General features: G+C 59.5%; 9 protein-coding genes and 1 long non-coding RNA gene across 31 annotated transcripts; 4 read left to right on the forward strand and 6 right to left on the reverse strand.

Moving 5' to 3' along the window:
• Positions 1–7,239: 7,239 nt before the first annotated feature.
• Positions 7,240–10,597, reverse strand: HRAS (HRas proto-oncogene, GTPase). Of its 3 annotated transcripts, none has more exons than XM_050757982.1 (6): positions 10,415–10,597; positions 9,225–9,385; positions 8,763–8,941; positions 8,452–8,611; positions 7,629–7,753; positions 7,240–7,520 (listed from the first exon to the last, which is right to left on the reverse strand). In XM_050757982.1, exons 2-5 carry the CDS (start codon positions 9,333–9,335, stop codon positions 7,634–7,636), a joined length of 570 nt encoding a protein of 189 aa, XP_050613939.1. In that variant the 5' UTR covers positions 9,336–9,385; positions 10,415–10,597; the 3' UTR covers positions 7,240–7,520; positions 7,629–7,633. The 3 variants fall into 3 exon arrangements, with proteins under 3 accessions (XP_050613939.1, XP_050613940.1, XP_050613941.1); XM_050757983.1 differs by lacking the exon at positions 10,415–10,597 and adding an exon at positions 10,254–10,303; XM_050757984.1 differs by lacking the exon at positions 7,240–7,520 and adding an exon at positions 8,275–8,356 and having other exon boundaries at positions 7,739–7,753.
• Positions 10,598–13,665: 3,068 nt separating this feature from the next.
• Positions 13,666–28,418, forward strand: LRRC56 (leucine rich repeat containing 56). Of its 4 annotated transcripts, none has more exons than XM_050757875.1 (13): positions 13,666–14,134; positions 14,556–14,702; positions 15,660–15,847; positions 16,502–16,589; positions 20,607–20,667; positions 23,671–23,767; positions 23,836–24,036; positions 24,881–25,052; positions 25,404–25,580; positions 25,655–25,719; positions 25,842–25,984; positions 26,173–26,306; positions 27,462–28,418. In XM_050757875.1, exons 3-13 carry the CDS (start codon positions 15,671–15,673, stop codon positions 27,773–27,775), a joined length of 1,629 nt encoding a protein of 542 aa, XP_050613832.1. In that variant the 5' UTR covers positions 13,666–14,134; positions 14,556–14,702; positions 15,660–15,670; the 3' UTR covers positions 27,776–28,418. The 4 variants fall into 4 exon arrangements, with proteins under 4 accessions (XP_050613832.1, XP_050613834.1, XP_050613831.1 ...); XM_050757874.1 differs by having other exon boundaries at positions 13,668–14,134; positions 15,657–15,847; XM_050757876.1 differs by having other exon boundaries at positions 13,668–14,134; positions 14,561–14,702; positions 15,657–15,847.
• PHRF1 (PHD and ring finger domains 1) lies at positions 27,137–90,182 on the forward strand. 7 transcript variants are annotated; one of them, XM_050757843.1, is made up of 19 exons: positions 27,137–27,146; positions 51,012–51,110; positions 56,834–56,948; positions 57,302–57,421; positions 63,647–63,852; positions 68,362–68,445; positions 69,686–69,804; positions 75,457–75,554; positions 75,880–76,055; positions 77,115–77,244; positions 79,606–79,733; positions 83,132–83,313; positions 83,618–83,737; positions 84,428–84,582; positions 85,390–88,026; positions 88,382–88,533; positions 88,685–88,945; positions 89,139–89,267; positions 89,835–90,182. In XM_050757843.1, exons 3-19 carry the CDS (start codon positions 56,855–56,857, stop codon positions 89,976–89,978), a joined length of 4,935 nt encoding a protein of 1,644 aa, XP_050613800.1. In that variant the 5' UTR covers positions 27,137–27,146; positions 51,012–51,110; positions 56,834–56,854; the 3' UTR covers positions 89,979–90,182. The 7 variants fall into 7 exon arrangements, with proteins under 7 accessions (XP_050613800.1, XP_050613801.1, XP_050613803.1 ...); XM_050757844.1 differs by lacking the exon at positions 27,137–27,146 and having other exon boundaries at positions 50,974–51,110; positions 83,621–83,737; XM_050757846.1 differs by lacking the exon at positions 27,137–27,146 and having other exon boundaries at positions 50,974–51,110; positions 56,834–56,939.
• Positions 28,357–33,137, reverse strand: LMNTD2 (lamin tail domain containing 2). Its single transcript, XM_050757873.1, has 14 exons — positions 32,905–33,137; positions 32,415–32,758; positions 32,166–32,318; positions 31,735–31,822; positions 31,462–31,617; positions 31,138–31,206; positions 30,965–31,053; positions 30,401–30,663; positions 30,057–30,153; positions 29,759–29,942; positions 29,563–29,682; positions 29,301–29,497; positions 28,861–29,059; positions 28,357–28,612 (listed from the first exon to the last, which is right to left on the reverse strand). The coding sequence occupies exons 2-14, from the start codon at positions 32,600–32,602 to the stop codon at positions 28,481–28,483; spliced, it is 1,935 nt and encodes a 644-aa protein (XP_050613830.1). The 5' UTR covers positions 32,603–32,758; positions 32,905–33,137; the 3' UTR covers positions 28,357–28,480.
• RASSF7 (Ras association domain family member 7) lies at positions 34,570–37,679 on the forward strand. 3 transcript variants are annotated; one of them, XM_050757901.1, is made up of 6 exons: positions 34,592–34,659; positions 35,389–35,519; positions 35,739–36,436; positions 36,845–36,973; positions 37,052–37,136; positions 37,216–37,679. In XM_050757901.1, the coding sequence occupies exons 2-6, from the start codon at positions 35,396–35,398 to the stop codon at positions 37,242–37,244; spliced, it is 1,065 nt and encodes a 354-aa protein (XP_050613858.1). In that variant the 5' UTR covers positions 34,592–34,659; positions 35,389–35,395; the 3' UTR covers positions 37,245–37,679. The 3 variants fall into 3 exon arrangements, with proteins under 3 accessions (XP_050613857.1, XP_050613858.1, XP_050613859.1); XM_050757900.1 differs by having other exon boundaries at positions 34,570–34,659; positions 37,052–37,679; XM_050757902.1 differs by lacking the exon at positions 37,052–37,136.
• LOC126935889 (uncharacterized) lies at positions 39,595–42,376 on the reverse strand. Its single transcript, XR_007719333.1, has 2 exons — positions 42,262–42,376; positions 39,595–41,783 (listed from the first exon to the last, which is right to left on the reverse strand). It is a non-coding gene; the product is annotated as an uncharacterized LOC126935889 (long non-coding RNA).
• Positions 90,183–90,334: 152 nt separating the features above from the next.
• On the reverse strand, positions 90,335–93,863 carry IRF7 (interferon regulatory factor 7). 4 transcript variants are annotated; one of them, XM_050757886.1, is made up of 11 exons: positions 93,778–93,863; positions 93,159–93,496; positions 92,911–93,073; positions 92,614–92,827; positions 92,311–92,369; positions 92,009–92,234; positions 91,773–91,859; positions 91,607–91,687; positions 91,145–91,534; positions 90,938–91,056; positions 90,335–90,852 (listed from the first exon to the last, which is right to left on the reverse strand). In XM_050757886.1, exons 2-11 carry the CDS (start codon positions 93,176–93,178, stop codon positions 90,697–90,699), a joined length of 1,515 nt encoding a protein of 504 aa, XP_050613843.1. In that variant the 5' UTR covers positions 93,179–93,496; positions 93,778–93,863; the 3' UTR covers positions 90,335–90,696. The 4 variants fall into 4 exon arrangements, with proteins under 4 accessions (XP_050613843.1, XP_050613844.1, XP_050613841.1 ...); XM_050757887.1 differs by having other exon boundaries at positions 93,747–93,863; XM_050757884.1 differs by having other exon boundaries at positions 92,911–93,496.
• A 1,241-nt stretch (positions 93,864–95,104) lies between these two features.
• On the reverse strand, positions 95,105–104,626 carry CDHR5 (cadherin related family member 5). Of its 6 annotated transcripts, none has more exons than XM_050757857.1 (15): positions 104,249–104,395; positions 103,983–104,158; positions 103,662–103,712; positions 100,189–100,281; positions 99,940–100,041; positions 99,723–99,833; positions 99,466–99,636; positions 98,687–98,777; positions 98,424–98,521; positions 98,045–98,245; positions 97,778–97,891; positions 97,610–97,694; positions 97,121–97,183; positions 96,488–96,654; positions 95,105–96,312 (listed from the first exon to the last, which is right to left on the reverse strand). In XM_050757857.1, exons 1-15 carry the CDS (start codon positions 104,331–104,333, stop codon positions 95,887–95,889), a joined length of 2,034 nt encoding a protein of 677 aa, XP_050613814.1. In that variant the 5' UTR covers positions 104,334–104,395; the 3' UTR covers positions 95,105–95,886. The 6 variants fall into 6 exon arrangements, with proteins under 6 accessions (XP_050613814.1, XP_050613813.1, XP_050613810.1 ...); XM_050757856.1 differs by having other exon boundaries at positions 97,121–97,276; XM_050757853.1 differs by having other exon boundaries at positions 97,121–97,369.
• Positions 104,627–105,780: 1,154 nt separating this feature from the next.
• SCT (secretin) lies at positions 105,781–106,643 on the reverse strand. Its single transcript, XM_050758020.1, has 4 exons — positions 106,505–106,643; positions 106,321–106,422; positions 106,131–106,223; positions 105,781–105,957 (listed from the first exon to the last, which is right to left on the reverse strand). The coding sequence occupies exons 1-4, from the start codon at positions 106,573–106,575 to the stop codon at positions 105,846–105,848; spliced, it is 378 nt and encodes a 125-aa protein (XP_050613977.1). The 5' UTR covers positions 106,576–106,643; the 3' UTR covers positions 105,781–105,845.
• A 10,833-nt stretch (positions 106,644–117,476) lies between these two features.
• On the forward strand, positions 117,477–121,290 carry DRD4 (dopamine receptor D4). Its single transcript, XM_050757898.1, has 4 exons — positions 117,477–117,749; positions 119,957–120,069; positions 120,178–120,875; positions 120,971–121,290. The coding sequence occupies exons 1-4, from the start codon at positions 117,477–117,479 to the stop codon at positions 121,171–121,173; spliced, it is 1,287 nt and encodes a 428-aa protein (XP_050613855.1). The 3' UTR covers positions 121,174–121,290.
• Positions 121,291–123,470: the final 2,180 nt, after the last annotated feature.

Below are 123,470 nucleotides of genomic sequence, written 5' to 3' on the forward strand. Positions count from 1 at the left end.
ATATAGATGCGTTTGTGTATGTATATGTGTATACCGTATATATGTGTGTGTATAAATGTATATGACTTGGGTTTTTTCCTTTGTTTAAACGAGACAGGATCTTGCTATGTTGCCCATGCTGGTCTCAAACTCCTGGCCTCAAGTGATCCTGCTGCCTCAGGCTCCCAAGTAGCTGGGATTACAGGTGTGAGCCACTGCACCCAGCTAACTTTATTTTAGAGATGGGGTCTCCTGTGTTACCCAGGCTGGTCTGGAACCCCTGGGCTCACACAATCCTCCTGACTTGGCCTCCCAATGTGCAGGGATTACAGGTGTGAGCCAACAAGCCCAGCCAATTTACAATTTTTACATAACAACATAGGAGAAGGTGGGCACAGTGGCTCAAGCCTATAATCCCAGCACTTTGGGAATCTAAGGTGGGCAGATCATTTGAGGTCAGGAGTTCGAGACCAGCCTGGCCAACATGGTGAAACCCCGTCTTTGTATCATCTACCAAAAATAGGGGAAAAAAATTTAGCTGGGTGCAGTGGCACACACCTATGGTCCTAGCTACTCGCTTGAGCCTGGGAGGCAAAGGTTGCAGTCAGCCAAGATTGCACCACTGTACTCCAGCCTGGGCAACAGAACAAGACCCCGTTTGAAAAATAAAACAACAACCAAAAAACCTGACACATTGGACTTCATTAAAATTTAACTTTTTGTCCTGTGAAAGGCCTTAATAAAAGAAAGAAAAGAACTACAGATACGGAAAAATATTTTTTTTCTTTTGAGATGGAATTTCACTGTTGTCACCCAGGCTGGAGTGCAGTGACACAATCTCAGCTCACTGCAACCTCCCCCTCTTGGGTTCAAGCAACTCTCCTGCCTCAGCCTCCCAAGTATCTGGGATTACAGGTGCCCACGACCACGTCCAGCTAACTTTTATGTTTTTAATACAGACAGAATTTCACCATGTTGGCCAGGCTGGTCTTGAACTCCTGACCTCAGGTGATCCACCCACCTTGGCCTCCCAACGTGCTGGGATTATAGGCCTGAGCCACTGCGCCTGGCCAACGGGAGAATATTCTCAAATCACACCTCTGACAAGGACTCATTCAGAATATGTAAAGAAGTGTTGGCCAGGCGCAGTGGTTCACACCTCTAATCCCAGCACTTTGGGAGGCCAAGGCGGGTGGGTCACTTGAGGTCAGGAGTTTGAGACCAGCCTGGCCAGTATGGCGAAACCCCATCTCTACAAAAAATAGAAAAATAAGCCAGGTGTGGTGCGTGCCTGTCGTCCCAGCTACTCAGGAGGCTGAGACATGAGAATCGCTTGAACCCGTGAGGCAGAGGTTGTAGTGAGCTGAGATCGCGCCACTGCACTCCAGCCTGGGTGACAGAGGTGACAGCGCAAGACCCTGTCTCAAAAAAAAAAAAAAAAAGAATCTCAAAAACATAACCAAATAAAAAACCAGTTTCAAAAATGAACAAAAGGCTGGGTGAAGTGGCTCATACCTGTAATCTCAACACTAAGGCTGAGGCAGAAGGATCACTTGAGGCCAGGAGTTTGAGACCAGCCTGGCCAACACAGTGAGACCTGGTCTGTAGAAAAAATAAACAAACATTTAGCCAGGCATGCTGGTGCACGCTGTAGTCCCAGCTACTCAGGAGACTGAAGCAGAAGGACCACTTAAGCCAGGGAGGTCGAGGCTGCAGTGAGCTACCATCACACCACTGCACTCCAGCCTGGGGGACAGAGCCAGACCCTGTCTCCAATAAATAAATAAATAGGCCAGATATGATGGCTCACACCTGTAATCCTAGCACTATGGGAGGCCAAGGCACATGGATCACACTGAGTTCGAGGCTCAGGAGTTCAAGACCAGCCTGGACAACATGGCGAGACCACGTCTCTAGGAAAAAAAAAAAAAAAAAAAAAATTTAAATTAGCCTGGGAGGTCGAGGTTGCTGTGAGCCATGATCACTGCACTCTAGCCTGTCCGATATAAATAAAATGAAATAATAAAAAATAGGCCAGGCGGGTGGCTCATACCTGTAATCCCGTCATGATCCTTCCCTTTGGGAGGCCAAGGCAGGCAGATCACCTGAGGTCAGGAGTTCAAGACCAGTTTGGGCAACGTGGTGAAACCCCGTCTCTAATAAAAGTACAAAAAATTAGCCAGGCGTGGTGGCGGATGCCTGTAGTCCCAGCTACTCGGGAGGCTGAGGCAGGAGAATCGCTTGAACCTGTGAGGCGGAGGCTACAGTGAGCCAAGATGTGCGCCACTGCACTCCAGCCTGGGCAACAGTGAGACTCCATCTCAAAAATAATAATGAAATAAAAACAAAACCAAAAATAAGATGAAGACTTGAACAAAAACTTCAGCAAAGGGGACCTGCAGCACACACAGCAGTGCTAAGGAGATGCCCAGGCTGTGGCCACCAGCAGACTGCAAACTGAAACCATAATGAGATCCCGCAACACGCCCAAGATGAAAATCACGGCGGCAGGACTCCGATGCATCCTGGCTGAGAAGGCAAGGGGCCTGGCAAGCTGGAGAGTCAGGTGCAGAGTCAGGCACGAACCACAGGACCCAGCAACCCTGCCCCTGGTGTCTTCCCTAACAAACTGAAAGTCTATGTCCTCAGGGGCACGGTACGCAAATGCCTATGGAGGCTCCAGTCGTAACAGGCAAGACCTGGCAGCGAACTAAATATTCTTTAGCAGGTAAACAACCTGTGCTACATCCCTACAAAGAAATACTACTCAGTACGGGAGGCTGAGGCAGGAGAATGGCGTAAACCCGGGAGGCGGAGCTTGCAGTGAGCAGAGATCCGGCCACTGCACTCCAGCCTGGGTGACAGAGCGAGACTCCGTCTCAAAAAAAAAAAAGAAAAGAAAAGAAATACTACTCAGTAGTCGGGTGCGGTGGCTCACACCTGTAATCCCAGCACTTCGGGAGGCCAAGGCGGGTGGATCACCTGAGGTCAGGAGTTCGAGACCAACCTGGCCAACATGGCAAAACCCCGTCTCTACTAAAAATACAAAAATTAGCCGGGTATGGTGGCAGGTGCCTGTAGTCCCAGCTACTGGGGAGGCTGAGACAGGAGAATCACTTGAACCTGGGAGGCGGAGGTTGCAGTGAACCGAGATTATACCACTGCACTCCAGCCTGCGCAACAAAGCGAGACTCTGTCTCAAAAAAAATTTTTTTTTGCAATGTGTCATGCGCCATTGCTAACCACAGGCACCATGCACAGTGAACTCCGGGACTCACGCATCTTCCCAGACTGAAATCTGTTACCAGTTGAACAGCAGCTCCCAGCTCCACTCCCCAGCCCCTGACCACGGCCACCCTACTTTCTGCTTCTGAGTTTGACTATTGCCTAACAGCAGAGGAATTGTGCAGAATTTCTCGCTTAGCAAAACAGTAGGGTAAGGTTTTTGTTTTTTTTGTTTTGTTTTTGAGATGGAGTCTCGCTGTGTCGCTCAGGCTGGAGTGCAGGGGAACCATCTCGGCTCACTGCAAACTGTGCCTCCCAGGTTCACGCCATTCTCTTGCCTCAGTCTGCCCAGTAGCTGGGACTACAGGCGCCCGCCACTACGCCCAGTTAATTTTTGTATTTTTAGTAGAGACGGGGTTTCACTGTGTTAGCCAGGATGGTCTTCATCTCCTGACCTCATGATCCGCCTGCCTCAGCCTCCCAAAGTGCTGGGATTACAGGCGTGAGCCACCGCGCCTGGCCTGTTTTTTGTTTTTGAGACAAGTCTTGCTTTGTTGCCCAGGCTGGAGTGCAGTGGTGCTATCTCAGCTTACGGCAACCTCCACCTACCGGGTTCAAGCGATTCCCCTGCCTCAGCCTCCCGAGTAGCTGGGATTATAGGCGCCTGCTACCACGCTCGGCTAATTTTCCTATTTTTATTAGAGACGGGGTTTCACCATGATGGCCAGCCTGGTCTTGAACTCCTGACCTCAGGTGATTCACTCACCTCCGCCTTCCAAAGTGCTGGGATTGCAGGTGTGAGCCACCGCGCCCGGCCTGAAACCCTGCATCTTTATCCAGGCCTCCCTGGATGGATGTTGGGAGAGTTTACGTGTGGCTGTGGGGGATGGCTGTGGCAGGCTCTCAGCTATCAGAGGGCTCCATTGCGAGGAGGCAGCTGGTGGCGAATCCTGAGCAGCGATGTGATCCGAGGGGCAGGCGGCAGGTGGGACGGAAGCTGATGTCACACAGATGAGTCCCCCACCTCCCGCCAGGCTTCCTCCACCCCCTTGGCAGCCCAGCAGGGTCTGTCAATCAGTGGGACCTGGTCAGCGGGCGGCTGGGGGACCTCAGGCAGGGGGCTTGTCCTTGGGACCTTGCGGCCTCCAGCAAGGGGGACATTCACGGCACCCAGGAGGGCTCCTCCAGAAGGTGAGACACGGGCACTGAACCCAGCCCTTTACACAAGACCTGAGTCCACCCCTCCCCGCATCTGCATCCCCATGACCACCCCAGGTGGAGAGGGCTGAGTGTGGTGCCCCTGCGGATGCTCTGACGATCGCCTCAGGCCACGGGGGTGACAGTGACTTAGACCTGTGTGCACGTGAGTGGGACAGCCAGGCCTAGCTGGAGAACACACACACACACACGTTCACCCACATACACGTGCACTCACACGCTGACAGTTCAGGGGGTGGACACTGACTCCAGGCCCGGTTGACCTGGGCAGGGCGCTGTTGTGACATCTGCAGCCACCCCACAATGTCACCGGTGCCAAGTGCCCAGCATGTGTGGAACAGGTGGGGACACAGCGGGTGTCCGAGAGGGGCTCTGCATCCAAAGGCGAGAGGTGGGTCTCAGCACAGCTGCCCTACCCCATGGTATGGCGACGGTCACTACCAGGTGGCCTGCGCTGGCCTCCATGTGGTTGCCAAGGGTCATCCCTGAGCACTCAGCGGGTGCCCGTTCCACGCGGACTGTGCAAACGACTGTGTCATTCACCTCATGGCAACCCCATGGGGTGGATACGAACGCACGCATTTGAGAAGTGACATCCGAGGTCAGGGGGGAGGAGACAGACCCAACCTTGGCCGTGCTCTCCACCCCTGCCCTGCGCTGGACCCAACCTAACCTCTGCAGCCTCCCTGCCCTGGACACAAATCTGGCTGAGACCCCAGACCCTGATGGGGCAGAGCCTGGCACTGCAAGAGCCGCCAGGATGGGCCCCCTGGGTGTGGGCAGAGGGTGGTCCTCAGTCCAGGTTTTTGCCAGAAGATGGGTCCCTGCAGGAGGGGGTCTCAGCAGCTCAGACTTCAGATGCAGTCACTGTTGCTTGCTGGGGGACGGCCAGACACGGAGCCCTCTGTTCTCCGGCAGTTGTGGACAATGAGAGATCCGTGGATTTGCGGGTCAGGGTGCAGGGACGGGCTCTCCCCACACAGCCCTCCCACAGTCTTGTTCTCTGGGATTGGCAATTTGCAGGGGCATCCCCAGCATCAGACCAGGGGGGGCTACACAGGGACCCAGATCCATGGGGCCTAGCCTCCACAGGTAACCCCAGACATCAAGACCCTCCTTAAGGGGATGAGCTGGCTCTCCGCTGCCCATCAGCGCAGCTCCGGAATGCCAGGGGACAGGGCTGGAGAGCACGGCCAAGGCAATGTCCGCTCCCACAAGGGGGCCTGGTCCTCCCACACACTGGCCTGGCCGGGCTGTCTCCGAGGCCAAGGCCTAGTGGCATGAGGGGGCTTCGTGGAGCCCAGGGCAGTGGGCTGCTCTCTGGAGTCCCCAGGACCCTGGCTGTGGCTGGCCAGAGTCCCTGGACCCTGGGTATCAGGACAGACCCCAGGTTGTGCAGTGGTTCCCGTGCTGGAACTCCTGTCGAAGCCACCCAGGGACCTGGTGCTTTCCACAGTTCAGCATGGAGCAGCGGTGCTGGGCCCTGTCCCCTCCGCGTCTGTCCTGGATACCCCAGGACCACAGCATGGGTCAAGCCCTGCAACCCCAGTGGGGACCTGACACCAGGCCCTGCCCAGCCCCATAATGACCAAGAGGCAGGTCCAGAGACACCCCCCTGCACAGGGTCACCTGCATCTGACCCCCTCGGCAGGCAGTGACCGGCACGGTGTGGAAGGAGCCAGGGCGGTACCTGGCAGCCCCAAAGGGCTCCTGGCCTCAGGAAGTCTGTATCGATGGGGAAGCTGGTCACTTGGAGGGTGCTGGAGAAAAGGGCAAGTGTGGCATCTCCTGGACAGAAGGGTGAGTGTGGCGTCCCTGCAGCCCTGGCTGGCCAGCAGCACGCCCTGCAGTCTCTTGCCCAACCTCTGCGACGGGGACCCCTGACAGGGCACAAGTCCCCATCCCAGAGAGGCCTGGCCCAGCCTCAACCCGAGCCCTGGGAGGGGAGGGGCACCAGGGGTGCCGTGGGCCTCCAGCAGCAGCCAAAATGACCACACGGGTGACTGAGCACTCTGTGGCTGTGGCCAGACCTAGAACTTGGCCCAAGGCAGGGCAAGCCCCTTGGAGCAGAGTGGATGGCTGAGCCTGTGCGTACCCAGCAAGGCCGAACCAGTGACGCTACCAGGCTGCAAGAGCAGCCAGCCATGAGGCAGGGGCGGGGCGAGGGTGGGGTGAGGGCAGGGGCGGGGGAGGGCGGGGCGAGAGCAGGCGGACCAGCTGCCAACCTCGTCCACTCCAGGAGGCAGGGATGGCCAGGCTCCCACGCCCTAGTGGCCGCCACCCGACCACCAATAAGGCAGAGGCCTGAGGCCAGTCGGTGCTGGAGCCCTAATTCCAAGGTCCACAGACTGCTCCAGGCCAAAGAGATGAAGAAAACTGGGCATGTGAAGGCCCAGGGGGCAGAGTCCCTATGTCTGCCATTCTTGGCAGGTGCATTTCACCATGGGAAAAAGTCAGGAAAAGCGACGCCTCTCACTGCCAAGGCGGCTCCCAGGTAGAGACCAGAGCCGCCGGCACAGATCCCCAACCCCTGAAATCACCTCCCTCTGGAGAACCGTGATGCCCTCCTAGTTGGTAACAGCGCAGTAAGCTCTCCTTATGATCTGCCTGCTTGTCCAGAGATCTCTGCCGGAATCCATGGACACTCTGGGGCAGGCAGGAGGAGACAGCAGCACAGCCCAGACCCCTGACCAGCCTCTCCCAACCTCCCCCTCCCAAAGGCTGTGGAGAGCCCAAGGCTGGACAGGCCCGAGGTTCCGACATACCTCACGCCAGGCCACACGTGCACCGTGTCCCACCCTCAGCCAAAATCCAAGGTCAAGACCATCCAATAATTTACTGCGATCCCATCTGCGCCTGACAAGGGCCCACAGAGGCCTGGGAGGGGAGCTAAGGGCTGGGGTTCTGGTAGCATCTGGGATGCTCAAGACAGTCTGTGCAAAGCATCCCTGGGAGGGTCTGCGGTCACTTCGGCCCATGGTCCCTGGGTGGCTGGGCTCCAGCAGCCCTTCCTTCCTTCCTTGCTTCCGTCCGTCCTTCCTCCTCCTTCCGTCTGCACCTCCTCCCTGCATCCAGCACCTCCATGTCCTGAGCTTGTGCTGGGCGGGGCACAAAAGAGGCTGCTGATCGCAGGCGAGGAGACCGGCAGGGGTGGGGAGCCCGGGGTCATCCGGTGGGCGTGGCGGCCGCCCTGGGAGCCCCCTCACCTGCGTCAGGAGAGCACACACTTGCAGCTCATGCAGCCAGGGCCACTCTCATCAGGAGGGTTCAGCTTCCGCAGCTTATGCTGCCGAATCTCACGCACCAATGTGTAGAAGGCATCCTCTACTCCCTGGAAAAGGAGGAATGGGATCAGGAGGGACAGGCCTGTGGCCCCCTGCCTGGGTGAGGGGTTCCCTGCTGTGCGATCAAGCCGTGCCTGGCCCAAGGCTCCCGACTCCACCAGCCACTTCCCCAGGCCCACCACACACACAGGAAGCTGGGCTCTGGTCATCTCGAAGAGCCCAGGGCCACCTGCACCACGCTACAGCAGCCCCTCAAAGGTCAGGGTGGCCCAGGACCCTCCTGAACTCCAGATCTGGCCAGGGTTTGACCACCCTGCACCCAGCTCTCATCTGAGCTATGGCCAGTGTCCCCGGCAGCCTCACTAAGACTCAGAACCAACAGGTGCCCGTGGGACACTCTGGGGACAAGAGGGGCTGGGCCCCAGGGTCACCGCTCCGGCCTGGCTCAGGGCAGCTCTCCCCAAGGACCTCCGCCTTCCCCGGAGCTGTGTCGGCCCAGGACTGCAGGGCGTGAGCCCAGACCCCGGCCCTTGCCTCCCTCACTGCCCTGCCGTCCCGGGAGACTTACAGCGCGAGGGGCCGCTGGGTCACATGGGTCCCGGGGGGTCCCAGAGGGTCCCGGAGCTGGAGCCAGAGCCAGAGCGGCTGCCCTGTGTCAAGGGAGAGGGGTGAGTGAGTGCTGCTCCCTGGCTGGGGCGGGGCGGGGCGAGTCCCTGGCTAGCTGTGGGCTGGAGAGCTGCCTCACCTGTCGCGTCTTGGCCGAGGTCTCAATGTAGGGGATACCATAGCTTCGGGCGAGGTCCTGAGCCTGCCGAGACTCCACGGTGCGTGCAGCCAGGTCACACTTGTTCCCCACCAGCACCATGGGCACGTCGTCTGAGTCCTTCACCCGCTTGATCTGCTCCCTGGGAGGAAAAGTGAGAGCTGGCTATAGGGGCTGCAGGCACGACTGCATCCAGGACATGCACAGAGAAGACAGGAGGCCCCTGTCTGGGCACAGCCGGCCTGACCCCACTTGTGCCTCGTGGGCTCCCGGGCCAGCCTCAAGGGGTTCACCTGTACTGGTGGATGTCCTCAAAGGACTTGGTGTTGTTGATAGCAAACACACACAGGAAGCCTTCCCCCGTGCGCATGTACTGGTCCCGCATGGCGCTGTACTCCTCTTGGCCGGCCGTGTCCAGGATGTCCAACAGGCACGTCTCCCCATCAATGACCACCTGTTTCCGGTAGGAGTCCTGCAGGAGGACAGAGCTCAGGAACCCCTCAGGACCCTCCATGCGGGGAGTTCACAATGCCAGCCTCTCCCTGTACCTCTCATGCCCCTCTCATGCCCCCTCATGCCCCTCTCATGCCCCCTCTCCTGGGGTGCTGAGACGAGGAGCTCCCCTTCTCTGGAGGAAGCAGGAGACAGGCCCAGAGCACCATGCAGGGCCAGGGGCCGCAGCCACCCCTATCCTGGCTGTGTCCTGGGCTCGCCCACAGCAGCTGCCGGGACCTGGACGGCGGCGCCAGGCTCACCTCTATCGTGGGGTCGTATTCGTCCACGAAGTGGTTCTGGATCAGCTGGATGGTCAGCGCACTCTTGCCCACACCGCCGGCGCCCACCACCACGAGCTTATATTCCGTCATTGCTCCTCAGGGGCCTGCGGCCCAGGGTCCTACAGGGTCTCCTGCCCCACCTGCCAAGGATGGTCCTGCTCAGCCAGGCCCAGGCCCCACAGGGCAGCTACTGGCAGAGCCATCTGAAGAGCAAACCCATAGCGGGCCCTGGGTCCCAACGCCAGGCAGCAAGGACTGCAGCGTGCCTACCTGTGCAGCTGCAAACCAGCGCGGGGGAGGGCTGTCGCCTCGCCCCCACTTGCTGTTAAGGACCCAGTGAGGGGAAAAGGGAGCCAGCCTCCAAAGGCAGGGCTGACAGCTGAGCGCTCTCAACCAAATTAGAAGCTGCTGGGTCGGCAGAAAGACTAAAGGGAGGCGCCCGAGGGCTGAGGTTACCGTCCTCCTAAACAGGTCTGGCCACGGCGGAGCGCGCCACGGCGTGCCCGGGCAGGCCAGTGCCAGCCTGCAGGCCCCGTGGCGCTGGTGCCTCCAAGTATTTGCTGAGCGCCTACTGCGTGCTAGGCGCCGCTGAGGGGAGGGCAGACCCGGGCAGCGCCCCGCGCCCCCGGCGGGGAACCGGGGGCATCTTTCAGCCACAGAAAGCTGGAAAAGACAGAGGGGCTCCTGGGAAGCAGGGGCTGAGCCACAGGAAGGGGCCGAGAGGCGGCGCGGGAGACCCGGAGAGGGGAAGGGCCCTGGGGCTGAGGCCCCCGGCCTCGTCCGCGACCTGTGATGCTGAATCGGGGGTGCCCGGGCGTGCCGTGGCCGCGGCCGCCTCCGCCCAGACGCGCCTGGTTATGAGGGCGCCGGGCCCGAGGCTCCCGGGGACGCCGGCGTGAGGACCGTGCCCAGAGCGAGGCCACGGGCGGGGCCCGGATTCCCGCAGGCCCCAGGGACTAAGGGGCCTCAGCCCGCCCCCGCCAGCCGCAGCCCCCGACGCCCGCTCACCTGTGCCCGGGGGCCCCGCCCGGCCCGGCCCCACCCACCCACTGCCGCCGCCGCCGCCGCTCACGCCCGCCGGCCCCGCGCCCCCGGCCCGAGCCGCGCGTATGGCTGCCGCCTGGGGGCGGGGAGGGCGCGCGGCCCGGCCGACCCCGGCCCGCACTCACCGCTCAGTGGCGCGACTGCCCCCGGGGCCGGGGCCGAGGCCGGGGCGGGGCGGGGGCGGGGGCGCGCGGTTCTCCCCGCGCATGGGCTCCGTCCGCGGCGGGTGCGGCTGGGGCTGCAGGCGCAGGGAGCGGGCGGCGGAGACTCGGCCGGGCCCGCGCACGCCCCACCTCGCGCCCGTCCGTCAGCCCGGCGCGACCTACCATTGGCCGCGCTACACCAGGCCCCGCCCCGCCCCGGTTGGCTGAGCGGCCCGTCTGTCAGGAGCCGCGGTCGGGCAGGGCTTCCGGGAGCAACGCGGGAGGCGGAGCCAGAAGGGCCGCGGCCTCGGGGGGTTGGGCTCGGCCGGCGAGCGGAGGCAAGCTCGGGGTTGCTGGAGGAGGGCGAGGGAGCAGGTGTCTGGGGGCCTGCGGCGGCATATCCGAGCAGGGCCGTGGACTCTCCCGGGAACAGGCCGGCGAGAGAACCCGACTCAGCGGCGCCCGTGCACTCGAGGCCCTCCCTGCGTCCGCAGCGCGGCGCCGCCCACCGCGGAGGTCCCGGGGCTCCGGCTGAGGAAAGGCTGGGATCCGTCGGGACCAAGGCGGGCCGCTCGGAGCTGGGGGCCCCCGGGTGGCCGCGGGGTCCAGTTGCCCGGCTCCCCTTCCGCGCAGGTGGAGTGGCCCCGCACCCGGACGGTGCGCACCCCGCCTCCTCCGCGCACCCCACCTACCACACGCACCCCAGCTCCCCTACTCCCACCTCAGCCCACCCCGAGGACGCCTTGCAGCTCCGGTGGGGTTTCGAGCGGCGGGCGCAGCCGTGCTCCCTGGGGCCAGGCGTGAGAACGCCCCCTCCACCACTTCTCTTACTTGGGCCTGCGTGGCAGGCGACCCTGCCCGCTCAGTCCCCCCAGACTTGAGGTTCCAACCATGCAGAAGCTCAGCGTGGTGCAGTTAAACGGTACCTACAGGTTGCCACAGGAGAGCGAAGTGCCCAGGGCTCACCCCAAGCACAAAGACCACATCCTAGCTCTTTCAAACCCCAAAAGACGTGTTTTTGGTTTTTTTTAACATTTTTTTAAATTGCAAAGGAATCAGAAATACATTCTCATTAAAAAGCAAAAGGCCCATCCTGGCTGACACGGTGAAACCCCGTCTCTACTAAAAAATACAAAAAACTAGCCGGGCGAGGTGGCGGGCGCCTGTAGTCCCAGCTACTTGGGAGGCTGAGGCAGGAGAATGGCGTGAACCCGGGAGGCGGAGCTTGCAGTGAGCTGAGATCCGGCCACTGCACTCCAGCCTGGGTGGCAGAGCGAGACTCCGTCTAAAAAAAAAAAAAAAAAAAAAAAAAAAAGGGGCCGGCCGCGGTGGCTCACGCCTATAATCCCAGCACTTTGGGAGGCCTAGGCAGGTGGATTACTTGAGGTCAGGAGTTCAAGACCGGCCTGGCCAACATGATGAAATCCCGTCTCTACTAAAAATGCAAAAAATTAGTCGGCTGCAGTGGCGCGAGCCTGTAGGCCCAACTACTCAGGAGGCTGAGGCAGGAGAATCGCTGGAACCCGGGTGGCGAATGTTGCGGTGAGCCGAGATCGCGCCACTGCACTCCGGCCTGGGTGACAGAGCGCAACTTCGTCTCAAAAAAAAGGCGTTTAAAAAAAAAAAGGCGTTTTACGGTCAGGCAAACCCTGCCTCTGCCCAACCCAGTGCCCGCCCCGCCGCCACGCCCTCCTGCGCCAGTCGCCGCTGACCCGGGGCTCCACCCACGTGCGGTCCCGGGGGTCCCGCCTGCCATCCATCCACCGCGCGGTCGCAGTCAGAGCCCGGCTCGGGGCGGACGTGCATGAACGCAGGTGAGAGGCGGCGACTGAACGGCGGGCGGCGGCGTGTCCCACAGGCCGGGCACTCGGGCGCGCTTCGGCATCCGGTCTGTGTTTCCTGGTCCTCCGGGGCGCTTGCCCCGGTGCTTCCTTTTGCTGTCGGCCTCACTTCCAATCGAAGGTCAGGGCGTCAGGCCTCGACCCCAGGGGCGACCCTTCCACGTGGGAAAGGTGGGCGGGAGCCTCCAGCAGAGACCGCCCTTGCCGGCCCCGCGTGGGAAGCGCCGGGATCGCGAGGAAACGCGACACGTGCACCGCGACGGCCCGGGCACGGAGCCGCAGGGAGCTGGCACCTGACGCGCCTGCGCCCACCCGACTTGGTGGCGCGTCACCTCCCCCGGGATCGCCCACCCAAGTGCCAACTCACGTGGCCCCGCCCTAGCGACCGTTGCTAAGGGGCGTGGCTCAGCCCCTCAGAACCCGAGCCTCCTGCGGCTTATAAATATTTGCGTATTCAAATGAGGACCCGCCCACGTTGCCATGGGGCCCAGGCCGCAACCCCGCAGCCGGAAGAACAGCCTGGAGTAGGAGACAGCGCCTGGCGGCGGAGAGCGCCCAGGGCAGAGCTGCCAGGGCCGGACACCTGGGCTGAGCCCTCAGGTGAGAGCCGAGCGCACCCTTGGGGTGGGAGCCACAGGCCTCGCCGTATGCCTGGTGGCAGGAGGGAGCCTGCGCCGAGGCGAGGGCGCGGGGACTAAGCAGCACAGCCAACGGGGACCCAGTGAAGGCCCCGCACGTCAGATCTGGTCCCCTGGGGACCCTTGCCTCCACCACCCCCTGGCCCTGCACTGAAGGGGCTCCCTGTCAGGAGGCAGGAGGGGCCGCAAGCCTTGCCCCTGAGGGAGATGCAGAGGCAAGGACCCAGGGTGCTTGGAGTTCCAGGGTGGGGCTCAGCAGGGGAGCGGGCTCTGCCCTCCCAGCGTCCATGGTGAAGGGGCAAGGGCTGCAGGGGACCAGAGGTGATGAGCTACCCACCAGGGAATGGCACTAGCTGGGGTGTGGAGACAGAATTCCTCCAGTTTCCAATTTGGGGAGCATGGGGGCTCGCAGAGGGGACACAGGGTAGGAGCAGGACTGCGAAGTGTGCGGATGGGTTCAGGCCTGGGCGAGAACACCAGGAGCAGTGTCTGAGGTGGGAGTCCAGTGGGGGCTTGGGACTCCACAGCCTCCAACCCCTGGTCCTTGCACCCCTAGGCCTTGGGGCTCAGACCAGCCTGATACTCGGGCTCTTGGGCACAGAGGAGACAAGGGTGGCTGACTCAGCCCTTAGTGCCACCCATAGATGTCCTGGGGCTGCGCATGACCCGGCCAGCTCACGCACTCCATGAGGCTCAAGACTGGCAGGCCTGGGATGGAGGTGGCCAGAGTCTTGGGGGAACGCAGTGGTGGGGTCCTGCTGTGAGGCCTGGGGCCTTCCACCATCTGGAGAAAGGCAGGCAGTCGGGGAGATTCTGGCTGGAAACTCCATGAGACTCTATTTTGAGCTTATCTTCTTTGATTCTTGGTGCATGGTCACCTTCCAGACCAGGCCACTGAGGCACCCGGAGCCTGAGCCGCGGCCCTGCTCCAACACTCCCGCCCACCACCTCTGTCAACGGCCGGCCAACTCGCCTGGCGCAGGGGCAGCTGTAGACAGGATGGAGAGGATACATCTTCAATGTCCATATGTGGTCAACAGATGAAAGCCACGGCCAGAAAGTTCTAAGTGGCTACATGTGCATCTGCCTGTTCACGGATTCCTTCCACAAATATTTGAGCGTCGTCTCCTGCGGCTGTGGATAGCAGAGGAGCACCCAGGCCACGTGCAGGCCACGTGCAGCCCACAGCGCTGGGGCGAGGCAGGCCCTCAACCGAACACATAGTAAGACACACAGGGCTCCAAAGAGAATTTGTCTCATCAGGAAGATAAATCTGGGAAGGCTGGGTGGGGAGAGGCTGGGTGAGGAGTGCTGTCAAGGAGTCAGTCCAGGTCCAGACTGAACAGAGGAAGGTGGTCAGGGAGGAGGATGCTGGATGCTCCAAGCACATTTCTCACTGCACCCCTGGAGCTCGTGATTCCAGGGTCTGCGGCCGAGGCAGATGTCTGCTTTTTTTTTTTTTTTTTTTTTTTTTTTTTTGAGACAGAGTCTCGCTCTGTCGCCCAGGCTGGAGTGCAGTGGCCGGATCTCGGCTCACGGCAAGCTCTGCCTCCCGGGTTCACGCCATTCTCCTGCCTCAGCCTCCCAAGTAGCTGGGACTACAGGCGCCTGCCACCACGCCCCGCTAATTTTTTGTATTTTTAGTACAGTCGGGGTTTCACCGTGTTAGCCAGGATGGTCTCCATCTCCTGACCTCGTGATCTGCCCGCCTCAGCTTCCCAGAGTGCTGGGATTACAGGCGTGAACCACTGCGCCCTGCCAGACGTCTGCATCTTTAAGGGGCAACACTAGGTAAGCCTGGTGCAGGTGGTCGATGGATACACTGGGCTTAGAAAGAACGGGGTACAGGAGAGGGACACACTGGGCCAACACCCTCAGAGGCCTGGAGAGGGGCTCAGGAAGAACGGGGTGCAAGAGAGGACCCCTGTGGAGAAGGAGGGAAGTGGGATTTGGAATAGCAGCAGGCATCGTGTTGGGGAACCCAGAGATACCCTAGCATCGGTCACACACCTGACTCTGTCTTCCTTCTCGCCAGCTGGCCCCGTGGATGGTCAGGTCCTGGGCTGACCTGCTCACCTCTGGGTGCTGTGACCTCAGCCCGGCCCATTCCAGGTTCCCCTGGGCACAGTAACCTGGCCAGGAAGCCACCCTGACTCTTGCAGGTACTGCCTGAGGGCACATGCCGCCTCCTTGCCTGGATGTTTGACCCACAGCAGAAGAAAGCAGCTGCCTGCAGGAGAAGGGGTTTGGCTGGCACAGGGGTGGGGTAGGGGAAGGCCTGGGACCTGATCCTGGACCCCAGGCTCAGAGACCATCAGGTGGAGAAGGACCCATAGCCCACAGATTGAGGCAGCCCCGGGAGCCCCATAGCCACAGGCAGCTGGCCTGGCACCATCAGGCTCACAGCCCTCATGGTCCTCAGGTGGGGAGGCCTGGAGCCAGCACTCCCTGCATGGACCCTGAGGATGGGCAGAAACATAGGGAGGGCGTCCTACGGAGCAGAGGGGGTCGAGCCAAGGCTGGGGGAGGGGAACGTGAGGCCCTCCAGGCTGAAACTAAGCAGACTAGGGCTCCATGAGGCCCAGCCAAGCTAGGAGCCTTCTCTAGGCTCAGGGTGGGGGTGGGTGCCAAGGGCTTGCTGTGTGTGTTGGCGGGGGCAGGGGGTTGAGGGCTGTGTCAGGGTCTCAGCCAGGCTACAGAGGAGGAGGAGCAACAGCTTGGAGCTTTGCGCTCTGCCTCTGTCAGCAGGTTACATGTGAATGGACCCAGGCTGGGACAGATCCCGTGGGCCTCGGCCGAGCACCTCCAGCTTCCGGGTGCGGGAGCTGAGCTGGCAAGGCCTGCACAACCCCTGCCCACAGAGCAAGGGCCCTGGCAGCCAGAGGGACAGCCTTGGAGAGCAGCTGGTGGAAGAGTACCTGTCCCCTGCCCGACTGGTGAGTGTGGGTGCTGGGGGCTGTGGCCACAGAGGCCCGCGTGGGGTGACATCCCAGGGCTCCTTTCTGCTGATGATCCAGCCTGCCCTCTGTCCCCCTCTCGCTGGTCTTGCCTGCTGATGGTTGGCCTCAGCCTGGCCCCTGCAGCTGGGTCCACTCCGCCCACTCTGCCTTTGGGACCCCTACCAGACCCCAAAACACCAGCAACACCAGGTGCTCGGTGACACAGATGTCCCCAGGCATTTGGGCCAGAACCCACAAGTAGGGGCTGAGCGTCCATTATCCTCCAACCAAAGAGGGGGTTGGTCCTTCACTCAAGCAGGAGACCAGACGGCTCAAAGCTCAGGGCAGGGCCAGGCGCGGTCCGGGCTCTGGGTGCCGGATGTGGTGTGTCTGCCCTGGGAGTCTCTTTGGAGATGGGCAGCCCCCAAGGCAGGTCCTTCTCTGGCAGTGGCCCTCCAGCCAAGTGCAGCCCAAGCTCTGCTCATGTCACGTCCATTTCCATCCCACCACCCAGACCAGGGCCAACATGGCCAAGGCAGGGAAAGGTCGGTGCCCACTCCAGCGGGAACCCGAGTCCTGCAGCCAGAAGCAAGGATGGAACTAAAGTGGGGAGAGCCAGGATCAGCACTGAGTCCCGGTTGGTTTCTACAGCAGGCCCTGGCCCGGGTGGATGACCTTCGGCTGGTGAGGGCGCTGGAGATGTGTGTGGACACCCGTGAGGGCAGCCTGGGGAACTTTGGTGAGCCTCATCCCACCCCACCATGGCCACAGCCATGGCCAGGCCTCTCCGTAAACAACGCACATTTCCTGGTTATGACAAAGCTGTCCTCACCTCTCGGGCCGCCTATCGACTTCCTTAGGGTTGATCTCTGACCTGAGGTCTGTGTCAGGTACAGGCAGAGGGCAATGCACTTAGGACCCCGCACACCATGCCAGTAACCCCAGCACGCTCAGTACCCCACACACCCATGCCAGTACCCCAGCACGCTCAGTACCCCACACACCCATGCCAGTACCCCAGCACGCTCAGTACCCCACACACCCATGCCAGTACCCCAGCACGCTCAGTACTCCACACACCCATGCAGTACCCCTAGCATGCTCAGTACCCCACACACCCATGCCAGTACCCCAGCTCTCAGTACTCCACACACCCACACAGTACCCCCAGCATGTCAGTACCCCACACACCCATGCCAGTACCCCCAGCATGCTCAGTACCCCACACACCCATGCCAGTACCCCAGCATGCTCAGTACTCCAGACACCCACACCAGTATCCCCAGCACGCTCAGTACTCCACACACCCACACCAGTACCCCCAGCATGCTCAGTACTCCACATACCCATGCCGGTACCCCAGCACGCTCAGTACCCCACACACCCATGCCAGTACCCCAGCACGCTCAGTACCCCACACACCCATGCCAGTACCCCAGCACGCTCAGTACTCCACACACCCATGCAGTACCCCTAGCATGCTCAGTACCCCACACACCCATGCCAGTACCCCAGCATGCTCAGTACTCCACACACCCACACAGTACCCCCAGCATGCTCAGTACCCCACACACCCATGCCAGTACCCCCAGCATGCTCAGTACCCCACACACCCATGCCAGTACCCCAGCATGCTCAGTACTCCAGACACCCACACCAGTATCCCCAGCACGCTCAGTACTCCACACACCCACACCAGTACCCCCAGCATGCTCAGTACTCCACATACCCATGCCGGTACCCCCAGCACGCTCAGTACTGCACACACCCACGCCAGTACCCCCAGCACGCTCAGTACTCCACATACCCACACCAGTACCCCCAGCATACACTCCACACACCCACGCCAGCATCACAGAGGAGCAGAGGACAAAATGGTGCCGAGTGCCACATGGCGTCTCCTGAAACTCATCTTGAAATAATCTCAGCCAGGCACAGGGGCCACGCCTGTGATCCCAGCACCGTGGGAGGCCAAGGCAGACGGATCACTTGAGCCCAGGAGTTTGAGATCAGCCTGGGCAACATAGCAAGACCCCTGTCTCTAAAAATAAAAAATTAGACAGGCATGGTGGCACCTGTAGTCACAGCTACTCAGAAGGCGGGGAGGTCAAGCTGCAGCGAGCTGAGATTGCACTGCTGCACTCCAGACTGGGCGACAGAGCAAGACCCTGTCGCAAAAAAAAAAAGAAAAAGAAAACCACTCCCTCCCACCCCTGCCAGGTTCCTTCTCCTTCGCCGTGTTCACGGTGCTGCTCGCCCCCGCTAGCTCCCGTGTGTGCACAGCACATCAGGCCGCTGTTCTTTTTCCTGAACTAGTTGAGAGTTGCACATGCAGCGCCCCTTTATCTACTGACACTCCAGTGTGTGTTTCCTGAGAGGAAGGACGTTCTCTCAAATGCAGTACAATGGCCAAAGTCAGGAATTACACCTGTATGTGAATCTCAGCCGTGCTGACGACCACGTCCAAACGTCACCAGCTGTCCCAACAGGCTGGAGGGCAGCGGCGCGATCTCAGTCCCAACAGGCTGGAGGGCAGCGGCGCGATCTCAGTCCCAACAGGCTGGAGGGCAGCGGCGCGATCTCAGTCCCAACAGGCTGGAGGGCAGCGGCGCGATCTCAGTCCCAACAGGCTGGAGGGCAGCGGCGCGATCTCAGTCCCAACAGGCTGGAGGGCAGCGGCGCGATCTCAGTCCCAACAGGCTGGAGGGCAGCGGCACGATCTCAGCTCCCTGCAACCTCTGCCTCCCAGGTTCTGTTTTCCTACCTCAGCCTCCCGAGTAGCTGGAATTACAGGTGTGCACCACCACGCCCAGCTAATTTGTGTATTTTTAGTAGAGACAGGGTTTCACCACGTTGGCCAAGATGGTCTCAAACTCCTGACCTCAAGTGATCCACCCAACTCAGCCTCCCAAAGTGCTGGGATTACAGGGATGGGCCACCGCGCCTGGCCTGTTTTTCTGGTTTTTTTTTTTGTTGTTGTTTTTTTGAGACGGAGTCTCACTCTGTCGCCCAGGCTGGGGTGCAGTGGCCGGATCTCAGCTCACTGCAAGCTCCGCCTCCCGGGTTTACGCCGTTCTCCTGCCTCAGCCTCCCGAGTAGCTGAGACTCCAGGCGCCCGCCAGCTCGCCCGGCTAGTTTTTTTATATTTTTAGTAGAGACAGGGTTTCACCGTGTTAGCCAGGATGGTCTCGATCTCCTGACCTCGTGATCTGCCCATCTTGGCCTCCCACAGTGCTGGGATTACAGGCTTGAGCCACCGCGCCCGGCCATTTTTGTTTTTTTTTTAAGACAGAGTTTCTCTCTTGTTGCCCAGGCTGGAGTGCAGTGGCACGATCTTGGCTCACTGCAACCTCCGCCTCTTGGATTCAAGCAATTCTCCTGCCTCAGCCTCTTGAGTAGCTGGGATTACAGGCATAAGCCACCACGCCTGGGTAATTTTTGTATTTTTAGTAGAGATGAGGTTTCACCATGTTGGCCAGGCTGGTTTTGAACTCCTGACCTCGTGATCCACCCACCTCGGCCTCCCAAAGTGCTGGGATTCCAGGCATGAGCCACCGCGCCCGGCCCCACGGTGACCTTTAGAGCAGGGAAGGGTCTTCCCACCCAGGATCACTGGTTGTCTGCATTTCTCCAACCGACTGAGGTGAAACAGGCCCATCTCCGTTGGTCTTGTTTTCTGTTTTGCAATGGCCTGTGAGGTCCCTGACCACTGTGTGTGGCCACCCCGCGGCCATCTGCACTCACTCGAGCCCTGCCCACAGGCACAGTCTTAAAGCGCCTGTGCCCACACACTCTGCACCCCTTCTTTTATTTTATTTTATTTTTTTTGAGATGGAGTCTCACTCTGTCACCCAGGCTGGAGTGCAGTGGTGCAATCTCAGCTCACTGCAAGCTCTGCCTCCTGGGTTTACGCCATTCTCCTGCCTCAGCCTCCCGAGTACCTGGGACTACAGGCGCCCGCCACCACGCCCGGCTGATTTTTTGTATTTTTAGTAGAAACGGGGTTTCACCGTGTTAGCCAGGATAGTCTCAATCTCCTGACCTCGTGATCCGCCTGCCTTGGCCTCCCAAAGTGCTGGGATTACAGGCGTGAGCCACCGTGCCTGGCCACTCTGCACCCCTTCTCACGATGCAGGGATTCTGTCTGCCTCACAGGGGCATGCCCCATCCTACAAAAGACTCCGGACGCAGAGCCTTTTCCTGGGGTGGGGACGTGTCATGGTCTGGTCCTGTGCTGTGTGTGCGGCTGTGCATGATGGTCCGAGATGCCAGGGGAGGGGTGTGGAGGCAGCTCGGCGGTGGGGCCCAGACATTGAGTCAAGGGAGCACCACCCAGCCACGCCAGCCTGGCCCCAGTTTTCTGAGCCAACTCTTGGAGCCTAGTGGCCTCGTGCAGTCCAGGGACAATGGTCTGAGCTTCCCTGCTGTGTGGACACCCCTCCATGCTGTGCTGCGTTCAGGCTGTCTACAGATGGGGGCCGCAGAGCTATGAAGCTTTGGGGGCTCAGGGCCGCTGGGCCAGACCCTCTACCAGGCCCCATAGAATCAGCAGAGCCCTTTGGTGGCCAGAGGAGCCCGCAGCCCTGGAGCAGCTCCTGGGTGCCACACAACCCCTCCTGTGGTGTGGGGAGCGGCTTGTGAGGCTGGCCCACTAGCAACGAGGGGCCAGGGGGGCTGATGCCTCGGGGTGAAGGAGGGTGCAGACGTGGGCAGGGGTGAGGGGCCCAGCCAACCTCCTCCTCCTGCGGCCCTACAGGAGTGCACCTGCCCATCCTGGACCAGTTGAAGCTGAACGGCAGCCACCTGGGCTCCCTCAGGTGAGCGCCTGGGTGGGGTGGGCTGGGACCCTGCCATGAGGGTGTCCCATGGGGCAGGCCCTGCAGGGATGGCGGGAGAACTTGGTGGGAGTAGACGGACTTGGGCTGGGACAAGGGACCCAGGGGTCTAGAGAACTCCATCCTGCTGGCTGCCTGACTGTGAGTGACCCTGTGGAGGGTGGATGGGCAGTTGGGGGGAGCCTGGGACATTCAGGCAGGTGTGAGGGGGTCTCTGAGACGGTCTTTGTTGAAAGGACGAGGTCCTGGGCCAGCCTGACTTCCAGGGGTCCTGCCTATGCCCTGCAGCCTCTGGCTCAGCCCAGATGCACCCCCCTTGCCACGTGACCCCTGCACATGGATCTCTTGTGTCTACAATGGGTGGGAGCCCCCTGCGGCAGGTATCACCTCACTCAGAGCTGGGGCCAGGGTCAGGGCAGTCATGCCAGGTCGTGTGGCAAACTCCCCGAAGGTGCCCCTGACCTGGGCCCAGAGCCCCCACTGTAAGGTGTCCCTGGTGAACACCCAAAGCCAACCAAGGACTGGGGGCCAGGCCCCCGCACCGCTCATTGCAGCCCAGGACTTTGGCTGCACCATGCGGCCACCAGCTTGGGGTCTGGGCAAGAACAGCAACCACCCGCCAGAACCTGCGCATAGAACCCAGACCAGATGGCAGCCGCCGGGAGAAGCTCCAGCCAGAACCTGTGCACAGAACCCGGATCGGCCCCCAAGAGAAGTACCGGAAGCTCCGTGCCCCGCAGCAGCTCACAGCATTCGGAGCTGAAGACCTCGGCAGCTCTCATGTCATTGGAAGGGAAAGAACGAGGCTGAAGGAACATCCAGCTTTATTCTGGGGGTTTGGGCAAAGTGGGTTTTGTGAAAATGCTGCTGGTTTTATGTAGCCTGTTCCCAGCAGCATAAGGCAGGGGAATTCCAGGGAGAATTCTAGAACATTCTCCAGCTGTGTGAACTGGGCTCCAAGGGCCACATCTCGTTATTTCCAGATGAGAAACAAATATCAAAATGGGCTGGGCGCGGTGTCTCACGCCTGTAATCCAGAACTTTGGGAGGCTGAGGTGGGCAGATCACCTGAGGTCAGTAGTTCGAGACCAGCCTGGCCAACATGGAGAAATCCCATCTCTACTAAAATACAAAATTAGCTGTGCATGGTGGCGCATGCCTGTAATCCCAGCTACTCGGGAGGCTGAGGCAGGAGAATCGCTTGAACCCGGGAGGCAGATGCTGCAGTGAGCCAAGATCGCGCCACTGCACTCCAGCCTGGGTGACAGAGTGGGACTCTATCTTAAAAAAAAAAAAAAATTCAAAGGAACTTGTCAGAAATAAAACACTGAAAGGAAAAACAAACTGAATCGTTGGCACTGAAACATATCCTAATAAAGTTACCGGCTTGAAGACAAAGGTAAAAATTTCGAGCACCCAGGAAAAGAGATCAAGTTGTCTTTTTTTCTTTGAGACAGGGTCTCACTCTGTCGCCCAGGCTGGAGTGCAGTGGTGTGACCATGGCTTACGACAGCCTCGACCTCCTGGGCTCAAGTGCTCCTCCCACCTCAGCCTCCTGAAGTGCCGGAATTACAGGCATGAACCACTGTGCCCAGCCTCAAGTTTTTTGTTTTTTTCCAAGACGGAGTCTCGCTCTGTTGCCCAGGCTGGAGTGCAGTGGCATGATCTCGGCTCACTGCAAGCTCCACCTCCCGGGTTCAAGCGATTCTCCTGCCTCAGCCTCCCGAGTGGCTGCGACTACGGGCACCTGCCACCAGACCTGGCTAATGTTTTTGTATTTTTAGTAGAGACGGGTTTCACTGTGTTAACCAGGCTGGTCTCGATCTCCTGACCTCGTGATCCACCCGCCTCAGCCTCCCGAAGTGCTGGGACTACAGGCGTGAGCCACCGCACCCAGCCTCAAGTGGTTTTTTTAAGGTCAGAAAAAGCAAAGTGCTCCTCAGCTGTCACCACAGTGGACACCGGAACAAAAGCTTTCGCAGTCTCCTGGGAAGCGGCGTGAACTGAGAATCCGACACCCAGCCTAATGGCTGCATAAGCGCACAGCCAGCAGACGTCTGTGAGTGAGTCAGAGATCAAGGGGTTTCCATTAGCCGCCCTTGAAGAAATCGCTAGACACAAATCCCAGCCAATTAAGAGCTGAGTGGAAAAGCCGTTGAAGGCAGTAGGCTGAGGACAGACACTGACTCCGCAGCGCCGAAGGACGGACCACCGGGAATGCACCTGGAGGGGCCACAGAAGGAAGCTGAAAACGCAATGGGCGGAATGAAGCCCAGGTGAGACGCAGCCTACGGGTGCTGTGAGCTGGAGAGAAAGATTTCCGAAGAAGTCATCCAACCCTGGAGGAATCTGTGACTGCTCGGGGAAAGCCTGAGAGCTCAGGTGGCCCTTTCCTAAGGAGAGGTGTGGAGACGGCATGGTGGCGTTGAAGGGACGGCCTCCTAGCCGAGAGGGGCAGGTGCAGGGTCCCTGGGGACAGTGCATGGTGTAGTCAGTGTGGCTACAGTGGGGACAGGGCGGGCCTGGCAGGAAGCAACGTGTCCCTGCACACGTCAAGCCGCCCTGACCCACCGCCACCTCCAGCAGCTGGTCCCCACCAAACCTGCCAGTTCAGCACGGGGTCAGCCATCAGTGTCCAGGGGCTCAGGCTCCCAGGCAGCATTCCAGACCCTTACTCCGAATTCGAGTGCCCCAAACGCTATTGAGGGAACAATTAGAGAAGTGTGATGCCTGCAGCCTGCCATAGAAGAAGCTGAGCCACCCGCCGTGAGAGCAGCTTCCCAGGCCCGGTTCCGGGGCTTGGAGAAAGTGGGGGACATTGTACCCACACCAGAGCCAGGAGGCCAAGGCAGAGAGCCCCTTCCTCAGCCTAGAGGCCACCACAGGCGGTCACACCTGCGCCTACCGCTGGAGGCAGCCAAAGGCAGGTGGTGGCTGGGCAGAGGGCTAGGCACCGTGTCACCCACCAAACCCTGCCTTCTGCAGGGACCTGGGCACGTCTCTGGGCCACCTGCGGGTGCTGTGGCTGGCTCGCTGTGGCCTCACTGACCTGGATGGCATTGCCTCTTTGCCAGCACTTAAGGTGAGTCTGGGCACCCTGGGCTGGGGAGGGCTGGGCTGGGCCCTGGCTCAGAGCCCCGCGCTGTCCAGGAACTCTACGCCTCCTACAACAACATCTCGGACCTGAGCCCACTGTGCCTGCTGGAGCAATTGGAGGTGCTGGACCTGGAGGGCAACAGCGTGGAGGACCTGGGGCAGGTACGCTACTTGCAGCTGTGCCCACGCCTGACCACGCTTACCCTGGAGGGCAACCTGGTGTGCCTACAGCCGGCCCCCGGCCCCACCAACAAGGTGCGTGTCCCGGGCACCCGACCGGCATGTGCATGGCCAGGGGAGGCTCCCTGTGGCTCCAGCCCCGGGGCCTCCGCTCTGGCCAGGGACTTCTGTGCCCACCCACACTCTGTGGCCTGCTCACCCTGAGTTCATCTCCTCTGTCACCGGAAGTCTGACGGCTTCCAGGACATCCTCCTGGGCCAGCTCTGCCAGATCCCATAGGGTCACCTGCCCACACGCGATGTTCCTTAACCCACGCATGCACTGCGAGGTCCACACATAAGCCACGTGGAAACACAAAGAATCACGTGTACACGGCTGTGCACACACACCTGTGTACGCCCTGTCCAGAGCCACCTCCGGCCCCACAGGCCTCACAGACCACCCTGTGCAGTATCTCGGAGCTGTGTATGCCCTGCTCAGAGCTGGCACACCTGTGCGTGCAGGCCCCGGGGTAGCTAACCCAGCACAGGCCACGTTTGCCCTGAGCTCACAGTGCTAGCCTCATTAGCTGCTGCTTGGTGCTGCCACATGCTGGGGTCAATATCTACCAGTGCCCAGTGGCTGCTGCTCCGTGGGCCAGAGCCCTGAGCTGAGGGCAGCTCCATGGGCCAGAGGGCATCCCTGGACGCGGCCTTGGGTCTGGAGAGTGGGGTCCTGTATCCTGAGCGGGTGAGAGCCCAGTCCCTGAAGTCCCTGGGGTCTGACAGTGACCCAAGCCCACCTCAGCAGGGTAGGGCAGCATCACCACCTCGGGGCCCCTGCCCTGCCCCATGGTGGGTCTGGGAAAGGGAGCCAGGGAAAGAGCCGGCCTGAGGAACCACTGGACCCAGACCTGTGCTCCCTCGCCCTCCCCCTGCAGGTGCCCAGGGGCTACAACTACAGGGCAGAGGTGAGGAAGCTCATCCCCCAGCTGCAGGTCCTGGACGAAGTGCCGGCTGCACACACAGGCCCACCGGCCCCCCCGAGGCTGAGCCAAGACTGGCTTTCGGTGAAGGAGGCCATCAAGAAGGGCAATGGCCTCCCCTGGCTGGGTACGACAGCTGCGCCCGGAGGACCCGCTGCTGAGCCCCAGCTCCCCCCAGGAAGAGGCCCCCACCCCAGGCCTCTCAGAGACGGACAGCCACATCTCATGTCCTTCCCCAGCCTTGACCCCTGGTCCCCAGAGCTAGGCACACCCCGGCCCAGGCCAGGACACTGTCTCTGAGCAGCCCGCAGAGGGAGAGAAGGTCTGAAGATGAGGGCCTCTCTAGAAGGCTGCGGCGTCAGAGACCAGCCTCAGGCGGGAATCGGGCCCCCTGGTCTGTGGACAGAGTCTGGGGGGTGCTCCCGGGCTGACCAGCTGGCCTGAGCCTTGGTGACCTCTGCTTCTGAACCTCGGGCAGACTGTCCCCATGGAGCCCCCATCCGGAGACTCGACCCCGAGCTGTACCTGCCTGAGACGCAGCCCCGGGCCTCCAGGCCCTGGCCCTTCTCCCTGCTGGTCCATGGGGGCCCCCTGCCTGAAGTCCTGCTTTCTGAGGACCTGGCCCCAGAAGATAACACCAGCAGCCTCACCCATGGTAACTACTTGCCCCACAGCTGACCCTGCAGCCCCTTGGCCCCGAACCAGGCCCAGCCGTGCTGTCTCTTGCAGGTGCTGGCCAAGTCCTGTGTGGGAACCCCACCAAGGGCCTGCGGGAGCGTAGGCACCAGTGCCAGGTATACCCCACAGGAACCAGCCCCCCAGGGGAACCAGTGTCCAGGGTTCTGGCCCTGACAGTGCCCCGCCCTGCTGCCATTCCAGGGCCAGAATCCCCAGACCAGTCCCTTTTCCTCCCCAGGCCAGGGAGCCCGCGGAGCAGCTGCCCCAGCACAGGCCAGGAGATCTGGCCGCCAGCACTTCCTCCCCAGAGCCTGACCCTGCAGACAGCTCTGACTTTCTGGCCTTGGCTGGGCTTAGGGCCTGGAGGGAACTTGGCGTGCGGTGGGTGTCCCCCCAGCTCTACCACTGTGTGTGTCCTGTCCCATGGGGGGATCAGGGCTGGGGTGATCTACCTTGGCTGAGTCATCACTGGTCCCAAGGCTCATGGATCATCCCTGAGCCTCACATGTACTTGGGATCAACTCCAAGAAGGGACAAGGCTGGAGCTCCTCCTCCTCTCCCCACCCTAGCCCCCTCCCCTATAGGCACCCGGAGTCCCAACAGGAAGGGGCTGTAGCCCCCTGGGGCCCACGGAGGGTCCCTGAAGAGCAAGTGCACCAGGCAGAACCCAAGACTCCCCCCAGCCCCCCGAGCCTGGCCTCAGGTACTGAGCCTGCCCGCCTGCTCCCCAGTGCCTGGGAGTGACCCAACACCCCACCTCTGCAGGGGGCCCTTACCCCAGATTGGACATGTCAGCCTGGCCCTACTTCCTCAGCCGGGCTCTGATAGGGACTGTGACAGGGGGGCCCCCTTCTGGGGGTGGGGGGCTCATGACTGTGGGAGTCCCAACCCAAGTTCTCCCTCTCCCAAGCCATGGTCCAAGCCCTGTGACCTTGTGGGACACCCGGGCTGGACGAAAGAGGGGTTCCACAAAAGGGGATATGAACAGAGTCCAGAGGGGACTGGACAGAAAGAAGGAGCCACCCCAGGGTACCATGGCCAGGGGCAGTTTTCCGGGGCACAGGCATGTGCCCACCAGAAGACCAAGGCAGGGAGGGTGCTGCTGCTTCACCCCAAAGATGGCACGTGTACTCGGGGACACAGAATTAAGCCATGCAGTGCCCTTTCCGAAGGACACCAGCTTCAGTGTGACCACAGCTGCAAGGCAGAGAGGACCCTCCCTCAGCGGGCAGGCAGGCTGGGCGGGGAGCACTGTGAGCAGGGGCGACCCCACAGTGGGCAGCTGACCCTCCTCTGTGCAGGAACCTGGTCAAGGGGGCTGGGATGGGCAGGGAACAGAGCAGGCCAAGCCTCTGCCCTTCCATATGGTGGTGGGTGTCTGTGGAGGGGCAGAGGGGTCAATAGCTGGTTACTTAGTGGCCAGGAGCTGCAGGGGTGGAGGGAGGGCAGGCAGGGCAGTCAGGAGGAAGGGGAGCTGCAGTGGCCTCGAGGAAGGGTCAGGACAAAGGCATGCTAGGGCTCCAGTGGAGGCGGGTGATGGGGGACCAGAGGCCTGGGAACTGGCCCGAAGCAGTCAGCCAGTGAGCAGACTCTCAGGGTCAGGACACAGATGACCCAGGGTCAGAGCCAGGCCTTGCAGCCTCCTTGTCTGTCCCAGAGGTGGGCCCGCCCAAGCGAGTCAGGGGTCACAGGGCTGGGAACACAGAAAGTGGGGTGCAGGGGTGCTGCCACCTGTGGACCCCCAGCCTGGACCACTGCCTCAGGGCTGCAGGGCCATGGGTGGGCTGTGGCCTCCCCACCGGGTGACTCCCTTCCCTGACAGCCTTTCTGATGTGCTGTCACTCTGCTTGCTTTCTAGAGCCCTCCAGGACCTCGAGCCAGCACCTGGTGCCTTCCCCTCCCAAGCACCCAAGGCCACGAGATTCTGGCAGCAGCTCCCCACGGTGGTCGACAGACCTGCAGTCCAGGGGGCGTCGGCTCCGAGCCCTGGGCAGCTGGGGGCCTGGCCTGGATGATGGGGTAGCTGCGGTGCCTGTCCTGAGAGCCCTGGAGGTGGCCTCGGGCCTGAGCCCTCGAGCCCAGGGACATCCTGGCCCAAAGCCAGCACCAGATGCAGCAGCCAGACCTCCCAGGGCAGCTGAACTCTCTCACCCCAGCCCCGTCCCCACTTAGTGTAGCCCCCACTGCCAAGCTCGCCTGTGCTGGGGACACGACCTGCCCACATATGTGGTCACGGAGCACAGACCATCTGGGCGGGTGTGTTGGGGGGTGGAAGGAGTGCCTGGCCCTGGGGAGGACCCTCTTGGTGGAGGGGAGTGGGGGACTGGAACCCGCCAGGAAGGCAGCAGAGGCTGGAACCGTTTAGGCCCACAACTGGGTTTGGCCTGGGGAGGGAGGGTCCCACTCCCCAGCCCTTCCTTAGGGCCAGGCTTTCCCTCGGGCACGGAGGTGGGGGGACTGGTCACCGGCAGGCCTGTCAGAGGCCTCTCCTGCTACAGTTGGGCGTGGCCGAGGGGCAGGGGCTGGAGCTGCGAGTCCAGTCCGCCACCCCCTTGCGGGCCCCAGGGTAAGAGCCACCTCCTAGGCCGCTGTGGCCCAGGGTTCCAGCTGCTCGCCCCGAGGCCGCCGGGGGTGCGGCTCAGGCCTCCCGTCTCCTGGGATCTGTAGGACTCCCGCGCCGCGATAGGGCGGCCCGTTCCCTCCTCTTGGCGCAGGACGCCCCGAACCCAAGCGCAACATTTTCAACTCTCAGGTGTACAGAAATGCGGTTTACTTTGTAGGCCACGTTGGTTCAATAAATGATGCTGCGGACACAGCCCGCCCAGCCCCCGAGCCCGCCCGCGCCCTCCCTCGCGGTCCCGGCCCGCTCCTCCGCTCCTAGGCGCCGCGGCAGGTGTCCGCGGTGACCGGCAGGCAGCTGAGGAAGCGGAAGCCGAATCTGCTCTCCGCCGTGCTCTGCACCGACAGGGCCACCAGGGGGCAGCTCCGGTCCACGCTCTTCCGGCACACCTGCGGGGCGCGGGGGCTGAGAGGCGCGCGGGGCGGGGCGGGGACGGGAGGGGAGGGGAGGGGAGGGGAGCTGATGGGAGGGGGAGAGGCGGGGAGGGGAGAAAAGAAGAGGGGAGGGGAGGGACGGGAGGGGGAAGGGCAGGGAGGGGAGAAAAGGAGAGCGGAGGGGAGGGGACGAGGGGGAGGGACAGGGGAGGGGACGAGGGGGAGGGACAGGGGAGGGGGCGCACCCGCACGCGCGCTCTCACCCGAACTTGGTGCTCCTTCCGGAGCCGACAGTTCTCCAGCCCCAGCCCGGTCTCTGCGGGAGGCGACGGCAGGGTGGGGTCACCCGGGATGGTGGGCAGGTGCTGCGGCACGGGGATCTCGGGGTTCTCGGGCCGCGTGGGCCCCTCCCGCGCGTGGAAGAGTTTCCCCGAGCTCATTGGGGGCAGCAGGCCCCGCGTCCTGGTGGGGGGAGGGTCGTGAGGGTGGCGGCCGGCCCGGGAGAGGCGGCCCTAGAGGGGCCTGGGGCTGAGCAGGGGCCTGGGGCTGAGCAGGGGCCGCGGGGCGTCCTGGAGGACTAGGGGGTGGCCGGGGCGAGGCCTGGGGAAGTTGGGGGCCGTCCTAGCGCGGGGATTCGAGGCACCGTTTCTCTGGGGCGGGGCCTGGGGAGGGAGGCCAGATCCCGGGGACCCGCGGTCCCCACCTTGGTCTCCGGCGACTGACCCGGGGCTCCCGCACCCGGCCTTTGCGCAGGGGTCGAGGTGGGCGCTGCGGCTTGCAGGTGTCAGCGCCGGGCCCGACTTCAGGGAGCGGGAAGCGGTCGATGGACAAGTCGGTGCCGTCGTCGAAGACCCTCGGGGCCGGAGTCTCGCGGCGTGGGATCTGGTGCTCACTGAGGACCTGCGGGGCGCGTCGGTCACCCCCACACCCCAGCCCCGGCCGCCCCCCCGGGGGCCCGCACAGACCTCGCCCTTGGGGCTCAGGAGCAGCGTCGCGCAGCCGCGGCTGGAGAGGAGGGGGACGGGCTCCCGGCCCGAGGACGCGCGCGGCGGCTTCTTGGCGCTGCGGGTCCCCTCGCCCCAGACCTGGAAGGGCGCGGAGCGGCGGGTGAGGGGCGGCCGGGCTGGGCCGTCGGGGCCGGGCTCCCGGGCCGGGGCGCACCGTGATGTGGTGCCGCGGGGCCAGCAGCGTGCCCGGCGGGAAGCGGTACAGGCGCTCCGGCAAGCCGCGCACCACCTGCTTCAGCACCATGCCGCTCAGGTCGGCCGTGCTCTCCTGCGACGGGTTGAAGATGCGGACGAACTTCTCCCGGCAGCTCACGGCCACGATCTTCAGGCCTGTCGGGCTGGGACGAGAGGGCGCTGTGAGGAGATGCGGCCGGTCCACCCGCACAGCTGCGCGCCCCGCCGGGAAACCAGCTCCAGCCCGGCGCGGGAGGCCTGGGTCACTCGCCCCTTACCTCTGCAGGTGTTCCGGGCTCCAATGGTCAGGGTCTGTGCAGGGTTGGGGCGCCAGGAGTGGCTCGCCGTGCCTGGGTGAGTGGATTTTCTGCAGATCTAGAGAGAGCAGCGCTTTTGGGGAGGGGACCCTGGAATGGAGTGCCTCACGGGGACGTTCCCTGTGAGGCCAGAACAGGCCTGCAGCACCTGGGGGCGCGGGGAGCAGGGCCAGGGTCAGATGGGGCAGGAAAGGTGGTTGGACCTTGGGGGCTGGAGGACCTCCTTTAGGGCTCTGGGTGATATCACAGCTCTGAGGGGGCAAAGGATGGCTGAAGGGTACCGGGGGAGACCTGCCCCACTGCACCTTCCAGGTCCCTGCTGGAGCTCCTGGCCTGCACCAGCGCCTGCTTGGAGGCAGCGCGGTGGTCCCGGGGTGGGTGCCCTACCACCTGCACGAGGGAAGGCAGGCCCGGCCGGCAGCTGCTGGAGTCGGAGTCAACGCCCCCTGAGCTGCTGGTGTTCAGACAGGGCAGGCAGCCCCACTCCACGGTCTTGTGATGCCGCTCAGAGTGCTTTCCAGAGGACTCTGAGCTCCCTGTGTCCAGCTGTGGCCAGGGCCGGGGCTGCCTGTGGACCACACTCTGCTTGATGGCCACTCCAGCTCCAGACCCCAGCCCTGCCCCCATCCAGCCCCACAAGACAGTGCAGCAGGGAGCCCCTCTTGCCTCCCAGGACCCAGGCCCAGATCATGGCAGGACAGTGACGGTCCCTCAACCCTAACGCATCCTACAGGTCAGAGAACTGAGCACTGGAAGGTTGAAGGGACTTATCCAGGGACACTAAGGGGTCCTTTAGTGTTCTGGGTCTTCACCTGCCAAGGTGAGCCCTCCCTTCTGGCCCCTGGGGAGTCCCTGCTCTGTGCAGTTACTTTTGCTTTGAGTTGGGCTCCAGGCTGATGAAGAGGTTGGGGTACCGGTGGGCAATGCTGTTCCAGTCCACGTCCTCCAGCCGAAAGCCCTGGCCAGGAAGCAACAGGCATGTGGTCCTCCCCTCCCGCAGGGCTCCAGGTCCCAGACCACACACGTGGGAGGCCCAGCTCACCTCCCCAGTGGGGGCCTGAATGTTTTCAGAGAGGTCACTTGGGTCCATCAGAGTCTCTGCCGTCACCACCTGCAAGAGGGGACCAGAGGCCAGTGGGCAGGGGCTGGGGTGAAGGGTACCCCTCCCCTACAGCACCTCTTCTCTTTGACCTCACCTGTGCTTTGAGGCCTCCTGATTCCTCCCTGCTGGAGCCCAGAGTTCCAGAGGCAGCCTGAGCAGGGCAGGCTTCCAGGCAGGCCAGGGCACCCCAGCAGAGGCACCCGATGAGAGGGGGAGGGCTGGGGAGGGCAGCCTGGGGCAGGAGGGCTTGGGGGACGGGCTCACCTCCACACTGCCAGTCTGGGATCGTAGCATGCGGCCCACCCACGAGGAGCGGGCCAGCTGCAGGAGGCAGGACTTCTGCAAGTTCTGCAGCTCGGCCTCCACCTCCTGCAGCGTGCGGGTGGTCTGCAACAGCCGCTCCTCCAGGTGCTCCTTCTCCTGCTCCGGGAGGGCCCGTGGGTGGTGGGGGGGGTCTTCTGCAGACGGCCCCCAGGCCAGCCGCAGCCTGGCTCCCCAACACCAGGACCCTGCCCACTCCCTGTGCCCCCGCCTCACCCACTGGGCTCGCTCTTTCTGTTCCTTCAACTCCAGGGTCAGCTTCTGGACCTGGTTCTGCAGGAACTTCTCCTGACTGTGGGAGCTCCTGGAGGAGGGGCGACCTCAGCAGCCCTCACCCCGCTCAGGCAGGGGGTTCCTAATGTCAGGTCAGGGGCTCCACTGCCACCTCGGCCCCAAGGGCACACAGTACAGCCCCACTGGGGCCGGCCAGCCTCTGGCTGGTCTGGGCAGGGGTCTAGCACCCATCCACATGCGCAGGGTTAGGGTTGAGGCTATAGCGTGTTAACTTAGGATCAGGGTGGAGGGTCAGCGTGGGTGAGGATGAGGGTAAGGATCTGACTCAGTGGTTGGGATTGGGGTCAGACAGAAACCAGGAGTCTGGGCGAGGACAGGGCAGGGTTGGGTTGGTTGGGGACTGTGCTGCAGACCTCTTGGGTGAAATCCCTGCCACTTCCTCCAGGATGTGGCAGAGCCGGGTGTCCTTGCCATTCTGGACGGCCCACCGCAAGGCCTGGATCTCCAGTTCTCGCTGCTTCCACAGCAGCCGCAGTGTGCGAGGGTCCAGGGACTCAAGAGCCAACCTGCAGCAGCAGCAACAGCAGCCCTTGCTGCTTACTCAGGCTGGGCCCCTGGCCACCTGGCCCAGGAGGCTCACCACTCCTCCCTCCCCTCCTTACTGCAGGTCAGCAGAGCAGGCCGCCCGTGTGGGGTGGGGCGTGGTGTCTGGCAGGCATGTGGGGGTCTCAGGGGCTGCAGGTGCGCCTGCTGGAGGTCCCAGGTGACCACTGACAGACTCTCGCTCTGTGGGGGACAGGAGAGCCTCTTCCTCGGCTTCTTCAACCCCCTGGCCAGACTTGGGGGCCATTCTCAATGTTCTTCAGGAGCGGAGGGGTGGGGGTCCCAAGCTGGCTATGTGTGCCTCGTGTGGCCACACAGGTTGGAGCAGCCCAGGCGGCACCACTGCTCACAGAGCGTCGCTCTCTGAAGAGACTCACATGTGGATGTCCACACCCGTGTGTTTCTGACCAGGATGGGGCAGCAGGTCACCACCTGACATGTCCCTGGTATGTCCCCCTGCCACCCAGGTGCTGGCCCTTTGCCTGTGATGTGGTGTCCCTCTTTCTCTCTCTTGTACCCCCAGTTCAGGGCTCTACCCCCAGCACTCACCTGAGGCCAGACCTCCAAGCAGGCCTGGAGGGGAAGGGTTCTATACCGTTGCCATGGACACCAGCACCCAGACAGGGAGGGGCTGTTTGTTACCAGGAGCCTCCAGGGAGACCCCAGACCAGGCCCCTGGGTGAGTTCTGGGCTGGGCCAGCCCATCTTGGAGGTGTGAGAGGCTGAGCCACTGCTCAGCTTAGCAGGGGGACCACTTAGTGGCCAGCACCCTGAGGGAGGCCCCAGCATCCCCTACCTAGCCTGGCAGCACCTGCGGGATAAATATGGGGGCACTGCTGCCTGTGGGCCAGCCCAGCATAGCCATGGGTGTGTGGGGGAAGCAGACAGGTAACAGTGACAAGCTGGGGACTGTGCTGAATGCTAACTGGGAATAGTATGCCCCTGCCCACAGCCTCTTTTTAAATTAATAATTAATTTTTTAGAGACAGGGTCTTGCTCTGGTGCCCAGGCTGAGGTGCCTTGGTGTGATCACAGCTCACGGTAACCTCGAATTCCTGGGCTTAAGTGATCTTCCCACTTCCATCTCTTGAATTGCTGAGACTACAGGCACCTGCCTCCACCACCAGGCCCAGCCCACAGCTCCTTTGACCTCAGTGACAGGCCCTCACCTACCTGAACCCCCAAACTGAAGCCTCACCTTTCCCAGCCATCTCCACACACTCTGGGCTACCCTCAGGGGACCCTGTGGGCATTCTCATTACCATGGCACGTATTCCCTCTGCTCCAGGACAAAAACGAGGTCCCAGACCTGACCCACAAGACCCAAGCATTCCAGCCTTCACCCTCCACCTCGCCCTCACTCATTCACTCTTCACCTCTGCAACTTTCGACTATGTAAGGGCTCCCTAGCGGAGCACAGAAGACAGCCGGGCAGGAGACCCCTCCACGCCCATAACTCGTTCTGAGCTGTGCGGAACTGGCAATCAATGCTCCACAATGGCAATCAATGACCGCGAGGCTGCGGGGCCCTGGGCGGGACAGTAGGGTAGGGGGTGGAGGAGCGGCTTCCAGCCAGCTTCACTGTGCGTAAGGCCTGGCACTGGGTCCAAAAGCGGCAGGAAGGTGTAGGAGAAGAGCCTCAGCCAGAGTCCGGGCCTTCCCCTGAGCGGGCACCTCCCGCACCAGGGCTCGGCGCCCGCCAGCTCCGCAGAGTTCTACCTCCCTTGCCGCGACTGGTGATCCTGCGACCCCGCGACCCCTGCGCGTCCAGGCTACTGCCGCTGCGGTAGGCTCCAAAGGCTGGCCCGGGAAGCGAGGGGAGGGGCTGGCCCCTCTGCCCCTCAACGCAGGCGGGGGTTGCGGGATCCCAGGCCAGAGACCCTCCCTGGGCGGGAACCCGCCACACACTAGAAGGCTGCTGACGAAGTCGGCCCAGGAGCAGGGTCGGACACCTGTCTCGACGCGCCGCCCGCGGGTAGCAGCCGCCGCGTTTCCGCGTTGTTAGCCGGGTGGAGGTGGGGGCGGGGACCGCGGCTCGGCCCCTCCCTCCGACCCGCCCACACCTGGAGTCTCTGGGGGCGGGGCGCTGCGGCAGGCCAATGGATCGGGGAGGGGCGTGACAGAGACAGCCAATGGGCGCGGGGGAGGGGGCGGAACACCCGCGCTGAGCAGCCAATAGAGGCGCTGGGGGCGGGGCGTGCGGGCCGCGGGCCAATGGGGGCGCGGGTCCGGGGCGCGCCGCGGCGCTGGGGGCGGCAGGTTGCGGCGGCGCCTGAGCGGGTACAGAGGCTGGCGAGCGCCCAGGTGAGCCGCGCGGGGTCCCGGGGCCTCTCGAGTGCGGGGCGCTCCTCTAGCCGGCAGGGCGCCGACTCCAACTGGGGAGAGTTTTCCGCGATGCCGGGACGGAGGGCGGGGGCGGTGCCGCACCTGCGCCCTCCCTGCGGAGCGGGGACGCCCTGGCTCCCGCCAGGCTGGGGTCGCGGCGCGGGCATCCCTGCCTGCCGCGGGGACCGGGACCTTCGGGGCGAGTGCAGCGATTGGGCGGCAGCGGCGGGGCTCCCCGCGCTGGCTGGGGCTGCTCAGACCCGGAGTCCGCTCGATCTGCAGGGTCGAGGTCTTGGTCGCGACCCCGAGCGCCTCTGCGGCCTGAGCAGGTCCGGGTGGGGCGTTCCCATGGCGGCGGCCGCGGGGCCTGGCGTGCGGGCGCCTCCGCGCCGCCCGGGGAGGGGGCAGTGCCCTCCGAGCCAGGTGAGGCGGGCAGGAAATCCTGGATCTGGTTAATGATTCTCCTTGTTCCGGGAGTGCGGGCGTGGCAAGAGTAGGCTGGTGAAGTGGGGGAGGATGCGTGCTCCGGAGGGCCGCCACCCTAGGAATGTGTGGCCGGCGGGTGGGGCTGGCACAGGAGGGTTGGGCCTATGCGGAGGGGTCGCAGCCCAGCCGTTTCTAGGGCAGGCCAGGAGAAGGAAGAGAGGAGGACCAGGCTTCGATAGGGGTAGGTAGGTCCTGACCCTGTGGCCTGCACCCTCCCCACAGAACAGGGATGTTGTTGGGGCTGGCGGCCATGGAGCTGAAGGTGTGGGTGGATGGCATCCAGCGTGTGGTCTGTGGGGTCTCGGAGCAGACCACCTGCCAGGAAGTGGTCATCGCACTGGCCCAAGCAATAGGTGAGTCCTCTTGGGGTTAGGCAGGCTGGGCAGGTAGAGCTGAAGTGGGACCTGGTGGTCCGGCCCCATGGTCCCCCCGAAGGAGAGTGGTCCAGCCCCGTGGCACCCCCCGGAGGAGAGTGGGACTGGTTGCTGATCCTTTTGGTCCTCCCCAATTCCTTAAGCCAGGTGGACAGAGAGTCGGGGGGACATAGGCTGATCTTCTCCTCTCCCCCCCAGGCCAGACTGGCCGCTTTGTGCTTGTGCAGCGGCTTAGGGAGAAGGAGCGGCAGCTGCTGCCAGAGGAGTGTCCAGTGGGCGCCCAGGCCACCTGCGGACAGTTCGCCAGTGATGTCCAGTTTGTCCTGAGGCGCACAGGGCCCAGCCTGGCTGGGAGGCCCTCCTCAGACAACTGTCCACCCCCGGAACGCTGCCCAATTCGTGCCAGCCTCCCTGCAAAGCCACGGGCAGCGCTGGGCTGTGAGCCCCGCAAAACACTGACCCCCGGGCCAGCCCTCAGCCTCTCACACCCTGGGCCTGCGGCCTCTGTGACACCCACACCAGGTTGCTGCACAGACCTGCGGGGCCTGGAGCTCAGGGTGCAGAGGAACGCTGAGGAGCTGGGCCACGAGGCCTTCTGGGAACAGGAACTGCGTCGGGAGCAAGCCCGGGAGCGAGAGGGACAGGCACGCCTGCAGGCGCTAAGTGCGGCCACTGCTGAGCATGCCGCCCGGCTGCAGGCCCTGGATGCTCAGGCCCGTGCCCTGGAGGCTGAGCTGCAGCTGGCAGCGGAGGCCCCTGGGCCCCCCTCACCTATGGCATCTGCCACTGAGCGCCTGCGCCAGGACCTGGCTGTTCAGGAGCGGCAGAGTGCGGAGGTGCAGGGCAGCCTGGCTCTGGTGAGCCGGGCCCTGGAGGCTGCAGAGCGAGCCCTGCAGGTGAGCCTGGGGACCTGTTCCTCTGTCACTTCCCCACCCCTTACACCGGCAGATTCAGGGGTCACAGGGTCTGACTTGGGGGGCAGGTGAGCCTGGGGACCTGATCCCCTGTCACTCCCCCACCCCTGATACGGGCAAATATAGGGGTCACAGGGTCCGACTGGGGAGGCAGGTGAACCTGTGGACCCGATCCCTGTCACTCCCCCATCCTTGACACAGGCAGATATGGGGGTCACAGGGTCCTACTCGGGAGGCAGGTGAGCCTGGGGACCTGATCCCCTGTCACTCCCCCACCCCTGACACCGGCAGATATGGGGGTCACAGGGTCCGACTCAGGAGAGCACTCCCTCTGGGGCCTGAGCATGGAGCCCTGTGGCTATACCTCCTGAGGGTCCCATGTGCCCCCAGGCTCAGGCTCAGGAGCTGGAGGAGCTGAACCGGGAACTCCGTCAGTGCAACCTGCAACAGTTCATCCAGCAGACCGGGGCTGCGCTGCCACCGCCCCCACGGCCTGACAGGGGCCCTCCTGGCACTCAGGTCGGAGTGGTTCTTGGGGGAGGCTGGGAGGTGAGGACCTGGCCCAGCCCCACTCCAAGCTGACTTCCCAACCCACAGGGCCCTCTGCCTTCAGCCAGAGAGGAGTCCCTCCTGGGCACCCCCCCCCCGAGTCCCATGCTGGTGCCCAGCCTAGGCCCCGAGGGTATGTCTGTGCTCCACCTCCCCCTGGGGCACTGGGCCCTCCTGTGGCTGCAGCCACCTCAGCCTGTGTCCTCCCGCAGTGGCCCCCATGAAGCAGAACTGGAGGTAGCAGCAGCTCCTGCCCCAGAGTGGTGTCCTCTGGCAGCCCAACCCCAGCCTCTGTGACAGCCTAGTGAGGGCTTCGAGACCAGCCTGCCCAGACCACAGAAGGAGAGTTGGTGGTCACAGAGGGCTCCTCCCCCACACAGTGGGAAGCCCTGGGTTTGGCCTCAGGAGCTGGGGTACAGGGGGGGACTGCCCTAGTCCTTGCCGGTCTGCCAGCACCCTGGAAAAGCATGGGGCGTAGCCAGCTCAGAACCTGCCAGGCCCCCAAGGCCACGACTGCCTGTTGGGGACAGGAGATGCGTGGACAGTGTGCTCAAGCTGTGAGCATGTGCTTGCCTATGGGAGGGGTCCTTCACTGTGTGTACACGGCAAAAGCACGTGTGTGCCACTTCCCTTACCCCAACGTGAAAACCTCAATAAACTGCCGGAAGCGGCTTGATTGTGTGCTGAAGCTGCGCCGGGCAGGGTCTGAGGCCTTGAACTTGAGCCTCCACGGGGTGCCACTGAGCAGTACCTTGAGACACCTGGGGCACGCCACAGCTGGAGTGTCTGAGAATTGGGTCCCTCAGGCACCAGTGCTCAGTAGGGCCCAGGGCTGGGGCTTCCTGGGCTCCACATTCCACCTGCTCTGCCTCACCTAACCCCAGGGGCTCTCCTGTGAGGCCCCAGCCTGGTGGGCCTGCTGGTTCAGCCCAGTCTGACTGTCCTGGGCTTGTCTGCACCCCCTCCCACCTGACTTCCGTCATCCTGTTGCCTGGGCCCCACCAGCAGCAGGAACTGAGGACACCAGGACAAGCTAGACCCGCCCGTCAGGTTTACTGAGAACTTGTGGGGGCGGGTCCCAGACTCAGGTCAGCCAGGCCCAGGCCACTTCACCAACCCAGGGAGGGCATGGGTACTAGTGGGCAGGGGCTCCCTCCTCCTCCCCAGGTGGGTGTGAAATGTCTGCTATGAGCTTGAAGCTTTGATATTGGGGCAGGGGCCGGGCACGGTGGCCCATACCTATAATGCCAGCACTTTGGGAAGCTGAAGGGGGGGGATCACCTGAGATCAGGAGTTAGAGACCAGCCTGGCCAACGTGATGAAACCTCATCTCTACTAAAAATACAAAAAATTGGCCAGGCGCGGTGGCTCACACCTGTAATCCCAGCACTTTGGGAGGCTGAGGTGGATGGATTACGAGGTTAGGAGATCGAAACCATCCTGACTAACATGGTGAAACCCTGTCTCTACTAAAAATACAAAAAATTAACCGGGCATGATGGTGGGCACCTGTAGTCCCAGCTACTCAGGAGGCTGAGGCAGGAGAATGGCACGAACCCGGGGTGTGGAGGTTGCGGTGAGCCGAGATCCCGCTACTGCACTCCAGCCTGGGTGACAGAGCAAGACTGTCTCCAAAATAAAAAAAAAAAAAAATCGTGTCCACATCCCAGCCCGGCCCCTGCCTGGGCCCTTGGGCTAGCTGTCACCTCTCCTGGTCCTCATGGTAAGCCATACACCCCCAACTCCAGGGGCCATGGTTAGAGTTAGAGAAGAATGTGGGGGACCCCTACACCTGGGTACAGCCATGGGTGGGACTGGGACAGAGGATGGGGATGCCCTAGGTCAGGGGTGTCCAATCTTTTGGCTTCCCGGGGCCACACTGGAAGAATTGTCTTGGGCCACACATGGAATACACTAATAGCTGATGAGCTTAAAGAAAAAATCGTTAAAAAAAATATTGCAATGATGGCCGGGCGCGGTGGCTCAAGCCTGTAATCCCAGCACTTTGGGAGGCCGAGGTGGGCGGATCACGAGGTCAGGAGATCGAGACCATCCTGGCTAACACGGTGAAACCCCGTCTCTATTAAGAAATACAAAAAACTAGCCGGGCGAGATGGCGGGCGCCTGTAGTCCCAGCTACTCGGGAGGCTGAGGCCGGAGAATGGCGTGAACCCGGGAGGCGGAGCTTACAGTGAGCTGAGATCCGGCCACTGCACTCCAGCCTGGGCGACAGAGCGAGACTCCGTCTCAAAAAAAAAAAAAAAAAAAAAAAATTGCAATGTTGGCCAGGCACAGTGGCTCATGCCTGTAATCCCAGCACTTTGGGAGGCCGAGGTGGGCGGATCACGAGGTCAGGAGATCGAGACCATCCTGGCTAACACAGTGAAACCCTGTCTCTACTAAAAATACAAAAAATTAGCTGGATGTGGTGGCAGGTACCTGTAGTCCCAGCTACTCAAGAGGCTGAGGCAGGAGAGTGGCGTGAACCCAGGAGGCAGAGCTTGCAGTGAACCCAAACTGGACCTCTGCACTCCAGCCTGGGTGATAGGTGGAGACTCAGTCTCAAAAAAAAAAAAAAAAAAAAACCTCACAATGTTTAAGAAAGTTTAGATTTGCGTTGGGCTGCATTCAAAGCCACTCCATGGGCCGACAGTTGGACAAGCTTGCCCTAGATCATGGGGTCTTTGTACTCTGAGAGTGGGCGAGTTTGGGATGGACTCAGCTTTCTCTTGGGTGGCCCTGGATCTGGGTCTGGTGCTGCCCCCTTTCTCTGGAGCAGACAAAGGGAACGAGGAAGTCCTGAACTTGGGCAGTGAAGCCATCCACAGGGCTTCCTAGAGGCCAGGACCACCAGGAGCTCACTGCTGTGCAGGTGCAACTCAGCTTGGTTATTTCCTGCCTGAGGCAGGGAACAGGGAATGCAGGGAGGCCAGGCAGCAGCGGAAGCCTCCAAACGCTGGCGTCAGCAAGCCGGAACCCCCACCTGACCTCACTCCTGTCTGCCCGGCTCACAGTCGCCTGTCCCTGGGAGGTCCTTGGGGGCCTGGACCTGCCTGACCTGTGGCCCCAGATGGAGCTAAGCCCAGGGTCACAAGGGGTGGAGCCTGGAATGCATAGGCCAAGTGAGTTGTGCCTGGGCAGCAGGCCTGGGGTCTGAGGGGCCTACTCCTCCATCCACAGCCCCCACTGACATTCTGGAGGGATGGTTGTACCTCTGTGACCAGCCCTCCACACTGTCACACAGGCCAGCAGGGGGCAATACCAGGTGCCATCCGGAGCCCACCCCCATGTCCTCCCGGGGGTCATGAGCTCTGCCCCACATGCCCCAGCCCCCCAATGGGAAGCAGGCATGGAGCTGGCAGAGCACGCAACGCGCTCTTCCTTTGTGTTTTTGAGGAACACCTGTTCCTTTTGAGGCCACTGCCTAGGTGCCCGTCCCTGGTCTGCTGCTGCTAGCTCTGATGAAGCTAACCGGCCTTCTTCCCCACCAAGAGGGTGTCCCAGCAGCCGCTTTGTTCCGGGGTGGGGAAGGCGGGGAGCATTCCTCCTCACTGGCTGTTTCATTTTTTATTTTTTGAGACAGAGTCTCTCTTGCCACTCAGACTGGAGTGCAGTGGCACAATCTTGTCTCGCTGCAATCTTCACCTCCCAGGTTCAAGTGATTCTCTTGCCTCAGCCTTCCAAGTAGCTGGGATTACAGGTGCCCACCACCATGCCCAGCTAATTTTTGTATTTTTAGTAGAGACGGGGTTTCGCCACGTTGCCCAGGCTGGTCTTGAACTCCTGATCTCAAGTGATCGATCACCTGCCTCCGCCTCCTGAAGCACTGGGATTACGGGCGTGAGCCACTGCGCCCGGCGTCTCACTGGCTGTTTCAGGTGAACCAAATCCCATGGCCCCAAAAAGTTGCCAGAATGCTTCAGATCACTCAGCAAACCTTTGAGTTGCTGAAAAGTTTACTTTTGAGTTTTAAACTATACTTTGAAAACTATATTGTGAACTGTGCTGACGTGAGGAAAGGCTGGGCTCCCTAAAATCATACAGTTCCACAGCAGGGCGGACCCAAGCCCAGCCAATCCCCAGGCGATGCAGGGCAGAGATCCCACCTGGTATAAGTATGGGCAGAGGGCAGAGCCCGGCTGTATCGAGGGGCAGTGCTGGCGCCCTTCTCGCCCAGAGTTCCTACTCATCCCTAGCACAGAAGTGCTCTGTAGGGCCAGCTGAGGACACCCTGGTTCACTGAGTGTGGCCCACAGTAAGTCACCGTCTGGCAGTAAGTCAGCTCTGCAGGTGTGGACCCCAAGGCCACACACAGCCTTTCCCAGGTGCAGGTCCTGCCAAGCCTTGGTACGCAGTGGTGACAGGCAACCCCGTCAGGACAGGGAGCTTCCAAAGACCAGTTCGAGTCCATGCCAGGCGTCCACTAAATCTGCCTCTCCCTCTCCAGCGAGTGGGTGCAGCCCTCAACTCCTGCAGACCTGGGGAGGGGGGGACAGGGCCTGTAGGCTCGGACTCGCCCTGGTCCTGATTTTCACAGTGGACTTCAGAAGGCAGGCTCAGCAGACAGGCCGCTGGAGGGTCCATGCGCCGATTCCTGCAGTGGCCCCACTGAAGCAGCAGACACACACAGAAGCACCAAATCCCTCACTCTCTTCCAGGAGGAAGTCCCCAGAGGTGGCCCTCAGGAGGATGGTCCTGTTGGTTCAAGATATGACCACAACACCTGTGCCTGCCCAGGGCCACCTTCGGCTGGGCAACAGGAACTCCGCACACCGGTACCCTGGACACACAAGGAAAACAAAGTTCCCTCCAAGAGGGTATCTAGCCCAGCCTCAGCCCCAGTAAGCGGAGGGCAGCAAAGCCCCCGAATGATTCCGCTTCCCCCCACCCGCCGTCCCTGGTGGCCAGACAGGCACACCCCGTCCACAGGGCACCCCCTCCCCACAGTGTCCAGCTGCCCTCGCGTCCCCGTGTGGCCGGTCGCCTGCCCGCCAGACCCGGGTCACGGGGCCAGGAGGGTCGCGCTGCCCAGGCACAGATCAGCCGCTGTCACACGCACAGTGGGTCTGGGGCAGCGCAGTGTGCGGTGGGCAGGGGCTGCCCTGCGCCTGGAGGGACTGCCGGGTGGGCGGGCGGAGGGATCGACCCCACCCCCGTCCCCTCCAACTTGGGCGTCCGAGCCCCGCCGCCCCTGCCCAGCCCGATCCCCCGCAGCCCCTGCGGGAGGGCGGCCTCTGAGGGGCGCCCCACCCGCTAACCTGGGATCCCTCGCGCGTCACCTGCGACCCCGGCGCGGGGTCGTCGCCGGCTCTCGGTCCAACTTCAGCTGCGGCCGCGGGCACCCTCGCGCCCCCTGCCCGCCCCGGGCCCAGCCGCCCCACGCCCAGCCCCGTATGCAAATGACATGGTCCCATAGCCAATGGCCGGCCGAGCCGGGCCCGCCCTACCGCAACGCAGCCAGTGGGCGCGAGGGGGATTCGCGACGCCCCGCCCACCGCCGCGCGGCCCTTCGCGGGCGAGGCTGGCGCGTTCTTTTCTGCACGTCGGCCCGGGGAGGGGCGGCACCTGCCGGGCGGGGCCTGCGGGGCGCCAGCTGCGAGGGCGCGGCGGGGCCAGGGCGGGTCCCCCAGCCTGGCGGATGGTATGGCCCGAGGTGGCCCTCCTCCCGCCTCGCGGTGGTACGGCCCGGGCTCGCGGGGCTTCTGGGCTGGGCGTAGGGCACAGCCTGGCGCCTGGTCCTCCGCCCGCGGTTGTGTGTGGGGCGGCAGGGCCGGCTGGGAGCTGCCCCTCTCCCAGCGGCGCGGTGGTACGACCCGGCCGCCTCCGTGCCCCGCACCCGCGTCCCGCGGGCCGCCCCCCCGACCCCGCTGGGTGCCCGGCTCACGTATCCCGGGCCGTGACCCGGGAGGGGCCTGCGCGAGCCCGAACACGGCGTCCTCGGGACGCACGCGCCATCCCCCGGGCGACCTGGGGTCCCCATACTACGCCCGGGACCGTCCGGCTGGCGAGGAGGGGGCTCTGGCTCTGCCTGTTGCCTGGCGACCCCCACGGGGCGCCCTTGGGGACTCTGGGTCCCTCCTGCGCGCTCTGTCTCCGCGGAAGCCTCTGGAGCCTGGAGCGGGTGCTGCACGGGGCTCGGGGGTCCTCGCAGCCCCGTGCCGGTCTTTTGCAGGGGCGAGGCGAGAATAGCCTGTCTGTGCCCTGAAAAGGTGTAAAATCGAAGGAGCCTTGACAGTTTGACCTTCGTTAGGACGCGCAGGGCCAGCTTCAGACCTGGAAGTATCGGACTCCGGGGTGAGGCCCCAAAGTGGCAGCCAAGGGAGATTTGGCCGCTGGTCCCCCTTGGCACTGTCACCCTGGTCCTCGGCCCGGGCTGCCCCCCTTCGGCTCCCTGGCCCTAAACTCACCGCCCTGCTCTTTGTCCTCCCCTGGCCCCATGACCTCCCTGCGTTGGCATCCGTGCAGGCCTAGGCTGCAGCCTGCTCGCTTCCCCAACCCCAGCACCGCTGGAGAAGTGCTGGGGCCCCAGGGAGGCTCTGACCCAGCCCATGTCCTCAGGGGCTTGAAGGCTGGGAACATAAATTCAGGTGCAGAGTCTGGGGTGACTGAGACATGATCAGCAAGACATGACCGAGGTCTTTCTGACCCCTTGACCCCTGGCCCCCAATAGAACCCAGTGGCTCCTTGCACCTCCGGCCGCCTGTGGATGGGGAAGGTGCCCAGAGGAGCCTGGAGCCACTCTGTTCTATTGGGGGTCAGAGGTCAGCAAGATCTCGATCGTGTGGGTCATGAAGGAGCCCCCAAGAGTGGGTGGGAGCCCTGAGAAGGCCCGTGTCTTCATGGCAGGGCAGAAGCTCCCAGGGCAGTCAGACTAGGGGACAAGAAGGGGCAAGAGGACAGGGCAGCTCCGTGTTCCTGTCGTGCCCTGCTGACATGAACCCACTTCTGCCGCAGTCCTGCCAATTTCACAGGCACCTTTTTTCACCATCTGTAGTGAGTGGGATGGTGCCCCCCGAAAAAGAGGATATATCCACATCCTAATACCCAGGCCCCCCAAATGTGCCCTCACTGGGAGAAAGTGTCTTTGCAGATGTCATTAAGGGAAGCATCTTGAAACGAGATCATCCTGGACTACCTGGGTGGGTCCTAAATCCAATGATCAGTGTGCTTAGAAGAGGGAAAACAGCCTGGGCACAGTGGCTCAAGCCTGTAATCCCAGCACTCTGGGAGGCTGAGGTGGGCAGATCACCTGAGGTCAAGAGTTTGAGACCAGCCTGGCCAACATAGTGAAACCCCATCTCTGCTAAAAATACCAAAAAATTAGCCAGGCGTGGTGGTGTGTGCTTGTAATCTCAGCTATTTGGCAGGCTGAGGCAGGAGAATCACTGGAACCCGGGAGGCTGGCAGTGAGCTGAGATCACGCCACTGCACTCCAGCTTAGGCAACATTGTAAGACTGTCTCAAACAAACAAACAAAAAACAAAAAAAGAGAGAAGGCTGGGTGCGGTGGCTCACGCCTATAATCCCAGCACTTTGGGAGGCCAAGGCGGGTGGATCACCTGAGATCAGGAGTTCAAGACTAGCCTGATCAACATGGAGAAACCCTGTCTCTACTAAAAATACAAAATTAGCCGGGTGTGGCGGCACATGCCTGTAATCCCAGCTACTTGGGAAGCTGAGACAGGAGAATCGCTTGAACCTGGGAGGCGGAGTTCGTGGTGAGCTGAGATTGCACCATTGCACTCTAGCCTGGGCAACAGAACAAGACTCCATCACAAAAAAAAAAGAAAGGCCGGGCACAGTGACTCACGCCTGTAATCCCAGCATTTTGGGAGGCCGAGGCGGGTGGATCACGAGGTCAGGAGATAGAGACCATCCTGGCTAACACGGTGAAACCCTGTCTCTACTAAAAATACAAAAAAATTAGCCAGGCGTGGTGGCAGGTGCCTGTAGTCCCAGCTACTCAGGAGGCTGAGGCGGGAGAATGGTGTGAACCCAGGAGGCGGAGCTTGCAGTGAGCCGAGATGGTGCCACTGCACTCCAGCCTGGGTGACAGAGCGAGACTCTGTCTCTAAAAAAATAAACAGGCCGGGCGCGGTGGCTCAACCCTGTAATACCAGCACTTTGCGAGGCCGAGACGGGCGGATCACAAGGTCAGGAGATCGAGACCATCCTGGCTAACACAGTGAAACCCCGTCTCTACTAAAAAATACAAAAAAACTAGCCGGGCGAGGTGGCGGGCGCCTGTAGTCCCAGCTACTCCGGAGGCTGAGGCAGGAGAATGGTGCAAACCCGGGAGGCGGAGCTTGCAGTGAGCTGAGATCCGGCCACTGCACTCCAGCCTGGGCGACAGAGCGAGACTCCGTCTCAAAAAAAAAAAAAAAAAAAAGGCCGGGCGCGGTGGCTCAAGCCTGTAATCCCAGCACTTTGGGAGGCCAAGACGGGCGGATCACGAGGTCAGCAGATCGAGACCATCCTGGGTAACCCGGTGAAACCTCGTCTCTACTAAAAATACAAAAAAACTAGCCGGGCGAGGTGGTGGGCGCCTGTAGTCCCAGCTACTCCGGAGGCTGAGGCAGGAGAATGGCGTGAACCCGGGAGGCGGAGCTTGCAGTGAGCTGAGATCCGGCCACTGCACTCCAGCCTGGGTGACAGAGCGAGACTCCGTCTCAAAAAAAAAAAAAGAAAAAAGAAAAAAACAGAAAAAAAGAGACACATACACAGAGGGAGGCCATAGGAAGTTATAGCCAAGGAACGCCTGGAGACGAAGCTGGAAGAGGAAGGACCTCCCCAGATCCTCAACAGGGAGCATGGCCCTTCCAGCCTGGATCTCAGACTTCTGGCTTCCAGACTGAGAGAATGCCTTTCTGTTGTCTAAGGCCCCTGGTTTGTGGCCGTTTGATATGACAGCCCTGGGACACACAGACATCTGCCTTCACTAGATACAAAATGCAGCCCTGCCCATCCCTCCCCCAGCTCTGAGAGGTTTGACTCTTTGTTCTCACCCCACCCACCTCCTCCAGCCACCCCTGCCCCCGCCTCCCCCAGGCATCCACCTGGCTCTGGGGCCCCCTGTTGCAGGGGGGGGGTGGGATGAGTATCGGTAGGGGCGATGATGGAGCTCACTGCCCACCAAGCCCTGTATGTGCACACAGACCTGATGGCGGGGTAGGGGGCAGGGGTGGGAAAGGGCTGGACTGGGCCCTCCGGGAGAAGCTGGCCTGGGCTGGACAGAAGCAAGGGAGCTCCCAGCCCAGCTCCATCCTCCCTGGGCACACCAGGAGCATGCACGCCATGCTTGTGTCTGCAAGGGGCACGGGCAGCACATGGCAGCATTGACTAGCAATCCGGCCAGAGCCTCAGTGTGCGGGTCTGTGTGAGGCTGTGTGGGCAGAATGCACGTGTGTGCACACTGACACTAGCAGGTGATGGGGTGGTTGGGGGTGACCTGTCCGTGTGCAGGGCAGGTGCTGTATGCGGGAGGTGTCTGCCTGCTGGTGTGTGAGGCATCTATCCATGTATGAGCAGGTAAGGAGTCATTTTGTGTCAGGACAGTGTGTGTGTGTGGGGGGTGGGAATCAGTAGGTTGGAGGTATAGGTATGTGCCCGTGCTCTCAAGAAGCACCACCTATGCACAGTTTAGGCCTAGTTTGGCTCTGGGCAGCTGCCTGGGGATACTTCTCACACCTGAGCCTGAGTGTTACCTGGCATACCTGGGTTGGTTGTGCACTGACCAAGGATTATGCTCACTGAGGACGTCCTTCGTGTCTCCATGTGGATGCATGTGTTTATTTTTGAGACAGAGTCTCGCTCTATCGCCCAGGCTGGAGTGCAGTGGTGCAATCTTGGCTCACTGTAACCCCTGCCTCCCAGGTTCACAGCATTCTCCTGCCTCATCCTCCCAAGTAGCTCGGACTATAGGCACACATAACCATGCCCAGCTAATTTTTGTATTTTTAGTAGAGATGGGGTTTCACCGTGTTAGCCAGGTTGATCTCCAACTCCTGACCTCAGGTGGTCCTCCTGCCTCAGCCTCCCAAAGTGCTGGGATTGCAGGTGTGAGCCACTGCACCTGGCCCTATTGTTTTTTTTTTTTTTGAGACGGAGTCTCGCTCTGTCGCCCAGGCTGGAGTGCAGTGGCCGGATCTCAGCTCACTGCAAGCTCCGCCTCTTGGGTTTATGCCATTCTCCTGCCTCAGCCTCCCGAGTAGCTGGGACTACAGGCGCCCGCCACCTCGCCCGGCTAGTTTTTTGTATTTTTTTTAGTAGAGACGGGGTTTCACCGTGTTAGCTAGGATGGTCTCGATCTCCTGACCTTGTGATCCGCCCTCTCGGCCTCCCAAAGTGCTGGGATTACAGAAGTGAGCCACCGCGCCCGGCCGGCTCTATTGTTTTTAAGACAGGGTCTCACTCTGTTGCCCAGGCTGCAGTGCAGTGATGCCATCACGGTTCACTGCAGTCTCAGCCTCCTGGTCTCAAGCAATTCTCCCACCTCAGCCTGCCGAGTAGGTGGGACTACCGGTGTGCACTACCGTCTCAGGCTAATTTTTAAAAAATTTTTTGTAGAGAGGAAATCTCACCACGTTGCCCATGTTGGAACTCCTGGGCTCAAGTGATCCTCCCGCTGTGGCCTCCCAAAGTGCTGGGATAACATGGCGAGTGCCACGGTGCCTGGCCTGGGTGCGTGTGTTTATTATGACAATTACCAGCAGTCCCCCAGGTGGCCTGTCCTCCTTCCCAGGAGCCTCGGCGTGTCTGTGGATACCCCTGCATCTAGTGTCCAGCAGGCAGACACATGGCACATGCAAAGGTAGGGGAGGTGCCTGGTGCAAGGCAGAGGGCGGTCCCTCAGCCCGCTGACCACACGGGACCCCACCTGAGGCGTACCCATCTTGTCCTCACAATGACCGAAGAGGTAGCCATGAGCACCCACATTCCTGTTTCACAGCCAAGGACACAGAGGCACACAGAGGTTGAGAAACTGAGACTGAAGTGTGTGAGTTCAGGAGGCTGGCCTGGGTGACCGCCGTGACACCCAGCCCCTCTGGCCCACCAAGAGTAGATTGCTCCAGAGTCCTCCGCAGTCTCTTCGGCACCATCCACTCCTCCTTCCTTCAGGGGCATTTTCAGAACCCATAAGTGCCTGGTATTTCTCTCATTGCAAACAGAAAACTGTGGGCGAAATATTACTTAGGTGCCAAGGCAAGAGACTGAAGGCACAAACTGTTTCAGTATAATAAAGAAAAGAGAATAAGAATAGTCATAATACAAATTACATATAAAGATGATTATGGACAATTATCAATCATTATTATAAACATTATTAACCATTAGCTTTTAATATTACTCTTTGTTGCATTACTAATATAACCTAGGAATAACCGACGGGCCTAGGGTCAGGTGCTGAAGGGACATCCTGAGAAGTGACATAGAAGGCAAGAGGTGAGCCCTCTGTCACGCCCGCATAAGGGCCGCGTGAGGGCTCCTTGGTCAAGCGGTAACGCCAGTGTCTGGGAAGACACCCGTTACTTAGCAGACCGCGAAAGGGAGTCTCCTTTCCTTGGAGGAGTCGGGGAACACTGCTCCACCGGCTTCTTGTGGAAGGCTGGATATTATCCAGGCCTGTGTGTAGTCACCCGGAGGCCTAAACCCCTCCCTGTGGCGCTGTGCTTCAGTGGTCACACTCCTCGTCCACTTTCATGTTCCTCCCGTACTCCTGGTTCCTCTTTGAAGTTCGTAGTAGATAGCGATAGAAAACATAGTGAAAGTTTTAAAGTCTTTGATCTTTCTCATAAGTGCATTGAAGAAAACGCCGATGTATGCTGCCTTCTCTCTGTGCTTCGGCTACCTAAAACGGAAGGGCCCCCTGTCCTATGAGCACAGGACTTACTTCACCTTATCACTTAGAAGATCCACCCTCCTCACCCCGCCCCCCTTGTATGCAATAAATATCAGCGCACCCAGCCATTCAGGGCCACCGCTGGTCTCTGCGTCTTGATGGTAGTGGTCCCCGGGGCCCAGCTGCTTTCTCTTTCTCTCTCTGTCTTGTGTCTTTATTTATTACAATCTTTCCGCACACGCGGAGAACACTCACTAAGCCCCCGTAGGACTGGACCCTACAGAAAACCACACCCCTCTCTTGCCCTGCTCCTCAGTTACCTCCACCTTTACCTTCCCCTTTGCAGTAAATCGACCTGAAAGAGAAGCTGGTGTTCACAGCCCCGCGCGCTCTCTGCTCACTCTCCAAACTCCAGCCCCTGGCCCCAGCGCCGCCGGCCCTCGGTGAATGGCAGCGACCCACCCTGCTGCACCCAGGCTCCCTCCCTCCCTCGGATGTGTGTGCAAGCCCTCCCTGGCCTCCAGAAGCCCCTCTCCTGGTTTTTCCTCCAGCCCTCCACCCTTAGCACCCCTGTGCTCCTTCTGGTCTCCTTTGCAGATTCCAAACCTCTTCAAGTTGGAGTCCCAGGGTTCAGGCCTTGGTCCTCAGGCACACCCCACATGCGATTCCCACATATTCCTCTTCATCCAGCGCAGCAGCCTCTGCCCACTCCATCTCTGGCACGTCCCATTCCCCCAGGGGCGCTAGATAAAGGGACACCTGCGGACACACACGCTGAGGCTCCTGGGAAGGAGGACCGACCGCCTGAGGTCAGCTTGGGCCCCCCCACCCCACCATCTGTCGCTGCTCCTCGGGAGCTGCTGGTAGTTGTCGTAATAAACACGGAACCCACGATGAAACGTGAAGACGCTCCTCAGTGAGCATCCTTGGGCAGTGCACAACCTCCCCAGCCATGCCAGCCCGCGCTCAGGCCTCCCCCGTCTTCCCCATCTCTCCGGCGTCGGTTCTCAAGCTCGTCCTTCCCCGCCTCATTCCTCCAAAAGTCCTCAGCAAATCCTGGCAACTCCGCCTTCAGCATCTACCGGGAGCGGGCACCTCCCACACCCGGGCCCCAGCCCCGGCAGCCCCTGCACCGGGCGCCCGCGGGTCTCTGGCGCCCGCTCTGGACGCCTCCCCAGCGCTCCCCGCAGCGGCCAGGGGGTCTCGCGAGCCTGCGCCTGCTCGGGACCCCCAGAGCCTCCCCGGGTGCGCTGCAGCCACGCGGGCCTGCGTCCCGAGGCCCGTACGGCTTCTGCGCGACATCCTCAGGGCCACCCGGCGCCAAATCCACACGGGACGGCACGGCCGCGTCCTGCCGAGCCCGCCTAGTTCGCCAGCGCGCACGTTTCACCGCGCTTGCTGCGGGACGGACAGACGTGTGGCTAGGTTGGAATAACCGGCTCACTGAAGGCTCCCGCAGTGTTTGGTCAGAGGAGCGCGGCGCTAGTAGCAGCGGACGCCAGGACAGCCCTCCCCAGTGCTCCGGCCGCGCGCGGGCCTGCGAAGGGGCTGCGGGCAGGGGGCGGGGTTGCAGTGCGGGGGCGGGGCTGCGAGGGTGGGGCGGGGCTGCGGAGCCCCGGGCGCCAGACTGGGCTGCGAGGGTGGGGGCGGGGCCGTGGGGCTGCGGGCCCGAGGCGGGGCGGGGCTGCGGGCGTGGGGGCGGAGCTGAGGGCGCGGAGTGGGGCGGGGCTGAGGGTGTGGGGGCGGGGCTACTGCGTGGGGGCGGGGTGGGGCTGCGGGCCCGAGGAGAGACAGGGCTGCGGGCGTGGGGGCGGAGCTGACGTACAGGAAGCAGCTCCCATTCGCTCTGGGCGGTGGGCGGAGATCCGGGCGGTACCAGCTGTCCCGGCCGCGGGGGAGGAGGGCCTCGACCAGCCCACGGTCGGGGGTTAAACAGTACGAGCTTTTCCAGGATACTGATCTCTCCGGGCAGCAGTCCTGCATTAAACAGTGTTTCCAAGGTGGAAGGGAAACCGTTTAAACGCCTCGAGATCCCTGGCTGCAGGGAGTGGTACCTTCCTCATTTCAGCCATTTATTTCCCGCTCTGGTCCCAGTGGTTCCAGTCAACGGGCGGGACGGGACGCAGGGGCCCGGAAGAGGCGCCGTGCACTTCCGGGTCGAAGAGCGCACGGCGGCGGCGGCTGCGGCCGGGCCGGGCCTAGTAGCGACTCTCGGTCGGGCAGCGGCGGCGAGCCCTCAGGAGCGGCTGCGGGACGCGAGGTTTCCGGGTACGTGCGGCGGCCGCGCCGGCCCTGGGGTCCCTGCTCCTCCGGGCCGCGGGCCGCCTGTGGGCGCCACGCGCTTTGTCTGCGGCCTGCACCGTGGGGCGAGGCCTGCTCCGCGCTGGCCGCGGGCCGGGAGGGCGGGCGGGTGCGCGCGCTGGGAGGCCCCGCCGAGACTGGGAGGCCCGTGGCCTGCGGGCGGACGTCCGGGGCTTGCGGGGACGCGGCGGGAGCCCACCTGCCTCGCCCCGTGGCACCCACGCGCGTGCCCCCTGCGAGTCCGCCCTGCCGCGTTTGGAAGAGCGCTGTGACTTCGCTGCCTTGTTGCCAGCCTCTGTGCGTGGTTGCCTTCATGGGCTTCGAGCCTTGTCTGCATGTCCACAGGCCCGTGTGGCTGGCGGTTTTCCTATTCCTTAACTCTTGCAGTTCTCACAACAGCCCCTCTGGAGTAGGCATTGTTCCCGTTTTACCGATGAGGGGATTGGAGCCCAGAAAGACTAAGTAACTGGCCCTCGCCACACAGTCGGGGAGGGGCAGAGCCGGCGGCCGGGTCCGCGCCAGCCCCGACTCCGACCGTGCTCTTTTTGACGCTGCTTGTGTTACCCCTTCTTTGGAGTTTCCGCGCTTTACTTGTTTCGACAACAGCAGAACAGCAGTCAGCTGGGTGAACCACATTGTGGCCTGTGGTCACTGGACAGGCTCTGAAGCTGAGCTGAGGTTTGACTTCGGGGTTGGCATACTTGACCTCTCTCCTGGACCACCCGGTTTTCTTTCTTATGGGAAGAATGTTAAGTCAGAGTACTAGTGGATGGATGACGCCTCAGCATCATGGCTACGACAAGCCTGGCCATGGCCCTCAGCAGCGCTGTGTTCATCCCAGGCCCGCGGAGACCTTTGTTCATACCTGACTCTTTGACTATCATTGCAGTTTACAGTTTTGAGGTCTCCTAGCTGATACAGCAAATGGTGAATACAAGAATAAAAGTTGGCCTGAGTTGAGATGTTGGACTTGGCTGCAGGCTTGTTCAGTGCCTGAGATGGGCACTCAGGTTCCAGGACTGGCATGGAAAGGGATTGCAGGCACCCCAGACACCAAAGGCCCTTTTCATTCCTCAGTAACAATTGGGACTGCCAGTGCGTTGGTTCCCCTGAATTCGAAGAGAGAGAGAAATAGCGTTTCCGGTTTTCTTTTCCCCTTTAATCCCCCAATCTGGAGTCTAAGCAGGAGAGCCACAGTGGTCCCTCCACCCCAGAGCTCTGCTAGCCCAGCCAAAGGTGGCCAACAGCTGGGAAGGGCTGTGGTCTTTTCTGCGGAAATGGCTTCCTGGCCTGTGGCCTGGGACATGGCAGAGGTGGATATGGGGAAGGGAAGATGTGGAGTTGGGGCTGCTGGTGCAACCAGGAGGTCCTAAACTAGGGGTTCCCATTAACCCGCATCCTGACTGCAGGGTTCTTGGTGGTCCCAAAATGTCTTGTTTCTGGTAGTTGTGCTGGAGGGTATCTGCAGAGACTTCCTGGGTTATTTTCTCGTCTTTGGCACTAGTTACTGTTGTGGGATACCCAGGAAAGGATGTTGTTCAGCCTCACATAACCTGAACCTTCCTGCTGCTGTGGTGGAGGATTGTAAGAGGCCCATGGAGGCTTCCCTCACCAGCTGTGGTAAAGTTCAAAGGCCTCAGGACTTAGCCCCACAGGTACACGGACTCGCAGAGTTCAGCCTCTTTCCTGAGCTGGTATTTCTGGCGAGCTCCTATGTGCCAAACCCCACATGGCCTCACTGGTCTCTTCTGGCAGCCCTGGGGCAGGCCCAGCCATTGCCTGTCGCCCTTCCTAACCCTTGGAGGTGGTCCTCAATCTCAGTGCATCAAGGGAGAAGCCAGGAGCTATTTGTTCACATATTATGGCTCACTGCAGCCTCAACCTCCTGGAGTGAAGTGATCTTTGCACCTCAGACTCCCAAGTAGCTGAGACTACAGGCGGTTTCCACCACACCTAGCTGGTTTTTAAATTTTTTTGTAGAGACAGGGTTTCGCCATGTTGCCCAGGCTGGTCTCCTAACTCGCAGGCTCAAGTGATCTGCCTGCCTCGGCCTCCCAAAGTGCTTGGGTTACAGGCGTGAGCCACCGCACCCGGCTAATTCACTTTTTTTTTTTTTTTTTTTTTTTAAGGAGACAGAGTCTCGCTCTGTCACCCAGGCTGGAGTGTAGTGGCACGATCTCAGCTCACTGCAACCTCTGCCTGCCAGGTTTAAGCAATTCTCCTGCCTCAGCCTCCCGAGTGGCTGGGACTCAGGCGCATGCCACCACGCCCAGTTCATTTTTTGTATTTTGGTAGAGATGGGGTTTCATTGTGTTGCCTAGGCTGGTCTCGAAGTCCTGAGCTCAGGCAATCTGCCCGTCTTGGCCTCCGAAAGTGTTAGGATGACAGGCATGAGCCACCGCGCCCGGCTGCCGATTCACTTTTTTTTTTTGAGACGGGAGTCTCGCTGTGTCGCCCAGGCTGGAGTGCAGTGGTATGATCTCCACTCACTGCAAGCTCCACCTCCCGGGTTCATGCCATTCTCCTGCCTCAGCCTCCTGAGTAGCTGGGACTACAGGCACCTGCCACAGCGCCCGGCTAGTCTTTTGTATTTTTAGTAGAGACAGGGTTTCACCGTGTTAGCCAGGATGGTCTCCATCTCCTGACCTCGTGATCCGCCCACCTCTGCCTCCCAAAGTGCTGGGATTACAGGCGTGAGCCCCCGCGCCTGGCCCGATTCACATTTTTTACTTTCTGTGTGAAATACATCATCAGAGTGAGGATTTTTGCACTCGGAGTAGTTGGACCCTGGGACTCCCCCCAGCCCTGCTCTGTTGTCTCTTAGGTGGTCTCCTTGAAGTGCTCCCTGGTAGATTCATGTGAGAGAATCTGCCTCCCTCTTTCAGGTATGTTTCTCCAGGGCAGGGACTGCATTCACCTTGTGCTGCACAACGTAGGGGCGCAGGGTAGGTGTTGTAGCAGGCGTCCCAGGAGGATGTGGGGTCCGTTGTTAGGGTGGTCACAGCTATTGCCAGGGAGTTAAGGTCCTCTTAGCTGCGGCCTGAGAGCTACGGCCACTCTAGGTCTCAGTGCACGCCATGGGAGAGGGGTCACCCTCCTGTGTGGGCCGTGGCCCTTGTGTGTCTCTGAATGGAAGAGGGGTCACCCTCCTGGATGGGCCGTGGCCCTTGTGTGTCTTTCAGAGCCGGTGTCTCTAGGATTCAGACGCAGGACAAGCAGGGCGTCTCTGTGGAGTTGCTGGGTCCACCAAGCAGCAGGGCTGCAGACTCCCTTGAGCGGGGATCATGGCCAGTTGTCTTCACCTTAGGGCAGCAGGTAGAAGAAAGGTCAATTACTGATTTGGCAAAACCACTTCCACAATTGCTGTTTCCAGGCGGTAGTCACATATGGCAGTTGACAGTTCGGTGGAGTTGACATTCATCACTATTTTAGAAGGCATCATCTTAGAATCTAGGGTTGGCCGGGTGCAGTGGCTCATGCCTGTAATCCCGGCACTCTGGGAGGCCGAGGCGGGTGGATCATGAGGTCAGGAGATCGAGACCATCCTGGCTAACACAGTGAAACCCCGTCTCTACTGAAAAATACAAAAAAAAATTAGCCGGGCGCAGTGGCGGGCGCCTGTGGTCCCAGCTACTCGGGAGGCTGAGGCAGGAGAATGGCGTGAACCTGGGAGGCGGAGCTTGCAGTGAGCCGAGATCTTGCCACTGCACTCCAGCACTCCAACCTGGGCGACAGAGCAAGACTCCATCTCAAAAAAAAAAGAATCTAGGGTTTTGCACGGTCTTGTCAGATGGGAAGTGAGGCCGTCCTGCTCTCTGAGCCTTAACCCCATTAGGGATTGTTGTCCAGGGGTGTTCGGACAGCAGTGGCGGTGACAGCCCCTTTCCCCAGTTGCTGTGGTACATGTGCAACCCGCGGTGGTGGCAGGAGCTGAGCTCCAATGCGAGGAGGCCCTGAGCTCGAGGGCCCCTGGCTGTGGCCCCCCACTTCCTGGCCTCTTGTGCGATGCGCTTTCGTCTGACCATGGATGGAGCTTGGACCTGGTGGGGAAACAGTGCTGCAGGGCCGGCTTCACTGCCTCGCTGGATTCCTGGCTCACTCTCCTAGTCGAGAGACCTTTCCTCCCAGGGTCGCCTGGGAAACAAGGTGAATAGCACTGATGAGAAATGAACCACGTGCGCGCATCTCATTCCTTATCTGGGACCAAAGTTTGAGGCCCTGGTGTGGAAGGAGGAGCGTGTCCAGCTAGATTTCCCAAGGCTTTGTACGGTGTCCTGTGTAGCTTCACAGTGACCTTGCACAGTGGGAAGGGCAGGGGTCCTGGCTGATGGGTTAGTGCCTTGAGCAAGTGGCTTTGGGAGCCGAGGGGTGGGCCTGGCCTCTGTGCCTTCTGCCTCCTCAGCTCTGGGTACCACCGGGGACTCAGCAACACCCTGGTGGATGGGGTTGGGGTGCGGTCAGAGGAGCCTCCGGGCCTCCCGACACTGGCCAGCCTTGGCAGGGAGAGCACCCTGTGTGTCACCGAGCCCCCTCTTGTGCCCAGCTGATAAAGCCCGGCTGTGCCTCAGCTCAGGATGAGGCCATTTTGTTTGTATATGGTGTTGCGATTCCTCAGGAGTGTTGCAGTTCACTGGTCAGTGACCTTTTTTTTTTTTTTTTTGAGATGGAGTTTCACTCTTACTGCCCAGGTTGAAGTGCAGTGGTGCGATCTCAGCTCACCGCAGCCCCCTCCTCCCGGGTTCAAGCAATTCTTTTGCCTCAGCCTCCTGAGTTGCTGGGATTATAGGTGCCCACCACCACACCCAGCTAATTTTACTTTTTTTTTTCAGATGGAGTCTTGCTCTGTTGCCCAGGCTGGAGTGCAGTAGCACAATCTCAGCTCACTGCAACCTCTGCCTCCCAGGTGCAAGTGATTCTCCTGCCTCAGCTTCCCCAGTAGCCGGGATTACAGGCACCTGCCACTACGCCCGGCTAATTTTTATATTTTTAGCAGAGACAGGGTTTCATCATGCTGACCAGGCTTGGTCTCAAACTCCCGACCTCAGGTGATCCACCCACCTCGGCTTCTCAAAGTGCTGGGGTTACAGGTGTGAGCCACTGCACCCGGCCGACCTATTTTTTTTTTTTTTTTTTTGAGACGGAGTCTTGGTCTGTCGCCCAGGCTGGAGTGCAGTGGCGCCATCTCGGCTCACTGCAAGCTCCGCCTCCCGGGTTCACGCCATTCTCCTGCCTCAGCCTCCCGAGTAGCTGGGACTACAGGCGCCCACAACCGCGCCCGGCTAATTTTTTGTATTTTTAGTAGAGACGGGGTTTCACCGTGGTCTCGATCTCCTGACCTTGTGATCCGCCCGCCTCGGCCTCCCAAAGTGCTGGGATTACAGGCGTGAGCCACCGCGCCCGGCCTTTTTTTTTTTTTTTTTTTTTAGTTAAAAACAATTTTTTTTTTTTTCCTGGCCGGGTGCAGTGGCCAGCTGGGATGTGGCTTCTCAGGTAGCTCTGTAAATGTGAATTGTGTGCAAGGCTTACTGGTGAGGGTTGTTCTGTGTGTGATGTCTTAGGGCTCACCCTCCACGTGCTGTGGCGGTGGATGTGACACTGGGATGCGGCCTGTGGGGAGAGGTCATCGCTCTTCAGAGGGCTCTTTGCAGCCTGGGACAGTTTCGAAGTTTCCCGGCTCTGGTTTCTTTCAGAGCTGAGCTCAATGTGCAGCAATGGATGACGACAGCCTGGATGAGCTTGTGGCCCGGAGCCCGGGGCCGGATGGACACCCACAGGTCGGCCTTGCGGACCCGGCAGGTGACTTTGGTGAGCTGCCCAGTGCCGGGTAGGGGCGTCCCCAGGAGGAGCAGGGTGCCTGGTGTTTTCCTGTGGAGGTCGTCTGTGTGTGTCGCTTGTCAACTTTCAGTCTAAAAAAAATTATCCTTTGATTTTAAATTGTGGAAGTAGTGTATTCTTTTGTCTTATTTTTAATGCAAAAACACAAATGTTGAACGAAAGAATGTTCCCTTTCCCTGCGTGTGCCCCCACCTTGCCAGCCCTGGGAAAGCTGTTAGCCGTTTGGCAGGTGCTCCTGATGCCTCTATGCCTGTGCAAAGCTACCTGCTCTCTGCTGCATGGTCTTGACGCCCCTGCGGCTTGTGTCTCACCCTGTTGTCTAGACGAAAGCAGCGAGGGCAGCAGTGGGGACTCCGGGGATGACAGCGACAGCGAGCACGGAGATGGCACAGACGGAGAAGATGAGGGGGCGTCTGAGGAGGAAGACCTGGAAGACAGATCTGGTGAGACAGCTGGTGTTCACGCCGGCTTCTGTGTTTCCTCTTGTCATGGTGGGGGCAGCCTTTTATAACACATCCTCCGTGAGAATGCTGTCCTCACCACAGCTGGCCCCGTCCCCATGGTCATCTGCAGTGAGGTCTCGTCTTCAGCTGTAATGACGGCTTACTTTATTTGTGGTCTTTTTTTTTTTTTTTAAGACGGAATTTTGCTCTGTCACCGAGGCTGGAGTGCAGTGGTGTGATCTCAGCCCACTGCAAGCTCCGCCTCCCGAGTTCAGGCCATTCTTCTGCCTCAGCCTTCCGAGTAGCTGGGACTACAGGTACCCGCCACCACACCTGGCTAATTTTTTGTATTTTTAGTAGAGATGGGGTTTCACCACGTTAGCCAGGATGGTCTTGATCTGCTGACCTTGTGATCCGCCTGCCTTGGCCTCCTAAAGTGCTGGGAATACAGGTGTGAGCCACCGCACCCAGCGTTTTTTTGTTTGTTTGTTTTTTTGAGACGGTGTCTTGCTCTGTTGCCTAGGCTGGAGTGCAGTGGTTCAATCTCAGCTCACTGCAACTTCCGCCTCTTGGGCTCAAGCAGTTCTCCTGCCTCAGCTTCCCGAGGAGCCGGGATTACGGGCGCCTGCCACCACGCCTGACTAATTTTTGTATTTTTAGTAGAGACGGGATTTCACCATGTTGGCCAGGCTGATCTCGAACTCCTGACCTCGTGATCCGCCCGCCTCAGTCTCCCAGTGCTGGGATTCCAGGTGTGAGCCACCGTGCCCGGCTGTGGTCCTTCATTTTGAAGTTCAGTTTGACAACGTAGTAGGTCTCTTCTCTGTTGAGGGCAAAAAATTAAAATGTCTAAGAACACTGAACAACATCATCTGTGATGTTTTTGGAGAGAATGTAACCGAACTGGAATTCCCCATGGAAGGAGCAGCAAGATCTTGGCAACCGCCTGCCCCTCACACCCCGACAAAGGCATGCCGTCATCACCTAGGTACAGGATGGGTTTAGCGTGACCCGGGGTTTGCCATGACTGGGGACCTCCTGACCCGCTTGTGGTTCATACTGTCATCTGAACAGAACTCCTAATAACTGACAGATGCATTGTGCGATTTTATGATTTTATTAAGAAATTCTATATTAAAAAAATACATTTAAGGCCGGGCGCGGTGGCTCACGCCTGTAATCCCAGCCCTTTGGGAGGCCGAGGCGGGCGGATCACAAGGTCAGGAGATCGAGACCACGGTGAAACCCCGTCTCTACTAAAAATACAAAAAATTAGCCGGGCGCGGTGGCGGGCGCCTGTAGTCCCAGCTACTCAGGAGGCTGAGGCAGGAGAATGGCGTAAACCCAGGAGGCGGAGCTTGCAGTGAGCCGAGATCGCGCCACTGCACTCCAGCCTGGGCGACAGAGCGAGACTCCGTCTCAAAAAACAAAAAAAAAAAACAAAAAAAACAAACAAACAAAAAAAAGAAATTCAGGCCAGGCGCAGTGGCTCAGGCCTGTAATCCCAGCACTTCAGGAGGCCAAGGCAGGTGGATCACCTGAGGTTAGGAGTTCGAGACCAGCCTGGCCAACATGGTGAAACCCCATCTCTGCTAAAAACACAGAAAATTAGCCTGGTGTGGTGGCACACACCTGTAATCCCAGCTGCTCGGGAGGATGAGGCAGGAGAATGGCTTGAACCTGGGAGGCAGAGGTTGCAGTGAGTAGAGATTGTGCCATTGCACTCCAGCCTGAGCGATAGAGTAAGATTCCATCTCAAAGGAAGAAAGAGAAATTCTGGCTGGCTAGGCACGGTGCTCACGCCTGTAAGCCCAGCACTTTGGGAACGTGAAGCAGGTGGATTGCTTGAGCTCAGGAGTTCAAGACCAGCCTGGACAACATAGCAAGACCTCATCTCTACAAAAAATACAAAAATTGACCAGGAGCAGGGGCTCATGCCTGTAATCCCAGCACTTTGGGAGGCCAAGGTGGGCAGATCACGAGGTCAGGAGATCGAGACCATCCTGCCTAACATGGTAAAACCCCGTCTCTACTAAAAATACAAAAAAATTGGCTGGGCGCGGTGGCTCACGCCTGTAATCCCAGCACTTTGGGAGGCTAAGGCGGGCAGATCACGAGGTCAGGAGATTAAGACCATCCTGGCTCACACGGTGAAATCCCGTCTCTACTAAAAATACAAAAAACCGGGCGTGATGGCGGGCACCTGTAGTCCCAGCTACTTGGGAGGCTGAGGCAGGAGAATGGCGTGAACCCGGGAGGTGGAGCTTGCAGTGAGCCAAGATCGCGCCACTGCACTCTAGCCTGGGCAACAGAACGAGACTCTGTCTCAAAGAAAAAAAAAAAAAAAAAAACGCCCCACAAAAATTAGCTGGGCACAGTGGTGTGTGCCTGTAATCCCCACTATTCAGGAGGCTGAGGTTGGAGGATCACTTGAGCCCAAGAGGTCCAGGCTGCAGTGAGCTGTGATCGTGCCACCACACTCCAGCCTGGGCAACAGAACGAAACTCTGTCTCAAAAAAAAAAAAAAAAAAAAAATTAGCTCACTTACGATTGGTTGATGATTGTATGTACCCTTGAAATTCTTTTCGGAGAACAGTGCTTTAAAGGGCAGGTCTGGGCTGGGTGTGGTGGCCCAGGCCTATGGTCTCAGCTACGCAGGAGGCTGAGGTGGGAGGACCCTGGAGCCCAGGAAGTTGAGGCTACATTCCAGCCTGGGTGATGGAGCGAGACGCTGTCTCAAACAAAACAAAGGGGAGACAAGTCTGTGGGGTGCACTGGTGGTACCTCCTTCCCTGTGCCCGTTGCTGTCACCCTCCGTGGTGCGTAGTCTGTGAGGCCACCAAGGAGGTGGCCTTGCCCCAACCCTGCCCCGGTCCTGCCCCTGCCCTGCCCCGACCTTGCCCCGGCCCTGCCCCAACCCTGCCCCGGCTCTACTGTGGTGGCATCCTCAGAGGGAGGCTGAGCTCAGCCTCAGAATTTTGCCTTTCCACTGACATCACCCTTGGGCTGGAAAATCCGTGGTCCTCAAGTGGCTACTGTGATCTGTGTGTCACAGTCTTTCAGGATAACCCTGTGGTTATCAGGGTTAGAATGTTCCGGAAAGGTAACCCTTCTGTTTGAGACTGTTGGTGAGGGAATGGCGCTCATGGCCTGAGCCAGTGTGTGTTGGCCGTGTCCTTCCAGAGTTCGATGTTTAGCTCTGCACGCGACGTGCTCTTGTGGGTCTGCTGGGTCTGCAGGTCCCAAGGGGGCTCCCCTGCTTACTCCCAGCGCTGGGTTAGGGCTCTGGTTCGTCTGTAGCAGGTCTGCGCACGGATTCTGGCATTGCCAGGGCTGAAAGCATGGGCCGTCAGGGTGACTCTCTGTCCTTGAGATCCTGAGGGCACATTGGATGCCAGCGACTCTGGGCTGCGGGCTGGAGTGAGGGTGACAGGAGCCTCAGCAGTGCCCCCACCGTGTCTGCGCTCACTTTCTAGCAGCAAACACAGCGCGTCAAGCAGCAGCTGGGGGACAGGGTCATAGACACTGAGAGCTGTGGGGCGTCTGGGAAAGGGACAGGCTCCGTGGACCTGGGGTGGGGACAGGCTTCTGGAGAATACAAGCTGCCACCTGAGGGGCAGGAGGAGGTGGCTGGGCAGGGGCAGCAGGGAGGCCAGGGCTGGGGGCTGTGAAGAGACAGAAGGTTTACAGAGGCCTGGAGCCCGAGGGCTGAGCGCCCTGAAGGAAAGGGATGGGAAGGCACCGGAGAGGTGTTGGTGTAGCCAGTGTCTGCAGAACTTTAGTGAACACCCCTCCCCTCTTTATTCCTCCAGGAACTTTTTTTTTTTTTTTTTTTTTTTTTTTTTTTTTTTTTTTTTGAGACGGAGTCTCGCTCTGTCTCCAGGGCTGGAGTGCAGTGGCCAGATCTCAGCTCACTGCAAGCTCTGCCTCCTGGGTTCATGCCATTCTCCTGCCTCAGCCTCCCGAGTAGCTGGGACTACAGGCGCCGCCACCTCGCCCGGCTAGTTTCTTTTTTTGTATTTTTTAGTAGAGACGGGGTTTCACCATGTTAGCCAGGATGGTCTCGATCTCCGGACCTCATGATCCACCTGTCTCGGCCTCCCAAAGTGCTGGGATTACAGGCTTGAGCCACCGCGCCCGGTCCTTTTTTTTTTTTTTTTTTTTTTTTTTTTGAGACCGAATTTCGCGCTTGTTGCCCAGGCTGGAGTGTAGTGGCGCAATCTGGGCTCACTGCAGCCTCCACCTCCCAGGTTCAAGCAGTTCTCCTGCCTCAGCCTCTCAAGTAGCTCGGATTACAGGTGCATGTCAGCACGCCTGGGTAATTTTTTTGTTTTTATTAGAGACGGGGTTTCACCATGTTGACCAGGCTGGTCTCGAACTCCTGACCTCAGGTGATCTGCCTGCCTTGGCCTCCCAAAGTGCTGGGATGACATGCGTGAGCCACTACGCCTGGCCAGGACTGTTTTTTAATCATGAAGAAGTAGCCAGTGGATCCCTAACTGGTGGGAAACATGTTGAGGAGGGAGTTATTCCACGGGCAAGGCCCACGTCGCTGGGCCCAGGAACTTTCGTTCTCGTTGCTTTTCCCACCCTGGTGTTTCCTGCTGGAAATCACTTGTTACACTGCCCTCTCCAGCTTGAGGTAGTAGCTCTTCAACTCTTTTTTTCTTTTTGAGATGGAGTCTCGCTCTGTTGCCCAGGCTGGAGTGCAGTGGCGCGATCTCAGCTCACTGCAAGCTCCGCCTTCCAGGTTCACGCCATTTTCTTGCCTCAGCCTCCCGAGTAGCTGGGACTACAGGTGCCGCCACCATGCCCAGCTGATTTTTTGTATTTTTATTATTTATTTGTTTATTTTTGAGATGGAGTCTTTGTCACCCAGGTTGGAGTGCGATGGCACCGTCTAGGCTCACTGCAACCTCCGCTCCCCAGGTTCAAGCGATTCTCCTGCCTCAGCCTCCCGAGTAGCTGGGATTACAGGCACACACCACCACACCCGGCTATTTTTGTATTTTTTGTAGAGATGGGTCTTGCCATGTTGGCCAGGCTGGTCTCAAGCCCCTGACCTCGCGGTCTACCCTCCTTGGCCTCACAAAGTGCTGGGATTACAGGCTTGAGCCACCATGCCCGGCAATTTTTTGTATTTTTAGTAGAGACGGCGTTTCACCGTGTCAGCCAGGATGATCTCGATCTCCTGACCTCGTGATCCGCCTGCCTCGGTCTCCCAAAGTGCTGGGATTACAGGCGTGAGCCACTGCGCCCAGCCAGTAGTTCTTCAACTCTTAACATGAAAGATGAAAACTTAAAACTCTTCTGCTGCCTCCCTCGCAGCTCTCACTTCTCCCAGCCTCCTCAACAGTGTAAATTCCTGTTCTGGGTGTGCCTTTCCCTTTGCCGGGTAACAGCAGGGTCCTGGGAGTGATGCCCCAGTGCTGGCAGGGTCCTGCCCATATGTGTGGAACCGGGAGAGTCTCGGGGCTGAGGAGGAACCTGCCACCCATACCGAGTCTGCTCCTCTTCCCATGTGAACTTGTGTTCTGTTTCCTTTAGCGTTGTTTCAGTGGAGTTTGGTAGGAAGAAAAGAGCAGTGCACATGTGGGCTCTGCCATGTTGAACTCAGAGCATTTTCCTGCTGCTGGTCAGGGTGTAGCCTCAGAACCACTCCAAATTGACCAGAATGGTTGTGGTCAGTGGCTCAGTTAGGAGCCTGTGCTCTGCCTCCCACAGGGAAGAGGAACGGGCGACCTCAGAAGGAGGTCCCGTCTGCAGGCAGATGGTTCATGGTCCTCAGGCTTTGAGAAGGGGGCGTTGGAAACGGGGGCTGCTGTCAGGGGGCTGTTGCACTGAGGGGCTTGCTTGGAGGCTCCGAAATGAACCTGATGATCTCTGGGACCTGTGCTGGGCCCCAGGGTTGCCGCTCCTCTTGAGGTCTGCCTCAGACCCAGGCTCAGCTTAAGAGGAGCTGATCTGGCACTCAGGATGCTCAACTTCCCACGCCTCGGTGCAGGGCGCCCGAGGCTTCAGGTTAGGTGCGGGGAAGGGCTCCTGGGGTTGTGGATGTGCTGAGCGTGCACGTAGAGATAAGTGGCAGGATGTGAGCCCCTGGGGAGGCGGGCTCTGCGTTGCAGACCTGGTGTCCGGAGTGCAGCCTGGCCTGCTTGCCTCCAGTGCCGCAGTTCGCGCTGCCAGTCCTGCTTGCACCAGTTGGAACATTTCCTCTCTCTCCAGGTTCTGAGGATTCTGAAGACGATGGGGAGACGTTGCTGGAGGTAGCGGGTACTCAGGGGAAACTGGAAGCTGCTGGCTCTTTTAATTCTGATGATGATGCGGAGAGCTGCCCGATCTGTCTCAACACATTCAGAGACCAGGCCGTGGGGACGCCAGAGAACTGTGCCCATTACTTCTGCCTGGACTGCATTGTCGAATGGTCCAAGGTGAGTTCACCTCTGGTTGGGTTCTTCCTCCCTTCAGGATAGCCTCCCTGTTTATAGGTGACCCAGCCTGTGGTCAGCCTCTTGCGAGGTTCTAGCTCTCTGCTCTGCGGCTGACCCCGGAGCCACAGGATTGAGTCTGGCTTGGCCTTTGCTTTGTGAGCATCATGGCTCTTGGGAGTGTGGGTGAGCTCATGTGAGGCGTTTGTGGTGTATCGGTCAGTGGCAGGAGAGAGGACGGCTGTGGATCTCTCGGGACCAGCTGCAGAAACCCTGGATGACTTAGGGGCCATCTCAGCCTGCCAGCCAGAGGCAGGTGTGCTGTGGTGCTTGGGCGGTTTGCTGCCTTGACAGGTGGTTCTCTCAGTTGATACAGAAAACACCTGTAGTGGCCGGGCGTGGTGGCTCAAGCCTGTAATCCCAGCACTTTGGGAGGCCGAGACGGGCAGATCACGAGGTCAGATCGAGACTATCCTGGCTAACACGGTGAAACCCCGTCTCTACTGAAAAAGTACAAAAAACTAGCTGGGCAAGGTGGCGGGCGCCTATAGTCCCAGCTACTCGGGAGGCTGAGGCAGGAGAATGGCGTAAACCCGGGAGGTGGAGTTTGCAGTGAGCTGAGATCCGGCCACTGCACTCCAGCCTGGGCGACAGAGCGAGACTCTGTCTCAAAAAAAAAAAGGAAAAAGAAAACATCGGTAGGATACAGCACTCAGTCACAATAACCGGCATCAAAAGGGACTGTCCTTAAAACAGGTGAAGAGAGTTTACTGTAAACATGCAGTGTATTTTTTTTTTTTTTTTTTTTTTTTGAGACGGAGTCTCGCTCTGTCGCCCAGGCTGGAGTGCAGTGGCCAGATCTCAGCTCACTACAAGCTCCGCCTCCCGGGTTTACGCCATTCTCCTGCCTCAGCCTCCCGAGTAGCTGGGACTACAGGCGCCCGCCACCTTGCCCGGCTGGTTTTTTGTACTTTTTTTAGTAGAGACGGGGTTTCACCGGGTTAGCCAGGATGGTCTCGATCTCCTGACCTCGTGATCCGCCCGTCTCGGCCTCCCAAAGTGCTGGGATTACAGGCTTGAGCCACCGCGCCCGGCCCATGCAGTGTATTTTATATTTCAAAATGAACCTTTAGAAGCAATCAGCTCCCCCCGCCCTTTCTGAATACTTGATTGTGAAAAATGTCAAAAAAGTAGAACTTGCAGTCCGAGGATGACTGATGAGTCCCTGACCTCTGTACTCAGGGCTCAGCTCTGACACTGCCACCTCTCGACTCTCTCCCCTCCCTGCGGGTGCACCGGCAGCCCGTGCTGTCCCCGACTCTTCTCAGGACCATGACCTCACCCAGGATTCCCAGTGACTGGGTCTTCCTGTTCTGTCTCCCCGAGTAGCTGAAAACTGCCCGTATGCTTAGTTTGAAGCAGGACCCAGACATTACTAATGCTGCTGGTGGGGGCAGGCTGTGACATCACCCGAAGTCTGGCTCTGGTACTTTCTAGTCCTGTTCTGTTGTGGTGAGTCCACAGCCCACAGTAGATTTAGGCTCAGATTTTTCTTTTTTTTGGGGGGGGAGGGTTTTGCTCTTGTTGCCTAGGCTGGAGTGCAGTGGTGCGATCTCGGCTCACTGCAGCCTCCACCTTCCGGGTTCAAGTGATTCTCCTGCCTCAGCCTTCCGAGTAGCGGGGACTACAAGCACCTGCTACCACGCCAGGGTAATTTTGTATTTTTAGTAGAGACAGGGTTTCACCATGTTCGTCAGGCTGGTCTTGAACTCCCGACCTCAGGTGATCCGCCCACCTCAGCCTCCCAAAGTGTTGGGATTACAGGTGTGAGCCACTGCACCCGGCCACTTTTTTTCATTTATTTTTTTGTAGATTTTTCTTTTGGTAAGTGAAGCTTTCATTTAAATTGAGGAACAAGATATGGTGTTTGCTGTGTATTTTCTGTCTGGCATTTATTAGATAAGTATTGGGCAGGAGAGGGAGGGCATTTACAAATAAGTTTGTCAGTATAGAAATCTTACAAATGAGTCCGAGCACAGTGGCTCATGCATGTAATCCCAGCACTTTGGGAGGCCGAGGTGGCTGGATCATGAGGTCAAGAGATTGAGACCATCCTGGCCAACATGGTGAAACCCATCTCTACTAAAAATACAAAAATTAGCTGGGCATGGTACCACATGCCTGTAATCCCGGCTACTTGAGAGGCTGAGGCAGGAGAATCGCTTGAACCTGGGAGGTGGAGGTTGCAGTGAGCTGAGATTGTACCACTGCACTCCAGCCTGGGCAACAGAGGGAGACTCTGTCTCAAAAAAAAATAAGAAATCTTACAAATAAACTGTTAGAATACTGCTTAGCAAGATTGCTGGATACAAGGTTAATAAAGATTAAACATTGTATTTAGAAATAAGTCATAAAGATGTTTAAGACATTTAAAGAGCTTTTCCAACACAGCTGTGATTGAAGGAAGCAAGGCCCCTTCCCTTTCAAGACGTCTTACTCCATAGGGAGGGCGGGATGCTGATTCCGTCCGTCCCAGCAGGAGTTCAGAGCGCTTGATGTGTTGTGAAATCAGCACATGAGGACAGGAAGGCACCAAGAATTGCCAAGATAGCTTTGAAAAGGGGAGAAATTGCCTACTGGATATTACGGTTTATAAAACTACAGTGATTGAACTGGCATGAGTCCAGGAATGAAAACCAGTCCTAGGGTTTTGCAGGGGCCCTGAAAGAGACCTGGACATACTTGGGGAGACAGGCAGTGCCTGGGGGACCAATCAGGTGGGGGCTGCTCACAGCACACACACGATGCTGGATGGATTCAAGATTTTGAATTAGAAAGCAAAACTGAAACTTGGAAAGGAAAGCACGGGCAGCTCTGTGATAAGAAAGGGGAAGGATTTCCTAAACAATCTGAGAGAACATCTGCAAACAGGCTCTGAGCATGCGGGGCCTAGCCTGAGAGAATGTCTGCACACGGGCAGTGAGTGTGCGGGGCTCCGCAGCAGGGCTCCTCTGGGAACCCCAGTCCCACCACGGGAGGTGCTGCTGGGGAGGATGGCGCCCCAGACTCCAGAGGGGGGATGTCACACGCACAACCTCAAAGGCACATGTATTCATGGGTGTTTACCCGAGAGAAACAGAAGTGCACCCACACAAAGACACGTCCGTCGATGTGCACCACGGGGGAAGGGACACATGAGCCGTTTGTGTGGTGGCGTCTCTGCAGTGCTAGGGAGGGCAGAATGCCGTGAGCAGGAGTCCATGCCGTGACTCCACTCCTGAGAAACCCCAGGGAAGACGTACCTGACACACCCGAGACAACAGGAAGAAACAGCCAGGTGGGAGAGGGAAGGGCCCGAAGACCAGGGTGGGGACTCTGCAGGACATGCATTTGTCAGGGCCCATTGAATTATTCAGTTAAAATCAGTGTTTTCTTATGTATGGTGTAAAATTAATTTAAAGATCTTATGTGGTTCAGAACACTATTAATAAAGGCAAAAAAATGTTTGCCACGCATACCTGACTGTTATCCACACTATGAAAAGAAATTTTTTTTGAGATGGAGTTTGGCTCTTGTTGCCCAGGCTGAAGTGCAATGGCGCCATCTTGGCTCACTGCAACCTCCGTCTCCAGGGTTCAAGCGATTCTCCTGACTCAGCCTCCTGAGTAGCTGGGGTTACAGGCATGCACCACCACGCCTGGCTAATTTTGTGTTTTTAGTAGAGATGGGGTTTCTCCGTGTTGGTGAAGCTGGTCTCGAATTCCCGACCTCAGGTGATCCGCCTGCCTCAGCCTCCCAAAGTGCTGGGATTACGGGCGTGAGCCCCTGCTCCCGGCCTATTAAAAGAAATTCTAAAAATTTACTAGTGAATGTCCAACAATCTTTTGGAAAAGTTGGCAGAAGATTTGAACAGGGCTCACCGCAGAGGGGCCTGTGCACGATGCCGCCCCCCTGCCTCCCCGTCCTCCCTTTATTGTCACCAGATGCTTCGCATTCATGGAGCTGCTCTTCCCTCCCCCTGTCAGGGCTGGCAGCTCTGCAGGGAGGCAAGGCTCGCTGTGGTCCCTTCACTGCCATGTTGCCAGCAGCTTAGTGGAGGACCTGGCACACGGAGGCACGGAGATACTTGATTTTTTTTTTTTTTTTGAGATGGAGTCTCGCTCTGTCACCCAGGCTGGAGTGCAGTGGCCGGATCTCAGCTCACTGCAAGCTCCGCCTCCCGGGTTTACGCCATTCTCCTGCCTCAGCCTCCCGAGTAGCTGGGACTACAGGCGCCTGCCACCTCGCCCGGCTAAGTTTTTTTTGTATTTTTAGTAGAGACGGGGTTTCACTGTGTTAGCCAGGATGGTCACGATCTCCTGACCTCGTGATCCGCCCATCTCGGCCTCCCAAAGTGCTGGGATTACAGGCTTGAGCCACCGCGCCCGGCCTTGATTTTTAATGTAAAAGAATTTTTTGACCTTTAAGTGAAAGTGATTTATAAGATTCTCATCCCGTTTCTATTTCTCACAGAATGCCAATTCCTGTCCAGTTGATCGAACTCTCTTTAAGAGCATTTGTATTCGAGCTCAATTTGGTGGTAAAATCTTAAGGAAGGTGAGTGTGGATGCTGCTGTGGAGACCCCAGGCGTGCTCACGTCCCTGCCCTGTGGGACAGCGTGCTTTCCAAAGTGGGCTTGCTCTCCTGAAATGAGTGTTGGTTAAATGCTTCATAGCAGTCAACTCAAGTGCCCCTTGTGGCCCTGAGCAGGAAACCTGGAGCTTGAGTTGTGCCCTGTCTGGGGGGTTTGGGGTCCGGGTTGGGGGTGAGAGGCAGAGATGTTGCCAGCTCCTGGGATGTCCCTTCGACCCCAGCCCTATACCCATCACATCGGGGAGCGGCTCTCTGGCCCGTCTGCTCAGAGCTCTTTATTTTGTTTTTGAGACACCGTCTTGCTCTTTCACCCAGGCTGGGGCGCAGTGGCACAATCACAGCTTATTACAGCCTCAGCCTCCTGGGTTCAAGCCATCCTCTCCTGCCTCAGCCTCCTGAGTAGCTGGGTCCACAGGCGTTCACCACCACACCTGGCTATTTTTTTTTTGTTTAAGTGGAGACGAGGTCTCACTGTGTTGTCCAGGTGGGTCTCGAACTCTAGGCTCAAGCCGTCCTCCTGCCTCAGCCTCCCAAAGTGCTGGGATTACAGGCGTGAGCCACTGTGCCCAGATTTTTTTTTTGGAGACCAAATCTTGCTCTGTTGCCCAGGCTGGAGTGCAGTGGCACAGTCTTGGCTCACTGCAGGTTCACGCCATTCTCCTGCCTCAGCCTCCCAAGTAGCTGGGACTACAGGTGCCTGCCACCACCACGCCCAGCTAACTTTTTTTTCTTTTTTAAGTAGAGACGGGGTTTCACATGTTAGTCAGGATGGTCTCAATCTCCTGACCTCGTGATCTGCCCACCTTGGCCTCCTGAAGTGCTGGGATTACAGGCGTGAGCCACCACACCTCGCTTTTTTTTTTTTTTTTTTTTAAGAGGCAGACCTTGCTCTTACGTGGCAGTCCGGCAGCTGCTGCCTTGCCTTGCTTGATGACTCCACTTAGGGGCCACAGGGCTTACCCGCTCCTTTCCATGCATCATACTTTGCTTTCTGTTGAATATTTTCCTCTTAGATCACCACCCTGAGATGGTAGAAAACATAAAAATTCTTGTGTGCACGTCAGGGTGACCCTCTGGGCCTGTGGAGCCCACTTAGGAATCTGAAGCCGATCGATCGATTCTGGATTAACTGTGTATCGTGATGGGAATTGACCGTGGGGAGTCTGGGTCCCATGTGGTGTGTGACCGCTGGTTCTGTCCTAGATCCCAGTGGAGAACACCAAAGCAAGTGAGGAAGAGGAGGAGGACCCCACCTTCTGTGAGGTGTGCGGCAGGAGTGACCGCGAGGACAGGCTCTTGCTCTGTGATGGCTGCGATGCGGGGTAAGGGGCGCTTGGGACTGGCACACGTGCCCTGCTGCGTGCGAGGTGGGCCAGGGGCAGGAGGGACGCAGAACCTCCTCCCTCTGTGAAGTCTGAGTCCCAGCACCTGGAGCTGAGCTCACCACCCTCAGCAGCGCGGTTCAGTCCTGCGGACCATTGACACCTGCAGGCCTTCCTGTTATACCCATTTACACCTCCATCTTTCCCCAAAAAACATTCTGCGGCTACTCACAGAAATGCAGGTAATACATCAAAACAAAAAAGAAAACAGCCAGACAGGAGGCTGTGGGGCTGGCCAGCCAGAGGGTGGGATGTGTCCTGGTCCTGGCCTTTCTGTGGGGGAGGAGTGGCTCTGCCTGCGTCCATCATCCTGGCTGCCTTGGTCCCTCACCTTTCACCCTGCTCCTCCTTCCCCCTCGGGTGCGCATCCAGTTACACTGCACCTGCTGCTCTCCCTGGCACAGCTGAGCGCCTGCTCTGGCCCTGCGTGGCCCTGGCTTCCCGGGAGCCTGTGACACTCGTCTCCATATCCCTGCTTTGTCTCGTTGGCTGTAGGCAGGTCCCTCCTTCCCCATTAGCCTCCTGCGAGGGGCTCTCCCTGTTGATTAGAATGATTTTTCTGCGTGAAATTATGGCGAGAGGATTCTGGAAATGTTTGCCTTGTTGAAAGAACCAGTGAGGCTGCTCAATCTGGAGCCTTCTCTTGGGCGGAAAGTAGCTGGGTCGGGGTTTGGACTACAGAACAGCCAGAGCCAGGAGGCCTGGGCGTGCTGTGGCTGGAGCCGCACAGAGGGCAGGCTCCTGGTGAAGGCCTTTGTTCCGTGGCATGTGGTCCTGGTCATCCCAGCTTTGACTCGCCCTTGACCACAGCTGCTTGTGCCCCCACCTGTCACCTCGTTCTTAGCCACATACCCAGGCCTCTGCTCCACTCACGCTGCTGTTGGTGCAGGAATCGCTGGCTATCCTTTCGCAGACACTGCAGGGGCCTCCTCGGGGGTCCTGCAGGCCGCCACCACTTTTGTCTCGTCATCAGTTCGCCCTCCTTGTGGCCTGTGGGAGTGTAGGGGCCTTGCAGTGCGCTCCACCGGCCCCTCCAGGTCCCAGCCCCTGCTTGGTCCTGCCCTCTGCTCTCAGCAGCCAGGGAACGGCCATGCCTCTGCTCATATTCGCAAACATCTTGCCTTCCCTCCTTTCTTACGAGTCTGAGCCTAAATCCACGTTTTGTGACAGTTTCCTGAGTGCTCTCCCCTGATGGTCTTCACCTCCTTGGAGTTCCTGGGAGCGTCTGCTGCCAACTGTCCCGGCATGTGCTGAGCTGGTGCCGCAAGTCTGAAGGGCAGGGCTGCTGCCTTGAGTATCCCAGGAGCCTGGTCACTGCAGCCCTGGGCACAGTGCTTATTGGCTGTTGATTACTGAGTTACTCCTCAAATATACGCAGAATACTTTTTTTGTTGTTGTTGTTTGAGACGGAGTTTCGCTCTTTTTGCCCAGGCTGGAGTGCAATGGCGCGATCTCGGCTCACCACAACCTCCGCCTCCCAGGTTCAAGTGATTCTCCTGCCTCAGCCTCCCAAGTAGCTGGGATTACAGGCATGCGCCACCACGCCTGGCTAATTTTGTATTTTTAGGAGAGACGGGGTTTCTCCATGTTGGTCAGGCTGGTCTTGAACTCCTGACCTCAGGTGATCCACCCGCCTCGGCCTCCCAGAGTGCTGGGATTACAGGCATGAGCCACCGCGCCCGGTCAAGCGCAGAATGCTTAAAAATAAAAAAAAGAGGTGGAGGGGTGGCTTAGCGCTCCCTGCCCGTGTGTAACACTAGTCCTCTGTGTGGCTGTGGCCACTCTGGGCATGTGAAGGAAGGGCCTGGGCTGGCCTGGAATCGCTGGACACGGCCCGAGGGGCCATGGTGTGATAGGAGAGACCTGGTCCTGGCTGCCATGGGCACCATCCTGGGCAAGGCCCTCATTGCAGGCCGCGGCCGTGAATCTTCTAGTGGCTGGAGGGCAGCTGGTAGGCCAGATGAGGCTGTCGGTTTTCAGGCACAAAGCCTAGTTTTCATGTTAGCTTTTATTTTACTCATTTATGTATTTTTTTCGAGGTAGAGTCTTGGTCTGTCACCCAGGCTGGAGTGCAGGGGCACCATCTCGGCTCCCTGCAACCTCTGCAGTGAGTCACTGCAGCCTTGGTTCAAGCTTCAAGTGGCTCTCCTGCCTCAGCCTCCTCAGTAGCTGGGATTACAGGCATGTGCCACCACAGCCGGCTAATTTTTGTATTTTTAGTAGAGACGGGGTTTTGCCATGTTGGCCAGGCTGATCTTGAACTCCTGGGCTCCAGTGATCCGCCCACCTCGACCTCTCAAAGTGCTGAGATTAAAGGCGTGAGCCACTGTGCCCAACCTAGTTGTAGTACCTTCTAACAAGGCTCTTGGGGATGTTTAAAATTTAAGGCCGGGCGCGGTGGCTCAAGCCTGTAATCCCAGCACTTTGGGAGGCCGAGACAGGCGGATCACCAGGTCAGGAGATCGAGACTATCCTGGCTAACCCGGTGAAACCCCGTCTCTACTAAGAAATACAAAAAAAAGGCCGGGCGCGGTGGCTCAAGCCTGTAATCTCAGCACTTTGGGAGGCCGAGACGGGCGGATCACGAGGTCAGGAGATCGAGACCACCCTGGCGAACACGGTGAAACCCCGTCTCTACTAAAAAATACAAAAAACTAGCTGGGCGAGGTGGCGGGCGCCTGTAGTCCCAGCTACTCGGGAGGCTGAGGCAGGAGAATGGCGTAAACCCGGGAGGCGGAGCTTACAGTGAGCTGAGATCCGGCCACTGCGCTCCAGCCTGGGCAACAGAGCACGACTCTGTCTCAAAAAAAAAAAAAAGAAAAAAAAAACTTAATTAAAATTATAAGTGACCTTTACAAATTCAATATGTTGATTTTCTTTCTACCTACACTACTTGAATTACTTGGCAGATAAAACAACGCAAGTATATAAAAACCCTGATGGATATAAAACATTAAAACTGATCAATATAATGATTGTCATACTTCTAAACATTTCCATGCTGTTACTGTTTGCAGTCTGCTAATTTTTTTTTTTTTTTTTTTTTGAGACAGAGTCTCGCTCTGTCGCCAAGGCTGGAGTGCAGTGGCGCGATCTCGGCTCACTGCAAGCTCTACCTCCCAGGTTCACACCAATCTCCTGCCTCAGGAGTAGCTGGGACTACAGGCGCCCGCCACCACGCCTGGCTAATTTTTTGTATTTTTAGTAGAGATGGGGTTTCACCATGTTAGCCAAGATGGTCTCGATCTCCTGACCTCGTGATCTGCCCACCTCGGCCTCCCAAAGTGCTGGGATTACAGGCATGAGCCACTGCACCCGGCCCAGTCTGCTAAATTTTCTTAAAAATCACACGTCTGAAGTTACTCAATTCCTCATGTCAAAATGGAATCACAGTGGGCCGAGGTGGGTGGATCACCTGAGCTCAGGAGTTCGAGACCAGCCTGGCCAACATGGCGAAACCCTGTCTCTACTAAAAATACAAAAATTGGCCAGGCGTGGTGGTGCATACCTGTAACCCCTGATCTTTGAGAGGCTGAGGCACGAGAATATCTTGAACCTGGGAGGCGGAGGTTGCAGTGAGCCAAGATTGTGCCTCTGCACTCCAGAGAGACTAAAAAAAAAAAAAAAAACCGAAAACCCAAGGCTATCTATAGATACACTGATAATACATGAAATAAGGTACAGTTTCTTGATTTTTTTTTAAGTTACAATCTAATTTAAAAGTCTGTTCACCAGGAAGGCAGTACAGGGGCTCGCTGAGGCCTGTTAGATGTGGCCCTCGCCTCCCTGGGCAGGTCAGATCTGAGCACCTTCAGCTGCAGGGCGATTCTGCTCTCAGCAGGGCCACCAAGCTCCCCGTGCGGGTGGAGCCATAGGTCCCTGCACTGTAGCTGGGCAAGTCTTGGCAGCTGTCCTTGTCCCTGTGCTCGCATTTAAACTTGCAGCCAGTCTCTTCGGGGTGAGTGTGGGGCACACAGGCCTGGCCCGGCTGTGGACGGGCGCCTGCCAGGCACAGAGGGGCCTTCTGCTCGGGCCTCAGGTCGAGCCGCAGCCTCCTCCAAGGTTGCTGGAGCTCAGTGGTGGGAAAGTGGGTTGGACCTTTTCAGACCTTGGAATTCTTTGAAAGAAGGTACTGCTCAGTTGTTGCCTTTGCCCCCAGAGAACTTGTGTAAGAGCAGATGTTAGGAGGGGACCCAGTTAGGGCTCTTCCTACTGCCCCCGACCTGCCGCCCCTCTGTGCTGGCCTGGCAAGGCGTGTCGTGCGTGCGGGAGTCTGCTTCTCTTCCTGCATACCTGTCTCCTGTCTTTCTTGTGTGAGGCCCCAGCGAGGGCCACACAGCGGACACCTTCTCCTAGGTGCAGGATTTTTTTTTTTTTTTTTGAGAGGGAGTCTCGCTCTGTCGCCCGGGCTGGAGTGCAGTGGCCGGATCTCAGCTCACTGCAAGCTCCGCCTCCCGGGTTCAGGCCATTCTCCTGCCTCAGCCTCCCGAGTAGCTGGGACTACAGGCGCCCGCCACCTCACCCGGCTACTTTTTTGTATTTTTTAGTAGAGACGGGGTTTCACCGTGTTAGCCAGGATGGTCTCGATCTCCTGACCTCGTGATCCGCCCGTCTCGGCCTCCCAAAGTGCTGAGATTACAGACTTGAGCCACCGCGCCCGGCCCTAGGTGCAGGATTCTTGGGGGAATGGGTTTACTTTTGTTTAACTCGTATCTTAGATCCTAGAACAGTTCAGCACTGTGGTTAGTAAGTGGTAGTTAAGCTCAGTTGAATTCAGGCTCAATTTTCAGGGACACCATCAGCTTGACTCCCTTCCTTTGATTGTTTTTGCCGTACTCAGGGCTGTCTGGGGTCTTTGGGGTGAAGTTTCAAGGATCTCGGCACAGACTCCCGAGCCTCGGCTGCTTGGAGGGGCACAGATACCTCATACCGGTGGCAGCACTTCCCAAACTACTTTCCTACAAGGCTTGATAGAAACAATTAAAATACAGTTTCCTTTCAGCAAAGAAACTGCCTCCTCCTTCACTGGCTCGGTGTGAGGCGCGATGTTTGAAACCCCGTGAGTGCGGGTGGGTGAGACGAACCTCTCTGGGAAGCCCCCAGAGGCAGCACCTGCCGCAGAGGCTCAGCCCGAGCCACTGTCGGCCTCTGGGTGGGCGTCGCGGTCGGCCCAGCTGCTGTCAGGATACCACAGGCTGGGCAGCGTAAACCACAGGTCTTCCTTTTCTCGGTTTTGGAGGCTGGACGTCTGAGATAGCAGCAGGCCTGGTTCCTGGGGAGGCCCTTCTTCCTTCTCACAGACGGCCGCCTCCCCGCTGTGTCCTCCCCTGGCCTTCCCTCCTCTGAGGACACCGATCCTGCAGCCTTGTTCAGCCTGAATTACCCCCTTAAAGGTTCCATCTCCACCTGCTGTCACATTGGGGGTTAGGGCTTCCTAGGAACTGTTGAGGGACGCAGGTCAGCCCCTAACGGAATGCGTCACAGACTTGGGTGCTGTTGGAGGCCTGCTGTGTGGTCCCCTCACTGGAGGAGGTTTGGGAAAGCTGTGAGCAGCACCCGGACGCTCTGCTCTGGCCCTGCTCTCTCCTGCAGGTACCACATGGAATGCCTGGACCCCCCTCTCCAGGAGGTGCCGGTGGACGAGTGGTTCTGCCCGGAATGTGCTGCCCCTGGCGTCGTCCTTGCCGCTGGTGAGGACGCTGCTCCCATCTCAAGGCGCGCATGGGCCTTCTCACCGTCTGCTCTGCGGCCCCGGGGTTAGGGTCGGCTGCCGCGTGGGGAAGATGTCTCGGGCTGTCTCGGGCTCGTCTTCTCGGGGCTGTGTGTGGGGTCCATTGGCTGGGGGGTTCCGGTCCTCAGTGGTAGAAGCACCAGGCTCCATGAGCAGCCCTGTGTCCCATGCACAGGTCAGCCTAAGCCAGGGCTGCTGCGTGGCCGGCAGCCACGGGGGGAGCCGCTGGGGAAGGTGTGTGTGGCCTGTGAGTGTGGCACATCAGGCCTGGTGATTCTTCCCAGATGCGGGTCCCGTGAGTGAGGAGGAGGTCTCCCTGCTCTTGGCCGATGTGGTGCCCACCACCAGCAGGCTTCGGCCTCGAGCAGGTAGGACCCGGGTGATCGCCAGGACGCGGCAGAGTGAGAGAGTCAGAGCAACCGTGAACCGGAACCGGATCTCCACGGCCAGGAGGGTCCAGGTGGGTGGCCCAGCCCTGATGCCTGCCCAGAGTGGTCTCAGCGGCCTGGGTGGGTGGCCCGGCCCCGACGCCTGTCTCAGAGCCTCAGCTGCCCAGTGTGGTCTCAGCGGCCCAGGTGGCTGGGAGAGGCGTCGCTGGCACTGTGGGGTCTGCCTGGCCCCCGTGGCTTGTGTTCCTCGGCCTGCTAAGGGGAGCAGGTGAGTGCACCCCGCGGTGAGCCCAGCGGCCCAAGGTGAGGCTGCCTCTCCGAGCAGCTGGAGCCAGGTGCTGAGGGGCAAATGGAGCCTGGCCCTGGGGGTGAGGGCTCTAGGAAACCCCCTTGTTCCCCAGGCCACGTGCCAGCACCACTCCCTCCAGGCGCCTGTGAGCGCCTTCCTCTTGCGCTGGACCTGGTGCTCAGTTTCAGGTGCTCCCTGCGGCCTCCGTCCTCACAGCAGCCTTTCTCTGGGCATTGGACAAGCCGGAGGGTCTGGGCTGTGGGCATCTGGTGTGTGCCCTTGGCAAGCCTAACGCTGAATTTGGAGGGGACTGAGAAGCCTCGGTGGGGTGGGGGCTGTCCCTCTCCAGTGCCCTGCCCAGCACCTGTGCCGCACCCACCACAGTGACTGGTGCTCTCCCCTGTGCCCCTGGGATGCTGTCTGTCCCCCACCTGCCTGCCCCTTGCCTTGTCCCTGCTGCGTACCGCCCCCACACCTGTGCAGGAGCCCAGCTCTCAGGGCTTGCCATGGGCTCTGCTCTGAGCTCTGCCCTGTGTCCCTCTTCCTCCACCAAGAACTCCACTGTCCTTGGTGTCTGCCTGTCCTCGCCCTCCATTCTGGCCCTGAGCTTGCCCCCCAGACCCGTCCTAGGCTGTCCTGGCCTTGCCCCCGTGGGAGTGCTGGGCAACCTGTCTGGCAAGGGAGAGGAAGGCCGGGCCGTGGCTGCGGTGGGTGGCGGGTGGGGAGGCTGTCCTGCTTCTCTGGCTGCCATTGCGGGCTGTGCTCTGGGCTCCAGTTGGGGTCTGCGCTGGCCCGGCTGAGGCCCCAAGGGCACCTGACGGCTCCGCCCCTTTGCCTGTAGCACGCACCAGGACGCCTTGGGTCTTCCCTGCTGGACGAAGCCATCGAGGCTGTGGCTACTGGCCTGAGCACTGCCGTGTATCAGCGCCCCCTGACGCCGCGCACTCCCGCCCGACGGAAGAGGAAGACAAGTAAGCCTCGCGGGATGGACTCTCCCGCCAGCCACGTGCTGGGACCCACGCCCAAGGTCCACTCGCTGCTTCCCTCAAGGCCAGGGCTGTGGGCATTTCCGTTTCTTCTGTCTGCAACTTAATCTTCTCAGCTGAAAACACTACACGATGTAGGTTTGACGTGCCGATCTGTGACCACACTGCCTCTGGCGTTACCAGGATGGTGCCAGCCTTCCCAAATTGTTCCCCTCTGCTTTCTGGAAGGACTGCTTCCTGAGGTTTATGGAAGCAGTCTTGTTATTTTTGCTGTAAACATTTGTCTCAATATGCTCTGAAGCCATCAGGGCCTGGGCTTTTCTGTGGGGGCTGAGTTGAGATGAGTGATTTTGCGTCTTGTCTTGCTTCTGCCCTGTTCAGGTTTTTCAGTCCTTTTTTGTGAGTTTTGGTAATTTTGTCCCAGTGCTGGTTAACTTCAATTACTTGGTTCTCAGACGTCCACTGTGAGGTGACTAATTCTCCCTTAAAACTAACGGGCAGCTCCTGGGGAGAGCCGTCGACCGCGCCTTGTCAAACACCCCAGGAAGATGAATTTGGACTGAAATGCTGGGTGTTTTTGCGGTTAAACATTTTTAAATCTTTATGTCACTACAGATGTGCAGCGAGTTCATTTGTGTTAAAGTCTCTCAGGAGAGTTCTTCTCTGGTGTTTGTACCAAGGGGCACAGCTATAGTTTGTTTGTATCATTTTACTTTCCATTGTCACTGTGTGCTTTTTTCTAATTTAGTTTTCTTTCATAGTTTCTCTCTCTTTTCTTTTTTTTTTTTTTTGAGAGAGAGTCTCACTGTGGAGCTGGAGTGCAGTGGTGGGATCTCAGCTCACTGCAACCTCCACCTCCCCAGTTCAAGTGATTCTCCTCCCTCAGCCTCCTGAGTAGCTGGGACTACAGGTGCACCACCACCATGCCTGGCTAATTTTTATTATTTTCGTAGAGACAAGGTTTTACCTTGTTGGCCAGGCTGGTCTTGAACTCCTGGCCCCAAGCAATCCACCTGCCTTGGCCTCCGAAAGTGCTGGGATTATGAGTGTGAGCCATGGTGCCCAGCCCTGCTTCATAATTATGTAACATATTTAATGGTACACTCAGGGAGGTCAGGCTCTGTTCTTAGATGCTGCTCATTTTCTGTCTCTCCCCCCAGTAGGAACATGTTATTTTTATTCCTTTTTTTATTGAGACAGGATTTCATCTTGCCCAGGCTGGAGTGCAGTGGCGTGATCTCAGCTCACTGCAACCTCTGCCTCCCAGGCTCAAGCAGTTGTGGTGCCTCAGCCTCCTGAGTCCTGTAATCCCAGCACTCTGGGAGGCTGGGGCAGGTGGATAGCTTGAGGCCAGGAGTTTGAGATGGCGCCACTGCAGTCCAGCCTGGTTGAGAGAGTGAGTCTTTGTCTCCAAAAATATATATACAAATATATGGTTTATTTCTCCTTTTAAAAAACTTTAGGGCCGGGCGCAGTGGCTCGCGCCTGTAATCCCAGCACTTTGGGAGGCCAAGGTGGGTGGATCATGAGGTCAGAAGATTGAGACAATCCTGGCTAACACGGTGAAACCCCATCTCTGCTAAAAATACAAAAAATTAGCTAGACATGGTGGCGGGCACCTGTAGTCCCACCTACTCAAGAGGCTGAGGCAGGAGAATGGCATGAACCTGGGAGGTGGAGCTTGCAGTGAGCTGAGATTGCGCCACTGCACTCCAGCCTGGGCGACAGAGTGAGTGAGACTCCGTCTCCAAAAAAAAAAAATACAAAAATTAGCTGGGCATGGTGGCGGGCGCCTGTAATCCCAGGTACTCGGGAGGCTGAGGCAGAAGAATTGCTTGAACCCGGGAGGCAGAGGTTGCAGTGAGCCAAGATCACACCAGTGTACTTCAGCCTTGGTGACAGAGCAAGGCTCCATGTCAAAAAAAAAAAATCTGGGCAGGGGCAGTGGCTCACACCTGTAATCCTAGCTCTTTAGGAGGCTGAGGCAGGAGGATTGCTGGAGCCCAGAGACCAGCTTGGGCGACATGGTGAGCCCTATCTATAAAGACAATGATCTGGGCACGGTGGTGCATGCCCGTAGTTCAAGCTGCTTGGGAGGCTGAGGCAGGAGAATCACTTGAGCCCAGGAGTTTGAGCCTGCTGTGAGCTGAGATCATGCCACTGCACTCCAGCCTGCGTGACAGAGCAAGAGCCTGTCTCAAAAAAAAGAAAAAAAAAAAAATGCAAGGCAGTGCTTGTCGTCCTGCTGTGCCGGCTCCTGGGCTCCGTCCTCTGGGCTGGACTCGCAGGAATGGGGTGGGGAGGGCCCAGCACAGGTAAGCACAGACTTCAACCTCTTCTCCTTAGGAAGACGGAAGAAAGTGCCGGGAAGAAAGAAAACCCCGTCCGGACCATCCGCAAAAAGTAAAGGCTCAGCGACAAGATCTAAGAAACGCCAACATCGAGTGAAGAAGAGAAAAGGGAAGAAGGTAAAGGTGAGCGTTGGGTGGCAGCGCCTGAGCCTCCGCCGGCCTCAGCACCCTCGCGGTTACGGAGCGGGGATCGTCATCGTCACTGCTTCTCTGTATTTACTCAGCAATTTGCTGATGGAAATGAACGTTTCTGTAACACAGACTGAAGATGGGCTTGAGGCCAGCTGTTTCCTAAGGCACACGGAGGGGCTGAGGGCTGGTCGTGTGTCCCCCAGGAACCTTCCTAAAGCCATCCATCCGCTGGTTGGGGAGCCCGGTGTGAGCCAGGCCAGTGCAAGCCCCTCTGGCAGAGGCCCCTGGGAGCAGTTGTGGGTTTCAGGCAGACCTGGCCAGCCTGGCTTTGAGGAGTGACACAAGCCGTGTCTGATAGGCCCCGTCCACCTCCTCTGACCCACGCTCGCTGGGCCCTGGGGGCAGCCTTCTTGGTCTACATCGTGGCCTTCGTTGTCCCAGGCCCCTTTCATCCGAAATCATGGACCAGACATTTAATATTTATTTTTAGTTGATCCCTAATTATTGTCTGTGTTTATGGGGCGGAGGGGGGTGTGTCATTTGTGTGCATGTTTGTGATGCTCAAACCGGGACTAAAGGCATAACCTCCTCGGACTGCATATTTAAAACACCTTAATATATAAAAACTTGAATTGCGGCTGGGTGCAGTGGCTCACGCCTGTGATCCCAGCACTTTGAGGGGGCCGAGGCAGACAGATCACCTGAGGTCAGGAGTTCAAGACCAGCCTGGCCAACATGCTAAAACCCCATCTCGACCAAAAAGACTAAAAATTAGCCGAGTGTGGTGGCAGGAACCTGTAGTCCCAGCCTCAGGAGGCTGAGGCAGGAAAATCACTTGAACCCCAGGAGGCAGAGGTTGCAGTGAGCCGAGATGGCGCCACTGCACTCCAGCCTGGGAGACGAGAGAAAAAGTCTACCTCAAAAAAACAAAACAAAACAAAAACTGAGTTGCAGCCATTGGTCAAGTGTTTGCTGGATCTTTTTGTTTGTTTGTTTGTTTTTGTTTTTTGAGATGGAGTCTCGCTCTGTCCCTGGGCTTGAGTGCAGTGGTGCGATCTCGGCTCACTGCAACCTCCACCTCCCGGGTTCAAGCGATTCTCCTGCCTCAGCCTCCTGAGTAGCTGGGATTATACGCATGCGCCACCAAGCCCAGCTAATTTTTGTATTTTTAGTAGAGACAGGGTTTCACCATGTTGGTCAGGCTGGTCTTGAACCTCCTGACCTTGTGATCTGTCCGCCTCGGCCCCCCAAACTGCTGGGATTACAGGCGTGAGCCACCGCGCCCGGCCTTTGTTTTGTTTTTTGAGACTGTATCACTCTGTGGCCCAGGCTGAAGTACAGTGGCGCAATCCCAGCTCACTGCAGTCTTGGCCTCCCCAGGCCCAGGTGATCCTTCCTGAGTAGCTGGGACAGCCCACCATGCCCAGCTAATTTTCGTATTTTTTGTAGACACAGGGGTTCGCCATGTTGCCCAGGCTGGTCTTAAACTCCTGGGCTTAAGCAGTTTGTCCACCTCAGCCTCAAAAAGTGTTTTTGTTTGTTTTAGGTTGGGGCGGAGACAGAGTCTGGTTCTGTTACCCAGGCTGGAGTGCAGTGACATGATCCTGGCTCACTGTAGCCGCCTTGACCTCCCAGGCCAAGGTGATCCTCCTCCGTCAGCCTCTCAAGTAGCTGGGACCACAGGCTCACACCACCTCACCCAGCTAATTTTTTTTTTTTTTTTTTTTTGGTAGAGACGGGGTCTCACTATGTTCCCCAAGCTGGTCTTGAACTCCTGAGCTCAAACAATCCTCCTGCCTCGACCTCCCAAAAGTGCTGGGATTACAGGTGTGAGCGCCAAGTCTGCTGCATTTTTATGTGAATTTATACTCGAGATTATTATTCATTTCCTAGTGAATATAAACTTATATAGTACACATTTATATAAAACTATATTTTAGTTTTTTTTGTTTTTGAGACAGAGTTTCACTCTTGTTGCCCAGGTTGGAGTGCAGTGGTATGATCTCAGCTCACTGCAACCTCAGCCTCCTGAGTTCAAGCAGTTCTCCTGTCTCAGCCTCCCAAATAGCTGGGATTACAGGCTTGCGCCACCACGCCCGGCTAATTTTGTATTTTTAGTAGAGATGGGGGTTTCTCCATGTTGGTCAGGCTGGTCTTGAACTCCCGACCTCAGGTGATCTGCCCGCCTTGGCCTCCCAAAGTGCTGGGATTCCAGGTGTGAGCCACCATATCTGGCCCCCTTATTTTAGTTTTAAATGGAGTATTCGAACATCTGGTTATTCATTCAGACAGAATTCCTGGAGTGAGTAGAAGCTAAAGCCATGACCAGGTGTTGGATAAGGACCTGCCGTTTCCCAGTTCTCTGGTCCCCTGGGCTCTCCCTTTGCTTTGCAGGGTGTCCTGAGCGTGGGTTGGAACCACCTCTTCCATCCCTGTGCCCGGAACACTCCTGGGTGTCCTCCCGAGCTTTTTGTCCTCGGCCGGCCTGCGTGCCATTGCTGTGGGTCCTTTCTTCTCCTGCAGACAGTGTGCTGGGACCCCTGCCTGGGGGCCTGGTGGCAATTGAGGGTGCTTGCCCTCAGGAGGGACAGCGCCTGCCTTCAGGCCGTGCTGTCCCAGCCACAGTGGGAGGCTGCTCTGTCCGTTGTGCCTGGAATCAGAAGGAAATAGCTAGTAACTCTTAGGAGTTTTCATAATTTAGGAATAATGACAGCGCTTAAAATCTAAATTTGTGTCTTCTTCTCAAAGGTTTTTTGGTTTTTTTGGTTTGTGTTTTTGTTTTTGTTTTCGAGACGGAGTCTCGCTCTGTCACCCAGGCTGGAGTGCAGCGGTGCGATCTCTACTCACTGCAGCCTCCGCCTCCCAGGTTCAAGCAATTCTGCTGCCTCAGCCTCCTGAGTAGCTGGGATGACAGGCACCCGCCACTACGCCCGGCTAATTTTTGTATTTTTAGTAGAGATGGTTTTGCCATGTTGGCCAGGCTGGTCTCAAGCTGGCCTCAAATGATCTGCCCGCCTCAGCCTGCAGAACGCTGGGATTCCAGGTGTCAGCCACCGCGCCCGGCCTTCGAGGGGTTTTACTGTCAGCCATCAGTTGAATTTTTTGTTTCCCTCTATGTGAGTTTTCACTTAATGCTAAGTACCACGTAATGGTGACACTGCAGCGCCCCGGTAGCCTCTCATAACCTGCAGTGAGCTTCGCAGCCGACGTGTGCGGCGCTGGGTGTGCTTGTCAGTGATCAGTGCCTGCGAAGCCTGTTGACTTTGGCTTAGTGTTTTCCCGCCCTAGTGTTCGCTGTTGCTGATGAAGCCTTCACATGGCATTTACAGAGCCCTCGTAGATGCCATCCCCGTCTCTCTGTTCATCTTTTTCTTTGTTACTGGATTCAGAGTGAAGCCACCACTCGCTCTCGAATTGCGCGGACGCTGGGCCTGCGCAGGCCTGTTCACAGCAGCTGCATCCCATCAGTGTTGAAGCCAGTGGAGCCCTCCTTGGGGCTGCTGAGAGCGGATATTGGAGCTGCATCTCTTTCTCTGTTTGGAGACCCCTATGAGCTGGACCCCTTCGACAGGTGACCGAACTGGTGATGGTCCTGCCTGGGCACCCACTCCTCTCTCTGGGGGCTGTGGGCATGGTACCCGAGGTGCATGTGGAGGCGTTAGGTTTTGTGTTTGTGAGTGAGGGTGACCATTCCTCCACCACCACACTCAGTGCAGGTGGGCAGCGTGGAACTTAGAGGTCTGGTGCGGGGCCCGAATCACACGTGCCGCCACGTGGCCAGTGCTCGGCCATCCTCGTCCGTGCCGTCTCCCTGGGCTGCGGGTTCTGGGAGCTGGGAGTCACCTGTTCCCTTTGGCCTGTGTTCTCCCCTCTAGCAGTGAAGAACTTTCTGCAAACCCTCTTTCCCCTCTGAGTGCCAAGAGACGGGCTCTGTCCCGGTCAGCCCTGCAGTCCCACCAGCCCGTGGCCAGGCCCGTCTCCATGGGGCTTTCCAGGTGTGTGAGAGCAAAGGCTTCTGGGGAGGTGAGGGCAGCAGTGGGGCAGCGGATGGGGGTTCCAGGGTGGCCCTGGGTGGCCTCAGCACCCCCCCTCAGCTGTCACGCTTATCAGTCGGCTCTTGGCGTGAGGCAGTGCTGCAGCCTGTCGTGAGTCAGAGGCCACGGCCTGCCCGTGAGCGTGGACTGGAGTTGCTGCAGCTCCACGAGGTTGGCCCCTCTGTCCCCCACCCTGGCTTGAGAGCCACCAGCACAGGGACACCACCTCGGGCAGGAGCAGTGGCTCTGGTGAATAAGGCTGTTACCAGAGGTCACCTTTTGGCCAGTTCTTTTGTTTCGCCACAAGAACAAAAAAAAAATTGACCAAAACCAACAGAACAGGTAAAGAGGCTTGTCTGCCCCTCCCGCCCGTTGGTGGAGTTGGGGGTGGCAAAGGCGCCAGAGGTGACTTCTCCCAAAAACACCTGGTTTCCCTGGAGCCAGAGCCGGAGGGTGGGGCTCCCTCCCTCCCTCTGGGAGGCCCTGGTGGGCACCTCTTAGAACAGCAGCCGGAGCCAGGACTGTGGGGGAGGCGCAGGCCCCGCCCAGCCCCACTCTTCCCGGCTCCTGCCTGCTGCAGGGCTCTGCCTGGGTGCCGGTCCTCAGGCTGTGGGAGGCAGTGATGGCAGGGCCTTGGGTCTGTGCCCACAGGAGGCATCTCCCTGCTGCGGTGCCAGAGCCAGACTTGGAGGAGGAGCCAGTGCCTGACCTGCTGGGCAGTATCCTATCGGGCCAGAGCCTCCTGATGCTGGGCAGCAGTGACATCATCATCCACCGTGATGGCTCCCTCAGCGCCAAGAGGGCGGGTGAGCACCTCCGTGCCACAGCTGCCTTCCTCTGTGGGCTGCTGGTCCTCAGGCTATTCCCAGCACTCAGCCCATGTCTGTCACAGAAGATGTAATTGAAGTTGGGGGACTATTCCTCAGCCATTTTTCTCCATTGATTTCCCTTCTTGAGCAGTTTCCCAGTTAGCTCTGAGTTCTTACCGAGCCCCACAGCTTCAGAATGCGGCCCCTAGTACCTGGTTAAGAACATGTCCTGACCGGGCGCGGTGGTTCAAGCCTGTAATCCCAGCACTTTGGGAGGCCGAGACGGGCGGATCACACGGTCAGGAGATCGAGACCATCCTGGCTAACATGGTGAAACCCCATCTCTACTAAAAAAAAAATACAAAAAACTAGCCGAGCGAGGTGGTGGGCGCCTGTAGTCCCAGTTACTCGGGAGGCTGAGGCGGGAGAATGGCGTGAACCCGGGAGGCGGAGCTTGCAGTGAGCTGAGATCCGGCCACTGCACTCCAGCCTGGGCGACAGAGTGAGACTCCGTCTCAAAAAAAAAGAAAAAAAAAAAAAAAAAAAAAAAACATGTCCTACTGGGGAACTGCCCCTGCCCCGGTTAATAGCGTCCTAATGGCCTCAGGCCCTGTACTTTGTCATCCACAGAGCGGCTGTTGAAGCAGCTCTCCGGGTGTGGAAAGACGAGGTGTCCACCTCAGCAGGCAAACGGGAGTTTAAAGTGCACGACCTCACAGAAAACCAGTTGTGATAAAAGTTAAACCACTGACATTTAAGAAGAGTGGGTGGGAAATGATTGCCATTGACTTTTTTGTTTTTTAGCTCCAGTTTCTTTTCAGCGAAACTCAGGCAGTCGGTCCAGAGGGGAAGAAGGATCTAAGGACTGCCTGCGGCCCCGAGCACTGCCCTCAGGGAGCCCAGCCCAAGGCCCCTCAGGAAACAGGCCACAGAGCACAGGGCTAAGCTGTCAAGGCAGGTCCTGCATCCCCGCCCGCACCTCGGGCGCACTGGTGAGGCCGGACTCGTCAGCAACCCCTGGGTCGGTTCAGGCTCGGAACTTGTCCAATGGGAGCGCGCCTGGCTTCAGACAGAGTCCCAGCCCCCGGTTCAACGGCACCAACAAGCACACTTTGCCCCTTGCTTCTGCCGCGTCTAAGATCTCAAGCAGAGATTCGAACCCCCCGTGTCGCCGTGCGGTGCCAGGGCCTCCCCTGAAACCCGCGCCCAAAAGAACAGACATCTCGGAGCTGCCCAGGATACCAAAGATCAGGAGAGAGGACGCTGGCGGCAGATGGGGCGCGGCCCCAGCCCACGGGCAGAGCATCGAGATCCCCAGCGCCTGCATCAGCCGGCTGACTGGCAGGGAGGGCGCCGGGCAGCCAGGGCGAGGCACGCGGGCAGAGAGCGAGGCCAGCAGCAGGGTCCCCCGGGAGCCCGGCACGCACACAGGCAGCTCCCGGCCCCCAGCCCCCAGCTCCCATGGCAGTATGGCCCCGCTGGGACCATCAAGAGGGAAAGGGGTTGGGTCGACCTTTGAGAGCTTCCGGATCAATATTCCTGGAAACATGGCCCATTCCAGCCAGCTCTCCAGCCCCGGCTTCTGTAACACGTTCCGGCCCGTGGACAGCAAGGAGCAGAGGAAGGAGAACCCCTCGCCTCTCTTCTCCATCAAGAAGACGAAGCCGCTGCGGAGTGAGGTCTACGACCCGTCTGACCCCACCGGCTCCGACTCTAGCGCCCCGAGCAGCAGCCCCGAGAGGTCTGGCCCTGGCCTCCTGCCCTCTGAGATCACACGAACCATCTCCATCAAAAGCCCGAAGGCCCAGACGGTTCAGGCTGTGCGCTGCGTCACCTCCTACACAGTGGAGAGCATCTTTGGGACAGAGCCTGAGCCCCCTCGTGGGCCGTCCTCTACTGTGTCCCAGCTCCGGGGGGCCTCTGACACGGAGCGAGAGGAGCCTGCAGAGAGCCAGGGCCTGGCGGCCCGGGTGCGGAGGCCATCCCCGCCGGAGCCCTGGGACGAGGAGGATGGGGCGTCTTGCAGCACCTTCTTTGGCTCTGAGGAGCGGACAGTGACCTGTGTGACTGTCGTGCAGCCAGAAGCCCCGCCCAGCCCGGACGTGCCGCAGGCGGCCACCCACAGAGTGGTGGAGCTCAGGCCCCCTTCCCGGTCCCGCTCCACATCCAGCTCCCGCAGCAGGAAGAAGGCCAAGAGGAAGAGGGTGGCCAGGGAGCACCGACGGACGCGCTCTGGGACGCGCTCTGAATCCAGGGACAGGAGCTCGAGGTCAGCGTCACCATCAGTGGGTGAGGAGCGCCCCAGGAGGCAGCGGTCCAAGGCCAAGAGCCGGCGGTCCTCCAGCGACCGCTCCAGCAGCCGAGAACGAGCTAAGAGGAAGAAAGCCAAGGACAGGAGCAGGGAGCACAGGCGGGGCCCCTGGGGCCACAGCCGGAGGACGTCCCGGTCGCGCTCGGGGAGCCCCGGCAGTTCTTCCTACGAGCCCTATGAGAGCAGGAAGAAGAAGAAAAGGAGATCGCCGCCCAGGCCTCGGGGAAGGGAGTGCTCCCCCACCAGCAGCCTGGAGAGGCTCCACAGGCACAAGCACCAGCGGGAACGCAGCCACGAACGGCCAGACAGGAAGGAGAGCGTGGCATGGCCCCGAGACCGGAGGAAGCGGAGGTCCCGGTCCCCAAGCTTGGAGCGCAGGGCGCGGGAGCACAGGCGGCCACGGTCCCGTGAGAAGCGGCCGAGGCCCCGGTCCCATTCCCCAGAGAGGAAGGGGCCTGTGAGGGACGCTTCCCCAGCACCCCTTGCACAGGGGGAGCCAGGGCAGGAAGACCTCCCCACCAGGTCGCCAGCCTTGGGGGAAGCACATGTCTCAGTGGAGGTGGCTACGGCAGACAAGGCCCCCCTGCAGGCCCCCCCTGTCCTGGAGGTGGCAGCCGAGTGTGAGCCCGACGACCTGGACCTGGATTATGGCGACTCCGTGGAGGCCGGGCACGTCTTCGACGATTTCTCAAGTGAGGCTGTTTTCATCCAGCTCGATGACATGAGCTCGCCACCTTCTCCCGAAAGCACAGACTCCTCCCCAGAGCGAGACTTCCCACCGGAGCCCGCGTTGCCCCCAGCCAGCCTGGCCGTGGCCGCCATCCAGAGGGAGGTGTCGCTGATGCACGATGAAGACCCTTCACAGCCCCCACCCCTGCCAGAGGACCCCCAGGAGCCACATCTGCTCAGGCCGGATGTGGCTGAGAAGGCTCAGGCGCCCAGTGCCCTGGATGTGGCGCCTGTGGGGAAGGAAGACGGCCCCTCCGTGAGCGGGAGGGCACACGAGGCAGCCCGGCCTGAGGAGGTGGTTTTGCAGACCCCCCTGCTGCGGTCCAGAGCCCTGGTGAAGCGGGTCACCTGGAACCTGCAGGAGTCGGAGAGCAGCGCCCCTGCCGAGGACAGAGCCCCCCGTGAGTAGGGCCCCGGCCCCCGCTGAGGACAGAGCCCCTAGTGAATCCAACCCATGTTGAGAACAGGAACCCTGAGTGAGTAGGGTCCCGCGCACCACAGGGAGCTTCTGGAGCCAGGGAAGACTGGGATAGTGGGTGCGGGGGTCTCCTGCAGGCGGGCAGAGCAGGTCATGGTGGGGGATCAGTGGCTAGGAGCTGGCACACCTCGCAACCTTCCCTTGCTGCTGGGGGTGGATCTGAGGGCTGCTCTGTGGTCCTTGCTCCTGGCGCTTTTCTGGATTTTTCCAGCTGTGAAACAGCATTCTGGGCAGGGGCGGGCACAGAGCACCCACCTCCCTGTCTGTCGGGCCCCCAGGGGCACTGTTTCACAGGCCACAGAAGCCCCGAGAAGGAGCCTGGGATGTGGAGGACGTGGCCCCCACAGGGGTCAGGCAGGCGTTCTCCGAGCTGCCCCTTCCTAGTCATGTGCTTCCGGAGCCTGGGTTCCCAGACACAGACCCCTCTCAGGTGGGTGCCTGGGCTGGAGGGCTGTGGGCTGTGGGCAGTGGCCTGGCACCCGTGCCACACACGCCACACGAGGCTGGGGCTGAGGCCTCACGGCTCCTGGGCAGAGCTGCCAGCCGTAGGGCCCGGTGCTCAGCAGAGGTGTCCTTCCCAGGTTTACAGCCCCAGCCTGCCACCTGCCCCAGCCCAGCCCTCAAGCATCCCACCCTGTGCGCTGGTCAGCCAGCCCACGGTCCAGTTCATCCTGCAGGGGAGCCTGCCGCTAGTGGGCTGTGGGGCAGCACAGACCCTGGCCCCAGTGCCCACTGCCCTGACCCCAGCCTCAGAGCCAGCCAGTCAAGCCACTGCAGCCAGCAACTCAGAGGAGAAGACCCCGGCTCCCAGGCTGGCTGCAGAGAAAACCAAGAAGGAGGAGGTGAGTCCTGCCTCCTCCCACTTTCCCTGCGTTCCTGTCTTATTGTGAAACTAAAGTTGTCGGGGCTGAATTTAGGGGTGGAAGCCAGTCCCTGTGCCTCCGGAACTGGAAAGGTGTCCAGAACCGCAGTGCCTCTGGCCAGAGGGACTCCAGGCCCCCTGCCTGGCCGCGTCACACATTTGTCCCCCTCTAGTACATGAAGAAGCTGCACATGCAGGAGCGTGCTGTGGAGGAGGTGAAACTGGCCATCAAGCCCTTCTACCAGAAGAGGGAGGTGACCAAGGAGGAGTACAAGGACATCCTGCGCAAGGCCGTGCAGAAGGTGGGCTGCGCGCAAGCCTGTGTGTGGGGCTCGGGGTCACGGGCAGCCCGTCGCTGCTGTCTCGTCAACACGGACTTTGGGGTGACCGTGAATGCAGGTCCGAGGTCAGCCAGCCAGGGCAGGTGGCTGTGTTGCCACATCCTGCAGGCCTGGGGTCAGGTGGGTTTGCCTGTGGCTGCCCCTGGCAGATGGTTAGGAAGAAGGGTGCGAGGTGTGCCTGCGAGGCCCACGCAGACGTGTTTTGCAATATGTAAAATTACCCAGCCCACGCCCAGCGTACAGGTGGGAGAACAAGACCCCCAGAGTGAGCAGGTGCCTGGTGACGTCTCAGCCCATGCTCCCCCCGACACCGTGGAACCCTCGGTGGCCCTGTGAGCGGCACAGCGAGCAGGAAGGGGATCTCCCATGCCAGGAGGGCAGGTGGGGCGGCCCCTGCCGCTGTCTGCGTGCCGCACCCGGGGCCTGCTTCTGAGCAGGGCAGGCGAGGGACCCCAGCTTCGGCCCTGGGCTCCGGCCCGGAACATCTGGATGGGAAAGGGCGTTTGGTGATTGCTCCTCTTTCTCCAGATCTGCCACAGCAAGAGTGGGGAGATCAACCCCGTGAAGGTGGCCAACCTGGTGAAGGCGTACGTGGATAAGTACAGGCACATGCGCAGGCACAAGAAGCCAGAGGCCGGCGAGGAGCCGCCCACCCAGGGGGCCGAGGGCTGAGGCCAGGCAGTCACGGGCCTTGCCCGGGGAGCTGTTGGGAGTGGTGGGAAACGGGGGCACCAGCATGCCTACCATCAGGTTCCTGCGCTGACACCTGGTCTGTGCGTCTGTCTTGCTCACAGTTGAAAACTGGACACTTTTGTATGTATATTATAGATACACTGTTTCCATTCTAATTTATCAAAAATGGATTTTCTTTAGAAACCTCTTGATTGATTTAATACTTGGAAGATAAAGCGTTTGGTGGCCAGGACGGGCTCCTGGTAGGGTGGCGTGTCCTTGATAAATCTCTGGTGGTCTCCCGCCAGCAGCTGCTGTGTACCTCTGCCTCTGAATTAGGAATCTCTTTACTTTCTCTTTTCCGATTACGTTGTGCTCTTGTAAATAATTGCTCAAGTTTGCACTCAACACAGTTGCCTCCTGGAGGCAGGGTGCAGCAGCGGCAGCCCGAGGGCTGGTGACAGGTGTCGGGTGTGGGAAAATGTCGTCCCTGCCCTCAGCACAGCTGGTGGGAGTGGCTTTGGTGGCCACCTACCTCTCAAGGGCCTTGTTCTTTGAACAAGGCTTGGATGTAATGTGTGTGGTGAAGACAGAAGTGAGTTGGTGTGCAGGGAGGTCCCCTCCCTCCCTGGGCCTCACCCGTGTTCAGCCTGCACCCATTTCCCCGCCAGCCAAGACATCAGTGTGTGTGCTGGAGTTCTCTTTATTAGACTGGGCTCTAGACGGGCTGCTCCAGCTCCATGAGCAAGCACTCAATGTCATCATAGAGGCTGTTGGTGCTGGACAGACAGAGGCTGAGGCTGCTGCTATCCAGGGAAGACACACCCTCACGTTGCGTGCCCTCCAGGTGCACTCGGCACAGCCAGGGCTCCAGCTGCCAGGAGGGCATCGGGCGTGTGTCAGTGACCCAGCGTGTGGCCTCTCCTCCCCCTCCCCAGGCCCTGAGGCTCTGGTCTCACCTTCACCAGGACCAGGCTCTTCTCCTTGGGCCTCCTGGCTGACAGGTCCTGCCCAAAGCCCAGGTAGATGGTATAGCAGGGGGAGCCGCGGCGCTGCCGTGCCCGGAATTCCACCAGCTCTGGAGAAGGGGGCTCTGCTGAGTATCTGGCAGACACATGCTCCCAGGGGCCCCTGGAGACAGCCCCCCAGGCAGGAGCCTCACTGACCTCGGAAGAAGACTCTGAAGTCAAAGATGGGGGTGTCGCAGTTCCGAGGCAGCAGGCAGGCTGGGGTGGAGGGGCTGGCGGAGCCCGGGGGGCCACCCACCTCCCAGTACACCTTGCACTTGCCCATGCGCCGGGCCCACAGCTGTGGCCCCCGAAGCTCCAGCTGCAGCCCAGGGGCCACGTGCCTCAGCAGTTCCTCCGTGTAGCGCAGCTGCTTCTGGTCGGGGAGCTCAGCAGGGCTGGGGAATGCTACCTGCTGGGGGTCTGTGGCCCGGACAGCTGGGTCTGGGGGGCCGTACAGGAACATGCAGCTCGGGTGCCCCACCACCTTCTGCAGCACTGTGCGGCCCTTGTACATGATGGTCACGTCCAGCGCCCCTGGGCTGGGCTCTGTGTGGAGACCAAGCTGTGAGCGGCAGAGGTGGGCAGGGACAGGCTGTCCCCTTCCCAGGACCCACTCACCTTGCACCACAGTGCAGGCACTTGGGGAGGGTGCCAGGTATGGCTCTGCCTGGTGCGGGGGCTCTGGGGCCGTGGCCTCGCCTGCATCAGGAAGGGAATCCTGTGCTGGTACCTCATCCCCAGCCCCTCCCTGTGCCCCAGGCCCCCCAACCCCTACCCCTCTCACCTGTCATTAGCGCCGCGGGCTGGGGCCCGGGGCTAGGGGTTGCTTCTACTGCCCATGTGCACAGCTCCCCAGCAGGGAGCCCTGGACCTGAGGAGGGGAGGTCAGTGGGAATGTGGTCCCTTCCTACTTCTCCAGCTCCCCAATCCCCAGCCCCCTTCTTAAGTGTCCGTCCAGGTGCACTGGCCCCTCCCATGCTTTCCCCCCACACACACACCCCTCCACGGCACTGCCCACACCTCCAGCACAGGCCCCAGTCAGGGGAAGACCCTCTTGTCCCTCTCCAGGAGCCTGGGCTGGGACTGGGTCTGCCCCCCATGACGCTGTCAGCAGATGGTCCGCCAGGCAGCTCTGTTGCACTGCCTGGAGCAGGAGGTCCCCCTTGTCACCAGCTGGGGCAGGGAAGGGGCCTGGGGCTTGGAGTCCAGCATCTCTGTGTGCCAGGAATGGCCCTGGGGGCCTGCCCTGTAAGGAAAAGTCAGGGTCAGCATAAGCAGCTCCGCGGCCTGGCAGGAGGAGAGGCAGGTAGAGAGAAGACTACCTGCGGTGGCTGGACAGCCGCGGGGGCCTCTGCCTCAGTCTGGTCCGTGCCTGGGCCTTCTGAGGGAGAATGGGGCAGGTGTTAGGTTCCGAGACCAGGGTGAGAGACGCAACAAGAGCCTGGCGTAACCCGCACCAGCTTCCTTGTGCTGCGGCCTAAGGAGGTGGGGATGCGGCTCCAACTGTCCTGGGCCTGCTGGCAGCCTCTCCCAGAACGGCTGCTAAAAACCCAATTCTGATCCAGAGAATGTTCTTTCCCCAGGCAGGACGAATGCCAACGCGCTTGGCAGCCGGGGTCGCTCACCTCGCCAGCCCAGCTCCGGGCTCAGCGCGTACACCTTGTGCGGGTCGGCCGGGTCCCCCGAGTTATCTCGCAGCATCACGAAGCGGCGCGTGCTGCGCAGTGCGCAGCGGAAGTTGGTTTTCCAGCCGGCGCGCTCCGCAGCCTCAGCCTCGGGGGGCGGCGGGTCACCTCCTCTGCTGCTAGGCGGCCACCTGCCGCGGGCCACGGCCCAGGCCTGAAGAGGAGGAGAGAACACGTGGGCTGGGCCCGCGGGGTGCTAGGCGGGTCCTCCCACCCGGGACGAGGCCGGGGTCCCACCTTGAAGATGCGCGCGTCAGCCTCGCTCAGGTCCTTGCGCGCGAAGTGCTTCCAGGGCACGCGGAAGCAGGTGCGGGCCTCGTCCAGCCACTGCAGCCCCTCATAGCAGCCGCTGCTGATCTCTCCAAGGAGCCACTCTCCGAACAGCACGCGTGGGGCCGCCCTGCGGGTGCCCGGCCGCGGAGAGTCAGGGCTGGCTGCAGGGCGCTCGGGGACGGGCATCTGGAGAAGGTGGGCCGGGCTCTTACCTCTCAGGAGCCAAGGCCATTGCTCCCTCTGCAGGGGCAGTTGGGTGGCGGTCAGGTGTTAGAACAGGGGAGGTAAGGGCTCCTGTCACTGCAGACGCCAGGCCGCGGCCACAGGTCGTGTGGCCAGGTGTCACAGGTGTCCACAGGTGTGGCCAGGTGTCACAGGTGGTGGGGGTCACAGGTGTGGACTGAGGGCTTGTAGCCACCGACGCTGCCTCGGTATGGATCTCTTGGCAGAGGGGGCTACAGGTGTGACTGCAGGTATGGCTGGCGCGCACACGTGAAGTCACAGGTGTTGAACCAGTGTCCAGGCCTGCCGGGCCGGTGCAGGCCGGACCCTGCGGAGACGGGAAAGGCCACGTCGGGGGCGGGCCAGGCTTCCGAGAAAGCGAAACTTAAAACAGTGGCGCTTCCACCCTCCCCGATCCCATCTCCGTCCGGTTCTCATCGCCGCAGAACCCCGCCCCCGCCTCCGCCCCGGGCCCCGCCTCCGCCTCCGCCTCCGCCTCCCTCACCTCCCGACCCTCATCCATCAGGCTCCCCCAGCCCTTGGCTCTACCCCTCCCGGTGAGTCTCTCACTCCCGGACCTGCACCGCGTGGGTCCGGGGTCCCGAGTACCTGGGTGCCACAGTCGCCGGGGCGGGAGGTTTCTTACCGCGGAGAAGCGGAGGGCCGGCGCTTTTATGGTGTCCGGGCCGGGGGCGGGGCCCAAAGAGCTGCAGGTGCAGCCAAGGAGGTCACGTGACCAGGCGGGCGCTTCCGGGAAGGGCGCGCGCAGCCAGTTCCTGCTCTCGAACGCGACCAGCGGAACCCCGCCCGGGGCAGCGCGGAGTAGGGAGTGGCGGCGAGGGGGCAGCGGTGGGCCCTGTCTGCCTGTGTGGCTCGGCCCTGCAGGGTCCAGCCGCTTCTCTGGGAAGTAGCCCCTACACGCCTGGGGCCGGGGCGCCGGCAGTCATCGGAGGTGGGGGACACAGTGGGATAAGGCGGGGACTCCCCCAAACGTAAGCGAAACCGGACCCGAGGCAAAACCAGGCCCTTCTTGTTGCGCTTTTTTTTCTTTCTTTTTTTTTTTTTTTTGAGACGGAGTCTCGCTCTGTCGTCCAGGCTGGAGTGCAGTGGCCGGATGTCGGCTCACTGCAAGCTCCGCCTCCCGGGTTCTGGCCATTCTCCTGCCTCAGCCTCCCGAGTAGCTGGGACCACAGGCGCCCGCCACCTCGCCCGGCTAATTTTTTGTATTTTTAGTAGAGACGGGGTTTTACCGTCTTAGCCAGGATGGTCTCGATCTCCTAACCTTGTGATCCGCCCGCCTCAGCCGATCACTTGAGGTCAGGAGTTCGAGACCAGCCTGGCAAACGTGACGAAACCCAGTCTCTACTAAAAATACAAAAATCAGCCGGGCGTGGTGGCGCAGGCCTGTAGTTCCAGGTACTTGGGAGGCTGAGGCCGGAGAATCACTTGAGCCCAGGAGGTCGAGGCTGCAGTGAGCTGAGATGGAGCCACTCCACTCCAGCCCAGGGGACAGAGCATGACTGAGTCTCAAAAAAGGGAAGTGGGTAAGGGGAGGTGGATGTGCCTCTAAAAAGGGGCAGCTGCACCGTTTGGGTTCCTTTTTTTGAGATGGAGTTTCGCTTTTGTTGCCCAGGCTGGAGTGCAGTGGCACAATCTTGGCCCACCACAACCTCCACCTCATGGGTTCAAGTGATTCTCCCGTCTCAGGCTCCCGAGTAGCTGGGATTACAGGCATGAGCCACCATGCCCGGCTAATTTTGTATTTTTAGTAGAGACGGGGTTTCTCTAAGTTGGTCAAGCTAGTCTTGAACTCCTGACCTCAGCTGATCCACCCGCCTTGGCCTCCCAAAGTACTGGGATTACAGGAGGGAGCCACCATGCGGCCCCCTTTGGGTTCTTTAGATTGTTCAGACAAGAATATCAGACGCTCTCGAAATTAAAACATTTGGAAAGGAATTAATAGTGTCTTTTCATCAGGGACAGTGCTGACGACCCACAAGGGACCCCTTGATGGTTCTGGGCATGGGTGGCCAGCCTGGGCTCTGGCCTTGGGAGAAGCGACCGGGAGGTGTCTCTCACCCCTAGGCCTCCTGGTCCGGCTCCTGCTCAGGCCACACGCGCGCACCGACCCCCGCGTGCCTCAGTCCAGGCCTCTGGGTGGGTGTTTAATGCTGCGCCCCAACCCAACCATGTAGATTTCAGAAGGGGACTAGGACCCCCAGCCCGGCAGATGTTTGAGACCACTGGCTTCCAAGCGCATCGTCTTGGGGATTTGCGTTGGCTCTTCAGCCTCCCCAGGCAATCTCTGTGTCGGGTCAGGAGTGGTAGGTCTGAGTTGAGCGGGTGCCTGAGATCCCCAGTGCAGACTGGGGGAGGGGAGTGCCCTCTCCGGCTGTGGTGAGAGCAGGAGAGGAACTTCGCGGGCCAGCTGGTGCGGAGCCTCGGGAAGACAGCGGGCACAGCAGGTGGTTTACGGGAAGCGTTGCAGCCTTCGGGTGGGGACAGCGCGGCGGGACCCGCCACCCCCGTCTGCACACCCGGGCTCGAGCGCCGAGGACGATGGGGGACGCGAGCGAATGGGGCCCGCACGGACCCGCGCGCCCGCCCCACGCCACGGCCTGGGTTTGGGGAGCCTCGCTTTATTCTGCCTTGGGTCGGGGGTTAGGGGAGCGGGACCTCTAGCGCCCGCGCGGCAGGGGAAGAGGGTGGAGGGGCCGCTTAGATGTACGAGTCATCGCCGCCGGGCTCATCGTGGGGACCCCTGCCAGGCCCCGCGCCCTCGCCCTCGTCGCCGCTGCCGGAGTCGCTGGCGCCATCCACGTCCAGGGTGGGCGTGTTGAGAACGACCACGTCTGCCTCCGCCCCGATGTCCTCGCCGAACCACACGGCCTTGTACCCGCCCTCCTGCCGCCGCTCCTTCGTCAGGATGGACCTCACCGCTGCGGGGCTTCCCCCGGCTCCGGCCGCTGCCGGGGCCTCAGGGGCACTGCCCGGGGGCGCGGGGCCAGGGGGCGCGGGCTCCGCGGGCGTCGGCGGTGCCTCCGCGGGCTTGGCGTCGCTCGTGGGGCTGGGGGCAGGCGCCCAGTTGGCCTCGTCGTCAGGGAGGAACGCCTGGTTGTCACAGCCTGATGGCTGGGGTTCCTGCTAGCAGGAGTGAAGGCGTCAGCGGGGTCCCTGGGTCTCTGCTGCCTTGTGGCCTCTCCACACCCTCATTCCACGGTGGACACCCCTCCGCCTCCACATATTCCCCTCTGCCCTCCCCTCTCCTGTCCCCCACTCCCTGCGGGTCGCCTGCCCTGCCCTCCACCCTGGGCCTCACCGGAGCTTTGCCGGAGCAGCACTTGAGCCGGGAGCCGTAGTGCTTGTGGACAAGGACAGTGAGGCCAAGGAGAGCCAGCAGCAGCAGTGCACCCAGCACCCCACCCAGGGCTGCCATGTCCACCACTGAGAAGCGCTTGTCCTCCGAGGGGCCGCCACCTGGCATCGCTGTGGAAAATGCCATCACCCCCGCACTGTTGAGCACCCCAGGCATTCCCCATGCCAACCTGTGCCAGGCTTGAGACACTTGGAAATCACCCAGGCCTGGGCTGTCTCCCAAATCTCAGGCTCTGCTGACCCTGGCTGGAGGGGCCTGTGTGTCCCAGTGAGACCCTGGGCCCCCCCCCCCCCCCCACCAAGGAGGCTGCTCACAGGAGGGGCAGGGGCCTGCAGGGTGAGCCGGCAGCTGTGGGAATCATGGGATTCGCTGGACCCCAAATCTGGCCTCTGTCCTACACACATCACAGTTCACCTCACTGAGGGCCTTTGGCCTGTCTGTGTCTGTCAGTCCCAAACAGACCCCTCTGGGATTTCATAGTCAGGCCAGGTCAGCCTGGGGTGGACCCTTCCTACAGCATTTCCCTACCACCCAGTGATCTGAGCCAGGGAGGGAAGGCAACGGAGTGGGTGCTACCTGAGGATGGGGTGTTCCTGCTGGGGGGCATCGGCAGAGAGGTTCCTGGCTCTGGGGTCTGAGCTGTGCCACCACCGGGTGTGGCTGGTTGGTGGGATGTGCTGGTTCCCACACCGGGGGGCATCGGCTGAGAGGTTCCTGGCTCTGGGGTCTGAGCTGTGCCACCACCGGGTGTGGCTGGTTGGTGGGACGTGCTGGTTCCCACACCGGGGGGCATCGGCTGAGAGGTTCCTGGCTTTGGGGTCTGTGCTGTGCCGCCACCGGGTGTGGCTGGTTGGTGGGAGGTGCTGGTTCCCACACCGGGGGGCCTCCCGGGTGTGGACGAGGTTGGTGGCCTCAGAGTTGTGCCAGAGGGTGGATGAGGGCCTGTGCCTCCCCCAGAGCTGGTTGTGGAGGGTCCCTGGGAGGGCACAGGGGGTCTGGGGGCCTCGGAAGTGGTGCTGGTCCAGGGCCCAGTTGTTCCTCCAGTCTCTGGGGATGGGGGCTCACCTGTGGAGGGGGGCTCCTGTTCGGAAACTTGTATCTCAATGACTGTGGTCGCAGTGCCAGAGGTCACTGTATTTTTGGCCTCAACCTAGGGCAGGAAGGGGCTTGTCTCTCCTGGGCACGTCTTTAAGCCCCACACCCTTGGAGATGCCCACCTGCCCTGCCCTTCACCTCTGCGTAGAAGGCCCCCGCCTGGGTCAGTGTGGTGGTGGTCAGCACAACCTCTCCCTCCATCCGGAAATGTGAGTGGTTGGTAATTCGATACGTGATGGCCGAGTTGAGGTCCTGGACAGGGTTTCATTGAGTCCCTGGCCAGGCTGCCTCCCATCTGCAGCCCTGACCCACCCACAGAGGGGAGGCCGGGTGGACCCAGGGACCCTGGGCAACAGGAAGGCTGCCGTGGGGGCGGCAGGCATCAGCCTTGCGTGTGCTACCTACCGAGAACTCCGGGTCCTGAGCCTGGACCCTCAGAGGCTGAGAGGGGGCAGCTGCATCCTTGACCACAACACCTGCTCCAGCGCCAAGTGCCACGGTGCCACGGTACAGGCTCTGGGGGAAGCGGGGCGGGCTCCCAGCTGCAGCCACAGCCTCCACGGTGACCTGGGTCACTGAGTAGCGGGCAAGGTCGGCCTGCTGGCCCTGGAGGTGGGGGAGGCAGCCGTGACTTGTGGGGTTGACGGTGGAGCTGGTGCTGAAGCCTGGGGCTCAGGAAGAATAGATGCAGACTTGGCAGGGGCCCTGCCCCCCCGCCCTGACCCCCGCCCTACCTTCCACCCTGCCCCCACTGTCCTGCCCCCCTTGCAGGTCCCTACCTCACCTTCACCAGCAGAAGAAAGGTCATGGCTCTGGGGACACTCCTGGCCATGGTGAGGTTGCCGGAGTCTCGGTGGATGACAAATGTACCGTTCACGTTTCCTGGGAGGACGATGGAAGTGCTCAGTCCCGGCCTCCTGAGGCCCAGGGACCCAGCCAGCTCTGCCTTGCTGGCAGGTGCCCCTGGGGCTTCCCCAGCCCAAGGTGGGGACAGAGACAGGGACAGAGAGGGGTCCGGGGCATTGTTGAGGGCTGGGCCCCACTCACCACTGAAGATGCTGTAGATGATGGCTTGGTTGATGCCGCGGTCTCCATCCTCGGCGTAGATGGGTCCGGGACGCAGGACGAGGGGGGATGGCTTCAAGGATAGTGGAGAGGAGGGCACGTCGTGAGGCTGGGGTGGATGGCCCCAACCTGGCCCCTCTGGCTCCCCATCAAGGTCAGCCAGGGCAGGGCTGGCTGAGGAGGGGCCCAGTCCCGCTGGTGGCTGGGCATCCCTGCCTGTCTAGGACTGTCCCTTGTCCCAGTATCACAGTGAGTCACACCCCTGTGGGTCCCTCACTAACGAATAAGTTGCCCAAAGATACTGAGTGCCATTTGCACGATGCTTGTCTTGACGGCTAAGCAGACATTTAGGAAGCGGGGGGTTCCCGGGGTCTGCGTTTCTGCCTCTCATGTGCTGTTTGGTGGCCCCGGGTGCCTTGGTGCTGTGAAGGTTTGCAGACAGCCTGTGTGGGCCTAGTGGTGACTGTGAGCAGGGCAGAGATCTCACCATCCCTTAAGAACTCCAGGGCCCCAGCCCACCTCCCCAGGCCCCTGAGACCGCCTGGCTCTGGGGCCCACACTCCTCTCTGTGTGTTCAGGGTTTGCTCCCTCAAGATGGGAAAGATTGGTTTATAAGGAGAGTCTGTATTTGTTTCAAAGTCACAACCAAACTTGGCCCCACCCGCTGACCCTGACCCTGCCCTTCTTCTGATCCTGGCCGTCCCTGCCTCCAACCTGCCTAGAAGGCCCCGCCCCGGGCACTGCCCCTCCCTCCCCATTACCAGTGTGTGCCCCGTGGGGACAGCCCCGTGGTACTGAGCTTGGATGCAGACGTAGCCGTCTGAGAAGGTGCAGGGCAGGAACCAGGGGGGCCGCAGGTCGGCAGGCACCACGTTCAGCACCAGCGTGGCGGTGGCCGTGTGGCTGGGCTCCACATTCTCCTCCGGAGTGTCCTGCAACAGCCAGATCAGGCCTGGGAGCAGCTGGGGCCAGGGGGACCTCAAGCATGTGGGACTCAGGGCTGGGGTGAGCCGCTCACCCGCACCAGCAGCCGGAAGGCCATGTTGGGCCGCTCGTAGAAGTCCAGGGGCCGGTCCAGCCTCAGGGCGGGATGGTTTACACCCACCAGGGAGAAGTAGTCACTGGCACCCTGGGGAGGATCAGGGAGGACACAGCCTAAGAGCCTGGGAGGGCGAGGGCGGCTGCGGGTGTCAGTGGCGAGGGGCTCACGCTGGGGCAGGGCGGGCGGCACTGACTGCGGTCGCTTCCTGGAGGGTGTAGAACAGAATGTCATCCTTGTCTTTGTCCTTGGCCTGCAGTTCTGTCTCAGGGATGACGGTGGAGTTTACTTTAGTGTCCTAGGGAGGGAGAGGGGCTTGGTCTGGCCACACTCTTGGCCCCTGTGGACCCCCGCTGTGGTTGAGTCCCCGGCCACCACTCGCCCCTTGCCCTCACCCTGGGCTCCCGCACCCCCTGCCCAGCCCTGGCAGCTTCGCTGGCCTCACCTCTTCCACCCTTATCTCCTTGGTTGTAAAGGGGAATTCGGGGGCGTTGTCATTGACGTCCAGCACTGACACGAACACCCTCAGCTGGGTCACCTGCAGGATGTGGCCGTCAGCCTCTCCCACAGCCGCTCCCCATCATGAGTGAGGTGTACCCCTCGACGCTATCCTTCCCCATCGTGAGTGAGGTGCACCCCTCGACGGCTATCCGTCCACTCGCTCAGTGGTGTTGGGGGGCTGCAGGGGGGCTGCACAGCTCTAGGTGCTGGGATGCAGAGATCACAAGAGACAAATCTCTGCCCGGTGGTGCCTGTCCTGGCAGGACTTACAACAACAGACAAAAAGGACTTTATAAAGCCAGGAGGTGGCAGGTGCGCCACAGAAAAATAATGCAGGTACTTGGGGATGCAACCAGCAGAATCTCAAGTGAGGAAAGACAATCCAGTTCTTTTCTTTGTTTTCTTTTTGGATACAGAGTCTCATTCTGTCACCCAGGCTGGAGTGCAGTGGCGTGATCTTGGCTCACTGCAACATCTGCCTCCCAGGTTTAAGCGATTCTCCTGGAGACCTCTGCCTCTCGAGTAGCTGGGATTACAGGCGCCCGCCATCACACCCGGGTAATTTTTTATTTTTAGAAGAGACGGGGTCTCTCCATGTTGGTCAAGCTGGTCTCAAACTCCCGACCTCAGGTGATGTGCCTGCCTCGGCCTCCCAAAGTGCTGGGATTACAGGTGTGAGCCACCGTGCCCAGCCGACAACCCAGTTTCTTCACAAATAAATCTCCAAGAGAAAAGATGGGAGAAGGAAACGTGAAGATGAACAGAAACTCAGGAGAATTATCAGCTAGGTGCATAACGTGGACCCTGATTCAAACAAACAATTGTTAAAAAAAACTCTTCAGAGACCATGGGGAATGCAGCATCCTGAACATTCGAGGTAGAAAGTGACCACTTTTCCCAGGTGTGACGACATTGTGGTTATGTTTTAAAAAGAAGAGTCGGCCGGGCGCGGTGGCTCAAGCCTGTAATCCCAGCACTTTGGGAGGCCGAGACGGGCGGATCACGAGGTCAGGAGATCGAGACCATCCTGGCTAACATGGTGAAACCCCGTCTCTACTAAAAAATACAAAAAACTAGCCGGGCGAGGTGGCGGGTGCCTGTAGTCCCAGCTACTCGGGAGGCTGAGGCAGGAGAATGGCGTAAACCCAGGAGGCGCCTTGCAGTGAGCTGAGTCTGGCCACTGCACCCCAGCCTGGGCGACAAAGCGAGACTCTGTCACTAAAAAAATAAAAAAATAAAAAGAAGAGTCCTTGCGGGCGTGGTGGTTCACGCCTGGAATCCCAGCACTTTGGGAGGCCGAGGCGGGCAGATCACCTGAGGTCAAGAGTTCGAGACCAATGTGGCCAACATGGTGAAACCCCGTCTCTACTAAAAATACAAAAATTAGCTGGGTGTGGTGGCGGGCGTCTGTAATCCCAGCACTTTGGGAGGCCGAGGTGGGTAGAGGCCAAGGCAGGAGAATCGTTTGAACCTGGGAGGCAGAGGTTGTAGTGAGCGGAAATCGTGCCACTGCATTCCAGCCCGGGCGACAGAGGGTGACTCCATCTAAAAAAAAAAAAAAAAAAAAGGCCGGGCGCGGTGGCTCAAGCCTGTAATCCCAGCACTTTGGGAGGCCGAGTCGGGCGGATCACGAGGTCAGGAGATCGAGACCATCCTGGCGAACACGGTGAAACCCCGTCTCTACTAAAAAATACAAAAAACGGCCGGGCGCGGTGGCTCAAGCCTGTAATCCCAGCACTTTGGGAGGCCGAGACGGGCGGATCACGAGGTCAGGAGATCGAGACCATCCTGGCTAACACGGTGAAACCCCGTCTCTACTAAAAAATACAAAAAAGTAGCCGGGTGAGGTGGCGGGCGCCTGTAGTCCCAGCTACTCGGGAGGCTGAGGCAGGAGAATGGCGTAAACCTGGGAGGCGGAGCTTGCAGTGAGCTGAGATCCGGCCACTGCACCCCAGCCTGGGCGGCAGAGCAAGACTCCGTCTCAAAAAAAAAAAAAAAAAAAAAAAAAAAAAAAAAAATACAAAAAACTAGCTGGGCGAGGCGGCGGCGCCTGTAGTCCCAGCTACTCGGGAGGCTGAGGCAGGAGAATGGCATAAACCCGGGAGGCGGAGCTTGCAGTGAGCTGAGATCCGGCCACTGCACTCCAGCCCGGGCGACAGAGCCAGACTCCGTCTCAAAAAAAAAAAAAAAAAAAAGAAGGATCCCGGCCAGGCACAGTGACTCATGCCTGAAATCCCAGCACTTTGGGAGGCTGGGGCGGGCAGATCACCAGGTCAGGAGTTTGAGATCAGCCTGACCAACATGGTGAAATCCTGTCTCTACCAAAAATACAAAAATTAGCCAAGCGTGGTGGTGGGCGCCTGTAATCCCAGCTACTCGGGAGGCTGAGGCAGGAGAATCACTTGAACCCGGGAGGCGGAGGTTGCAGTGAGCCGAGATCTCGCCATTGCACTCCAACCTAGGTAACAGAGCGAGACTCTGTCTCAAAAAAAAGAAGCATCCCTCTCTTTCAGAGACACATGCCAAGATATATGTGGGTGATGTGCTGTGGTGTGCAGTGGGCACAGAGCCCTCTGTCTGCTGGTAGGTTGGGGGGGGGGGGGGGGCCTGTGCTGGCCTCAGGATTCTGCAATTTTCCTTAATAAAGCCGAAAAAAATGCCGCTGGTCAAGAAGTATGATGTTGGGGGAGCGGGGCTGGGATGCAACTATTCCCTAATAGGGCGGTTGGGATTTCTCTGAAGACTGCAGACCTGAGCAGGTGGGGGAGGAGCGTGCCTGCGGGAGCTCTGAGGCTGCAGCAGAGCCTCCGCACAGTACATCTGGGTTTGACTCTCAGTGAGAAAGGAGCTGTGGAGGGCTGGGGTGGACTGGGCAGCCTTGGTTTACAGCGTCCACAGAGGCTGTTCCGCCACATGGAGTGGACTGGGACCGGCAAGGGGCAACAGGGAAGCCAGCGGGCCGGCTGAAAGTTTCCCAAAATGAGTGCTGGTGTCCCGGCCCTGGTGGGACTGGAGGTGGGCAGACGATGGATTTCTGGGTCGAGCTGGGGCAGAGCCAAGTGATTTACCAATGGGGAGCTTAGCGGGGGACGTGGGGAGGGAGGGCGAGTGGAAACCAAAGTGGTTCCAGTGGCTGGCAGGATAAAGGTGCCTCCCTTGTGGGGGCAGTGGTGGTTGAGGGAGTGGGTGGGAGTCTTGGGCACACTGGGTGGGGGTATCTGCTGGACAAGGGATCAGTGACGGGGACGCCACAGTTCAGGGCAGAGTCTGGACTGGAGGAAATGTGAGCATCACTCTCGGAGGGATGGCATGTGAAACCACACCCTAGGTGAGGTCATCAGAGACTGGCCCTGGACCGGCAGGGCAGAGCCCAGCTGAGGTGGCCTGGTGGGCGGGGAGAGTGGGGCAGGGACTCACCGGTGTGCCTCCGCTCTGACACAGCAGCTGAGCCTCAAGTAGTGAGTTCTCCTGTGGAGGCAGACGGGTCTGCAGTCACTGTCCCGCCCCACAGGTGGTGAGACTGAGGCCAAGGGGGCAGGCGCTGGCCCAGGGTCCCCATCATCAGTGGTCAGTGCTGAGGGTGTGGGCCCAGCCTTCTGGGGCAGGCACCACCAAGCATGGGTGTTAGTGGATGCCTGCAGGCATAGAACTCCTGGGCCCCCCGGGGAAGGTGTGGCCTGAGGATCCAGGCGCCCTTCTCCCGGGAGCCCCCACTCCCCACCCACCTGCCGCCCACACCTCGTAATCAGGAGACACGTTGAGAAACAGCTGGTTTCCCTGGATCCGAAATGCGAAGGGGGTGGACAAGGGTCCGAGGGTCACCTCCTGGCCCTCTGGGACATGGATGTCCACCAGCGGCTCGGTGACATTTGTGTTCTCCTCGACTTCAAAGAAGGACTTGTTCACAGAGCAGTCTGTAAGGTTGCAGAGGAGGGGTCAGCGCCTCCCAGCCCCTGGCTCCCCCTGCCCTGTGCCCCCACCTACCTACCCCTGCCCGCACGTACACTGGACCTGGGCCACGGTCCCCGGGGGTCGGCCAAGCAGCCCCGTGAGCAGCAGGGGAGGCCACAGCAGGGCCCAAGACCCCATCTTGGCGGCTGTCACCTGGCGGGAGGGTCCGAGTGGGTTTGGCGTCCAGGACTGGCGCAGTTCCTACCTCAGTGACCTTCGCCCCAGCCAGACGCCGCCCACTTTATGATCCTTTACAACCGGCCTCTGCCAAGGGGGCTCCCGCTGGCCGGCGGGTCCGGCCCACTGCCAGTAGGGGGGCAGTCATTTGGCCCAAGTTAGACTGAGTACAGGGATTAACCAGGGGGCTCAGGCCACAGGCACCGAGGCACAGGGCAGAAAGGACTAGAGAATGGCTCACGGGCGCCATGGGGCTGGGGCAGGGCAGGGGCAGAGCTAGGGTGTTGGAGAGAAGCCGTTGGTGTTGGGGTGTCTGAAACCTGCCTCCCTAGCCCAGGCTGCCCTTGCTTGGCTCCTCCCCTAAGCTCTACCTCAGGCAAAATTCCTAAGGCCAACCCTTGAGGCTCAGAACCTGGGTGTTCGCCCGGGAGTACCTCCCTGCCTGCCTGATGGCAGGTTCTGAAGGAGGAGACTCTCCTCACTGTGTCCTAGGGACACCCCTGCCTGCCTGCCCCAGAGACAAGCCAGCTTCTCAGGGTGGGGCTGGACAGGGCCTTAGTGACCAAGGCTAAGGCGGGGCTGTGGGGGGCAGCTGGGAGCTCCTGGGGAGCCCTGGTGCCCAACAGAGGGGGTGAGTCTTGACACTTGCCCTGCTCTTTTCATTGGCCCCCGCAAGCCCCCAGCTCTAGGGAGAGGCCACTGGCTGGGGTCAGGGCGAGGAAGGGGCTGTCGTGAGGCGGGGAGTGGAGTCATTCCTCTCCAGGCCTGTGCACCGAAGCTTCTGGCCTCTCCTGGCTGGGGCTGGGCTCAGTGTCCCAACCCTGCACTGTACCCTCATGGTCGCCTGCAAGCCCTGCACGCTCCATACGCCACAGGCTCTGAGGGGTCAAGCCACTGGTCTGAGGCCACACAAGACAGAGGGTCCGGAGTCCTCATGCCAGAGTGGACTCCTGGCACCCCAGGTGACACCTCTGCCCTCCCCTCTTCCTGCCCGCCTGAGCCTCCCTGGCCCCTCCACACCCTCCCCACTGCCCCTTCCGGAAACACTGACCACACGCCACCCCCCACCCCCCTGCAGGAGCTGAGAGTCTGTCCGGGCTCCCCCTGAGCCCTTGACTGTTTCCTAATGAAGACAAGGGGGGGGCGGGGCCCTGCGGTGCTTAGTCGAGGTACAGGAGGCGGCACTGATGCCAGAGATAAGGATGAGGGGCCCGCTGTGGCCGCCAGGTGTAAAGGGCAGCTGGGTGTGGTCACAGTCCCGGCTGGGTGGATGGGGCCCCCTTCCATCTGACAGCCCTGCTACACAGGGGTTGCCTTGATTACACCAAGTGGACACAACCAACTCCCAGTGTCTGGATCTGATTCTCCTTTATTGGTGCCGAGTTCCACCCCTCCCCCTCTCCCCCCAGCCTGCCCACCACCCCAAATGCAGCTCCGCTCCTAGGCTGGGCAGGTGGTGAGGGGGTTCCTTCCTCATCTCGGTCGCAGGGTTCCTTCTGCAGCAGCACCGGCAGGTTCTGAAACCATAACCCCAGGCCTGGGCCCAGGGGGCAGCCAGGGAGACCAGGCCCCGCCCAGGGGCATCCTGCAGAGACAGCACGTGCGGGGTTGGGGGCTGGGGCTGGGGCTGGAGACCCCGGCCCCGCCGCTGGAATTGGGCCTCCGGTGGCCACCAGCGCTGACCCAGGGAGGCCACGGACAGAAGGAAGGGTCTGGGGTGGGGTCTGGGGTGGGGTCTGCGGTGGGGCGGGCGCTCACCAGGCCTGCAGGGTGGGCGTGTCGGACCCGGACGGGCAGAGCAGACCCGCGCCGAGCCTGGACCAGGCCGTGCTGTTCTCTGCGTCCTGCTCGCTGTCCCCCGCCCCAAAACAGAGTTAGTCCTGGAGCTGGGGGGTCGCGCGTTGCTGCCAGGGCACCACGGCAAGACCCCCGCCCCACCCGGCCTCACCTGCGCTTCCCCACCAGGCCCTGCAGCAGCCGCTGGAGCCGCGCGCCCTCCCGCAGGCGGCTGAGCTCGCTGGTGAACGTCCCGTCCGAGTGTCGCCGGGCCCTGGGGGCGGGCGGGGGTCGGGGTCAGGGCCGCGCGGGGGGCGGGTGCGGCCGGGGGCGGACGGGCCTGGCGGGCGGCTCACCTGGGGGGCGCGGGGCGCGCGGCGGAGCCCCCGAGGAGCAGCAGCAGCAGCAGGAGGGGCCGGGGGGCCATGGCGGGGTCGGGCGCGGGAGCTGAGCGCTGCGGCCACGGCCAGAGCCCCGCGAGGCCCCTTTATGGCGGCGCCCGGAAGGGGGACGGCCCGGCCGCGCCCAGCGATCCCGGGAAGGTCAGGGCCGCCCCCCCAGCTGTCGCCCCGGCCCGGCCTCCCGCCCCCTCCGCCGCGCTGGCGCCCCTCGGCTGGCTGGGGGAGGGGGACGTCCCGGCCTGGGGGGCGAAGGGGACCCGGGCCCGGGACCCGCAGAGGGAACCGCACCGCGAAGCCTCGGAGCCTGCGGGGCGCGGGGACGGAGGGGCCGTGGGACTTGGGGGAGGATTTGGGGGGACTGGGGGACCCCGGGGAAGGGGCGGCGGCAGGAGGTCCGGAGGCCCCTGGAGCACCCGGCTGGGGCGAGTTCGTCGGGAAGGCCTGAGCGGCGTGACTTTTTTGTGGGGGCCGGTGTTGCCATTTTATCCGCTTTGAAGTGCAGGGTTCAGGATCATTGGGTTCGCTGACATTTCCGTGCATCCGTCCCCACCATCCGTTCTCAGACTCTCCCATCCTCCCAAAATCCGTTCTCAGGCTCTCTCGTCCTCCCAAAATCCCTTCTCAGACGCTCCTGTCCTCCCAAAATCCGTTCTCAGACTCCCCATTCTCCCAAAATCCGTTCTCAGACTCTCCCATCCTCCCAAAATCATTCTCAGACTCCCCATCCTCCCAAAATCCGTTCTCAGACTCCCCATCCTCCCAAAATCCGTTCTCAGACTCTCCCATCCTCCCAAAATCATTCTCAGACTCCCCATCCTCCCAAAATCCGTTCTCAGACTCCCCATCCTCCCAAAATCCGTTCTCAGGCTCTCTCGTCCTCCCAAAATCCCTTCTGAGACGCTCCTGTCCTCCCAAAATCCGTTCTCAGACTCCCCATCCTCCCAAAATCCGTTCTCAGACTCTCCCATCCTCCCAAAATCATTCTCAGACTCCCCATCCTCCCAAAATCCGTTCTCAGACTCCCCATCCTCCCAAAATCCGTTCTCAGGCTCTTTCGTCCTCCCAAAATCCCTTCTCAGACGCTCCTGTCCTCCCAAAATCCATTCTCAGACGCTCCTGTCCTCCCAAAATCCGTTCTCAGACTCCCCATCCTCCCAAAATCATTCTCAGACTCTCCCATCCTCCCAAAATCCATTCTCAGGCTCCCCATCCTCCCAAAATCCGTTCTCAGGCTCTTCCATCCTCCCAAAATCCGTTCTCAGGCTCCCTTGTCCTCCCAAAATCCTTTCTCAGATGCTCCTGTCCTCCCAAAATCCGTTCTCAGACTCTCCCGTCCTCCCAAAATGAAGCTCTGTCCCCATCAAACGCCCCCTCCCCTCCCCAGCCTGGCGCCCCGTCCACTTTCTGTCTGTGGATTCAGGGCCTGCAGGGACTGCGCGCAGGGGGAGCCTCACGGGATTTGTCCTTTGGAGACCTGCTGGTTTCTCAGCTCAGCGTCCTCTGCCTTCGCCGCCGCAGCCTGGCCTGTGTGGGAATCTCCTTCCCTTTAGGGGGAACCGTGTCCCGTTGTGTGCAGGGACCGCGTCGACCGCGTCCGTTCATCTGTGGGCCTCTTCATGGACACCTGGGCTGCCTCCCCTTTGGGGCGAGGGCGAATAACGCTGCTGTGAACGCGGGTGTGCAAAGGGCCCTTCCCAATCCCGTTTTCAAGCGTTCTGGGTGTACAGTTATGAGGGACTTGCTGGGTGACAGAGTAATGATGTGTTAATTGTTCTGAGGAAAACAGCCAAACTGTTTTCCACAGCAGCGTCTCAGACGGACACGTCCCCCAGCAGCACAGCAGGGACACGGCTCTTGTCCTCGCCGACACTTGCTACTTTCTGGCTTTTTGTTTGTTGTGTACTAACGATGCTGGTAGGTGCAATGTGGTGTCTGGCTGCGGTTTTTATTTGTGTCTCCCTAATGACCAGCACCTTCTCGGGTGTCTGTGAGCCATTTATACCTCATGGAGAGGACGGAGAAATGACCGTCAAGCCCTTGATGTTCTGCTGTGGTTTCGAGCCATGCACTGTATCCATCTGTTAAATCGGCCACACTATTTACCCCAGCATTTGCATCACAGCCCCGCCAGCCACGTGGGTCCTTCCTTCCTTCCTTCCTTCCTTCTTTCCTTCCTTCCTCCCTCCCTCCCTCCCTCCCTTCCTTCCTTTTCTTTTTTAGATGGAGTTTTATTCTGTCACCCAGGCTGGAGTGCCGTGGGGCCATCTCCGCTCACTGCAACCTGCAACCTCTGCCTCCCGGTTTCAAGCAATTCTCGTGCCTCGGCCCTCCAAGTAGCTGGGATTACAGGCGCCTGCCACCATGACTGGCTAATTTTTATATTTTTAGTAGAGACAAGGTTTCACCACGTTGCCCAGGCTGGTCTCAAACTCCTGACCTCAAGTGATCCACCTGCCTCGGCCTTCCAAAGCACTGGGAATTACAGGCGTGAGCCACTGCACCTGGTGGCCTCACTTTCTCTGCACACTGTCAACCTTGCAGCAGTTGCTATTTTTAACCGTCAGCCATTCTCTCTGCCACAACACCTCCTTGTGGTTTTAGTTGCATTTCCCCAGTGGTGGGTGATTCGGAACCTCTTTCCAGGTGCTTGTTTCCATTTGCACGTTGTCGTGGGTTAAATGTATCTTCACGTCTCTTGCCTGTTTTTAAATTGTTCTCTACTGCTGAGTTTTTTTTTTGTTTTTTGTTTTTGTTTTTATTGCAGGAAAATACGCAAAACATGAAACTTACCATTCCATTGTAAACAGTCACGGAATTGTACAACCATCACCACTGTTTAGTTCCAGAACTTTTCACTCCCCAGATGGAAAACCTCAAATCCAAAAAGCATTTACTTCCCCTTCCCCAATCCCTTCAGCTTCTGAGTAACAATGAATTTGCTTTCTGTCTCTGTGGATCTGCCTATTCTGGGTATTTCATACAAATAAAATCATAAAAGCTGGGCATGGTGGTGCATGCCTGTGGTCTCGGCTACTTGAGAGGATGAGGCAGGAGGATGGTTTGAGGCCAGGAGTTTGAGACCAGCCTGGGAAACATAGCAGGACCCTGTCACTATTTTTATTTATTTCTTTATTTTTATTTATTTTTTTTGAGATGGAGTTTCACTCTTGTTGCCCAGACTGGAGTGCAATGGCGCGATCTCGGCCCACTGCAACTTCCGCCTCCTGGGTTCAAGCAATTCTCCTGCCTCGGCCTCTGGAGTTGCTGGGATTATAGGCATGTGCCACCACACCCAGCTAATTTTGTATTTTTCATAGAGGCGGGGTTTCGCCATGTTGGTCAGGCTGGTCTCAAACTCCTGCCCTCAGGTGATCCGCCCGCCTCGGCCTCCCAAAGTGCTGGGATGACACGCATAAGCCACCACGCTTGGCCCCAGAGTTTCATTCATTTTAATGGCAAAATCACACTGCATTTGGTTAATCCATGCACCTGCTGAGGACACTTGGTTTATTTCTACCTTGTATATATTGTGTGTGTTTGTTTGTTTGTTTGTTTGAGACGGAGTCTCGCTCTGTTGCCCAGGCTGGAGTGCAGTGTACAGTCTCAGCTCACTGCAACCTCCACCTCCCGGGTTTGATTCCCCTGCCTCAGCTTCCTAAGTAGCTGGGACTACAGGCATGCACCACCACACCCCCCTAATTTTTGCATTTTAAAAAATATTTATTTATTTATTTATTTATTTATTTATTTTTGAGATGGAATCTCACTCTGTCACCCAGGCTGGAGTGCACTGACCTGATCTCAGCTCACTGCAACCTCTGCCTCCTGGGTTCAAGCTATTCTCCTTGAATACAGGCACCTGCCATGCCTAGCTAATTTTTGTATTTTTTTTTTTTTTTGAGACGGAGTCTCGCTCTGCCGCCCAGGCTGGAGTGCAGTGGCCGGATCTCAGCTCACTGCAAGCTCCGCCTCCCGGGTTCACGCCATTCTCCTGCCTCAGCCTCCCGAGTAGTTGGGACTACAGGCGCCCACCACCGCGCCCGGCTAGTTTTTTGTATTTTTTAGTAGAGACGGGGTTTCACCGTGTTAGCCAGGATGGTCTCGATCTCCTGACCTCGTGATCCACCCGTCTCGGCCTCCCAAAGTGCTGGGATTACAGGCTTGAGCCACCGCGCCCGGCTAATTTTTGTATTTTTAGTAGAGACGGGGTTTAACCGTGTTGGCCAGGTTGGTCTCCAACTCAGGGCCTCAGGTGATCCACCCGCCTCAGCCTCCCAAAGTGCTGGGATTATAGGCGTGAGCCGCCATGCCCAGCCAGTACTTTGTATTTTCAGTAGAGATGGGGTTTCACCATATTGGCCAGGCTGGTCTCGAATAGGCATGAGCCACCATGCCTGGCGTCTTTTGTATATTGTGAATAGTGCTGCTGTGAACATTTACATACAAGCTGTTATTTGAACACCTGTTTTCACTTCTTCTGGGTATATAACATATCCATGGAGTCATATGGTAACTCTGTGTGGAACTTGTTGAGGAACTGCTGGACTTTTTCTAACAGTGACTGTTTTACATTCCCAACAGCAGTGAATTTCTCCTCATCCTTAACACTTGCTATTTTTATTTATTTATTATCATGGCCATCCTAATGGATATGGAATGGTATCTTACTGTGGTTTTGATTTGCATTTCCCCAGTGACTAATGAGGTTGAGCATCTTTTCAAGTGCTTCATGGCCATTTTTTTTTGTGTGTGTATATATATTATTTGTTTGTTTGTTTTGGAGACGGAGTCTTGCTCTGTCACCCAGACTGGAGTGCAGTGGCGCGATCTCGGCTCACTGCAACCTCTGCCTCCCAGTTTCAGGCGATTCTCCTGCTTCAGCCTCCTAAGTAGCTGGGATTACATGCACATGCCACCATGCCTGGCTAAGTGTTTTGTTTTGTTTTGTTTTTTGAGACGGAGTCTCGCTCTGTTACCCAGGCTGGAGTGCAGTGGCCGAATCTCAGCTCACTTCAAGCTCCACCTCCTGGGTTTACGCCATTCTCCTGCCTCAGCCTCCCGAGTAGCTGGAACTACAGGCGCCCGCCACCTCGCCTGGCTATTTTTTTTTTTTTTTTTTTTTTTTTTTTTTTTTTTTTTTTTTTAGTAGAGACGGGGTTTCACCGTGTTAGCCAGGATGGTCTTGATCTCCTGACCTCGTGATCCGCCCGTCTCGGCCTCCCAAAGTGCTGGGATTACAGGCTTGAGCCACCGCGCCCGGCCGTGTTTTGTATTTTTAGTAGAGACGGGGTTTCACCATGTTAGGCAGGATGGTCTCGATCTCCTGACCTCATGATCTGCTCACCTCAGCCTCCCAAAGTGCTGGGATTACAGGCGTGACCCACCGTGCCTGGCCATATTTTTTTTAAGATGGAGTCTCGCACTGTTGCCCAGGCTGGAGTGCAGTGGTGCGATCTTGGCTCACTGCAACCTTTGCCTCCCCGGTTCAAGTGATTCTCCCACCTCCGCCTCCCAAGTAGCTGGGATTATGGGCACCCACCAGCACACCCGGCTGATTTTTGTATTTGTGGTAGAGATGGGGTTTTACCATGTTGGCCAGACTGTTCTTGAACTCCTGAACTCAAGGGATCTGCCTGCCTTGGCCTCCCAAAGTGCTGGGATTACAGGCGTGAGCCACTGCACCGGCCATTTGTGTATCTTCTTCGAAGAAATGTCTGTTCAAGTCCTTTACCCATGTTCATTATTTATTTTATTTTGGGGCAGCCTGGAGTACATTGGCTCAATCACAGCTCTCTGTGGCCTCAACCGCCTGGACTCAAATGACCCTCCCACCTCAGACTCCCAAGTAGCTGTAATTATAGGCTCATGCCACCACACCCAGCTAATGTTTGTATTTTTAGTAGAGATGGGGTTTCTTTCTGTCTTTCTTTCTTTTGAGACGGAGTCTTGCTCTGTCACCCAGTGGCGCAATTGATTTTGGCTCACTGCAAGGTCCACCTCCCGGGTTCACACCATTCTCCTGCCTCAGCCTCCTGAGCAGCTGGGACTACAGGTGCCCACCACCACGCCCGGCTAATTTTTTCTATTTTTAGTAGAGATGGGGTTTCATTGTGTTAGCCAGGATGGTCTCGATCTCCTGACCTCGTGATCCGCCCGCTTCAGCCTCCCAAAGTGCTGGGATTACAGGTGTGAGCCACCGAGCCTGGCCTGTTTTTGGAGGATCTTCTATACGTAAGACCATGTCATCTGCAATAGTTTTCTTTTCCAATTTTGGATACCTTTAATTTCTTTTTCTTTTCTTTTTTTTTTTTTTTGAGACGGAGTCTCGCTCTGTTGCCCGGGCTGGAGTGCAGTAGCCGGATCTCAGCTCACTGCAAGCTCCGCCTCCCAGGTTTACGCCATTCTCCTGCCTCAGCCTCCCGAGTAGCTGGGACTACAGGCGCCCGCCAACTCACCCGGCTAGTTTTTTGTATTTTTTTAGTAGAGACAGGGTTTCACCGTGTTAGCCAGGATGGTCTCGATCTCCTGACCTCGTGATCCACCCGTCTCGGCCTCCCAAAGTGCTGGGATTACAGGCTTGAGCCACCGCGCCCGGCCTAATTTCTTTTTCTTGATTAATGCTCTGGCTAGAACATCCAGAACAATGTTGAACAGAAGCAGCAGCAGTGGGTATCCTCGTCTCTTTAAAAGGCTTTTAGTTTCTCACCAATGAGTATGATGTTAGCTGTGTTTGTTTTTTGTTTGTTTGTTTTTTGACACAGTCTCCCTCTGTTGTTCGGGGGGAGTGCAGTGGTGCGATCTCGTCTCACTGCAGCCTCCACCTCCTGGATTCACGTAATTCTTGTGTCTCAGTCTCCTGAGAAGCTGGCGTGCGCCACCATGCCCAGCTAATTTTAATTTTTGTATTTTTAGTGGAGGTGGGGTTTCAACATGTTGGGCAGTCTGGTCTTGAACTCCTGACCTCAAGTGATCAACCCTCCTTGGCCTTCCAAAGTGCTGGGATTACAGGCTGAGTCACCGTGCCTGGCCTGATGAAGTTGTTTCTACTCCTAGTTTATTGAGTCTTATTATCATGAAAGGATTTTGAATTTTATGAAATTTTTTTTCTGCATCAATTGAGATGATTGCGTGGGTTTTTCTTCATTCTGTTAATCTGGTGTATGACATTGAATTTCGTCTGTTCACTCACCCTTGCATTCCTGGGATAAATCCCACTGGGTTATGGTACATAATCCTTTAAAAAATGCTGCTTTTCAGCCGGGCGCGATGGCTCATGCCTGTAATCCCAGCACTTTGGGAGGCCGAGGTGGGCGGATCATGAGGTCAGGAGTTTGAGACCAGCCTGGCCAACATGATGAAACCCTGTCTCTACTAAAAATACAAAAATTAGCTGGGTGTGGTGGTGCACACCTCTAATCCCAGTTACTTGGGAGGCTGAGGCAGGAGAATTGCTTGAACCCGGAAGGCGAAGGTTGTGGTGGGCTGAGATTGTACCACTGCACTCCAGCCTGGGTGACAGAGCGAGACTCCGTCTCAAAAAAAAAAAAAAAAAAAAAAAAAGCTGCTTCTCTGACGGACAGCACTTTAAAAGGGATTGTGTTTGCTCATATTTTGCCAAGAACGTTTGCATCTATATTCATAAAGGATACTCATCTGGAATTTTCTTTTTGTGATGTCATTAATGTTGAGTTTTGAGAATTATTAATATTTTTTGTATGCAAGCTATTTGCTGGATATATGATTTGCTAATTTTTAAAATTTTTGTTTCTATTTTTTTATATTTATTTATTGAGACAGAGTCTTGCTCTGTTGCCCACGCCAGAGTGCAATGACGTGATCTCTGCTCACCGCAACCTCTGCCTCCTGGGTTCAAGCAACTCTCCTTCCTCAGCCTGCCAAGCAGCTGGGATTACAGGCACGCACCACCACACCCAGCTAATTTTTTGTATTTTTAGTACAGATGGGGTTTCACCATATTGGCCAAGCTGGTCTTGAACCCCTGACCTCAGGTGATCCACCCGGCTCGGCCTCCCAAAGTGCTGGGATTACAGGAGTGAGCCACTGCGCCTGGCGTAGACAACCCAATTTTTAACAAAAGCAAAGATTTTTAACAGGCACGTTCCAGAAGAGGGCACACTGACAGTTAACAGGCACATGCGAAGTGGTCAAACGTGAGTAGCCATCAGGAAAATCAACGACGTCCTACTACACTAAAATGGAAAAAAAAACATTGCCGGACGTGGCCATTTGCAAATATCATTTCCCAGTCTGTGTCTTTTGATTCTCTTGACAGCATATTTGAGTTAATTTTTTAATGTGTAAGGTATGAGTGGAGGTCCTTATTAAAAATTGTTTAGGCTGGGTGTGTGGCTCATGCCTGTAATCGTAGCACTTTGGGAGGCTGAGGTGGGAGGATCATTTGAGCCCAGGAGTTTTTTTTTTTTTTTGAGACGGAGTCTCGCTCTGTCGCCCAGGCTGGAGTGCACTGGCCGGATCTCAGCTCACTGCAAGCTCCGCCTCCCGGGTTTACGCCATTCTCCTGCCTCAGCCTCCCGAGTAGCTGGGACTACAGGCGCCCGCCACCACGCCCGACTAATTTTTTGTATTTTTTTTAGTAGAGACGGGGTTTCACCATGTTAGCCAGGATGGTCTCGATCTCCTGACCTCGTGATCCGCCCGTCTCGGCCTCCCAAAGTGCTGGGATTACAGGCTTGAGCCACCGCGCCCGGCCGAGCCCAGGAGTTTGAGATCAGCTGGGCTAACATGGCGAGACCCCGTCTCTACAAAAAATGAGAAAATTAGCTGGGTGTGGCACTACGCATCTGTGGTCTCCGGCTGGAGCCGGAGGATCACTTGAGCCCAGGAGATTGAGGCTGCAGTGAGCCATGATTGCAGTGAGATGCGATCACATCCAGTTACATTTGATTTTCAGATAAACAACGGAAGTATATAGTATAGGCTGGGGGCAGTGGCTCATTCCTGTAATCCCAGCACGTTAGGAAGCCAAGGCAGGTGGATCACCTGAGGTCAGGAGTTCGAGACCAGCCTGGCCAACATGATGAAACCCTGTCTCTACTAAAAATACAAAAAAGTTAGCCAGGTGTGGCGGCAGGCACCTGTAATCCCAGCTACTTGGGAGGCTGAGGCAGGAGAATTGCTTGAACCTGGGAGACAGAGGTCACAGTGAGTCAAGATTGTGCCACTGCATTCCAGCCTGGGCAACAAGAGTGAGAAACTCTATGTCAAAAAAAAAAAAAAAAAAAGAAAAAAAGAAACTGGAATTGTCTGTCTTTTCTCATTGTTTTAAAAGCACTCTTTATATATTCTGGATCTGCATTCTGTACCAGAGATGTGTACTGCAAACATCCTTTCTCCGCCTGGCTTTGTTTTCACTCTTGGTGGTCGCAGACATCTTGGGGGCCACTTGAAGGAATTCTAAGCTGACCAGAGGCTGGGCTGCACTCACCGTTGGGCACCCAGCTGGAGACCCTAGGGCCACCCTCCCGGGTTCCATCCTAGAAGAGAAGACACTTGCACTGTCCCAGCCTCTTCTGTGGTGACTTCTTTTGCACAAGGGTTCACGGGCAGGAGTCTGGTCTGCACAAGAGGGACTTAGCCTGGCTGCGGCTGCACCTGATGTCTGTGGACACCTGACCCTGGTGCAGGCCTTTCCCCTACAGACCCCAGGACCTTGCCTTGTGACGCTCACGGTGCCTGCTCCTTCTCAGAGCCCTCGTTTCTCCCTTTAATGCACACCCCATCAGCACCTCGTCCAGCCCGTGTCCTCCATACGTTTGAGGTCAGGGGCCTCAATTCCTGGCACGGCCCCTCCACTCCAGTCCTCCCAGAAACAAAGACAAGAGCAAGATGTGCATCGCCCAGGGTCCCACAGAGTGGTGCCTCCTTTTAGTGCCTTCTAGGCCCCTTTAGTGACAGGACTACAGAAAATACCCCTCAGGTCATGGGTCACCCCGATTTGATGAAGAGTCCATAGAATTGTCTCTGCTGCACTTTGCAAGCACTTTCTGCACGTTTGGAACCTGCCAGGGCCTGTCTTGTCTTTCTCGTTGCCTCCTCGCGGGCTGAACCTACTGTCCGGTCCCCAGACCCCCTGCCCAGGGTCAGAGGGACGCCTACCTAGCTCAGGGTCTTGGGCCGGAAGGACTGGAGGAGGGAGCAGGGTCGACCGCTCAGCTGTCCGCCCGGGCGTGGAGGGTCGGAGGGAGGTGCCGGCCCACTATCGGAGGCGGCCACGGGAGGACCAACTGTGCAATGGGTGGGGCCGCGGCTGACTGTGGTGGTCGCGGGGGCTGAGGACCAGAGGCTGCTGGGGAGCGGGGGTACGAGCCAGGCGTCGGCGGTTGGGTCGGGCGCGGAGTCGCGGGCAGGAGGGTGCGCGCGAGGTCGAGGCGAGTCCCCCGGGAGGCGGGCAGAGCCTAAGCTCCGGTCTTCCCGCGTCTGGCGGAACGGGCCTGGGAGGGACGTTTTCCCAGACACCAGGTGGACTAGGTGGACGGCCCGAGGGCCGGGACGCACGCAGGGGCCGGGCAGGATGGCTCTGGCGTCGATGCCCGCGCGCTTCAGGGCTTGGTCTGGCTGCCCCTCCATCCTTGTTGGTTTCTCGGGGTGCGGACCCCGCGCCGCACCAGGCGATGCTGGGCCTGCCCATGGCCACCACCTCGCTTCATTCCCGTCTCTTTGGGCCGCCGCATTCGTCCGCCTGCCCGTCTCTCCCTGCGCAAAATTCCAAGATGAGCAAATACTGGGCGCACGGTGGAGCGCCGCGGGGGCCTCCCTGAGCCGGGGCGGGGCGGGGGCGGGACCAGAGTCTGGCCGGGGCGTGCCCAAGGGGAGGGACTCCCAGGTTTGCGGCCCGGCGCTGTCCGCGGTGCTCAGCGCCCGCCCGGGCGCCTGGGGCCGGCGCGCCATGGGGAACCGCAGCACCGCGGACCCGGACGGGCTGCTGGCCGGACGCGGGCCGGGCGCGGGGGCGGCTGCGGGGCTGGCAGGGCCGGGCGCGGCGGCGCTGGTTGGAGGCGTGCTGCTCATCGGCGCGGTGCTCGCGGGGAACTCGCTCGTGTGCGTGAGCGTGGCCACCGAGCGCGCCCTGCAGACGCCCACCAACTCCTTCATCGTGAGCCTGGCGGCCGCCGACCTCCTCCTCGCTCTCCTGGTGCTGCCGCTCTTCGTCTACTCCGAGGTGAGCCCCGTCTGGCCGCACGAGCATCTTCATCTGCTCCTCGGTTCTCCGTCCCTGTCCCTGCGGAGGACCCGGCGCGACCCGGCCCCTTTCTGCTCCGGAGCCTCCAGCTGGGGTGGCGGCAGGGGCGCTGCGCCTGGTCCCTCCGCGCTACACCCACCGCCGCCACCTCGCGACCTTCCCCCCGCTGCGCTGTCCCCCGACCCCCGTTCCTCTCCTCCCTTCCCCTTCTGTCTTGGCGTCTGCTATCCAGGAGATGCCCGTCCTTCGATCCAGGGACCCCAGAAATAGGCGACTTTGTCAAGCCAGCCCCCTCCCGCCGCCCGGCAGCTGGATTTCACCCCCAGGGCAACCAGCTGGACAGGCAGGCAGATGCGGGCTCGGCCCCCTGGCTGCCCTGGGACACACACACACGCACTGCACACACGCACTGCACACGGCCACAGCCACAGACCACCACGCACACCCAGTGCGGATGCTGGCTCACCCCCAGGAGGCTCACAGCTCACAGGGGAGACCTGGGCTGGACAGAACCCAGGGGAGGGTGTGTGGGGGCCAGGCCCCTGCTGAGAACCCTGGGGAGAAGCCCGAGGGGGAATTGGGGGATGGATCCCACACTCCACACCAGATCTGGCCCTCGGATGGGTTGGACTTGGTGCCAGCCCCTCTGCAGCCAGAGAAAAGCAGCTTAAGGCTGAGCTGGGGACGCGGTGTCCCGGACTGTGGAGGAGGGGGGACTCGGGGTTTCCCCTTGGTAGACACGGTGAGTCCTGGCGGCTGGGGCAGAGACCAGCAGCACGGGACACGCATGACCTGTGCTCCTTTCGAGCCGCAGACGTCACAGTGACGACGTTTAAGCTCCTAATCTTCCCAAATCGGCGGGAAGGGATTAAGGGGGCTGCCTGCTCCTTTGCCCTTGAAGAGAGTCACTCCACGTGGACTCCTACACTGGGCAGGTCTTCATATTTTTAATTATAATTTATCTTCAAGACAATTATGTGGATACTATCATCATCCTCGTCTTACAGATGAGGAAACAAATGAATTAATGCGCCCGAGTCTCCCACAGAGAGCTTCACCAGACAGGCTGGCTCATGCCCTGAAGGACAGAGCAGCCAGCTTCATGTCTAGGCCCAGCGGGGACCCTGCCTACCCCAGGCTGGGGAGGGGCTCTCCTTGAGCCCGATGACATCAGGCCCCGCCCCCAGGGAATTCCCCAGGCCATTCTCATGTTTGTAACAAAAGGGAGACCAAGGTCAGGAGTGGTGGCTCACACCTGTAATCCCAGAACTTTGGGAGGCCAAGGCAGGAGGATCGCTTGAACCCAGGAGTTTGAGACCAGCCTGGGAAACATACCGGGCCGGGTCTCTACAAAAAATTAAAATATCGGCCGGGCGCGGTGGCTCACGCCTGTAATCCCAGCACTTTGGGAGGCCGAGGAGGGCGGACCACGAGGTCAGGAGATCCAGACCATCCTGGTTGACACAGCGAAACCCCGTCTCTACTAAAAATGCAAAAAATTAGCCGGGTGTGGCGGTGGGCGCCTGCAGTCCCAGCTACTTGGGAGGCTGAGGCAGGAGAATGGCGGGAACCCAGGAGGCGGAGCTTGCAGTGAGCCGAGATCGTCCCAGGGCACTCCAGCCTGCGCCACTGAGCGAGACTCCGTCTCAGAAAAAAAAAAAAAAAAATGAAAATATCAGCCTGGGATGGTGGCATGCGGCTGCTGTCCCAGCTATTCGGGGGAACTGAGGCAGGAGTATCGCTTAAACCCGGGAGGCGGAGGTTGCAGTGAGCTGAGATCGCATCACTGCACTCCAGCCTGGGCAACAAGAGTGCAACTCCGTCTCAAAAAAACAAAAAGAAAAACAAAAATAAAAAATAAATCAGCTGGGGGATGGTGGCGCGCGGCTGTAGTCCCAGCTACTCTGGAGACTGAGGTGGGAGGATCGCTTGAGCCCAGGAGTTCCAGGCTACGGTGAGCCATGATGGAGCCACCGCACTCCAGCCTGGGTGACAGAGCGAGACCCTAACTCAAAACAAAGGGAGATCTGAGTGCAGAGGGGGTGTTTCTCTGCCTGCTCCTCTGGCCTCTGGTTCACAGCCGGGCCCCCTCCTCCATATTCAGCCCTGGAACTACCCATAAGAGAGGGGGTCACAAGGGCCCGCGGTGGCTGGGAAACCTCAGGGCCTGTGGTGTCGCCGCGCAGGTCCAAGGTGGCGCGTGGCTGCTGAGCCCCCGCCTGTGCGACGCCCTCATGGCCATGGACGTCATGCTGTGCACCGCCTCTATCTTCAACCTGTGCGCCATCAGCGTGGACAGGTGCGCCGCCCTCCCCGCCCGCGCCCCCGCGCCCTCGCGCCCCTCCCGCCGCCGCCGCCCTCACCGCGGCCTCCGCGCTGTCCCGCGCACCCTCGGCGCTCCCCGCAGGTTCGTGGCCGTGGCCGTGCCGCTGCGCTACAACCGCCAGGGCGGGAGCCACCGGCAGCTGCTGCTCATCGGCGCCACGTGGCTGCTGTCCGCAGCGGTGGCGGCGCCCGTGCTGTGCGGCCTCAACGACGTGCGCGGCCGTGACCCCGCCGTGTGCCGCCTGGAGGACCGCGACTACGTGGTCTACTCGTCCGTGTGCTCCTTCTTCCTACCCTGTCCGCTCATGCTGCTGCTCTACTGGGCCACGTTCCGCGGCCTGCGGCGCTGGGAGGTGGCCCGTCGCGCCAAGCTGCACGGCCGCGCGCCCCGCCGACCCAGCGGCCCCGGCCCTCCTTCCCTTGTGCCCCGCCTTCCCCAGGACCCCTGCGGCCCTGACTGTGCGCCCCCGGCGCCCCGCCTCCCCCAGGACCCCTGCGGCCCCGACTGCGCGCCCCCCGCGCCCGGCCCTCCCCAGGGTCCCTGCGGCCCCGACCGTGCGCCCCCAGCGCCCGGCCTTCCCCAGGGTCTCCGCGGCCCCAACTGTGCGCCCCCCGTGCCCGGCCTCCCCCCGGACTCCTGCGACTCCAACTGTGCGCCCCCAGACGCCGTCCGAGCCGCTGCGCTCCCACCCCAGACCCCACCGCAGACCCGCAGGAGGCGGCGTGCCAAGATCACCGGCCGGGAGCGCAAGGCCATGAGGGTCCTGCCTGTGGTAGTCGGTGCGTTCCTGCCCTGGGGGGCTGGGGAGAGAGGAGGGGAGGAGTATGAGGCGCGGAGGGGCAGGGGGCGCTGACGTGGCTCTCGGCGCCCCCAGGGGCCTTCCTGCTGTGCTGGACGCCCTTCTTCGTGGTGCACATCACACAGGCGCTGTGTCCTGCCTGCTCCGTGCCCCCGCGGCTGGTTAGTGCGGTCACCTGGCTGGGCTACGTCAACAGCGCCCTCAACCCCGTCATCTACACTGTCTTCAACGCCGAGTTCCGCAATGTCTTCCGCAAGGCCCTGCGTGCCTGCTGCTGAGCCGGACCCCCACCCCCACCCCCCGCGGCCTGGGCACCGGCCTGGTGGCCAGGCCTCCGGGACCAAGGATATGGGGAGGGCGGTTTTGTACGTTAATTAAACAAATTCCTTCCCAAACTCAGCTGTGAAGGCTCCTGGGGTTGATGGGGAAGGGAGGAGGAAGGGCTTCTGCCCCAGTGGCCCCAGGCCGCCCAGCCAGTTAACCCCTTCCTTCCCGCCAAGGAAGCCCACAGAGCAGACCCCACCAAGCCGGCCCCCTGCTCAGAGTGAGCGGGGGAAGGGGCCCCTGGAGACCCACTCAGTTCGGCAGTGCTCTGGCCCAGCCTACCCTCTCTGCAGGGGAGAGGAAATGGCACCGAGCAGAGCAAGGTGTCTCCTGGGGAAGCCCAGTTCCAATGGGAAGAAATGAATGAGGCGAGAGGGGCTGGGGGGGGGGTCAGCCGCCAGGCCCTGCCCAGGCCAACTCCCGCCTCTGAGGACGAAGCACAGGGTCTCCTGGCTCTGCTGTCCCAGCAGACCCAGGCTGGGGAGCCTGATATATCATTTTAGAAGCTGCCTTGAGGTCAGAGCACAGCTTCCTGCCAGTCCCTGGCCAGAGGATGCCCCAAGCCCCACAGGAAGGGGCCTGTGGTGATAGGTGGGGTCCCACAAAGAGGCTTCCCTGGAGGGAGCTCCATGCTCAGTCACCCAGCCAGCCTCTGCCCAGCATCCACCCATGTGGCTGGGCCAAGGGGTAGGAGTAGGGAGGAGGCAGCAGGGTCAGAGGGTGGGCAGAGCGACCCAGGCTGCCTGTCTGCCCTGGGCTGCCTGGCTTTGTCAACCATAGTACAGCCCCTGACCCTGGGGGAGGAGGGGTGGCTCCCAGGGCCCTCAGTGCAGTTAACAGCCCACCCTGGACTGGATCCAGCTCTCTCCCAGGCCCAGGCTGTGGGAGAAATGGGAGGCCCTCCGCCTCCCAGTCCTGCTGGCTGGAGCTTTACTGTGCTGGGGATGCAGCATCTACAGCCAGGGCGGCCAGTCATGGTGCCAAGCTCCCATCTGAACACTGAGAGACTGGGCTGTGCAGTCTACAGCAGTGGGTACAACCTCAGCTAAAATACTCAGTGCAGGCTGGGTGTGGTGTCACACCTGTAATCCCAGCTACTCGGGAGGCTGAGACAGGAGGATCCCTTAAAGCTAGGGGGTCGGCCAGGCGCGGTGGCTCAAGCCTGTAATCCCAGCACTTTGGGAGGCCGAGACGGGTGGATCACGAGGTCAGGAGATTGAGACCATCCTGGCTAACACGGTGAAACCCCGTCTCTACTAAGAAATACAAAAAATAGCCGGGCGCGGTGGCGGGCGCCTGTAGTCCCAGCTACTCAGAGGCTGAGGCCGGAGAATGGCGTGAACCCAGGAGGCGGAGCTTGCAGTGAGCTGAGATCCGGCCACTGCACTCCAGCCCGGGCTACAGAGCGAGACTCCGTCTCAAAAAAAAAAAAAAAAAAAAAAAAAAGCTAGGGGGTCAAGGCTGCAGTAAGCTGAGATCACACCACTGCACTCCAGCCTGGGTGACAGGGTGAGACCTTGTCTCAAAAAAGAAAAGAAGAAATACTGGGTGGAGAGACGACCAAGCCCAATTACGTCAGTGCAGCTGCCCCGTCCCGTCTGCTGACCACGTACTTCTGTCACAGCTTCAGCGGCTGCCTCCTCCTGGACACCTTCCCCGACTACCTACTTCCCAGGATCAGCCTGTCCCAGCCAGCCCCTGGAACAGACTGAGTCACAATGGATTCTTGTTGGACACCCATGAGAGTAAAGGAGGGGCTCCCGTCAGCCTTGTCCCAGGACCCACGGCCCCACACATGCCTCACTGACGGTGCTGGAGGCCACGGGAGGTGCACACGCATCTGGGGGTCCTGGGGGTGCTGACAGCCCTGGGGCGGGGCGACCTCTGGCCATCAGCCTCCCAGGCTTGGAAAGGAGGAGCTGTGGGAACCTGGGATCCCAAGAGATGTGTGGTGCTCCGGCTTCCATTTTACGGAAAATCGGGGAAGAGTAAGTTGCCCCCGCAATTCCAGGGAACACCCCCACTCCACTCCTGCAGAGCCTGGTTGCAGGCGGCCAGGTGCATCACTGCTGGTGGGGTCACGGTGCCCAGGGGCTCCCACGGTGCCTTCCCCACCAGGCGGGGGTTCGGCCACTTCTGCGGCTGTGCTCTCTGCACAGAGACGCTGGTGTCTCCAGCTTTGGGGGATTCTTCTTAGAGGGGCAGGTCCTCACTTCCCTGCCACCTTTATGTTGGTTAAGACCCAAAGAAG

The sequence above is a fragment of the Macaca thibetana genome, chromosome 14 (assembly GCF_024542745.1).
Source record: "Macaca thibetana thibetana isolate TM-01 chromosome 14, ASM2454274v1, whole genome shotgun sequence".
NCBI classification, from domain to species: Eukaryota; Metazoa; Chordata; class Mammalia; order Primates; family Cercopithecidae; genus Macaca; species Macaca thibetana.

Bases quoted from the DNA above. Each gene is read 5' to 3' on its own strand.
- HRAS (XM_050757982.1), bottom strand. From the start codon at position 9,335: ATGACGGAATATAAGCTCGTGGTGGTGGGCGCCGGCGGTGTGGGCAAG. The intron at 8,612-8,762 runs GTGAACCCCTTG...TTTTCCTCCCAG, and splicing joins GAGGACATCCACCAGTACAG to GGAGCAGATCAAGCGGGTGA. The intron at 7,754-8,451 runs GTGAGGCAGCTC...CTCCTTTTCCAG, and splicing joins CCTCGGCCAAGACGCGACAG to GGAGTAGAGGATGCCTTCTA.
- LRRC56 (XM_050757875.1), top strand. From the start codon at position 15,671: ATGGACCCAGGCTGGGACAGATCCCGTGGGCCTCGGCCGAGCACCTCC. The intron at 20,668-23,670 runs GTGAGCGCCTGG...TGCCTTCTGCAG, and splicing joins AGCCACCTGGGCTCCCTCAG to GGACCTGGGCACGTCTCTGG. The intron at 25,720-25,841 runs GTATACCCCACA...TTTCCTCCCCAG, and splicing joins AGCGTAGGCACCAGTGCCAG to GCCAGGGAGCCCGCGGAGCA.
- LMNTD2 (XM_050757873.1), bottom strand. From the start codon at position 32,602: ATGGCCCCCAAGTCTGGCCAGGGGGTTGAAGAAGCCGAGGAAGAGGCT. The intron at 32,319-32,414 runs GTAAGGAGGGGA...CTGCTGCTGCAG, and splicing joins GCCTGCTCTGCTGACCTGCA to GTTGGCTCTTGAGTCCCTGG. The intron at 31,054-31,137 runs GTGAGCTGGGCC...CTTCCTGGCCAG, and splicing joins TTCAGGCCCCCACTGGGGAG to GGCTTTCGGCTGGAGGACGT.
- RASSF7 (XM_050757900.1), top strand. From the start codon at position 35,396: ATGTTGTTGGGGCTGGCGGCCATGGAGCTGAAGGTGTGGGTGGATGGC. The intron at 35,520-35,738 runs GTGAGTCCTCTT...TCTCCCCCCCAG, and splicing joins CGCACTGGCCCAAGCAATAG to GCCAGACTGGCCGCTTTGTG. The intron at 36,974-37,051 runs GTCGGAGTGGTT...CCCAACCCACAG, and splicing joins GGGGCCCTCCTGGCACTCAG to GGCCCTCTGCCTTCAGCCAG.
- PHRF1 (XM_050757840.1), top strand. From the start codon at position 57,127: ATGTTGAACGAAAGAATGTTCCCTTTCCCTGCGTGTGCCCCCACCTTG. The intron at 84,583-85,389 runs GTGAGCACCTCC...TTTGTTTTTTAG, and splicing joins CCTCAGCGCCAAGAGGGCGG to CTCCAGTTTCTTTTCAGCGA. The intron at 88,946-89,138 runs GTGAGTCCTGCC...GTCCCCCTCTAG, and splicing joins AGAAAACCAAGAAGGAGGAG to TACATGAAGAAGCTGCACAT.
- IRF7 (XM_050757884.1), bottom strand. From the start codon at position 93,132: ATGCCCGTCCCCGAGCGCCCTGCAGCCAGCCCTGACTCTCCGCGGCCG. The intron at 91,860-92,008 runs GTGTGGGCAGTG...TCCCCTCCTCAG, and splicing joins GACTGGGGCCTGTGCTGGAG to GTCCAGGGCTCCCTGCTGGG. The intron at 90,853-90,937 runs GTGAGACCAGAG...CCCTCCTGGCAG, and splicing joins AGAGCCTGGTCCTGGTGAAG to CTGGAGCCCTGGCTGTGCCG.
- CDHR5 (XM_050757851.1), bottom strand. From the start codon at position 104,333: ATGGGGTCTTGGGCCCTGCTGTGGCCTCCCCTGCTGCTCACGGGGCTG. The intron at 97,892-98,044 runs GTAGGTAGCACA...AACCCTGTCCAG, and splicing joins CTCAGGACCCGGAGTTCTCG to GACCTCAACTCGGCCATCAC. The intron at 97,695-97,777 runs GTGAAGGGCAGG...TTCCTGCCCTAG, and splicing joins CGGGGGCCTTCTACGCAGAG to GTTGAGGCCAAAAATACAGT.
- SCT (XM_050758020.1), bottom strand. From the start codon at position 106,575: ATGGCCCCCCGGCCCCTCCTGCTGCTGCTGCTGCTCCTCGGGGGCTCC. The intron at 106,224-106,320 runs GTGAGGCCGGGT...GGCGGGGGACAG, and splicing joins GGCCTGGTGGGGAAGCGCAG to CGAGCAGGACGCAGAGAACA. The intron at 105,958-106,130 runs GTGAGCGCCCGC...CTGTCTCTGCAG, and splicing joins ACGCCCACCCTGCAGGCCTG to GATGCCCCTGGGCGGGGCCT.
- DRD4 (XM_050757898.1), top strand. From the start codon at position 117,477: ATGGGGAACCGCAGCACCGCGGACCCGGACGGGCTGCTGGCCGGACGC. The intron at 117,750-119,956 runs GTGAGCCCCGTC...GTCGCCGCGCAG, and splicing joins CGCTCTTCGTCTACTCCGAG to GTCCAAGGTGGCGCGTGGCT. The intron at 120,876-120,970 runs GTGCGTTCCTGC...CGGCGCCCCCAG, and splicing joins GGTCCTGCCTGTGGTAGTCG to GGGCCTTCCTGCTGTGCTGG.